This window comes from Lynx canadensis, chromosome B2 (assembly GCF_007474595.2).
Source record: "Lynx canadensis isolate LIC74 chromosome B2, mLynCan4.pri.v2, whole genome shotgun sequence".
In the NCBI taxonomy this organism is placed as follows: domain Eukaryota; kingdom Metazoa; phylum Chordata; class Mammalia; order Carnivora; family Felidae; genus Lynx; species Lynx canadensis.
In genome coordinates, this window is record NC_044307.1 from 9,089,157 (window position 1) to 9,233,335 (window position 144,179).

The 144,179-nt window shown below is 43.5% G+C and overlaps 1 protein-coding gene across 4 annotated transcripts; it reads left to right on the top strand.

Moving 5' to 3' along the window:
- The first annotated feature begins 8,978 nt into the window (after positions 1 to 8,978).
- Positions 8,979 to 113,600, top strand: MBOAT1 (membrane bound O-acyltransferase domain containing 1). 4 transcript variants are annotated; one of them, XM_030314756.1, is made up of 13 exons: positions 9,585 to 9,730; positions 67,534 to 67,679; positions 68,882 to 68,959; positions 74,568 to 74,663; positions 87,834 to 87,889; positions 90,592 to 90,646; positions 92,123 to 92,306; positions 94,460 to 94,652; positions 100,035 to 100,138; positions 102,534 to 102,598; positions 105,063 to 105,195; positions 107,336 to 107,487; positions 112,420 to 113,600. In XM_030314756.1, the coding sequence occupies exons 1-13, from the start codon at positions 9,635 to 9,637 to the stop codon at positions 112,541 to 112,543; spliced, it is 1,482 nt and encodes a 493-aa protein (XP_030170616.1). In that variant the 5' UTR covers positions 9,585 to 9,634; the 3' UTR covers positions 112,544 to 113,600. The 4 variants fall into 4 exon arrangements, with proteins under 4 accessions (XP_030170615.1, XP_030170617.1, XP_030170616.1 ...); XM_030314758.1 differs by lacking the exon at positions 9,585 to 9,730 and adding an exon at positions 66,362 to 66,530; XM_030314755.1 differs by lacking the exons at positions 67,534 to 67,679; positions 68,882 to 68,959 and having other exon boundaries at positions 8,979 to 9,730.
- Positions 113,601 to 144,179: the final 30,579 nt, after the last annotated feature.

A 144,179-nucleotide genomic window follows, 5' to 3' on the forward strand; every position in this document is an offset into this window, starting at 1 on the left:
GGTATCGAGAAATAGACTTCCTGAAACTGGTAGGTGCTTAAGTACCCCCAGAAACTCCTTATGTACCTGAGTGGGGGTGGAGGGGTAAGGCGAAGGGTGGGGGGGTTGCATCTCCATTTGAAGAGCGGTGTTGATGGTATTCCTGATGTTCTGTTTCTTAAAATGGGTTGAGGGAACGTGCATACCTGCTTTACTTGACTATTTTTATTTAAATTATATATATATATATATATACACAATTACATTTATACATTTGATATATCTTTCTATAAATGTAGTTTTGGAAATCTACCATGTTTGCAGGCAGTTTTATTTCCCTCCTCCCCCCCTCCACCCGCCCCCCCCCCCCCCCCCCCCCCCCGCTCCAAACACAGGGAAACTGCAGCCCAGGAAGATTGGGTTCACAGTGATACAAGGAAGCTGAAGGACTCCATAAAAATCTGCTTTTGGCTCCTTTTTCTGCTTCCATTTTTGCTAGGACCTGCACCCCTACCCCACTTTAAATATGCCTCATAATGCAAATAGTGTATGTCCTCCTTATAAGGGGCAAGGAGTTAATGATTTCTTTAAAACAGATAACATCTAAAGAAGGATCAGGTGAGAATGACTGGATGAAGTCATCATATGCATATTCTAGACCACTGACACTGGACATCTTCACTCCGAGGTACCCTGGCTCCAAGGACAAAGGCCCCCTGGGCCTCTGGTTCCTGGATGCCTGAGGTGATACAGACACCAGATCACTGTCCTTAGGAAAAACACCCAGACCCCAAACAAAGATGAGACTCCCTTCTTTCCTTTATGAGTCTCCCACTCTGTTTGTACCTGTATTCTCTCTATTCCTTCAACAGACTCTTTTGCCTCCTTCTGGCTCGTGCTTGATTTCCATCCTGTGCGAAGCCAAGGACCCTCTTGGTTGGTCCTATGGGACCCTCCCCCCGCCCCCCGGGTCCTCAGACCTGGCCTGCCTGCCATCAATAGGCGTGTGTTCCCTGAAAGGGAGATATGTGCAAAATGACCTCCAAAGGAGCTGGAAGACTGAAGGACAAAGTCAATAAGTCCAGCTTTGTGAGAAATGGCTTTTTAAGGGGACTTATGGACAGAAGTATGTCTTGGGCTGTGCAACAGGAGTAGATCTTCGCAAGACCACCCCCTGCTCGACCTACTTTTGTAGCCCTAGAGGCTGGAAATACATGCGGGGAGCATCCAGGAGGAGAATGTTTGAGAACAGGTGCATGTCATAGTGTATCTCCGAGGTGGATGGAGGACATTTTGCCCCTAGGGAGCGCTTAAGGATGTGGTTAAACAAAAGGAAAGAATGTGGGGTGAGGGGGGCTGCGCTCAAGAAGTTTTCAGGTCACAGAAAGGCCATCATGGTAGATTTGTCCAAGATGATGGTAGTCTGGTTCACACAGTGTGACAGTGGGAAAGAACATAACATTTTCATAGCTGGCAGGAGAATTCATCTCAGAGAGAGAACTATCTTTATGTAGGAAAATAATTAAGCCCCTTTATGGTCTAGATTTTAAAGAACTTGGTAAGCAAAGAGAAAATTCAGTATTTTACATTCAAAATAAAGGGATTTGGATGAACCCTTGTATATATGATCAAATGATCTTCCACATGGGTGTCAAGACCACTCAGTGGGGAAATGGCAGTCTCTTCAACAAATGGTGTTGGGAAAACTAGATAGTCACACGCAAAAGTATGAAACTGGACCCTTATCTGACACCATAACCAAAAATTAATTCAAAATGAATTACAGACCGAAACATAAAACTGAAAAACTCCTAGAAGGAGACATAAGGTAAAAACTTATGACATTGAACTTGGCAATGATTTCTTGGATATAACATCCAAAGCACATGCAACAAAGTAAAAAGAGATGAGTGGAACCACATCAAACTTAAACACTTATGTGCATCAAAGGACACGATCGACAGAGTGAAAAAGCAACCTATGGAATGGGAGAAAATAACTGCAAATCATAGATCTGAAAAGGAAGGGGTTAATATCCAGAGTTGATAAAGAACACCTATAATTCAACAATGAGAAAAGCAAATAACCTGACTTAAAAATGGGCAAAGGACTTGAACAGCCATTTCTGTAAAGATGATACACAGATGGCCAACAACCACATGAAAAGATGCTCAACATCACTCATCATCAGAGAAATGCAAATCAAGGCCACAACGAGCTATCATCTTATACCCATTAGGATGACTAATATTAAAAAAAAAACAACTACAGGGGCGCCTGGGTGGCTCAGTCGGTTGGGCGGCCAACCTCGGCTCAGGTCATGATCTCGAAGTCCGTGGGTTCGGGCCCCGTATCGGGCTCTGTGCTGACAGCTCAGAGCCTGGAGCCTGTTTCGGATTCTGTGTCTCCCTCTCTCTGGCCCTCCCCCATTCATGCTCTGTCTCTCTCTGTCCCAAAAATAAATAAACGTTAAAAAAAAAAAAAACAACTACTGGGGCACCTGGGTGGCTCAGTCGGTTAAGCATCTGACTTCGGCCTTAGGTTATGATCTCGTGGTTCATGAATTCAAGCCCCACATCAGGCTCACCGTTGTTGGCACAGAGCCTGGTTCAGATCCTCTGTCCGCCCCCCACCCCGTGCCCCTCCCGAACTTGCATTCTCTCAAAACTAAATAAAAACATTAAAAAAAAACCCTACAGAAAGTCACAAGTGTTGGCGAGGACGTGTAGAAAGTGGAAGCCTTGTGCATTGTTGGTGGGAAGGTAAGGTGGCCCAACTACTATGGAATACTGTATGATGGTTCCTCAAAAAATTAAGCATAGAATTATTACATGATCCAGCAACTCTACTTCTGGGTATATACACTAAAGAATTGAAAGTAGGATCTGCAAGAGTATTTGCATGCCCGCTTCCACAGCAGTGCTATTCACGATAGCAAAGGAAACAGGTGTCCACTTATGGATGAAAAGAAAAATGTGGTCTTTACATACAATAGAATATTGTTCAGCCTTAAGAAGGAAGGAAATCTTGTCACATGCTATTACATGCATGAATATTGAGGACATTATGCCACGTGAAATAAGCCAGTAACCAAAAGACAAACATGGTGTGATTGCACTCGTATGAGATACCTAAAGCAGTCAAATTCACAGAAATAGAAAGTAGAATGGTGATTACCAAGGGCTAGAGGGAGGGGGAAAAGGGAATGGTTATTAAAATTTTTTTTTTTTAAATGAGTAGGGTTCACTCATTTTTTTGAGAGACAGAGAGCGAACCGGGGAGCAACAGAGAGAGAGAGAGAGGGAGGGAGACACAGAATCCAAAACAGGCTCCAGGCTCTGAGCTGTCAGCACAGGGCCCGACGCGGGGCTCCAACTCACGAATCGTGAGATCATGACCTGAGACAAAGTTGGATGCTCAATTGACTGAGCCACCCAGGCACCCCAGGAATGGTTATTTAAAGAGTATAGACACTCCTCTGCTCAAATCCCTGCAATGGCTCCCCATTGCAACAAAGAAACAGCAGAAGTTGTGATAATGGCCTCCAAGGTCCCCATAGCCTGTTCCCCACACTGTGCTGGCCCATCTCCTTTCTCTCTCTCCTTTCACTCACTCTGCTCCAGAGTTCCTGGCCAGCCTGATGTTTCTCCACCCTGCAAGGCCTATTCGTATCTTAGTGTCTTTGCTCTAGACAGTTCCTCTTTCTGGAATGTTCTGTGCCCAGAAATCCTTAGATTCCTTCAAATCTTTGTTCAAATGTGACTTTCTCAACGTGGCCTACCTTGACCACCCCATTAAATACGTCAATGTGTAGACTCTGTTTACCCTGCTGTACTCTTATTCTATGTACTCATCATCTTCTGGCATATTCATATTATTTTTTAAATATTTCTTATGTCTTCCCCTGCTAGAATGTGAGCTCTATCGGGGGGAGTGATTTTTGTCTGTGTGTAGTTGATGTGTATTCCAGGCACCTACAATAGTGCTTTATAAATAATGGCTCCTTAATAAATAGTTGCTGAATGTTGAATCAGTCTTCACAAGAGACAGCACTGTTTCCCACGTGAATCTGGGGAGTGCTAATATGGAAGGTTGCATCTTGTACACAAAAGATATCCTGTGGTCAACTAAGCTTGGTGTCCCTTTCTTGGAGACTGACAATTGACTTGATGGCCTACTAGTATATTTTTGAGAAAATCTAAGCTTGTTTTACAGGCTATTCTGTGAGAAGTGACCAATAATGATGGGAAAATGTTTAGAAATAAATTCAAGTTGCAGAAATGGCACATTAGGAGTACAGGAATAGAACTAGGGGGACAGGGGCAAATACCTACTTCGGTTCTATAAATAACAGACTTCACTGTACTGTCAGCATTTAGGGCTGGCCAGCCTAATGTGCTGACCGAAGGCTTCAGAGGCTCCAAACAACAAGCTGGGTCATGAGGACTTCAACTGGAAGAAAAGAGATAGTCATGAGTCCCGCTGGCTGCATTGACTGCCAGGGAACCATCCATCTGCTCATTCCAAAATATGGTTACGCTTGGCACTATCATTGGGTTAGGCACAGAACAGAAAGGGGAAGAGGAAGGTGAAAAATTCAAGAGTTGAGGGAGATTCCAAATGGTCTCCAAGATGAACACAAGGGCTCATGGTTAACACATGGGTTAATGCTGTGGAGTTTGCTGAGGCCTGAGATGGCAGTAGCCTTAGCAGCGACACCCACAGTGAGGCTGAGGTGGGGGATGGAGAGAGTGGGAGCCAAGCATCTCAGCACACCCAAGGGCTCCAGCCACTGGGCTAGGTCCTACCTGGCATTTAGTTATTTATTCATTCATTCATTCATTCATTCATTTATGTATTTATGTATGTATGTATTTATTTATTTATTACTGCAGCCAACCAGAGAATCCTGACAGCATTACCATAACCAGATAGCCTCAAGTATTGTCTTCAATCACACTTTATTATTCTTAGAACACTTCTTTGGCAGGAGTATTTGGAACATAGCCAAAGAAGCAGGAAATAAGGGGGGGGAGGAAGACTTTGAATATCCAAGATAGACAGTATGGGTTTACTTAAAATTGAAATACTTCACTTCTTCAAGAACTCCTTTGGCACTCAGCCAAAGCCTCGTGAAGGCGATCTATGGAGTTCACAAGATCACAGGAGAATCAAAATGGCAGGTTGAGGCAGCGACAACCAGAATATGAGAGCAGAAGAGAAGACTGAAAAACTAGAAAGTAGACACAATAATTGAGAAAGTTTACTTCTTTGGGTATAATGTAGGACAAGGACAAACCCTTGATGGCGTCAGGGGACTCAGAGACATTGCTGCATTTTGGAATGGGTTCTTATTCACCGTAATGCCCGACTCACCAATAAAAATTCAGTTGTGATCACTAAGTCCACTTAAGTATGCAGGGATGCATTTGGGGAAGCTCTCATTCCCAAAAGACTAAAGTTAAAAATAAAATGTCAGCTCGTAAAAGGGAAGCTTCAGCTGAGAAGAGTTAATCAGTTTGTTAATTAATCTGTGCCTCCTCTAGGTTTTAGGCTCCAGTCCTGACATTTAGAAGTTGTACAAAATCATGTTTATAAATATCGTTCTGAGTATTTTTAGCTGATGGAGTTTTGTCAGCAGGCTTTATTTCTGCATTCAGTTATCAGTGACTAATTTCTTTTTTTTTAAGTTTTATTTATTTATTTTGAGGGAGAGAGAGAGAGAGAGCAGGGGGAGGGGCAGAGAGAGGGAGAGAGAGAATCCCAAGCAGGCTCTGTGCTGTCAGTGCAGAGCCTGATGCGGGGCTTGAACTCATGAACCATGAGATCGTGACCCTCGCTGAAATCAAGAGTGGATGCTTAACCGACTGAGCCACCCAGGTGCCTCATGAGGACTGTTTGAATTCAGTTTTGTTGTTTGAGAAGCATTGGTTGGTTCTGGCCACTCATGTGACTGGTCTTGAGTTTCTATCAGTCCATAGTATCACGCTGCCTTCCTGAAACATGCCAGAAAGATTTCCAGGTCTTTTTGTCTGGCCTTCACAATTTGAGCATGGCTCTGTATGGGAGATTAAACAAGTGATCTCGACATCGAGACTCATTCTTCTGCAGACAGAAAACAGGCAAGGCTGACTGCCTGTAGCACCACCCCTGCCATCTCATTTTTGAACAGTAAACGTAATTTCTGTCCACAGGAATGACAGGCCCGTGTCACATGTGTGGGCGGGCCTCTTGATAGAGAAATGCTTTGTTTTAGAGAAGGCAATGTGGATAATGACTGAAAGCCCAGGTTCTGGATCAGATAGATTTTTTTTTTTTTTTTTTTTTTGGCTTAACCTCCCTTAACACAAATATGATGCTTAACTTTCTAAACTCCAGTTTTCTCGGGGCACCTGGGTGGCTCTGTCAGTTAAGCGTCTGACGCTGACTCAGGTCATGATCTCGCAGCCCATGAATTCAAGCCCCACATTGGGCTCTGTGCTGACAGCTCGGAGGCTGGAGCCTGCTTTGGATTCTGGGTCTCCCTCTCTCTCTGCCCCTCCCCTGCTCACACCCTCTCTCTCTCTCTCTCTCTCCCAAAAAATAAATATTAAAGAAAAATAAACTCCAGTTTTCTCCTCTGTAAAATATTGATTATAGTAACTGCCACTTGGGCTATTGTCACTGATAAATGAAACAACTTTTGTAAAGTTGTAGCTAATATATCAAATAATAATTATTACAAATCTACAGTTGACAGAGGATGTGAACAGAGACAAATGGGAAGGAAAGGGGAGTGACGTGTCTATGGTGAATCTCTCATACGTCTTAGAATTATAGTCCATTCTTTAGTAGCCTGTTTGATTAATCAATCATGGAGCTATTCCATTCTCTTGATATTGCACCTGATCGTTCTTTTAGCATTAATTGTACTACAATATCACTAGAATAGAACTGTTAAGATTTAAGTCCTGTAACATTTTGTTTTCAAGATCTGAGCATAGTTACTGCATTTTTAAGGGAAAATTTTAGACTAGATTATAACCTGTGTTTTGCTGAGCACGAGAAAATCTGTAGATGGCTACTCTTGTCATTTTATTTTAATTTTTTTTTTTAATTTTTTTTTTTCAACGTTTATTTATTTTTGGGACAGAGAGAGACAGAGCATGAACGGGCGAGGGGCAGAGAGAGAGGGAGACACAGAATCAGGAACAGGCTCCAGGCTCTGAGCCATCAGCCCAGAGCCTGACGTGGGGCTCGAACTCACGGACCGCGAGATCGTGACCTGGCTGAAGTCGGACGCTTAACCGACTGCGCCACCCAGGCGCCCCTATTTTAATTTTTTATTAAAATTTTTAAATTTTATTTATTTTTGAGAGAGACAGAGTGTGAGCGGGGGAGGGGCAGAGAGAGGGAGACACAGAATCCGAAGCAGGCTCCAGGCTCTGAGCTGTCAGCACAGAGCCCAACGTGGGGCTCGAACTCACAGACTGTGAGATCATGACCTGAGCCGAAGTCGGCTGCTTAACCGACTGAGCCACCCCAGCGCCCCTACTCTTCTTTTTAAATCTATGCCAGTGCAAAGACCCATTTTCTGAACTTGAGGAGCATGGATTTGTTTGTAGAAGATTATGAGTGGTCTGAGTACTCGCTTCATAAATACCACCCAAACTGGCCTCGTCTTCCTTCCTGGGAGTTCACATCTAAGTATTGATTTTATTGATTTTACTTTATTTTTATTTTTTAAACAGGCTTCCACGGCCCTTCTGCCCTCAACCACCTCCCTTAGGCTGTCATCCTGCTCAGGGTAAGAGGAACACAGCTTCAGTTCTGGTCAGTTTCCAGAACCGTGTGATATCCGTTGAACCTGTCTAGCCTGGTGCCTCTGTGAGTGTGAATGTGGGTGTGGTGTGAATAAAGCAGAGATTGTCATCTGCTGTTAGTGACCTCCTATAACATCTCCGTGGGGCAGGGGAGTGGAGGTAGAGACTTTTTTTTTTTTTTTTTTTTTTCCCACCCCTGGATGGGGGATCATAGGTTGAGAAACTCTGGCCTGGCATTACAAAGTTTGGGGCGGCTCTTTGGTGATTAAACCCCTGGAGAACGCAAGCGTGAGGGCTGAGCTGGGGAGAAGTTGTTACCAGTGTCTGTCAGGCAGGCCTGCGGGTGAGTTTGAAGATGGAGGCCACATTGACAACAATATTACGTCTGCCTGAACGTCCCTGCCCGCCCGTTTGGATTCTCCTTGGCTCAGTAACAACTCCCAGGTAAACTGCTGATGCAAAAGTTTGGGCTTGGTTTCCCCGTGTATCCTGGGGGTCCGCATCAGCTCCCTTTTCCCTGGCTTTATTAATGCCCATCAGCTCAGAGCACCGCTTTCCTGTAAAGCTTGCTTCATCAGCTGGCTTTTCGGACTCTCCAAACCGATTAATCAACTGAAACCATTCTCTGAGTGCCCGTGATACGTTTGGCCTCCCTCTGGGGACGGAGACGAAGTGTCTCCCTTTTGACAACACGTGCGTGAGGGGCGCCTGGGTGGCGCAGTCGGTTAAGCGTCCGACTTCAGCCAGGTCACGATCTCACGGTCCGCGAGTTCGAGCCCCGCGTCGGGCTCTGGGCTGATGGCTCAGAGCCTGGAGCCTGTTTCCGATTCTGTGTCTCCCTCTCTCTCTGCCCCTCCCCCGTTCATGCTCTGTCTCTCTCTGTCCCAAAAATAAATAAACCTGGAGAACACGTGCGTGAAAACGTGTATCAGAATGCACTAACGTAGCAGAAGCACCGCTTCTTACAGAGGTAAAAGAACTCCCAAGCCAAAGGGATGGGGGGAAAGGATCCCTCCATTTGCTGATGTGACACGGCTCGGGGTCTCGCGCAGAGGAACGCGAAGAGAGGGAGCCTGGGTTCCGGGGCGCTGGTTTGCAGCCCGGTGGGGGGGGGGGCGGGGGGTGGTGTCTCCTTGGGCCTCCAGCCCCTAGCAGATTAACCCTTTGCAGCAAGGACTGCGAGCGAGAAGGCTCCAAAGGAAAGCGCAGGAAATGTTAGCCAGCGCGCGGACGGGGAGGGGGGCGGGGAGGAAGCCGAGACGGCAGCGAGACCAAAACAGGGTGGGGCGCGCGGGGCGCTCCCCGGGGAGAGGCGCCCGCCCGGGTGGCCGGGATGGAGATCTCTGCGGGGCGCGGGGAGGCAGGCCGGCGAGCTCGGGAGAAGGAAGCGGACGGGCGCCTCCCGCCCCCGGGGCTGCCCGCCAGCGGCCGCAGGGCAGGGCGGCGGCGCCCGCCGGCGTCGCTCTCCCTCGCCCGGGCCGGCCCGGGCTCTGGCCCGGTGGGCGGGCCGGGCGGCGCTCGGGGCCGCGCTCCGCTTCCCCACTTTCCCTCCGTCCCTCCCTCCTCCCGGGGCCGTCCCGGGCGGCCGGGCCAATGAGCGCCGAGAGGAGGGCAGCGGGAAGCGGAGCGCGCCCGGCGCGGCCCTCCCACCGCGCCCCGGGGCCGCCGCGCCAACGCCGAGGTTGCGCCCCGGGAGTTCGCGCGGCCCCCGGCCTGGTGGCTCGGTCCCCGCGGGCGAGGCGGCCGTGCGCGCGCGCGCGCCTGGGGCAGCGGCCCGCGAGCGCTCGGGCTGCGGGACGGGGAGCGGGGTGGCGCGGGCCGGGGCCGGGGCAGCCGCCTCCCGAAGATGCAGGATGGCAGCGGAGCCGCCGTCCAGCCTCTCGTACCGCACCACGGGCTCCACCTGCCTGCACCCGCTCAGCGAGCTCCTGGGCATCCCGCTGGACCAGGTAACGGGCGGCCGGGGCGTGGGCGCAGCGAGGGACCCTCCTCCCGGGCCACCGCGGGGGGTGCGGGCTGCGGGCACGCGTTAGCCACCGACGGTCCTCCCCCCCACCCCCCAGCCCCTATAGCAGATTTCACAGCCACAGACTCGGCAGGTGGGCTTTTTTACTGACAACGTTTTTGTCCTCGAAGTGTGAAAAAAATCGGTATACCCTGAAAGACGGGTTCAAATGCTACATATATTTTTTCTTCTTGAGGTTTTGGGTTGCCTCGTTTCCTGTCACGAAGTTCTAAGGTATTCTGATAAATGAATCAGGTGTTTGTTTTGTTGTTGTTTTTTTTTTTTCCATCCGTGTAGTCGAGGCTTGATTATTTTTAATTTAGATTTCTGTCCTTAAAAGATAAGCCGATCGATTGGTCTGTTTCTGCAGCCTGTTGCTTGAACAGACACCTGGGTTTTAGACTTGGGTGGTGAGACTTGCCTGATCAGAGGGACAGTTATTTTGTGCCAGGTGTGATGTCCATCGGAAAGGGAGGAGTTACACAAGGTTGCCATGGTTTCCCAAGGGGCTCCAGTTTATCCAGTGGGTTCATTCTTGAGGTTCTAGGCTCCCGAGTGAGTTAGGATAGTGGGAGAAGGGAGGCTCAGAGAAGTTACTTGGACTGTCCAGGAACTGTCTGCTACCGTTAAAACTGAAAATGGCAATAAAGAACAATATAATTCCTGGTAGGAAATCTGCCTGAGGGTTGAGGCTGCCTTACTCATTTTCTTGTGTCTGCAGGTGCTGCAGGCTAGATCTGCCGTGTCTTTCGTGGAGAGTCAGTAAATATATGTTGATTTAAGTGGAATGAAGTGTGTTGGGGGACCGCCCATTCACCTCTGTTTAGTTTCATACCGAGGTTTGCCCCAGGTTTCTTCCTCTGCTTTTCACTACTGATCTTTTTTTTTTTTCCTTTCTTCTTTTTTTTTTTTTCTTCTTCAAACGGGAGTATACCTGCTGCCCTCTCCACTCACATTCCTTCTGCAATGAGGAAGTGAGACCTGGACATTTGCCTTATTCACATACTGTTTACTGAGCCACCCTTCTACCTGGCTGCCTCCAAAGATCTGATTCAGAGCTCCACCTCCTGTGGCCATTTGCCTTCTCATCAGTTGCAAAATCCAGAAAGTTAACAAATCGGGGGCGGTATTAGATGCTAACTTGTGCTTTTGTAAATCAGTCTTGGATTTGTAATGAAGATGGGAGAGTCCCAGGGACTTAGGCAAAGGCAGAGATACTAACAGATTCTTTTGCCCTGAAACTGCTATATAACTCATAGCTGACTTTCCTTAAGCGGAATGTGTTTTGTACTTACCCTTCAGCCCCAGCCCCAACCCCCATCAGAATTTATTTTAGTTGCATTTTCTGTTTTAAGTTATTTGGCATTGCTAGAGAGAGGAATCTGGGGAGCATTTTCGTATGGAAAGGGATAGTTAAGGAACCCTGACAAGTTACGACTGAGAGGTGCCGGTACAATATTAGGTGCTTTTTAACTCATCTGCCTCCATCCCCAGCCTCCTGGGTTTGTCAGAGGAACCCTGTTTTTAATTTATAAACAAGAATAAAAGAGGCTTAAGGATGTTTAAGGCTGGGAGAAGGGGATTTCTGGGATAAATTGAAAAAGAAAAGTGGGCCATGGGCAAGGAAGGACCCCCCCCCCCCCCCCCCCCCGCCCCATGATGTCTTTGATCTTCGGATGGCCCCGCCACCTTCCAGCAGGGTCACATCTGAGTGATTCTTGCTGGAAGAAGTACATATAGGGCAATGCCCCAGCTCACTTATTTAAGGCCTGATGAAAATCGCAAACCATAAATAATGTGGTTTGAGGCTAAGTTGTGGCTTGAGAATTTGGAAGCTTGATGTGTTTTTCTCCCTCACACTTTCTAATGTTTATTTTTTATTTATTTTTAAGAGAGAGCACGAGAGAGAGAGAGAGAGAGAGAGAGAGAGAGAGGGAGTGGGGGAGGGGCAGAGAGCGAGGGAGACCCAGAATCCGAAGCAGGCTCCAGGCCCTGAGCTGTCAGCACTGAGCCCGACGCGGGGCTCGAACTCACGGACTGTGAGATCATGACCTGAGCTGAAGTCCGGGCCTTAACCGACTGAGCCACCCGAGCACCCCTCTCCCTCACCCTTTCAAGGCCTTTTTAAGGTCTTAGATGTCAGACTTGACCTACTCTGCCAGCAGACTTCTTTTGTGAGTGCTTCTGTGACCACTGGCTGGCATTCAGCCTCCTAGAGCTCCAAATGCCCCCATGGGTAAACGGGGAAATGGCAATATGTTCTGCATTCTGGGGGCACCCGGGGGGCTCAGTCAGTTGACTCTGTGACTCTTGAGATCAGCTCAGGTCATGATGTCAGGCCCGTGGGATTGAGCCCCACGTGTTGGGCTCTCTGCTGAGAATGGAGCCTGTTTAGGATTCTCTCTCTCTTTCTCTCTCTCTCTCTCTCTGCCCTTCTCTCCTGCTTGTGCTCTCTCTCTCTCTTTAAAAAAAAAAAAATCTGCATTTTAGAGTGGAGAAAGTTTACACAGATATAAAATGCTCTACATCAGGAAGGTCCTTCATTCACACAGGGTCCTGGCAGGAAACTCAACTCAGTGGGTTGCAGTGGAGACACTTTAATGACCTACATGGAGGGATGTGGGCAGCATTAAGGGACCCACCGGCGGAGGTTCAGGTACTAAGACCTGGATGCAGAAGGGGAAGGGGAAGGGGGAGGATGTGTTGTTACTGTTGCCCAGTGAGAGCTGTATCCACCCCCGCAGGCGGAAGCAGAGAGAGAGAGAGCCTCAGCCTTCCTTCCCTCCACCCACAGTCCTTCCGTCTCTTGCCCATCTCCACAGTGGTCAGATCACATCTAAGGGTGACGGCCTGGGGTGCCTGGGTGAGGCGGTCTGCAGGGGCTCCACTCTGGGCACAGAACTTGGAAGAGAAAGGTAGAGCCAGAGGGGGAGGACAATCCAGGAATAAGAGAATAGTCCTCAGTAAATGTTTGCTTCTGTCCCACCGGAGAGTGACTTCTTATTGGCCTGCAATATGCTAGAGGTGACAAAACATGTCCCTTGTGTTACTTAAATAGCTCCTTATAGGCCACCTGAAGACGTCGACTCTTCCCCCCTCCCCATGTTAGCATTTCATAGCATTTCATGCTTGTATTCGTAATTTCTGCATTGAACGTACATCTGAGAATGTCTTTGGCTTCTGGGTGTCCCTGTGTCAAGTGTTTTATTACTTGCAAAAAACCTAAAATATCTGTTGAGCATTCTACTGTGCGAGTGAAGAACTCATTTTTCATTTGGTTCTTTCATTTATCTGTTCTGTTAACTCCCCAGGGGAGCTTGCGGGCGATCGATCGTGAGGAAACGTCTGTTATTTTAATTTCCAGGGACTTTACTAGTCTGACATCTTCCTAGAGATGTTAAATGTAAAATCATCTTACTTAATTAGAAACAAGTAGAGTACAGAAGAATTCAGATGCAGAGGGTAGGAAATGGATGATGATGTAGGACCCTCCACAGGTGTGTCACAGGTGAGTGTGGGAAAATTGGATTTCTAAAACAGTGGGTCGCTGTGTATAGCAAGTGTGGAGCGCCGACAACTAGTAGGATTATTTAGATATAAAGCTTCACTTGCCTGGGATAAATTAGGTAAGAACTTTTCTTTCTCATTTAGAGTGAATCAGGGAACAAAGGATGAGTATTTGTCTTATTTTTTAAGTCATCTGCTCGTTTCCTTTTCACTTGGTTTTGGTTGTGGAATGTGACCTGATCTGCCTTTAAACTAAGGGTGGCTTTCCTTCCTTCCTTCCTTCCTTCCTTCCTTCCTTCCTTCCTTCCTTCCTTCCTTCCTTTCTTTTCTTTTCTGTTTAAATTTTTAATGTTTATTTATTTTTGAGAGACAGAGAGAGAGACAGAATGTAAGCAGGGGAGCGGCAGAGAGAAAGGGAGACAAAGAATCCGAAGCAGGTTCCAGGCTGTGAGCTGTCAGCACAGAGCCCGATGCGGGGCTTGAACTCACGAATGGTGAGATCATGACCTGAGCCAAAGTCGGACACTTAACCAACTGAACCATTCAGACACCCCTCCTTCTTTCTTCCTTCCTTCCTTCCTTCCTTCCTTCCTTCCTTCCTTCCTTCCTTCCTTCCTTCCTTCCTTTCTTTCTTTTTAAATGGTTATTTATTTATTTTTGAGAGAGAGAAAGAGAGAGAGAGAGAGAAAATTCCAAGCAGACTCAATGCTGTCACCTCCCCCCTCCCCCTGATGTGGGGCTTGAACTCAAGAACCAGAGATCATGACCTGAGCCAAAGTCAGAGTCGGATGCTTAACCAGCTGAGACACCCAGGTGCCCCTAAACTAAACATAACTGTCACAGTTTGTAAGACTGATTTAACCACCATGATGGATGGATATCAATGTTGTTAATTGCGTGATGCATTGGATATCAATGTTGTTAATTGTTAAAACGCCTGTTTTGAAAGGAGTTTTGAAAGCTGAGCAAGAAATGGTTTCCTGACTATAAGGAATTTCCATTCTGGTGGTGGGGAGCTCTGGGGGCCAAGGCTGTTTTTATCGATTGTCCTACCAGACTTTGTATACTTTTGCATAAAGTAGCAATTCTTTGTTGAATTAGAAGTCCTTGCCTGGGTTTCATTCCCCTCCCAAACCCCAACCTAATCAGAAAAAGGGTCAAGGGAAAAATAGACCAGGACATAAGAATCCAGGAAATGATTTTGAGATTAAAGCAGCAAAGGTTTAGGACAATTAACATAAGCTTGTGTTATAGTTTAAAAGGCTGGGTGAATGAAGACCAGCTCTAAAGACCTGGCATTCTTGATGAATGGTGATTCCAGTAGTGAGTTTCGATTATTCCACCGGGGCCTCTGACCGCGAGGTTTCTTTACTTGCCTGGAGCTTTTAGTCACCGGTTGTTTCCCTTGTCCAATCTTGGAAAGCCCAGCCTGCAAGTCTCTTCTTATCTAGATCTTGCCCTTGGTTAAAAGCTCAGCTCACATTCCATAGTCAGTATTAAACCAATTAAATATTTATTTAATGCCGTTAGTGCCTGGTACCTGGCCAGGTGGTACAAATACAAGGCTAAAAAGCATCAAGGCCCCTGTCCTGGAAGGGCTTGCACACCAGTAGAGGAGACAAAGGACCCATGTAAGTATACAAGTACTGTGTACTCACTGACTTGTGCAGGTGCTGACAGAAGTTTGTAGATGGTGCCCTGGTGGAACAGAGAAGGCAAAGCCATAGGAGATGTTGGATTCCTGTAGAAGTTACTATTTACCTTTAACATGGTTTACAACCAAGTGGACAGCAGATCAGCCTTTGTTGGGAGAAGGGTCCTTTGCTTGGCCCACCCCCTCCACACCCCCCACTGATGCCGCCTCCAGGCTGTACCCTTGGGTTTCTGACTTGAACAATCTGCTCTTCACCTTGGGACTTTCCAGTTCATCCCAGCTCAGGATGGGTGTGGGCATATGGCAGGCCAGAGAACGTCAGCCCTGCAGAGTGCTACTTTAGTTTTCTTTTTTGGCCTCAGTAGTTCCTGCAAAGTCAGGTCTGCACTCCCCTTGATACCCCCTTCTTCTGATGTCAAAAATGATTGGCAAACAGGAGGAAAATAATTTGGTTAGACTGCAGACAACAAGTATTGAGTTTCTCCCGTGTTCGCCAAGAATTCCTTGGGGTTTGTTGGGCTGTGATGATTCAAACAGCAATAAAATAGGGCCCATCCTCAAAAATCTTGTTGGGTGAGGCAGGGACACATACGTCAACCGGTGTTGCTCATGTGCAGTGACCTGGACCAACGGTATCAGCCTGGAAACTGGTGAGAAATGTACATTCTCAGGAGCGCCTGGGTGGCTCAGTCCATTGAGCGTCCGACTTTGGCTCGGGATCTCACGGTTCGTGAGTTCGAGCCCCAGGCTTGCTGCTGTCAGTGCAGAGCCTGTTTCGGACCCTCTGTCCGCCTCTCTCTCTCTCTCTGCCCTTCCCCCACTCATGCTGTCTCTGTCTCAAAAATAAACGAGAAAATAAAAAGTAATGTCCATTCTCTGCCTAGTGTCCCCATCTGCTGCTCGGGGGACAGGCACAGCCCTGGGTGGTTTAATGAACCCCCTGGGGCGCTGAGGCACCCCGAAGTCTGAGAACCACTGCTCCGCACGGCACACTGGGATCCCAATTAATCAAGCAGAGTGGAGGGAAAGATCTATTTGCGAGGGGACAAGGCGTGGTTGTCAGAGAGCCTGTGGCAGGTGAGGAGTAGCACGTGTTGGGTCTTGCAGGATGAGGAGGAGTTTAGCAGGCAAAGTGGGAAGAAAGAACACACGCGTAGGTGTGGACGAGTGAAACCGCTCAGTTCTGGGAGCTGAGAACCCGCTGAAGTGGGTTGTGGGCTGCAGTGAGTGGACCGCGGGGTCCAGGCTGGGGAAGAGAGCAGGGGTCACGTCACGAGGCAGCCGATGGGCTCTGGCATGTCTGTACCTCATCCTACAGACTGGAGCTCTGCGGACGTTTTCTATAAAGGGCCACGCGGTCAGTATCTTCGGCCTCAGGCCCTGCAGCCCATCACATCTACTCAGCTCTGCCATTGCATGAAAGTAGAATAAATAACATAATACATAGTGAATCCATAATTGGGTGTGGCTGCATTCTCAGGAAACTTCACTTACGGATACTTGTAAACTGGAGTTTCGAGGGCACCTGGGTGGCTCAGTCGGTTAAGTGTCCAACTTCGGCTCAGGTCACGATGTCCTAGCTCATGAGCCTGAGCCCCATGTCGGGCTCCGTGCTGACAAGTCAGAGCCTGGAGCCTGCTTCGGATTCATTCTCTCTCTCGCTGTCTCTCTCTCTCCCCCCTGTTCTGTCCCCATCTCTCAAAAATTAATAAACGTTTAAAAAAAGTTTTAAATTGGAGTTTTGTATAATTTTTCATGTGTCAGGAAATTTTCTTCTTTTGATTATTTTCAATCCTTAAAAAAGAGAAAAAACGTTTTTTTAGCCGGCAGGCCACACAGAAAACGGGCAGTGGGCTGGGATTGGCCTTGGATTGGATTTTGTAGACCCTTGCTAGAGACGAGTTTTCCATAAAATTTGATGCATGGACATTCTTCAGAATGTACTGACATGTGTGTTTCAGGAATCTGGCCCCAACTGGTGAATCAAATGTTGGGGTGGAGGGGCTCCCCAGGTGATTCTCCGGCCAGCTGAAGCTGGGCACCATCAAAGGGAAGACAGTGACGGACATAAGGTGTGGGAAGATTTTAATTTTGTGGAGCAGGGCAGGAGTCATACGGCCGCAGGTTGCAGGGACGGAGGAGGGCGGGCGTTTGAGGATGGGAGAAGGCGTAGGGTTGTCCTTCTGGGATGTGGAGAAGGGGGTGTGCACGGTCCATTTAACGGGCTGCTGAGTGTAATCGACGGGCTGAAAACCACAAATTTTGAGAGGCATGAGTTTGTGCCAATATGCGATTTTTGTCTTCGAGCAGCTCCTTCTAGGAGCAGAAGTAAAACCGTTGGGCGTTTGCAGAGAGGGTTGCTAGGCAGTTAAGAAGAAGGGGTGTTGAAAGATGCCGACAAGTACTTGGAAGTGATGGGAGAGGGAAGGGACACATCCAGAGTTTTGGAGGGACTGAGGAGTAGGTGCAGAGGAAAGGAGGCGGGTGGGGGCTGGCCTACTGAGTGGAAGATTCCTAGAGAAGCTGTTCGGGGCGGTGATGACAGTCCGGGTGTGGTTGTATGGTAGGGGTGACAGTTGGGTTTAGCCAGCCACCCCCGTGGACTGGGGAGGGGGGGATCTGGCAGACTTCCTCCCAAAGTTTGAAGCAGGTGGACTTGGGACGTGAGCCGGAGGCGGAGGAAAAGGCTGGGCGGTAACTGAGCTCTCTAGGCTGGTAGATTCCGAGAGCATATGGCTAGACCGGAGAGGGTAGACCCACCCTCCTGTCAGGCACTCAGTCAGCTGCTCTGCGTGCATGATCTCACTTCATTTTTTTGTTTGTTTATTTTGAGAGAGAGAGAGACAGCATGCACGCATGTGCGAGCAGGGGAGGGGCAGACAGGGGAGAGAGAATCCCAAGCAGGCTCTGTGCTGCCAGTGCAGGGCCTGACAGGGGGCTCAATCCCACCAACGTGAGATCATGACCAGAGTCGAAATCAGGAGTCAGACGCTTAACCGACTGAGCCTCCCTCCCTCCCGCCCCCCGCCCCCCGCCCGTCCCCGTACCATCTCACTTCATAAAAGGAGGAGTTTGGGCTGAGTCTGGAGGGAGCACAGCTTTTCTAGAAGGATGGTGGAAGAGAAGTGGGCTGAGGCAGCAAAGGGGAGGGGAATTTGGAAAAACAGTGACGCTCCTGTCTCTGCTCACCCGTTGGCACAGTTCTCCACCAAGGCTGGGAGGGAAGGGAGAGAGCTGGGAAGGCAGTGCGGGGTTTGGGGTAGAGCAGAGGGAGGGCTTTGAGGAGGTCGGCAGAGGGAAGGAGGTCTGCATGGGACGATGAGTCACGGAGGAGGAGGAAGTCCGAGCGGCACGTGGCTGCAAGTTGACAAAGGGGAGCTTGGTGGCTGGGCATGGGAATCAGAATGAATGGCAGGGTTCTGGGCAGGGGGCGTGGGCCCCTGGGGTCCCGGAGTCCTGATAAGCCTGTGGCCAGTGACCGACCTTGAACATGGAGTGCAGTGTTTCCTGGGGCTGCACAGCAACGTGGTGGAAAGTTCCTTTGTGGTTCCGAAGAGATTGCTCAACTTGCAGAAACAGTGTGCGAATACCAAGCGATAAGATGTGTTGAGGGCAAGGCTGTGAATTCCATAGAGTCGAGAGGGCAGGGCTGGTGGAGTTGGGGACTGCCCCATGGCGTGGCCCTGCGGGAGCCTGTGCACACAGAGCAGGAGAATGAGCCGTCTCCATCTGGGGGGACTCTGGGTGAGTCCAGGAGGTAGGCTGGCCCGTCTGGAAAATGCTGACTGGTGTCGCAATCTGGTGGCTTAACTTGACAATAATTGAAGAGAGGACAGAGAATGTGCAGGCGTGACCACATACTTCCTGCCATTTTAAGCAGAGGCCCAGTGGGTTCTGGAGCTTTAACCTTTCTGTCATGGAACAAGAGTGGATTCTTCCCAGCTTGGCCTCGGTTTACCTTTCTGGCTTAATGACACCGGCGGCTCTCTATATTGAATGCACGTGCTCTCAGGCCTTCAGTCAGCTGCTCTGCGTACATTATCTCATTTAACGGGTGTGACAGCATTGAAATTTATGCCGCAAGTTTCAATGTAAGCAGTGGGCCTACGGGGCTTGAGTGCCTTGCCGGCAGCCCAGAGGCTGGAAAGGGGCAGAGGCAGGACTTGAGCCCAGGACTGTCTGATTGTTGTGCTTCCAGGAAGTATGGCAGCCACCACTTGCTTCCCTGTGCACCGTGCTGTCATCCCAGGGGACTGTTTATTTCCTATGCCTCAAATGCCGTGTGCCTTTCGCACCTGCCAGCTTCCGCCCACACTCTTCCTTCTCTCTCTGAGCCTCGTCCTGTTCCCGGTTCTCATTTCCTGTTTCATCTCCGCCTGCTCTCCGTAACCTTGGCCTTGCTGTCTCCCTCCGCTCCAGGGGCAAACGGGTCCCTTCGTTTTTTCTGTTTCTCCCCGGGACTTTGCATACCGTATTGCGGGGCTTACCTTACGTCTTAGATATTAATTGGTTTTTCTGCCCTGCCTGACTCTGGGAGGCCGAATAACTGGGTTGGAATGGGGCTGCGGAGATTGGTTAGGGTGTACCTTAATCAAGCGACAAACCCATACGCGCTTGTTCACCCACTGTATTGCATGTGAACCCTTGTAATACAACGTGCTGCGTGCTTCAGGGAGTCCCTGCACGTGCCACTGCCCGGGGGCCACCAGGCCTCTGCAGCAGCCCTGCGAGCTGCCGCCTTAGGACGAGAAGGGGAATGTGCTGGGCTGGGGCCAGATGGGCCCTGCAGAATCTTCCAGGAAGAGGAAGCTGTTTGAGCAAAGTTACTGAGACTCGATTGGAGAAAAGACCAGCATTCTTCGTGGGCAGTGACTGAGGGTGAACCTTCGTCATCTCGGTGTGCTGAGTACAATGCAGGAACTTCATAAATGTTTGTTGAACATGAATTTTATTTACGTTCTTGCATCGGAACGAATGAGTAAATTCAGTGGGACTTGGGAGCCAGCTCTTTTTACCAACTGGTTAGGTCTGTTTGTTATTTGGAACCTGCATTTCAGATTCGTAGGCCTGATATCTGATTGGAAAGTTAATGAAGGGCCCGGTTGCTGATAGTTTGAAATTAGCCTTGGCTTGTTTAAATTCTCCATTCCCAGGTGTATTATGTGGGGTTGAGGTATGCATTCCTTGGGATTATTAATATCAGTTTTGGGCCCGTTTTCTCAGATTTGTGTGGGCAAAATGTGGAAGTTTCCCGCAGCAGCCTACAATCAGGTGTCGTGTGTAAAAGATGCCCTATACCCAAGTGTTTTGCAGCATGGCCTCCGAATTACATTTATAAAGAATGGTTTCTGAAAAAGATTCTAAGGAGAGACAATCTGGAATTATGTTTTGTAGTAGCAACTTGTAAAAGGAATTCAGTATGTGTAATTTAATAACAGAACTTGGTTGTGTGCCTTCCAGAAGCTTTCTATTTTAAGTAAGTCAACCCTTTCAGTAAACAAGATAAAGGAGAAACTTGCTGTGGTCGTATTAATGGCTATTTCTAGCAATTTCGCCAAGGATCAGTGTAATACTCGGTGGGAAAAGTTAACTTCAGGTAGTTTGTACAGCTGAAAAATGTGCTTTATGAAAAGACCTCTGTCCCTTTGGGCTTAAGAAATGTGACCATCTCCCCCACGATGAACTCTTTGACCTCTTTGTAATGTGCTTTCTGGTTCTCCCGAAGACGTGCCCTTGGTGAATCAGATATCCAGTTCCTTGTAACAGTGGGGCTGTGGTTACAACTTCAAGTTGTCAGCGGTTCATCTTGTTCATCTTTTATGCGTTAGTAATCAATCGGACTCCAAATTGGTTTTCAAAGCCCATAACAGCATGAAAGCGGTTTTAAGTGCTGAATTCAGATTTCTGGGCTGATAGTGCTGGGGGTTTCCCAACCATCTTATTCTTACAAAGAGTCCATTCGCAGGCTTGTTTACCAAACACCAGCACAGAACTCAGGTCTAACGTGAGAAAGATCGAGGGAGGGGTAACCTTTGAACAGTTTTTGTCCCCGTGGTTCTAAATTCTGAGGTCAGACAAGTAATTAAAATCACAAAGACTGTAGTTCATCTCCTCCCAGCCCCTGATTTGTCGCATTCATCATTCTGTAGCTCTAATTTGTCAGCAAAGGTTGACAACAGGAGGTTGCTAAGGCCTAGAGGAACTAGATCTAGAGGAACTTTGGCTAAATTCAAAAGTCCTTCTGTGAAATTTCATGAAGTGGTTTCATTATGAATGTCATAGAGTTAAAACTTCTTTTTTTTTTCTTCTGGCATTATGTTTTACCCTGTCTTTGTTTTTATTTAATTTTATTTATTTGTTTAAATTTTAAAAGTTATTTGAAATTAATTTTGTGGCTTTTATGTTACTTCATTTTTAAATTTTTTTAAATGTTGATTTTTAGAGACAGAGAGAGACAGAGCATGAGCGGGGGAGGGGCAGAGGGAGACCCAGAATCCGAAGCACGGTCCAGGCTCTGAGCTGTCAGCACAGAACGCGACGCGGGGCTCGAACCCACGGACTGTGAGATCATGACCTGAGCCGAAGTCGGACGCTTAACCAGTTGAGCCACCTAGGCGCCCCTGTGGTTTTTATATTGTAAAAGTGCAGTAAAAGAAATTAGTTTTCTGCCTAGGTAGCTTATATGCTTAGTATCAAAAGCACAAGGCAGAAAAGAGGATATAGTGAAGGGTCCCTTCCCACACTCCCCCTGCCCCTCACTTTGCAGCTGCCCAGATCGCCTCCCCACTGGAAGCCAGTGACGTCCTTTCAGAGATGGGCTGTGCATACGTGTGTGCAGAATCTCTGTCTGTTTTTCTGAGAGTAGACAGTTCTTCCACTCCTTGCCTTTTTTTTTTTTAACTCAGTGTCTCCTAGGAGTGATTCGTATCTGTATATTCAGAGCTCCTGTGACATTCGACTTGCTTTCGGCCTTTTCTGAGAGTTCTGTTTCTGTTTCCAGGAACTGCCTTGCCCCTTAGCAAGAGCATGGGGTGCCAGTCATGGTGGGAGAGGAGGTCGGGGACGGGGCTTCCCACGCTGGCGCCCCCTCCTATGTTCTCATTCCCGAGGACTGCGGTATTAAACAGCACACATTCAACTGGGTAAACTTAAAGATCAAATTGGCTTTATGCAGCCTTTCATGAGTTGGGCAGCACCCCATTTAGCAATTGGAAGGAGCTCCGACAAGCCGTAGAAAAGGAAAAAATTTTTAAGTGTTTACGTATTTATTTTGAGAGAGAGAGAGGAGAGAGAGAGGGAGGGAGAGAAAGAATCCCAAGCAGGCTGTGCACCTGCTTGGGATTGACAGGGGGCTTGACACCGTGAACTGTGAGATTATGACCTGAGCTGATATCAAGAGTCACGCAACTGGCTACCCAGGGGAAGACTTTTAAATGCAAAAAGGGTGCGGAAAAAGGAAATTATTAGCAAAGAATGCATTGTTCCAGGCAAGGTCCCCTTCCTAAGGGGACTTGAACAGTCTCTCTGGTGGGATTATTGCATTGGTGCTGACCAGGTAATTCTGAGCTGATTAGTTAAAGCTTATATTCCTGGGGGCGGGGGGCGCTTGGGTGGCTCAGTCGGCTAAGTACCTGACTTAATTTCAGCTCAGGTCATGATCTCATGGTTCATGAGTTCAAGCCCCATGAGTTCGAGCCTCGAGTTGGGGTCTGTGCTGATAGTGCGGAACCTGCTTGGGATTCTCACTCTCCCTCTCTCTCTGCTCCTCCCCTGCTTGCTCTCTTTCTCTCTTTCTTGAAATAAATAAATAAACTTAAAAAATTTTTTTGCATTCCTGGGTAATCAAAACTACAGCTAGGCTAGGTATTAAGTCTTTGCCGATTGGGGCTTAGCATAAATGACTCCCAATTTGGGTCTGCTCTCTTCTGCTTAACAATGGGGAGCACCGAGGTCCCCTTCCAGTAGCACACATGGTGGGGAGAGAAATTGGGGTTTGTTTCCAGTTTCCCCTCACATGGAGAGAAATCCACTCTGGACTGAGGTATAAGAATATTAAAGACCCCTGCAATCCTCAAGTCCCAGGGATGAAAATGGCTCTGTCTCTAACTGGTGTCAGCTGTACCTCATCAGAACTCTTGGTATGCCCATCTGCTGAAAACCTGTTCAGCCCTAAAATTCTGTTTTTCCAGAATCTTCAATAATAGCAAGGAAGGCTTGTTTTTTGTTTTTTAAAATTTTTTATTAAAAAAAATTTTTTTAAATGTTTATTTATTTTTGAAAGAGAGACAGACAGAGTGCAAGTGGGGGAGGGGTAGGGAGAGAGAGCGACGCAGGATCTGAAGCCGGCCCCAGGCTCTGAGCTGTCGGTACAGGGCCCGACACGGGGCTCGAACTCATGAACGGTGAGATCGTGACCTGAGCTGAAGTCAGACACTCAGCTGAGTGAGCCACCCAGGTGCCCTGTAAAGAAACACTTTTTGAAGATAAAGCCCGCAAACCAAGACTCTTTATTTTCCACTTTTTGGTGGCTGTAGGTAATAGGATTCTACATGTATATTTTACTTTTTTATTTCTGCAAATGTAATGTGTGCCTTTTGGTGAATGTTGGCTGAATTGAGTTAGCCTTTGGGGTTCTGGAATCATCTCTCTTCTTTCATCTGTTGAGGTGGAGGAAATTTTCTATGACTTTCAGAGTCCTTCTAGCTGGACTAAGAATGAAATTGACATGAGACAGATTAACGGGAGAAAATCAAATCTAATAGCATATGTGTGAGGAATCCGCACAGACATGAAAATTCCGAAGACACTCAGGCCACATAAAGCTTATTTTGTGACCTCCTGAGCTAAGGAGAGGGGTAAGGTCTGGAGATACAAAGGGGAGGATGACCGTTAGCAGGAAGGTGAGGAGATGTTTAGAAAACAAAGGTTGTCCTGCTATGCAAATAAATTTCTTCAGTAAAGAGGAATCTCTGTTCATAGCTCTCTTTCTGGTACTAGCTGTCTTTTCCGATGTAAATTTACACAGTGGAGGGGGAGGGAAGGAGATTTTTCTGCATCTGCAGTTTGGATTGCTTTTAAGTCAAAACAGTCTTTATGCCAAAGTGGCCCCATCTTGGGGTGGCCTGACCCTGACCACTGCACCCCTTTTTTTAGTGTAAAATCAGAATTTAGGAATTGGGGTGCTTTACTCTAGAAAAAAGATCATGTAAAGTAGCGTGGCTATTTCTTGTCTACTAGGGCTTGTTGAGCTGTTTTTCTTCCCTTCTCCATTCTTCTCCAAACAATGCGTGTTCATTTGCCTGCAGATTATTTAACGGAAGGGGAGAAAACCAACATTTCTATGAAACTATATTCTGAGAGTCCGTTTATGTGGAGGAAAGGACAAAATGATTTTTAATTTTTTGTTTTTAATGTAATGGTGGAGTTTACAAAAGAGTATAGTGGTAGACTATTTCACATTTATTTTTGTAATCTCAGCCTCATTGAGCTAACATTTACCTCAGTTTTATAGTTCGCTTTACTAAGCTGCAAAACTGAAGTTGACTTACGTGGTGTTTATCTTTCTACTGAAGCATTTAGAGCATCTTTAGACATATCTTTATCTGATTGCCAGTTCTGCTATCTTAGGTTAAAGGAAGGGCAGAATGTGGCCGTAAACTAAAAATCATCTCCTCAGGATTTAGGTTGGGGCTCAGTTTCTTCATACCAACGAATGAGGAATTATGAGTGTGCCCCTTTGAGAGCTGAAACCGCGGAGAGAATTTTAAGGCAGGTAGTAGGCTATGAAACTATTTCGAAACTGACCCCTTATAAGTTTGCATGAGAGCTGGAAAGCCAGATCTTGTGTACTTGGCAGCCTTGAAACTTTTATTAGACTAATGCGTGTCTAGCTTTGGTCCTCTGTTGCAGTTTCCAGAAGAATTGGAGAAGGTAGAAAAGAGCAACGAAAATGGTTCTAAGAACAATTGAACTTGACAATTACGTGAAGTTGGCTACACAGAAGGAAATAACCTCAGGTGAAAAAGTGACTAAGGATAGCCAAAGCCACAGATCATGGAGAGCCATCAGTGAAGACCTTAAAATGCAGGGTAGGTGACCATAAGTGGGGTGTACCACTAACGCACCTCGTTTCCCCACAAAGGCCTTGAATGTGGTGGCCTTTGTTGGATTATTTTGTAATCGGCCCTCATAAACTCAAGTGAAAGGTACCAAGGTCTTAGCAGTATTTTAAGAAAAGACTTGCACATCTTTTAAAGATGGCCCTTTGCGTCGTAATAGATGGGTCACATTCTTTGGTAATTAAAAAAAAAAAAAAAACTTACCGTTTTGGAATAATTTTAGATTTATAGAAAAGTTGTAACGATAGCACAGGGCGTTTTTATGTATGCCTCACCCAGTTTTCCCCAGCGTCAACATTGTACGTGGTACATCTGTCAAAATGACAAAAAGCCAACACGAATATATAACTATTAAATAAATTCCAGAGTTTTTGAATTTCACCAAATTTTCCATTCACGCGCTCTTTTTATTCCAGGGTCCTGTACCTTACAGTTCACTCATTTAAAGTATACGGTTCAAAATGTTTTTTGGTATAGTCACAGAGTTGTGTAACCATTGTCACAAGCTAATTTTGGAACATTTCTGTCCCCCACCCCAGAGAAAGGCCCATGTCATTATTAGTTCCTGTTTCTTCCTAAATCCTGCCTCTCCGTGTCTGCCCCTCCCAGTCCCTGGCAACCCCTAACCTACATTCTCTCTCTACAGACTGACCTATCCTGGCTGTTTCCTGTAAATGCAGTCATATAATATGTGTCTTTGTGATTGGCTTCTTCACTTTTCAAGGGTCTTTGGTGATTTTTGATTGGGTGCTCATGCGTCGTTGCCCTGTTGTACTTTAACTGTGGGAATGTTTTGAGACCCGGATTTAAAGCGCAGCCCTTTTAAAAAACATTTGGGTTCCCCTTCTGCCGGGACACCTGGGAGTATTCCCAATCCAGGCTCACTTAAATTGTACTTTCTGCTTTGGACTTTTTTTTTTTTTTGGGCCATACAGGGCATGTAAATTTAGGCCTCCAAACTCTCATTGTCAGGGGAGTCTTTGCACGTTTCGGCTCTCCACCGAGAGTCGCGCCCCTATGAACACACACCCCACTGTCTCGGCTGTGGGGAGGGCGGTTTTCCCTCGTTAGCCGTTGCCTTTCAGGACTTGCGGAGCAGTCCTGACTTCAAGACGCGTCTTCACCTTTTGCCGAGTCTCCAGTTCTTCCTCCCGTCTCTCCGTTCTCAGCCTGCCTGCCTGGTCTGTGGTGCCCAAGCTCTGGACTGTCTGGAGCACATGCCGGATATCCTACACGTCTGATTTCTGCTTTCTTGCATTTCTGGCTTCTGAGGAATTTTCCCACCAGTTCAGCTGTGCATGAAAATGATCAAGCGTGGCAATATGAGCTCATGTTTAGCTTAACAAATATAGATGGCTGCACGTAGGAGTATTTATAGATGTGTGTATATTCCAGAGTTAGCGTATACACATAGTTCCTTGCGCTTTCAGCTGAAAGGGTCTGCAGGCAGTGACACTCCATTAGCGGTGAGGACACCTGTACCCACATGTTGGTTTCTGGTACTTTTCTCCAAAACCAGAATAAAAGCTCGTGGTGAGAATGTGTCAAATTGACATAGGAGCCCACTGAAAGAGGTCCGAATGACTAGAGGTGGAAAGATTTGAGCAACAAAGTAAAGAAGACTTAAATTGTAGGAGTATCAAGAAGTAGAAATTATAGGTCTATCATCTATCGATGATAAGCCAAAGTATAGAATGAGCATCAGTGAGTTCCTACTGATATAAAATAATTGAATAAGTGAATACATGGGGGAAAATAGACAAATCTCCTTGCAGAAGAATTCTTCCTTGCGGAAGAATTCCAGATGATACTGGTGGTGTAACTTTCCACTCTGCAAGTGTGGGCTGTGCGTTGTGACTTCCTTCCAAAAGGATGGTGTAGAAAGGGAAGGTGGGGCAGAGTAAATGTACAGTGCAGGAACCTAACAAACATGACCTCAGCCATGTGACAAAGGTCAGGATCCACAGTGATAATTATAGTGGTAGTATGTTCCCCTTAATACGGTGTGGGGAAAGTGACACTTTATTTCTGCGATCTTCCTTTCCAAAACCCATAACCCTCTTCTAATTATGAGAAAAACCTCAGACAAACATGAGTTGGGGGAGTTCACAAAATACCAGACTAGTACTCCTCAAAGTGTCAAGGTCATCAAAAACAAGGAAAGTTTGAGAAACTGTCATAACCAAGAGGAGCCTAAGGAGACGTGACAATGAAATGTCATGTGGTTTCCTGGATGGGATCCTGGGACAGAAAACGAGCATTACGTAAAAACTAAAGGAATCTGAATGAAGTATGTATTTTAGTTAATACTGGTGTATCAGCATTGGTTCGTTAACTGTGGCAAATTGCCATACGATGTAAGATGTAAGGGGAAACGGCGGGGTGTGTGGGATCTCTCTGTACTGTCTTTGTAATTTTGTGTAAATCTAAAACTGTTCTAAAAAAATAAGGTCTATTTAAAAACTGATGCTTTTTTTTCGGGGTGCCTGGGTAGCTCAGTCAGTCGGGCATCCAGCTTCAGCTCAGGTCACGATTTCGTGATTTGTGGGTTCAAGCCCCACGTTGGGCTCACTACTATCAGCCTTGAAGCTGTCAGCGTAGAGCCCGCTTCAGATCCTCTGTCCCCCGCTCTCTGTGCCCCTCCCCTGCTTGCTCACGCTCTCTATCAAAAATAAATAAATAAACATAAAAAAAATCAGGTTTTTTTAAAGTTTTTATTTATTTTGAGAGTTAGGAAGAAACAGAGAGGGAGGGAGGGAGAGAGGGAGAAGGAGGGGGAGAGAGAGAGAGAGAGAGAGAGAGAGAGAGAGAGAGAGAGAGAAAGAAAGTGTGGGGGAGGGGCAGAGAGAGAAGGAGAGAGAGAATCTGCTGTCAGCACAGAGCCCTATTCGGGACTCCATCCCATGAACTGTGAGATCGTGACCTGAGCTGAAGCCAAGAGTTGGGGGCTTAACCAACTGAGCCACGCGGGTACCCCAGCTTTTCATTTTTTTTTTACTTACTAATATACAGTGTTGTATTTGTTTCAGATGTGCAGTATAGTGATTCACCAGTTCTGTACATTTCTCAGTGCTCATCATAAGTGTACCCTTAGTCCCCTTCACCTTTTTTACCCATCCCCCCACCCGGATGCTTTTTGTATTTAAAGTAGGATTGTTAGTTGTGCTGTCACTGTGAACGTTGAACTCCTCATATTGTCAGAAATGGAAGTTGGGACCAGTACGTTTTTAGAAAATTTCCTAGTCAGAAACATGGAAAGAAAACGTGCAGTTGTGCTGGTCCATGTTCGTGCTTTAGAATTACTTTTTACTGTAAGGTTCGATTGGTGACCATCTTTGCATGTGTCTAAGTCACTTTCAGTAAAGGTGGGGCGGATTTTTGGTTCATCCTGACTCCTCAGGCTCCAAATCAGGTGACTTTAGCGAATGAATAGTTGTTTCATAAGATAAATATTTCTCTTGTAACATCACGCAATAGAACCACCCCAAACCAAGCTCTCCATGCACTCACCATTGCTCACTGAGATAGTTCCTCCTTGGAGATGCTATTCTGCTACTCACTTCTCCATGCAAACAGCACATATTGATGAAGCCACAAGAATCCATGCAAAAATCTTATAAGGAACGATGGAATGCTAGCTGTATAAGAGGAGACTAGAGTTTAGACACACGCTGTGCAATTGATGTTTGGGGTTCCCCCTGAGATCTGTCCTGTGAACTCACCTGGCTCTAGGGGAGTAGGAAGAAAGGTGGAATAGCAGGTGGGGGAGCTGGGTTCTAAGCTGAGAGCCAGTATTTATTAGACACGTATTGGACAAGCTATTTAGACGTTCTGAGCCTGATTCCTGGTTTGTAAAACAAGCCAATAATACCTACAGTGAGGGGTTGTTGTGAATATCAGGTGAGGTAGGTGATCCCCTGGGAACGGGTTTGCAGACCGGTCAGTAAACAGGGAGGTGTCATTTGCTGTCATTTCCCCATCGCCAGCTCCATCACACTTCTGAATCTAATAGGGATGCCGGTGTCACAGCACAGAACTTCAGCGAGATGGGTGTGGGTGGTGTTCGGCTAATATCCGGTGAATGGAAGAAAAGACCTGCCCTTGCAGGTGCTGGGGAGGAAGGAATTTAGGGTACTTCAAGGCAGAAAAGATGGGGCAGAGGGAGGAGTGAGTAAAGATACGGTGACGGGTGGAAGGAAAGTTTTTTTTTTTTTTTTTTTTTTTTTTTTTTTGACCGTGAGATCTAAGCTGATATGTGAGTAGGTTTCGTGTACCTAGGAAGTGTGAAAGAACTTCTTATCAGGTAAACATTACTTATCATCTGAAAATGCTGGGGTTGTTAGTTGGGGTGTGTTCACAGCTACCAGCATGGCTTTGCATGTGGGAATATTAAGAAAATCAGCTGTCTTCTAAAGCAGACAGTGAGACACAGTTTTTTTGCTTATTTATCAGACAGCTGGGTATATAAAAGATACAAGGTCTTTCTCTTCTGATAGAAAGGAAAATGCAGCTTGATTCCCGAGGAGGTATGGGCCATAGGTATACTTACTCCACCTTATGGCATTATTTCTCCTTTCAGCTTCTGGTCGTCATGCTTATCTAGCGTTAAATAAAACTTTTTACAGTGAGTGCTTCCTATATGCTGTGCTAAACACTCGGCACGAATGATCTCGTGTAAGCCACACCACAACCCTATGTGGTAAATAATATTTTCCCGGAAAAAAACGGAAGGGTATGTGACTTGTGTAAGATCCCATGGATTTTGACCCAGGAATTTAGGGTTCCAACCCTGGACTCTTATCCACTCTTGTATTTTATGTCTAAGGGTATGGAGCACAGCCTCAAAGCAGGAATCATTAGGGGAATATTTGGTAAATCTGGGAATGAACTAGATAGAATACAAAGCAATTTTGCAGCTGCCCCATTTGGCTTGTGCAGTGGGGTACAGTGACCCAGGAGACATGTCTTGCTCTCCTGTGCAAGAGCAGGTGGTCACAGCAGATCACGCTGTGTGGTGTAGTCACAGCTCCCCAAAGCTGTTAGCTTTTAAGAAGGACACTGGAAAACTGAGGCATAGCTGACGGAAGGTGAGCAGGAAGCTAATTCATATGAGGATTGTTGAGGAAGAAGGGGTGTTTAAGTTAAAAGCCTTAGGAATGATAGGATAACAGTTTTCAGATATTTGAAGAATATAGTTGTTCTGTGTCCTTGGCAGAGTTAAACTCATGGGACAGAAGCTTTAGGGAGGTAGGTTTTAATTCGTCATAAAATTCCTTATTGCTGTGAGTTGCGTAGATAAAAGAATTGATGACCAGTGGAGTTCACGAGTCCCCATCCCTGGCAGGATTCAAGCAGAGGCTGTATGATGATGGTGCCTGTCTTCAGGAACTACACCCTTCCTTTCCTGACGTCCCTACACTCATGTCCTGAGTTCTGTTTCGTGTCCAGCTGCCACTCCACGGGATTCTTGTTTTAGTATTAATTGCCAAATAAGTCAGTGGTTTGAGGAGCAAAGTTTCTCAGTAGGCATTTAAAGATCATGAGAGCCCAGGATGTCTGGGGCTCAGTTGGTTGAGCATCTGAACCTTGATTTTGGCTCAAGGTCATGATCACAGGGTCGTGGGTTAGAGCTCCGTGTCAGGCTCTGTGCCGAGTGTGGAGCCTGCCCGAGACTCTCTTTCTCTCTCTCTCTTCCTTTCTCCAGCTCTTACCCTCTCTCCCACTTGTGTTCTCTCTCTTTTTAAAATAAAATTTAAAAAAAAAGATCGTAAGATCTCTAAATGTTAAGCAGTAGAGGAACAGATTAAATTATGCTATTTAATGGAACCATATACAAATATTAGAAGGAAGGCAGATTGAAAGATATCTATCACACCGAGTAAAAGCAAGTTGCTGAACAGCATGCATATTATGATCCCATCTTCCATTTAAATTAAAAAAAAAATCAATATGCTCTTTCTTTCTCTCTCTGTCTTTAGTTCTGGAATGATAGTTACCAAAATGTAGCTAGTGGTCTCATCCCAGTGGCCTTGACCCTCACAATAATCATCCAGATTATTGGGAAGGGTGAAGGAAACTTTAAAATTTTACATCTATGTGTGTGTGTGTGTGTGTGTGTGTGTGTGTGTTTAACAGCCCTAGTATTTTGGCATTTAAAATCTATAAAGGAAAGAGCTTCAAGACCCAAAGGGATGACGTAGTTGTGCAAGATGACGGGTGATGTGGCGGTTACTTTGTGGCTCACCCAGTTGTGAACCCAATAGGGTTGCAGAGGAAGATGTCAGAAGAGGAAGAAGACGGGGCTGTTATGCACTTGGAGTTTTGAGTATTTTGGCAAATGGGACTACTTTTGACAGGAATGAGGAAACTGGAAATAGAGGTTGACTTACAATGTGACTTCTGCTTGGGCCACGTTGAGATGAGAGCAGGATTTCAAAATGGACATGTCCTGAAGGGAAAGCGAGCTGTGAGCCATCAGAGCTGAGAAGTTGGAGGTTTGGAGATCACTGGCATCTGGGGGCAGATGAAGCCAGAAAAGGTGTGAACTTGGGAGAGGGCAGAGGGGGTGACCTGAGACCACAGAGACCCAGTTTGCCCTGGCGAGTGATCCTGCTGAGCACCGTGCACATTGGGGAGCCAGGAAAAGGTAATTGAGCCGAGTAGCTTGGAGATGGGGGAGGGGCGGGGGAGGGTGTTACAGGGGCCCGAGGTGGGAGGAAATGGATGTCTGTGTAGACCACTCAAGAGAGAAATCTGGGGACTTTGAAGAAGAGAGACAAGAAACAATGGCGGGAAGGATCAAGGGGAGTTTGTTTTTTTTTTTTTTAAGACAGAGGGGAGTTGTCCTTGTTTGAAGACAGCAGTGAAGTCGAAACCTGGGCAGAAGAAGCTGACAGACGTGGTGGTGCAGAGTGGACTGAATGTCGGGAGGGATGAGGTCAAACCCCTGGTCAGCTGAGGACCCCGAGAGAAGGTCCGCTCTCCACCCAGGAGGTAGGGATGGACTTGACTCGCTTCAGCGTGGAGATGGGAAGAAGGTGGGGTGCTCCTGCTGAATAGCCTTGGCTTTGGATTTTGGGTGAAAATGTGGGAACTAATTTATCGGTGTTTATTGTTCAGAAAGAGTGAAGTGGATGGGAGCTTCAAAAGGTTGGGATTGGGCTCAGTGTGTCCGAAAGGCACATCCAACGGGCCTAAGGCATCCGCGGTGGTTCAGAGTGTCCGTGGTCTGCGGCACTCATTCCTAACCAGCAGTCACCATCAGAACCATCTGGGTGGCTTTTGAAACCCAGGGATGCCTGGGTCCCACCCTTGATCTTTCGGAGTCAGAATTTCCTAAGAAGTCCTCGTCTGGGACTCTTAGGAATTTAAAGATTCCATGTACCCTTCAGGAGCTGCTGGGGATATGCTGGCTGCCTTGAGGAGGAAGCGTGACTTTCCAGAGCATAAATAGCCTTGAGTACCGTGTGAAGGCTCGTCTGAGCATTGGCTCCTTGAGGGACTTGTGAAGTTTTGCGCACTTGGGAATTTCAGTCTCCCCTGGTGATCGGGCAACTTACTATTTCTCAGGCAGAGCCAGCCTTCGTATGTGCGGGTATGCGTGTGTTTACTGTTCTTAGCCTGCCGTGTCTCCTTCCAACTCAACTCCAAGGCGTGTCTGAATACCCCCCCGAGTCCTTTTTCTCTGGGTGTTCTTCAGGTTCTCAGGGTGGCCTCTTATGCTCCATATGGTGTTCCCATTTCACTTTTAAATGTAGGAAGAAAACCAGTGTTCTGTTAAGTTTCTTCCTTTCTTGCCCTGACCAATGGAAATGATTCTGTTTCTGCTTATTGCTTCGTATGAATTAATCCAGGAGTCTCCCTCTTAGTGATGTGACTCTCTTTTCTTTCTTCTCGTCTGCGTTGGAGATGGAGGTTGCTGAATCTCTTCTGGTTTTGTACGTTATTTTAAATTTGTAAAAATAGGAATTTGGAACTGTTTTCACAGGAGAAGTGAGAAGGAGAGGGGTGCTCTGCAGGACCCCTGGAGCAGAGACTCAACCTGGAGAACACTCCCCATTAAGTGTGCATGGAGGAGCCATTTGGCCGTGTGCAAAAAATATGTTACATATAATTTTGTCATGGGATTTTCAGAATTATCCTAATGATAATCTTATTCCCGTTCTCATTTGGTAGACAAGAGCTAGGCTCATTGAGATTAGATCACTTGCCCAAGGACACCCAGCTAGCTAGTGGCAGAACTGGTTGTCTCACACCAATGTCTGTGCGCTTTCCCCTGTGACATGCTTACTACCTTGTTCGCGTCTTCAGAATTAATAAGATGTGCCCACGATAAGAAGGCTAGGCCTTTGAATTAAATGGTTATTGCAAATGGAGTTGCTGGTGTTGAAACATTCCAGACGCCCTAGGAATCCTGTCTTATGTCCTTGGGAGGACTTTATGGTTGATATCTGAAATGAGCAAATTGTGATGGCCAGAGATGTTTCAGAGGAATAAACATAGGTTATTTTTATCCGGAAGATGTTTAAGTTTGAAGTCAGTGTTTCCAAACAACTTGGTAAATAGTTTTATAACCATGTTTACACGTCGCAAGGTTTTGCTTAAAGCTGAATGGCTTCTCCTTTTCTTTCCACATTTCCAAATGTGGAACTCGTTCGTTAACTAGAAATCGATCATTGGGAATAACTCTAGTCTCTGTGGTTTTCTTCTCAATTTCTGGTTAGTTTATTTACTTTCAGAAGTCCGTGACTTTTTTCTCATGTGGTTTTCTTAAGTCCCAGACCCAGTTAGAGTTTAAACCCCTTTACGATGTGCCTTTGATAGAATATTCTTGTTTGTGCTCCTTCTTCAAGGGCTGTCCCAGGGCCCTGCCTCAAAGCCATGGGAGTTTAGGCTGGTGTCTGTGAGTCCTGATTCAGGCCAGTGGCCAGCCGGGGAAGAGCTTGTGCAGTAAACTTATTCCAAACATCAAGCTCTTATCTTTCCACATAGTCCCACTACAGCCTGCCTCCCTCTCTGTCTTCCCTCCTCCTTTACTTCCCCCTCCCCTCCCCTCCCCTCCCCTCCCCTCCCCTCCCCTCCTTAGCCTCTCTTTCTGTTTCTCATTCCCTCACCCTGGGTTTTAGGAATGGTGACGAAAATCGGGGCACGTGGGTTTTTAAGTGCTTAGGACTGGAGAGTGAGGACAATAGGAATGGGACCAGAAGCACCACTGAAAATGGACTACCTGCTTGTGCAGCCACTATGGAGAGCAGTATGGAGATTTCTCAGAATCCTAAAAACAGGACTACTCTGTGATCCAGCAATCCCTTTTCCAAGTATATACACAGAGGAAATCAAATCACTATCTGGAAGAGATAGCTGTACCCCCATGTTCATTGTGGCGTTATTCATAATAGCCAAGACATGGAAACAACCAAGGTGTCCATTGATGGCTGAATGGATAATGATTATATATATACACACACACATACATACATATATATATATATATATATTCCACTGTAAAGATACATACAGTGGAATATTATCCCCCAAAAAGAGAAGGAAATCCTGCCATTTGTGACAACATGGATGAATGTTGAGGACACTCTGCTAGGGGAGATGAGTCGGACAAAGACGAATACTGTATGGTCTCACTTATATGCAAATCAAGAAAAGCTGATTTTGTCTTCAATCACATGGAAAAGCTTTTGACTCTTGTTCTGGGGGCAGGGAGGAGTGTGGTGAAGATAGAGTACCTGCGGGTGCTGAAGCTTCCAGCAAATTCCAGCCCTCTCACCCCCATTTCCTTTCTCCCAATCACTTATTGATGTGAAGCAGCAGGCGAAGACAGGGAGCCAGGACTGAGCTGGGATTAACTGCCTGGGACGCCTTGGGCAGGTTACCGCTCTTTCTCTGTTGGGCACTGTCCTAGGTGCTAGGTTTACAAAGATGAGTAAAACTTCCTCTTTGCCTGTAGAGAACTCAAACTTAGCCAGAATATGGGCCCACAAACAAATAATTACAGACACGTGGGGGCTGCTTACCATCTAGCGATTGAGGCCCGGCCATCAGCCTTGGCTAAGTGACGAGGGTCCTGCTTTCCAGGGGGGAGTTGCCTTGTCTGCCTTTCTGCCAGCATGGGCTTCTAACCCTGGGTTGCTGCTAGCTAGTCTCTGCCCACTTCTTGTGGATGGCTTCACTGCAGACAGTGTCCCATCCTCCTCCTGTCCCTGTAAGATGACCTGCAAGACGCAGGATGACCGGGGATGCTGTGATCATCAGGCCCGGCTTTTGCCGGCCAGGCTGGACTTCCTGTCAGTGCCAGCACCTGAACAGCCCCCTAGCATGCCCTCACCGGTGGCCCTCTTCCTGCACATCTTGCTGTGAGTTATTGGCTGGAGACCCCCGGCGTTCCTAAAGTACCTTTCAATTTTAGGGCAAGTAATGGCAAAGGTTTTAGAGCCGGGTGGCAAGCCTTTTGGGGAACAGCAATAACTTGGTGGAGTCACAGCTCTTCAGGGTCCTGTTCTTAACTTTGCTAGTTAGTCTAGAGTCTTGATTTTTGTTGGGGTACTTAGACTTACGGGACTCGGATGGACGCCAACCAAACAGAATACCTTTTTATCCGTTCACTGTGGCTAATACAATTGACACGCAGGGCAGAAATCCTGATGTTGGGTAGTCATTCCATTCACATCCCATGTAGGAAACTTTTCCTACAAATTGCAAGTATAATCAGAAGTAAAGGGAGTCAGTTGGGTGGGCATCATGGTCATGGTGATCGAGCCATGTTAGTCAGATGGACCCAGTTGCATCATACTTGGTACCTGGGCCACCTAGTTGTGGTACCTGTTCACCCATAGCGTATTCACGTACTCAAAAATTTTTTTCTTTTGTTGTTTAATAGAATCCTTGCAGACCTCCCCTTTCTGTAAACACATTATCTTTTCCGGGTAGGTCATAGTACCGTGGATTAAATTATCGTTTATTTTAGTTACATTCCAGCCTCAAGGACAGGGCTGCCTGCCAGATACCTTGAGTGAGAGAGTAACGAAGGGGAGCAGAGGACAGGGAATTCTCTTTGGCTGTAGTCATAGCCTCACCTCTCTGGAGAGGAGCGAATGATAAGGCCAGGGGACTTTCAACGACTGAAGAGTGCTGTATGTCAACTTGTTTTGGTAAATGTCGCACCAGTCCTTTCCATTGTGTTTTCTGAGTTTTTCCTCCATCAATGATAACTTCTCCATTATGTTCCAGAGTTACAATAACTCTGTGAGAGTTCGTTCCATTTTCACCCCTTCCTATGGGCTGTGAATCAATTGACAAATACTCATAGGTCTCAGGCTGCTGGATATCAGCTTTGATACTGGGAAAGCTAAACTGGAGATGTCAGTATGGCTCTGGGGCTAACGAGAAGCTCCCACAAAACTGGATTGAGCTGATCTATCCCAGTGGCAGGTTGAGCAGCTGCCTGGGGGGCTTGCCCCATGGTGGGAAGAGGAGTGGAAGACTGAGCAGCCTTCGGGAAGGCATCTCAGGAGAGAGTCCAGACTCTGAAGGCACTGCTCCCTCCCTTCTAGGAAGCAAGGGTCCCCCTAGTGTCAATCATACCCTCCCTTGGGCAGACTGAGTGAGGGGAGGAGAAAATGGAGAGGGTTTCTGCCCAGTGTTCTAGCAAGGGAAAGTCTTTGATTATGTGTGGGCCCAGGGGGAAAGGTTATTGGCCTGGAAAGGCCAAAATGCATGGTGGGCATTTGACATGGGCCAGGATATTATGCCTCCTCTAGCTGAGACGGTCCTCTCCCTTTTTGGAGGCTCTGACAACACTTGTCTTTGGCGGAACTTGAGGAAGGCGTCACCACAGTAGTGGCTAGGGAGGCCTCTTTTGTCGCCAGAGTGTCACTCATAATTCATCTGCAGCAGCCACCCAGATGGGAAATGCCCTCAACAGGCAAGTACTTTGGCGGCTGACAAGTAGGCAAGAGGGAAGGTTAATAAATCCACCTGGTTTCTATTTTTAGCATGCTGTTAGCACTGCCTAAAGCTGATTGGCCCAAGGTAATCATTTGCTACTTTATTCTCTTTTAATTATAGGTCTCATTAAACTCAGTTTTGGCTACATTAAACTTTAATTCTTAAATTTTAAGTTCCAGATATCTTATCGTTTTTGGTGTACCTGTAAGCGGGATTGTTTTTGTAATTTCTCTTTCTGCTGTTTCGTTATTAGCGTGTAGGAGTGTGACAGATTTCTGTACATTGATTTCATATCTTGTGATCTTACTGAGTTCATTTATCAATTCTAATAGTTTTTTGGTGGAGTCTTTAGGGTTTTCTATATATAATAGTATGTCATTTGCAAATAGTGACCGTTTTACGTCTTCCTTACCAGTCTGGATGCCTTTTATTTCTTTCTGTTGTCTGATTGCTATGGTTAGGACTTCCAACACCATGTTGAGTAAAAGTGGTGAGAGTAGACATCCTTGTCTTGTTCCTGATGTCAGAGGAAAGGCTCAGTTTTTCACCATTGAGTATGATGTTTGCTGTGGGTTTTTCATGTTGGCTTTTATTATGTTGAGATAAGTTCTCTCTAAACCTGCTTTGCTCAGGAGCTTTGTCAAATGCTGTTTCTGAATCTATTGGAGTGATTGATAAATGGCTTTTATCCCTTCTCTTATTGATGTGATGTATCACGTTGATTGTTTTGCAAATATTAAACCATCCTTGTATCCCAGGAACAAATTCCACTTGATTGTGGTGTATGGTTTTTTAAAATGCATTGTTGGATTTGGTTTCCTGATATCTTATTGAGGATTTTTGTATCTATATTTATGAGAGATACTGTCTTGTAGTTCTCTTTTTTTGTGTGGCGTCTTTGTCTAGTTTTGGTATTAGGGTAATGTTGGCCTCATAAAATCAATCTGGGAGTTTTCTTTCCTCTTTTATTTTTTGGAACAGTTTGAGAAGAATAAGTATTTACTCTTTAAATGTTTAGTAAAATTTACTTGTGAAGCCATTTGGTCCTGGACTTTTGTATTTTGGGAGTTTTTTTGATAACTGACTCAATTTCATTGCTGGTAATGGGTATGTTAGAATTTTCTATTCTTCCTCCTTTAGTTTTGGTAGGTTATATGTTCCTAGGAATTTATCCATTTCTTCTAAGTTGTCCAATTTGTTGGTATATAGGTTTTCATAATATTCTGTTACATTTGTTTGTATTTCTGTGGTGTTGGTTGTTATTTCTTCTCTTTCATTAGCAGTTTTGTTTATTTGGGTCCTCTGTTGTGCGCAGTCTCTCTCTCTCTCTTTTGATGAGTCTGGATAGAGATTTATCAATTTTGTTGTCTTTTCCAAGAACCATCTCCTGGTTTCATCGATCTACTCTGTTATTTTTTTAGTTTCTGTGTCATTTCTTTCTGCTCTGATCCTTACTTTTTCCTTCCTTTTGCTGGGCTTGGTTTTGTTTATTCTTTTTGTAGCTCCTTTAGATGTAAGGTTGTTTGAGATTTTTCTTGCTTCTTGAGGTAGGCCTGTATTGCTATAAACTTCCCTCTTAGAACCACGTTTGCTGCATCCCAAAGATTTTGGACTGGTGTGTTTTGATTTTCATTTGTTTCCATGTAATTTTTTAATTTCTTCTGTGATTTCTTGGTTGACCCATCCATTGTTTAGTAGCATATTATTTAACCTCCATGTATTTGTGCTCTTTCCAGAATTTTTCTTGGGGTTGATTTCTAGTTTCATAGCATTATGGTCAGAAAAGATACATAGGAATAAGCCAAAGAGGTGAAAGATGTCTACTCTGAAAACTATAAAACACTGATGTAAAAAATTCAAGATGATGCAAAGAAATGGAAAGACATTCCATGCTCATGGGTTGGAAGAACAAATATTGTTAAAATGTCTATACTACTCAAAGCAGCCTACACATTTAATGGAATCCCTATCAAAATACCAATAGCATTCTTCACAGAACTAGAACAAGCAATCGGAAACTTTGTGTGGAATGAAAAAAGACCTTGAAAGACCTTCAAGCAATCTTGAAAAAGAAAAACACAACTGGAGGTATCACAATTCCAGATTTCAAGTTGTATTACAAAATGGTAGTAATTAAAACAGTGTGGTACTGTCATAAAAATGGACACATAAATTAATGGAATAATTAATTTATGTGCCTGGGTGTCTCAGTCAGTTGAGCATCTGACTCTTGATTTCAGCTCAGGTCATGATCCCAGGGTCGTGGGATTGTGTGTTGGGCTCCGCACTAAGTGTGTATGTAGCCTGCTTCAGATTCTCTCTCTCCCTCTGCCCTTCTCCTCTGCTTGCTCTCTCTAAAAAAAACAAAAAAAACAAAAAACAAGTGACATATATATAATGGAATGTTACGTAGCCATAAAAAAGAATGAAATCTTGCCATTTGCAACAACATGTATGGAGCTAGAGAGTATTCTGCTCAGTGAAATAAGTCAGTCAGAGAAAGACAAATACCCTATGATTTCACTCTTAGGTAGAATTTAAGAAACAAAACAAATGAGCAAAGGAAAAAAAAAAAGAGACAAACCAAGAAACAGACTCTTAACTCTAGAGAACAAACTGATGGTTACCAGAGGGGAGGTGGGTAGGGGGATGGATGAAATAGGGGATGGGGAGTAAAGAGTACACTTATCATGATGAGAGACAACAACCACCACAACCGCAAAAAAACAAAACCAACAAAACAAAACAAAACAAAACAAACCCTCACTTGCAAGCCACCAGGGGTTCTGGGACTTTTGAGCATTAGCTCCCCATTCTCCTGGGTGGTGCCATACCAATAAATTACCTTTCTTCACTGCAAAAAAAAAAAAAAAAAAAAAAAAAAAAAGAAGTTCTAATGAAGCCTTTCTATACCTCTAATTTGAAAATCTTTTATGAGTTTACATAAGAGATGCCATTTATTAAGTGAAGTTTTCATTAAATTCACTTGTCCATGGATATACTCTATGTTTTGAAATGGAAAAAAAAACAACCCAAATAACTGGTATTTGTTAAATGGTAGGAGGGAGAGTGGGTGCCATATTTAAAGGCCAGAAATTCACACCATGTTTAAGACAATTCAGGGTGGAATTTTGTTGGCAGATACACCAAGTACAGACAACTCTGGAGTTTCGTTAGCAAAAAAACTAGAGGCGCCGATTCTGTGACGGTGGGAGAGTGGGGTGTACACAATCCACAGCCAGTGGTGTTCATTGGAGCAGGAAGAGGTTAGGGAGCTGCCCCTGGGGGTGTGTCTGAGAGTGTGTGCTGGGGTGTCTCAGAGAGATGATGGGAGTGAACAAAGGTGGAATATTGCAGGGCCGTGTGGGGAATGATGGACAGGTCATCTGGGGAGACCAAGGGTAGTGGTATGTGGTTGGGAGAGGACTAGGGGAAAACTGAAGTGAGTTGGAGGACATCAGTTTACCTCGGAGGTTTGTTGAAACAGCCCAAGGAGTGTGTTTTCTGGGCAATGCAGAGGTCAACTGGGTAGGGCTCCTTTGTTCAAGGAGGACACAGTCTACTAGCAGAGATGACCCATCCACAGGTACTTTGGCCACAACACACGCCGTGGTGGGTGCAGTTGGCCAGCATGAGCCGATTGCCGTGGCTGCCAGAGGGAGGGTGAGGTCCTATATCTATCTATGTCTATATCTGTATCTCTGTCTGTATCTCTATCTGTATCTGTATCTGTATCTATATATCTATAATAATTTTTTTTTAATCCAACTCTTGGCAGGTGCCTTTTACCAACTGGACACCCAGTGTATGTTGGTGAGCTGAACTTGGAGGAAGAGTGGCTGGTGGGATAACCTTGCACCACCAAGGTTGCCACCTTGGTTGCCACCAAGAGTGGCTGGTGGGATAACCTTGCACCACAACCTTGTGTGGTTACCAGTGAGTTCACATGAAGTAAATCCGTTAATCATTAGCTGGCAGGTGCCGATCTGCCTGCTCTCTTTGGCTAAGTCATTTGGTCACAGCCAAGGCATTATTAATGTTTATAAGAATTTCTGAGTTAGATCCTAAAAAAAAAAAAAAAAAAAGAATTTCTGAGTTAGAAGGGAACTCATGGATCATCGATATGACCTCCCGATGGCACCAGCTAGAAACCTTATTAGGTCCTCAGTGATGACAGGAGTGGCCTGATGTTCCACAGGTAACGGATGTTGCTGTATCCCACGTTGAACCTGTCACAGAGCTAGGCAGCGTTCAGCCCAGGGTTGGGGAATGGACAGCCTGACTCTGATGCCGGGTGCACTTGGAAGGGCCATCACATCTAAAATGACTATTAAGTTTTAAATACTTACTTCCCAGAATTCTGTGATGCTTTTCTAACCCTGGCGTGTTTTTGTGGCATTAGCTACTTGCTAAAGATTGCAGCGATGGACTCTTCATAGTAGTAGGTAGTCAGAGCAAGACCAGCTTTTTCTCTAGAGGCAGATGGTGTCATTTGCGGTGGCCCAGAAGTCGGTTCATCGAATAAGCAAGTCATGACTGTGTGCGCGTTATGTGCGGATTTTAGGAACTTCCGTGTTTCATTATGCGTGGGTACCCTTCAGCCTCCTCTTCCCCATAGAATTTATACCCTCGAGAACTGGTGGCAACAGGCAGTAACTTCTGCCTTGTAGTGTGGAATGGTGCAATTCACATGGGAAACAGAACAGAAAACCCACAACAGGTGAAAGGAAGTGGCATCTTGGCTTAATGGGGTTGCAAAGTGAGTAGATTTCCTTTTTAAAGTTTACACCGTTGCAAAAACTAAAGTATATACTCTGTAGGACTGGGAGGTTATACATAAAACCCAAAGGACATTTCCCTCCATATTGAGATAGAATCCCTTTAATGCTTAACTGTGCGCTCGCAGGACATGAGTCTCCTGAGTGGCACTCCATGCCAGCTAATCTGCCCAGCTGTCATTCCTGCCATCAGGGACTTAGAGAATCTGGTATCAGAGGGAAGGGAAGGAGGGAAGTGAGGTGGCATGGTAGAGGTGGGGGCAGGTCAGTTGCACTTGGAGGGAACAAAACAAAAATGAGAAAATAAACGTGAAGTTTTAGCGATAGCAGGCATTTTAGGGTAATGAGAAACATTTGCCAAGTTTTGTGAAAAACCATTGTGGTTCCTTTATTGTCCATATCTACATAGCGTGGTGGATTTTTTTAAATAGATGTATTTGAGAGCTTCTGGGTGGCTCAGTCTCTTAAGCATCCGACTTCAGCTCAGGTCATGGTTGGTGAGTTCAAGCCCTGTGTCTGGCTCTGTGCTGACAGCTCGGAGCCTGGAGCCTGCTTGGGATTCTGTGTCTCCCTCTCTCTCTTCCCCTCCCCCACTCATGCTCTGTCTCTTTCTCCTCAAAATAAACAAACATTAACAAAGAAATTTAAGTAGATGTATTGGTAATTAGAGTATCCCAAGGCAGGGATACTGTTTGCCACTTAAAATAATGAAGCAGGAGAAAATATTTAAGTTCCTGAAGTTCAGAGGTCAGCCGCCCTGGAGAAAGGTGACTTTTTAATTGTTGAAACACCAGCTGTTAGGGTCTTTATTAGTGTTTTCATCTGGATGGTGACTGTGGGCAGGTAATCCTTGATGGCAGGTTAGACGGTTAAAAACCGTCTTTTTTAGTGTTTCTAATATGTATGAAATAACTTGGTTAAACTGTCCAGTTCAGCCTGTCTTTAAAATTAGTAATTATGAGGCCAGGCCTCCTTATCATCTTTGAAATGGAGTAAAAGCTGATAGTAAAAGCTCTCATGTCCTTCAGGTTGTATTTTCTGTTTAAATCCTCACCTTTGAAAGAATTACCTATTTCTAAAAAAATAAATGAATAAAGCTATTTCTGAAGTAAAAATAATTAATAATAAGCCCTTAGTCCTTAGATAGCTTTTGTCAGAGCTATTCTAAATATTGATTTTTACATATATTAATTCATTAAAACCTCACAATTACCCTAAGTGGTAGGGTTGTGTCTATTACGTAGATGAAGACGGTACTAAGTGGTGTGTGAGTCCACAATTTGGATCTTGGCTGTGTTTTCTACCACAGTACTGCAGCATAGTTTTGAAAAAATTTTTTACTTAACAGCAATTTTTTTAATGTTTATTTATACTTGAGAGAGAGAGAGAGAGAGAGAGTGAGCGAGTGTGATTGGGGGAGGGTCAGAGAGAGGGAGACACAGAATCTAAAGCGGGCTCCAGGCTCCGAGCCGTCAGCACAGAGCCCGAGGCGGGGCTCGAGCCCATGAACCGTGAGATGACGACCTAAGCCAAAGGCGGACGTTGAACCATCTGAGTCACCCAGGTGCCCCAACACTGCAGCGTATTAATCCTAAAACAAAACCAAAAACTCACATGCCCTCACAACCCAGCTCCAAAGAACTCTTTGCAGACAACCCTTTACAGTGCTGTAGGGCTGCTTAAAATGTGTTGCAAGTGAATATGTATTTTCCAGCAGGTAGTATTTTTTTCTAGACTTTTTTTGTAAAGGAAAATAAAAATTTCATGGAAGAGCCTGAACTTAAAATTCTCCACTTAAGAGGAACCAAACAGTGTCTTGTGCTAAAGATAGTTTCTCGCCTTGGGCCTTTCTCACTATATTACCTTCATTAATTAAGGAAAAGTGTTTTGGGGCCTCTTAAAGGGGACCGGCTGTTAGGGGAGGGGACGGTGTTTTGATACTCTGTTTCCCCTGCTTGCCTATGGAAGTCTTCATTCTGTGTTTCAGAACTTAAGGACAGTGGTTTTGCTATAACTCTCTCGACTGTCTTAGTAAATAATCTATCCAGGGTGAATTAATTTGCCTCTCTTGGATATTACCACCTCTTTCCTGCCATGCACCCATCATGTCAGACAGGAAAATGGAAATTCGAGGACTTTTATTTTATTTTAATTTTTTAAAGTTCATTTGTTTGGAGAGAGAGAGTGCGTGCAAGCAGGGGGAGGGACAGAGAGACAGAGGGAGAGAGAGGATCCCAAGCAGGCTCTACACTGTCAGCAAGGAGCCTGACGCGGGGCTTGATCCCACCAACTGTGAGATCGTGACCTGAGCCGAGATCAAGAGTCAGATGTTTAACTGACTGAGCCACCCCGGTGCCTTTGATATTATTTTTCTTCTGTGTGGGTCCTGTGAGTGGAACTGTTTGCAGGTACCCGTGATTTCTTGAAGCTACTCGTGAGAAGGAGCTCTTCCTTCCTGAGCCCGATTCACCAGGCTGCCCACAGCAGTGTAGTTGTGCTGTGCGTGGGTTCAGCCACAGTAGTGGCTGTCTGGAGTGTCTGTAGATTGGTGGCCTGGGCACCGGGCGCCTGATGCTTTATTTTCCCCACTTCCCCCTCTGGTGTCTTCGTTTGTCTCCACACATACCCACCAGCTTTGCACTGTATCCTGAAGGTCACCTTTTATCTGCGACAAGAGCAAGTGTAACCCCACCACCTGGAGGACGTGGTCCCCTGACATCCAGGTGTGCTGCACATACATATACGTATTCCTTGGACCGCGATGGATCTGGAATGTACCGTAAGAGTTGCAGTTAGTGCCATCACAGATTTGTTCAGTTAGTGTGCTAGCATTTTTTAAAATGTATTTTTTTAATATTTATTGTTGAGAGAGAGAGAGAGAGACAGAGCTCAAGTGGGAGAGGGGCAGAGAGAGAGGAAGACACAGAATCCGAAGCAGGCTCCAGGCTCTGAGCTGTCAGCACAGAGCCCGACGCGGGGCTCGAACCCATGAACCACGAGATCATGACCTGAGCCGAAGTCGGAAGCTTAACTGACTGAGCCACCCACACGCCCCAGTGTGTTATCATTTTTAAAGGTTCCTTCAAACCCTGTATTTTATGTAAAACATATAAACCTTTACAGAAAACCCAACAGTTACTATTAGTTGTGCTTTTCATCAGAGTTCATAGAGGCCCCAGTAATGCCTGGCTCAAGGTCATTGGGGTCAGCCAGGCAGCCTCTGGAGCTTGGCCCACGGGATGAGGAAGGCAGCGGCTTCACCTCTGTCTGGTCCACGCTGTGTTTGCGGAGGGCTGTCCCTTGGGCATTGAGAAGAGGTGGGTGGGATGGTAAGAGCACCAGGGTAGAATTGTCTTGGCTTTTCAACTCTAGAGAAAAAAAAAAAAAAAAGAAATCAAACAGTCTTCCAGTCAGTAAAGCCTGAATATAATTTTGCCGTTACCCAAATAGCATGTGACCTACCGTAAAGCAACAGGAACTAGCTGGGATCGTTCTTTGGAGCCCCCAGTTGTGGGTGCCACCGAGCGATGCCTGTTGCAGCTGAGCAGTCCCCCTTTCTCCCTTAGATTTATTTCAGTTTTCTTCTTTATGTATTTTTCCATTCACGTATTCTACAGAGATTAAATACTTACGTGCCAGGCACTGTACTGGGTGCCAGGATCCAAGGGGTAACAAGGCAGTAGGTTTCTGTCCACGAGACCCTCACATTCTACTGGAAGAACAATTAGAGATTTTGGTCAAGAGTCTCAATTGTGCCGTCGATTCTGATATCTCATCTGAGTTCTGTAGTGGCATCGTAAGAAGCGACTGTTACGGTATCTTTTGTGTCTTTTCCCTTCTTATTTATTTCCTTTCCCCAACATTTTTGTCTTTATCATTCCTCTGTATTTTAAACCCAGGATTTCCAAAATATTTACTGGCACTGCCTAGCTCTGTGCAGAGTACTCAGACTTCAACAGTTGTCTGATCTCTGGTCTGTCTCTTTCTAAGTCAAGCAGAGTTTTAAATCTCCCTCGTGTCCTCCTGTTTGTGAACAGCCAAATGTATTTTGACTCTATTTCAGATATTTTCCAAAATCAGTCATTAATCATTTCGGGTGACGTGTTTCCATTAAGTCGTAGTATGTTGTAAAAACCTGTTTCAGTCTCTGTGATTATTTTATGGAATTTTAAGATTTAAATTTTAGATTAACTTTCAGAAGTACTTTGCTTCTGTGGGAGCCGAGGTCTAGAAAATACTAGTTTTCTATACTCAGAGACTCTAAAGTTCCAATTTTGTGTGACATGGGGAGGAACGTGCCTTTTCTTCAGAGTCCCTCTGAGGAAGCTAAACCGTGTTCATATATTTCTGCCCTTTTTGCCTGCCCCCTCCTATGTTTTTATGTATCTTTTTATGGTGAAATGTTTGTTTAATACACTACTGATGATCTATATGCATATATCAAGGTCATATATGCATATGTGTATTTTACACTTAGGTGTTTACAGGACTTTTTATTGTCATTTGCCTTTGACTTTTTTTGGAACTGAAACTTAGGCGCAGAGGGCACTTGCTAACTAAGATTTAGAAAGGTGAATAAGGCTGACTTCACGTTCTGTTTGGTAGTAAGAGCAAAAGTGGAGAAGGCAAGGCCATAAACATTTCTTTGATTTTCGTAGGTAGAACAGCCATCTTTAGGAATCAGTTTTTCGTAGTAGTTGAGACCACAGCATATTTATTATCTTCTGTTTTGTTTTTCTTGTGTTAAAGAATGTAAAAGAGTTTCCTGCTGTCGGTGATGCTGCTGGGTTTGGATTAAGAGGTTTAACTGCATTGTTTCCCATTGCAGTTGGGGGTGGAGGTTAGATTTGGGAGAGACCATCGGGTGTGGATTGTATCAATCACATCTAAATCGTTGTACATGAAATAACTTCGATTATTTAAAGAAGTAACACTTGGAACTCTTGAAGGCTCCAAAACAGTCTGTTCTTGCATCTGAAAATGTCTTTCAGTAAACATTTTCTGAATGCCTAGCAGAGGTCTGAAACTATGTTCCTTATAGAATAAAGAGTAAACATAGTCTCCAGAGCCTTCTCTTACCTCTTCTCTGCCCTGCCTTTCTTTATCCACCTTTTCTTATTCTCCTGACATGCTGACCACTTAACCCCTTGCCCTTAGCATGGCATTCACTCATTCATTCATTGCACTATAGAGAACCTAATATATAGCAGGCGCTATGTGTACATTGATCAAAAGGATAGATGTGGCCTTCTTGAAGCTATTGGTCCAGTAATAACAGAGCACGAGGAGTGATGTGATTGCAGAAGCTGAAGGTGCCGTGGCAGTAGCAGAAGGGAAGGCTTTCTGGAGGAGGTGACCTCTAAGCTGAGATCCGAAGGACTGAGGAGGAGGGGAGGGAGAGTTGGGCAAGGTCAGAGGCAGGGAGATTAGTAAATGGCTGTTGAAGTTGTCCAGGTGAAATGAATGGTAGTCTGAATTAAGGTGGATGTGGAGAGGGGAACGAATGGATTAAAGATAGATTTATGAGGTAGAATTAATAGAGCGAGGAGATTGATTCTATTTGGAGGGTATGTAAGAGAGAGGTGGAGTTCTCTGGTTTCTGGCCTGAACAGTTGGGTGGTCGAAGGGTCCCACCCTTAGATCGGAGACCTAGCAAGAGGAATTGATGGAGGGGGCAGGTGATGAGCTCTGTTAGGAGCTTACGGAAATTTAGGTGTTTGTGGCTTATCTAAGCGTTGATTCCAGTAGGCGTGGGGTGTCTGTCTGTGATTTCAGGGGGACACATCTGGGCTGGAGAAAAAGATTTGGAAGTCATCAGCTGGTGTTGGAGGCACAGGAATGAGAGAGGCCCCTTAGCATATAATGTGGCATGAGAAGAAAAGCTGGCCTGGGATGGCCCCCCGAAGGGCACCATTTTAGCAGGAATGGGCAACAGGGGAGCAGCTCTCAGGAAGGATGTAAGGAGTGATCAGAAAGGTACAGACAACCAAGAGAATGTGGTGGTAGGGAGTCAAGAAGAAAGAGCATAGAGGGGCGTGTGGGTGGCTCAGTCAGTTGAGCCTCCGACCTCAGCTCAGGTCATGATCTTGTGGTTTGTGGGTTCGAGCCCCACGTCATGCTCTGTGCTGACAGCTCAGAGCCTGGAGCCTGCTTCAGATTCTGTGTCTCCCTCTCTCTCTGCCCCTCCCCAGCTTGCACTCTGTCTTTCCGTCTCTCAAAAATAAATAAACATTGAAAAAAATAAAAAATAAATAAAAAAAGAAGAAAGGCCATAAAGTACAAGTGCCAAATGTACTCCAGGTAGACAAAAACTGGATGTGGTTCCTTGGCTTTGACAAACAAGGACATGGTGGTGACTTGGGCAAGCAGTTGTGGAGTGTTAGGGATATGGCATGGTTTATGGCATGATGGGGAGGTTACAATTGGAGGGTGATTTTAGGGATTCTTTGGAGTTTAATTTTTAAAATAAATTCCCTTTCCCCTCCTTTACTTCTATGAACGTATAGGTGGAAGAATTAATAGGCACCAAAAAAAAGCTTGCTGACTACTTGAAAAATATTTTTTAACCTACAGCTGGCGATTTGTTTCCTACCTTTGAAAACTGTGTATAGTTTGCTGTTGAGTAGGCTAAGGTATTGCTGTTGTTTTTTAAGTAGGATGCATGGTTTCTTTGACTCTCAGTCCACATTGGAGTTTCCCTTTTGTTACAAACACATATTCTAGAGAACATGATTACATAATAGGAGCTGAAAATAGCTTCATTCCTGGGGACCAGGCAAAATCACAGATTTTCCTCTTATCATGGTCCCCCGTTATACAAGGGCCAGCAGCCCTTGCGGCTCTCCACTCTTGGAATTGTGATATCTGTGTTGTATCCCCTGTGGCCCCACAAGGTCTCTGTTTTGTAAAAGGTAGATGGTGATGTCTTCTATTTTCGGTGTAAACTAAATGAAAAAAATTAATTCTGTCGTGTGACTTTGGAGAATTGCATAACACGCTCAGATAATTGGTCACACCCTAGGGTATTGCATAAGAAAATACATACAGTCCTGGTTCTGCATTTTCCATTGTCCCCATAGATCTCGCTCAGAGTAGCATCTAAATAGCAAGTAGTATTATGGGTGACAGCAAAGTGTCCATGTCTATGGAGGGTATCGTCTTTAGAGTGGTAAAGTTGTTACTTAAGTCCACCAGGAAAGAAGTTGTTCAAGTCAGATTTTTGTGTGTGTGTGTGTGTAGGAGGCAACATAGGTTGTTGGGGAGAGAGGCAAGTTGGGAATCTTTTTCCTTCTCTCGCGTTAAATAACCTTATTTAACCTCCCCACTTTGCCCACTGGGAGAACACTGATGCTATTTGTACTTACTGCCTCCTTAGTGAGGTGAAACAACCAAATGCAACGTGTGCGTGTACGCGTGCATGCGTGTGGGTACAGTTCTGTTTTCTAAGAAAGGTGACATGATGGTATCCTATGATTGACTCATGCTCCATGCTGATTGGGCTTATGTCTCTTAATTCTATTTTGAACGTATGCCTAAGAATTTTAAAATAAATAATGAGATTTGAAAAAAAATGTAAATTTGATTCTTTTTTTTTTGAGAGAGAGAGAGATAGAGAGAGAGAGAGAGACAGAGCATGAGCAGGGGTGGGGCAGAGAGAGAGGGAGACACAGAATCCGAAGCAGGCTCCAGGCTCCAAGCTGTCAGCACAGGGCCCGATGCGGGGCTGGAACCCACGAACTGTGAGATCGTGACCTGAGCCGAAGTTGGATGTTTGACTGAGCCACCCAGGCGCCCCAAAAGAATGGGCTAATTGTGTTTTTCATCTGGGAAAGGTCTTTGACTATATAGGAGCATATTATGCATTTCATAGGCCATCAGTGATTTTTTGGGTGGGGGTGTTTCATCATTTATATGCTTTCTACTAAAGGATGTGTAGAGAAATTGGTCAGCTATAGTTAGTACGTTTGAGCTTTTCTCCTTGCTACTGTGTTTGGAAACAGCTTGGTGGGAAAAAAAGAGATGATTAGTACGCACTGAGCATTTCATGCTGGACAGGCATTGTGCTAAATCACTTTACATGTATTAACTCACTTAATTGTATGAGGGTATCTGTGTTATCATCCTCAGTTTTTGGAAGAATTTAAGACACAGGTTAAGTAACTTGGCTAAGGTGGTCCAGGTAGAGGTTAGAGTTAGGGTGGGATCTGTCTCCAGCAGTCTGACTTCACAGCTTGTGCTCTTTATAACTCTGTTCTGGCTCTCGTCACTATTGATAAAATCTGTGTGCTTAATTCATCTGTATGAATTCATCTGTACTCTCCCTTTTTATAGCAAATAACTTAAAAATGTTAATCTGTTGGCCAATAAAGTCATTGGCCAAAGATCAATAATAGTTGAAATTATCAATAATAGTTGAAAAGGTGCTCAACTAGTAGTCGGGAAAGTGTAAATTGAATTACTACGATACCAGTGTTTTACCATCTGATTGAAAAAATTAAACAGATTGACAGCATTCAGTGCTGGCTGGCAAGGGTGAGGGGTGAAGGACACATACACATATATGATGGTAGGAGTAAAACATGGCTTCAACTTTTAGAGAAAATCTCTGGTCATATTTATTAACATTTTAAGTAAATATGCCACTTGACTGAACTCCTGGGAATTTATCTTACAAACATAAAATACCCAGTACATAAAGTATATGTACAAGGACTTTTTTTTTTTATGGTGCTATTTGCAGTGCCCCCCTCCCCCCGCCCCCCAAAAAACCCCAAAAAAACCCTGGAAACCACTTGGAAGTGGGAAAGTGCTTGAGGAAATTATGTCACGTACATAATATTGAAGTTTTGGAAAGCTTAAGAAGACCCTTTGCTTCCCTCCTGGATGTGGACCAACTTGGAAAGAAAACCCAAGAGACAGCCAGAGGGAGATCAAAATATTATCTTTATTAATGATAAAGCTGATTAACCACAACAGATTCCCTATCTCTTTACCCTTGACTGACTTACCCCCCCCAATCACTGGGAGCGGGGCAACCATACAAGACCCCCAGGGAAGGACAAGGCAGAGAGCATAGAGCAGGAAAGGCTCTTTCTAAATGCAGACCTGCCCCCAGAGAGAGATCCCAGAAGGCCTCACTAGCCATGCTCAGTGTCTCTTCTCAAATTCAGCAGGTGGCTAAGTCATTCCTTCTTCCCAGGGGAGGAGGGACTGAGCCGGTCAGGGTGGAGACCTTTCATATTTTCCCTCTGAGGGAATGGAGTGGAAATTATCTTACTTCTGTGGAAATCATTCTGTGGAAATCATCGTATTTCTATGGAAGTCATTCTGTGGAAAATAGAAAACATTCTCACCCCAACTCATGTTATAGAATATCATGCAGCTTTGAAAAGTACATACTAGCTCAACGTGAATGGACTTGGAAAGATGTCGATGGTATTTTGTGAAATGAAACATTGAGTTACAGGGTAATTTTTATGCCACGATTGTATTAAACAAAAGGAGAAACCAATGTGTATGTTTGATAAATATAGAAAAAAGTGTTAAAAAATGGAGAATGGTGGGTGTTGTGTGTAGAAGCTTGGGGATGGGGGGACCATGAACTTTTCTCACTGTATATTTCTGTATCTTTCAGTTGTTAAAATGAGCATTTGTTAATTTTTATAGGAATATAAAATTGGATGAAAAAGAGCCACCATGACTTCTTTCAGTTGGCTTCATTCAGGTGTAGTTTTGCTGGATGCCTGGAAGAAGGATCTGAAGCTCTTTTGATGTGTTTCATTGAGTCCTCACAATGGAGGATAGTAGTTTGATTCGTTTGGATGCCTTTTATTCCTTTTGTGTGAACCAGTTGGTTTTCCTGTTCATTTTTAAACCTTCCAAGAAGAGTGAGGTATACAGTGTGCTGGACCTCTTGAGTAGTTCTTTTGCCAGTTGAGAAAGCTCTTCTGTGATGGGGTGGTGAGTGCCAGGAGCCAAAACATAGCCAGAGTTAGTCAGCCAGCGCATAGGTCAATGACGTATCAATAAGGATGTCATAAGTCGCACAGGGCATGGGGTTCTGAATCCATTTATAAGGTGGAAGGAGATCTGCCTAGAGAGTTAGGAACCTCCAGCCATAGCCCCCCCCATTTCTTCCCCCCATGAGCCAGTTTCCTTATCCACAAAATGAGAGGCTTGCACCAGATAATTGTTAATAGCCTAAAATTTTCTTGTCTATTTTATGCCTGATTTAAAATCTTTGGTTACTCTAAAATACACTTATTTTTATTTAAAAAAACTTTTAAAAATGTTTATTTATTTTTGAGAGAGAGACAGAGTGCGAGCTGGGGAGGGGTAGAGAGAGAGAGGGAGACACAGAATCTGAAGCGGGCTTCAGGCTGCACCGAGCTGTCAGCACAGAGCCAGACGCGAGGCTCCAGCTCACGAGCCGTGAGATCATGACCTAAGCTGAAGTCAGATGCTTAACGGACAGTCAGCCAGGTGCCCCTAAAGTACGCTTATTAAACTGCTTGTTCCCTCCCTGTGAGCAATATGATAAGTTGAAGCTGTGATTCATTCTCAGACCTGGGTGACACATTAGAATCAGCCAGGAACCTTAAAAAAACTAAAATGACTGGCCTTCCCCCACACCTGTCGCCCCAGAGTCAGAGTGGGGCCTTAGAATCAGTCCTTTTTATTTTTTGTGTTTTAAAAAATCGCTCCCTGGTTGAATCCAGTGTTTAGTGTTGAGAGTCACTGACTGAAGAGGGGTCTTGTGCGGTAGTTGAGTCGTGGGCAGCACAGCAGCAAGTGGTCTGTGTGGCAGTTCGTTAGCTGGCTGGACAGTTTGTAGCTCACCTAATACACAAGGTTCTTTCACCTCTTATTTAGTGCCTGTTACAATCTTGTGAAGCCGGTGTTGTTATTGTGTCATATAACCTTGTAGGTGGTGGGAGACTCTTAGTGGAGGTTACTTTTCACTCTGGAACCCAGTTGAGAGAAGGCAGCTGCAGACCCAGCTGGGTGATTTGGGTCACGTGAAAAATTACACACACACACACACACACACACACACACGCACACACACACGTGTACATATAAACACATTTACGTAGATTATATATTGAATGTATGTTATACATGTACATCCCCCCACCCCAATACCTGCTTCTGGTGGTGGTCTCTGTCTATACCCAGGCCCTGGTCGAGATTATAAAGCCATAACCAAAATCAGTAACCAAAAACCGTCCCACAAATAAAAGTCCCGGACCAGATGGTTTCACTGGTGAATTCTACTGAACATTGAAAAGGAGAATTAATAACAGTTCTTCTTAAGTTCTTCCAAAAAAAAAGAAAGGAGAGAACACTTCCGAACTCATGTCATGAGGCTGGCATTACCCTGAGACCAAAACCAGACAAGGACACCACAAGAAAAGAAAATTATAGGCCAGTATTCTTGGTGAACAGAGATGCAAACATCTTCAACAAATATTAGCAAACCCAATTCAACAATATGACAAAAATCAGACACCGTGATCATGTAAGATTCATCCCAGGGATGCAGGGACGGTTCACCATCTGCAAACCAATCAACATGTTAACGAAATGAAGGATAAAAATCATATGGTCATCTTGATAGATGCAGAAGAAGCATTTGACAAAATTCAATATCCATTTATGATAAAATTGACAAAGTAGGTATAGAGAGAACATTCCTCAGAATAATAAAGGCTATATATAATAACACCACAGTTAATATCATATTCAATGACAAAGAGGTAACAAAGCAAGGGGTACCCACTCTCACTACTTTTATTCAACATAGTACTGGAAGTCCTAGCTAAAGCAATTAGGCAAGAAAAAGATACAAAGGCATTAGAATTGGAAAGAACAAAGTAAAACTGTCTCTATTTGCAGATGACATGATATATATAGGAAACCCTAAAGACTGAACCAAAAAACTTAGAACTAGTACACAAATTCAGTAAGTTGCAAGATATGAGATCAATGTACAAAAATCTGTTATATTACTGTACACTAAAAATGAGCTAGCAGAAAGATATATTAAAATAATTCATTTATAATTCCATAATTATATAATTTACAATACTTAGGAATAAATTTAACCAAAGAAGTTAAAGACCTGTACATTGAAAACTGTAAGACACTGATGAGAAAGACTGAAGAGGACATAAGTAAATGGAAAGATAGTCTATGTTCATGGATTAGAAAAATGAATATTGTTAAAATGCTCATACTACCCAAAGCAACCTGCAAATTTAGTACAATCCCTATCAAAATGTCAATGGCATTTTCCACAGAAATCGAACAGTCTTAAAATTTGTATGGAGCGGCAAAAGACCCTGAATAGTGAAAGCAATCTTGAGTAAAAAGAACAAAGCTTGAGGCATCATGCTTCCTGATTTCAAAGCATATTACAAAGCTGTAGTAATCAGAAATACTGTTGTATTGGCATAAAACAGAATAATGGGACAGACTACAGAGCCCAGAAATAAACACTTGCGTATATGGTCAATTAACGTATAACAAAGGAGTCAGAAGTATGTAATGGGTAAGGACAGTTCTTTCAATAGATGGTGGGGGAAAACTGGACAGCCACATGCAAAAGAATGAAACTTGACCACTGTCTTTCACCATACACAAAAATTAACTCAAAATGGATTAAAGACTTGACTATAAGACCTGAAACCATAGAACTCCTGGAAGAAAACATAGGCAGTTAGCTCCTTGACATAGGTCTGGCAATGATCTTTTGGATTTGAGACCCAAAGCAAAGGCAACAAAAGCAAAAATAAGTAGGACTATAACAAACTAAAAAGCTGCACAACAAAATGAAAGGCAGCCTGTGGAATAGAAGATATTTACAAATCGCAAAGCTCATGAGGGGTTAGTATCCCAAATATATAAAGAACACATACAACCCAATAGCAAAAAACAGTCTGATTAAAAATTGGGCAGAGGAGCTGAAATAAACATTTTTCCAAAGAAGACCTACAGGTGGCCAACAGACACATGAAAAGGTGTTTGACATCATTGATTATCAGGGAAATGCAAATCAGAAGCACAATGAGATACTACCTCACACCTGTCATAATGGCTAGAATCAAAAGGACAAGAGATAATAAGTGTTGGCAAGGCTGTGGAGACAAGGGAACCCTTGTGCCTTACTGGTGGGAATGTAAATTGGTGCAGACACTGGGGAAAACAGTATGCACCTTCCTCAAAAAATTAGCAATAGAGCTAGCAATTCCAGTTCTGGGTATTTATCCAAAAGAAATGAAAACTCTTAACTTGAAAAGATACGTGCCCCCCTATATTCGTTGTAGCAGCATTTTCTGTAGCCAGTACGTAGAAGGAACCTCAATGTCCACTGGTGGTTGAATAGATAAAGTGTGTGTGGGGGTGTCTGGGTGGCTCAGTTGGTTAAGCATTTGACTCTTGGTTTTGGCTCAGGTCATGATTTCATGGTTTGTGATTTCAAGCCCTGCACTGGGCTCTTTGGTGACAGTATGGAGTCTGCTTGGGATTCTCTCTCTTCTTCTCTCTCTGCTCTCTGCTCTCTGTGTGGAGTCTGCTTGTGCTCTCTCTTAAAAATAAATAAATAAACTAAAAAAAAATTTGTGTGTGTGTGTGCAATGGAATATTATTCAGCCATAAAAAAGGAAAATAGGGGCACCTGGGTGGCTTATTCAGTTGGGCATCTGACTTTGGTTCAGGTCACGATCTCACATTTCATGGGGTTGAGCCCCATGTTGGGCTCTGTGCTGACATCGTGGAGCCTGCTTGGGATTCTTTCTCTCACCCTCTCTCTCTGCCCCTCTCTCCCTCACGCTTTCTCTCTCTCTCTCTCAAAATAAATCAGTAAACTTCAGGAAAAAAAGGAAACTTGCCATTTGTGACAATATGAATGGACTTTGAGGGTTTTATGCTAAATGAAATAAGAGGAAGGACAAGTACCATGTGATGTCACTTATACGCGGAGTCTAAAAAAACCCCAGAACTCATAGAAACAGAGAACAGATTGGTGGTGGCCAGAAGTGGGGGCTGGGGCTTGGGCATAATGGGTGTAGGTGTTAAAAGGTACATTCTTCCACTTATAAAATAAGTAAGTCATGGGAATGTAATACCCAGCGTGGTGACTGTAGTTAACAGTACTGTATTGTGTATTTGAAAGTTGCTAAGAGATAGATCTTCAAAGCTCTTATCGCCAAAAGTGGTGCCTGGGTGGCTCGGTCGGTTCAGTGCTCACTCTTGATTTCGGTTTGGGTCATGATCTCACAGTTCGTGAGTTCAAGCTCCACGTTAGGCTCTATGTTGCGATGCAGCGCCTGCTTGAGATTCTCTCTCCCTCTCTCTCTGCCCCTCCCCTGCTCTCTCTCTCTCTGTCTCTCACAACAAACTTATAAAAAAGTTATCACCAAAAAAAAGTGTGTAATTATGTGTGGTGACGGGTATTAACTGGACTGATTGTAATCATTTCATAACACATACAGATGTCATTCTTTTGTACACCGGAAACTAATATGTTACATGTCAATTATATCTTAATAAGAAGAAAACCAAAGGTGATAAAGTCGCCCCAAACCTTGCACTTCCTTGTGTGGTGGTGCTTTCTCCTGCCGTGTGTGTCCCTTCCTCCCGCTGGCCGTCTGGGACTCCTCCCTCAGACCTCACCCTGGCATGGTCCTCTCTGACCTGCATCCTGTCTTACTTCCATCCCGCATCCACGGCTGGTAAAGGATTGCAGGCAGGTGCACTGGACCAGGGTCAGGACACCTTAGTTCTCGTCCCAGCTCTGACATTCCGTGGCTGTGTGACCCAGGCCAAGTCACTGACAGTCTCTGGTCTCCACCTTTCCTTGCCTGGAGAATGAGATGTTGGAATTACAGGTGAAGATTTAGATGAATCATGCATGGTTGGCTAAGCAGATGGGCTCTGGAAGCAGGATCCGGGAGGTATGTGACGTTTGGGAAAATTTCTTAACCTCTCTGTGACTTAATTTCCTCTTTTCTAAAATGAATGCCTCGAAGAGCCTCAGAGAGTTGTGAATGTTGAAGAAGTTACTCAGAAGGACCTAGAGCAGTGCCTGTGATGTGGTACGCGTCCTGCTGTTAGTTATTATTATCGTGTTATTATTGTCACTGCCTTTTATTTTAAGAAATATTTATGTTTGAGAGAGAGAGAACAAGCAAGCAGGGGAAGGGCAGAGAGAGAGGGGACGCAGAGGATTTGAAGTGGGCCCTGTGCTGACAGCAGAGAGCCCAATGTGGGGCTTGAACCCATAAACCGCAAGACCCTGACCTGAGCCAAAGTTGGACGCTTTGTGGCGAGGCACCCAGGAACCCCTTTGTTGTCGCTTTCAGGTGGCTAACGACGGAGGTGGTTTTCGTGGGGAGATCACATCTCCAGAGGACACGGGTGGGTGTTTGTGGACAGTGTTTTCAGCACTCCTCAAATGGTCCCAGATTCTATTCAGTCTTCCCTGCCTCCTTGGCCGAGGATTAGAAGGAAATGATTTGTGGGCTGGGAGGCAAGCTGGAGGCAGATCCTTATAAAACATGTCACCCACATATTTTAAGGTTTCGGTCTGCCATGGCTAAACAGCATAAACATTTTTTTGCCCTCGTATCTTCTGGAATTCATTTCTAAAGGGTTTTCATTCTAAATCATAACTAATACATGACATGATATTTACAGCATAGGGTAGCCACAAGTCTAAACTAACCAAAATACAGGATTTTTTCCCCTGAGAATTAATAGAGGGATTATCTCACTCCAGAGGAACTGGATGACATACTCTGAACTGAGGGAAGGAAGCTTCTGATGTGAGTATACAAACTCCAGAGAAAAGGTCTGGGTGAGCCTCAGAGAACAGTTGTTGGACAGGATGTTGAGCCTGGCAGCCTGATTCAGGTCCGCCCCTACCCCCAGCCCCGCCACCCTACAAGATCGAGATCTTGAGAGACAATCGTAGGCAATGGCTGAGCATCTCTAAATATTTTTTTTAATGTTTTATTCATTTTTGAGAGAGAGAGAGAGTGAGTGAGAGAGAGAGAGAGAGACAGACCGTGAGCAGGGGAGGGGCAGAGAGAGAGGGAGACCCAGAATCCGAAGCAGGTTCCAGGCTCTGAGCTGTCAGCACAGAGCCTGACGCAGGGCTCGAACTCACAAACGCGAGATCGTGACCTGAGCCGAAGTCGGATGCTTAATGGACTGAGCCATGTAGGCGCCCCCGGCTGAGTGTCTCTAAACCAGTCGTGGTGCTGCCCAGCCGTTGACAGCTCTGGGGCCCTTCGCCTTGTGTCTGAGGTTCCTCAGTGGGACAGTGAGGCTCTTTGAGAAGACTAAATGAGGTAATGGATGTGAAGCATGTAGAGTAACAGCCAAGGTTTTGTTGAGCTCAGTAAATACACATGCACAATACATCCCTATTATTATTACTTAAAACTTGTATGTTATGGGGCGCCTGGGTGGCTCAGTCAGTTAAGTGTCCCACTTGGACTCAGGTCATGGTCTCTTGGTCTGTGGGTTCGAGCCCCGTGTCGGACTCTATGCTGACAGCTCGGAGCCTGGAGCCTGCTTCCGATTCTGTGTCTCCCTCTCTCTCTGCCCCTCTCCTGCTCACACCCTGTCTCTCTCTCTCAAAAATAAATAAACATTAAAAAACAAGTAAGAAAAAAAAAGCATTTCTTGTTGACATTCCAAGGAGGTTGGAACAGAAGTGTAACAAGGCTCTCTTTGAAAGTGCAAAGTAGCTGAAGAGTGTGGCACAAACACTTTTTGTTCTGTGGTGCAGAAGGGAATAGCATTTCTTGTAGTCTCCCCCAGCCACATTTATTCGTAGGAGGCAATGCAAAAGAGCACTGTTTGTGGAGGAGGGAATGGCTTGCCTTTAAATAAGGAATTGTTTAATTAGATCGGTTTTGTCTGGGAACATATAAGGCACTGTTGCTGAGAGAAACATTCCAGGCCTGGACAGTCGCCTGCACCTCATTGCTGAGCCACTGTCATGGAGGAAATCATTTTGGACCGTTAATATTTGCTGTTTGTTAAAAATAGACTGCTTACATCTCTTCATTAGGAGGAAGGCAGTGCTTTCTCGCCCCTGGCAGAGTTCGTTTCTCGTTGCAAGAATATGAAGACCGAGGTACAGAAATCCCCAAATAAACCCCCTCTCCAGCAGCACGTTACAGCAGACAGATTGAAGACGTGCGCTTGAACATTGCAGTACGGTTTAACTGTGCTTTGGTGAAATAGGGAATCACAGCCTTGGGCATGTGTTTTATTTGCTTGTCGTGACTTTGAAATCTTGCAAGAGCCGTGGAAACTGAGCTCTTGTGAACGTGAGGTACGCCAGGCTTGCGTTTTGAGAGTCTGATCAAAACCGCTGTGCTCTGCTGTTTCCTTAGGCATAGGACCCACACAATACTCTAATTGTGCACAGCATATTGTTGTGTATCACAGATGAAAGCACAGCTTTCTTTTCTGCTCGGGAGGGGGTACGCCAGCCCCAAAGTCAAGACATCCGCACATGTTCCTTCTAAATGTGAAGGGTTTATTCAAGAGCATCATGGGACATATTTCTATTCTCTTTGGCTGTGCACACCGTTACCCTTGACATTTTACTGCCTGTAAAACATGTTTTTCTTTAAGAGGAAACTTTTTACAGGTTAATTTTTTTTTTATTTATGCCTAACTCCTTCCTAAAAGTTAGCTGTGGTAGGTGCTAATAAATGCAGCCTTGAGGCTAGCGTAAGTAGAATTAAATACAGATTGTTTTAGAGTTTCTTAGATTGCCATGATTGTGCTCGCGTGCGCGCGCGCGTGCGTGTGTGTGGTGTGTGTGAGAAATTCCATGTGGAATTTACAACTATAAATTGTAAAAGAATTTTTGCAAAAAATTTGCTCAGATTCCCATCACCCTGACAAAACCGCCGAATTCCATCTCACATGTTATGTTTGCCTTTTTCCTAATGCCACTGTTGTTTTTTTTTTTAACACAGGTGTAGGCTTACATACACTTTTATTTATTTTTTATTTTATTGTTATTTTTTAAATGTTTATTTCTTTTTGAGAGAGAGAGAGAGAGAATGAGTGAGTGTGCACATGAACTGGGGAGGGGCAGAGAGAGAGGGAGACACAGAATCTGAAGCAGGCTCCAGGCTCTGAGCCATCAGTACAGGCCCTGATGTAAGTCTCAACCTCATGATCTGCGAGATCATGACTTGAGCCTAAGTCATGATGTGGCTTAACCGACCGAGGCACCCCTGGAATACTGTTCTGTTGCATAGGTTTACCATTAGTTACTATCCTCTTGTCCTAGGATTAGGTAAATCTTATGTCATTCTGTCTTGTAAATAATGCCTTAACATTTTTTTTTTTTTTTAGCATTCTGCTTTTTTGTCATCCAACGAATAGATTTCCATTCGGTTGGAAGTGTGGCTTACGGCAAATAGTACCATAGTCGTTTCAAAAAGGATTATAATTCAGGGTGCGTCCTTGAGTTGTTCATGTGTTAACCAATGTCTTTACTAATTTTGTTGAACTTTTAGGTCCCTTCTTCTTGCTTCGAGAAGTTAACACGGAGTTAAAATATTTTTTTGTGGAGATTTTTTGTGCACATCTCTAATCGTGGTGATAATGACGGGCTGAAAATTTTCAGCCAGAGATAGATGTGCAAAAACTGTAACTTTTAAGTTTGTCCCTACTAAACTTAATTTAGCTTTCGCGCTACATTGCCAGTTATAAGCGGCTTCCTTCTGTTTGGGGCCGGTTATGGTAGAGGTTTGTCTCCCTCTATGGCTGGGAATCAGGTAAGCCCTGAGGGGTCTACAGACCTCTGTGGCCTGGGTGAGGGCCTCGGGTCCCTGTGCCGTTGGGGTCTTGCTGGCTTCTGCTTGAGTGGAGCCCCTCCCTGTGGTCTTGGGCATTAGGCTCTTGCTGCTGGTTTATCTGCTGTTCGCTGCAGCATCTTCTGTGGCTCCTGGTGGCAGGTTCACACTCCACATTCTCCTGAATGCAACCGCAAGACCTTCTCGGGCCTACCAGCTCTCAGCTGGCCTCTCTGCTGTTCTGGAGCCTGGGAGAGGGGCCTGAGAGATGCCCTGGGCCCATGTATTTCATCACCCTCTGGGCCTTCTGGAAGCAATGCTGGCCCATCTCCCAGGGCTGCATCCTGGGAAGCCAGACAGCCAATCTCCAACAGTGATAACCTGTGTCATTCCTCCGGACTTCTCCAGGATCCCATCAAGTTTTGAGGTCCCACCGCCTCTGCTGTCCCCCCCCCCCCCCCACTCCCACCCCATGTCAAGTTGCAAGTCCTGCTCCGCTGAATCCCTCCTTCAACCCACTGGCCAAACTCTATCTCCTTTTTTTGGGCAGAAAAATAACCCTTTCATCATTAAGAACTTTTCTTCCCTCCACGATTGTAGTAGAAACTTCGTGCTTTAAATTCTTCCATTTTGCTCTTGATCTATATAAAGACAAGTTTTTAGAATTTTAAAAAGGAAAAAAAACCTATGTTTTCAACATTGGTAGACTGCTTTGATTTATTCAGATTGATCTCTGCTTTTAGTTTATAAAACCCCACTTGGGAGCTGGAAAACCCAGAGATTGGCTCTTTGTCAGAAGCTGCATTGCCTCTCCCTGTGGAAGAAAGGACACATGGAAAATTCTGGCGGCTGCCTGAACGTTGGGTGGGAAAGGGAATCGGTACAAAGGCAGCAGGGAGGAGACTGGGGACGCCGGCTCTTAATAGCTCAACAGTAGTTACGGTGTATGGAGTTATTCTACCCACAATCTGCATGTTAACTTAGTAGATGTAGAATGATATTAATAGTAAGTGCTTATCAGTGCCAGGCACTGTTTCAAATAGTCTTATATATTCTTTTGTCCCAACAATCCTGTCAAATGGTACCACTGTTCCTACCCCCGTCACGTGAGCTAAGAGCCAAAATGCAGCAAGCTGGTGTAACTCTTCAACCAGTAAGTGGTGGATCCTGGTCGTGCAGCAGGGTATTCTGGCTCTGTGTTGACTCTTGGAACCACAAAGTCCATTCTTGGTTGTGGGATGGGATAAAGTACTTCATTTGATTATTATTATTGAAGGTAGGTCTTTTGTTCTCTTGTAATTGTAATTTGATTCTCTTCTTAACGGGGGTTCGATCATTTCCTAAAAGGCTTTATTCCCCCCCCCCCCCCCCCCCCATTTAGGAAGATGCGATCCCTTTATTGTTTTAGTTTGTTTCTGTACTTATATGTGTTACTTTATTAACTTAGTGTTTCTCCAGTTTGGATAAAGAGGCCTTCTCAGTTTCAGCTGCTTGTAGTCACCAAAGTTTAATATCCGTATGATCCCAGGCCAGTGATTTGCTTTCCAGAGTTGTATAATTTTTAAAACCGGTTTATGATGGAAAAGTTCAAACATACACACAAGTGGAGAGATTAGTAGAATGACCTCTTTCATGTGCCCAGCACTCAGTTTTCAACTCATGGCCAATCTTGTTTCGTCTATACCATGATTTGTTCATAGCGGCTCCACCGACATTTTGGGCCGGGAAATTCTTTGTTGTGGGAGGCTGTCCTCTGCCTTTTAGGATGTTTTGCGGTATTCCTGGCCTCTACCCACTAGATAGCAGGAGCATTCCCCCACCACCATTTCTGGTTATAACAACCAAAAATGTCTCCCGGGAGGGGGGCGAGTCGTCCCCAGTTGAGAAGCACTGATTTATACTCAGTCCACTCTACCCATCCCTTCAAGGTTATTTGGAAGCAGATCCTATACATCAAATACAATCCACTTTGGGATGCATTTCTGAAAAACAATGCCTCCAATTTTGTTGGCCCTATAGAGAGGAAAGGAGCCAGGATCTCATTCTGTTCCTGTAAGAACTGTTGTCATGGCAGCCTGTCACCGTTGGCCGCAGAAGTAGCAAATGCAAAGAAATTGGTGTCATGCTTCAGCCTATACTTAAAAAACAAATTGTGATAAAATACACAAAATATGAAATTTTCCATTTTAACCGTTAAAAACATTTCCTTTTACGTGTATTTATTTTTGAGAGACAGAGTGAGACAAAGTGAGAGTTGGGGAGGGGCAGAGAGAGAGGGAGACACAACCATTTTAACCATTTTTAAGCATATAGGATAGTTCAGTGGCATTAAGAACATTCACGTTGTTGTGCAACCACGCCACCACCCGTCTCCAGAACTCTTTTCATCTTGCAAAACCGAAACTCTGTATCCACTAAATAATAAGCCGGTTCCCTCTACCCCTCAGTCTCTGGAAATCACTCTCCTACTTTCAGTCTCTATGAATTTAACTACTGTATTCTAGGTACCTCATTTAAGTGGAATCATAGAATAGTTGTCCTTTTGTGACTGACTTATTCACTTAGCATAATGCCCTTGGAGTTCATCCATGTTGTAGCATATGTCAGAATTTCCCCCATTTTAAGGCTGAATAATATTCCACTGTATTTATTTGCCACATTTTTTTTTTAATCCATTCATCTATTGGTAGACACTTGGGTTGCTTCTACCTTTTGGCTATTGTGAATAATGCTGCTACAAACGTGGGTGGAGAGATATTTCTTCAAGACCCTTTTTTCAGTTCTTTTGGGTAAATACCCAGAAGTGGGATGGCTGGATCATATGTACTTATATTTTTAATTTTTTGAACCGCCATATTGTTTTCCACAGTGGCTGTATCATCTTACATCCTTACCAGCAGCATACAAGGGTTCTGATTTCTCCTGGTTCTTGCCAACACTTATTATTTTGTTTTTAAAATAGCCATCCTAATGGATGTGAAGAGGTGGCTAACTGTGGTTCAGCTTGTGCCTTTTAAGATGTACATCTGGTGGTTGAAAAGCAATCCTGCTAGGAGCCTCCTGCGAGAACTGAGCGGTGTTGCTGTGTGTGTGTGTGTGTGTGTGTGTGTGTGTGTGTGTGTGTGTTTCCACTTTTGCCTTGGAACAGTTTGCCAGGGAACATTCATCCAGCCATCCATGACTCACTCCCGGGAAGAGGATGGGGGTGTGGGTTGTGTCTGTGTGTAGGAGGAAGCTTTTAGTCCCAAGGGTCTTGCGTTTAGGCATTAACCACTACCAGTTAAGGGAAAGGATTTGAGTTAGATTAGAATCAGAGACCGTTACAGACTAGGTCTCCCAAAGCACATGTTTTGGAACCCCCCCTCCGCCCCCCGAAAAAAGCAATTGAAACCCAGAGCACGGTAAGTCTTCTTTTCTTAACTTGCTGGTAGTGACAATATCTTGCCCGCTGTACCCAGTATCTGGCATGTAGCATCAGCCAGTCAATGTTTGTAGAATTAATCAATGAATTACCAAAGCTCACCCAGCTGACACCCGAGAGTCAGAACTAGGATATTCAGTTGGTTACCCATGAGATCATGGTGGCTGAAAAAGGGCAGATTGCTTCAGTGGCCCAGTGGGTCTTTGTTTCCTCCTTATCGATCACGAGGGTGACGAGATCAGAGGTAGTTTCCCCACAGCGAGCCTTATTCTTCCTTGGAGGTGGGTTAGAAGGACCCACCTTCCTTAAGACAAGCCAAGCTGATGAGACTCTCAAGAGGCTGAGGATGCCTGGGCCGGCTGAGTGACGACCATTGAGCTTAAATCTGTTCTGTCTCATCCCTGCCGCACGACCTTCACCAATCTCCTCCTTTATTTGTGCTTTTCTTCTTTTTTTTTAAATTTTTTTTTTTCAACGTTTATTTATTTTTGGGACAGAGAGAGACAGAGCATGAACGGGGGAGGGGCAGAGAGAGGGAGACACAGAATCGGAAACAGGCTCCAGGCTCTGAGCCATCAGCCCAGAGCCTGACGCGGGGCTCGAACTCACAGACCGTGAGATCGTGACCTGGCTGAAGTCGGACGCTTAACCGACTGCGCCACCCAGGCGCCCCTGTGCTTTTCTTCTTTATGAGAAAGTCTAGTTCCTCCTGGGTGCCTCTGAGGGTCCCTCTTATTATACTTCTAAACCAGGTGCCTTCCGTCTTGCCTGAATATCAGAACCACCTGAACGCCTTGGAAAGTCCTGATGTCAGGCCAGTTATGTGAGAATGGTTGGGGATAGGATCCAGGCAGCAGTATTTTTTTTAACGTTTTTTAATTTATTTTGAGAGAAAGAGAGAGAGGGAGAAGGAGAGAGAGAATCTTAAGCAGGCTCCACACTGTCAGTACAGAGCCCGATGCGGGGCTCAATCAGACTCACGAACCGCGAGATCATGACCTGAGCCGAAGCCTGACACTTAACTGAGCCACCCAGGTGCCCCAGGCAGCAGTATTTTTCATGTCTTTCACTGCTCCCGCGCCTCAGTTTTTACCTGTTTCAACAGTTTTTTTCCTAGTTGTCAGCCTGAGTCTCATCCCTCCTTAACCGTGAAACTTCTCATTATTTACTTCGGATCTAAAGGGGGTGTAATGTAAGAGAATAATAATCATGTACTAGCTTCGAGCCATGTTAATGTTACTTTACAATTACTTGTGGGTTCTTGTGTTCCTTTCTCAGAGTATAAGGTCTGCTAGGCAGGCAGCGTGCCTCCTTTCTCCTGTATCCCAGGGCTTCTCAAAGTGACTGTGCACCCCCATTTCTTGGGGGGCTGTTAAAGCACAGATTGCTGGACCCACCTTGGGAAGGTCTAATTTAGCTAAGTCTCAGGTGGGGCACGAGAGTTTGCATTTCTTTTTTAAAAAATTTTTCCATTGGGGCGCCTGGGTGGCTCAGTAGGTTAAGCGGCCAACTTCGGCTCAGGTCATGATCTCACGGTCGGTGAGTTCAAGCCCCACGTCGGGCTCTGTGCTGACAGCTCAGAGCCTGGAGCCTGTTTCAGATTCTGTGTCTCCCTCTCTCTGACCCTCCCCTGTTCGTGCTTTGTCTCTCTCTGTCTCAAAAATAAAAAAAATAAAAATAAAAAAAATTTTCCGAGATCATGACCTGAGCCTAAGTTGGACGCTTAACCGGCTGAGCCACCCAGGTGTCCCGAGAATTTGCATTTCTGATGGTTTTCCAGCTGCGGCTGCTGGTCCCAGGACTGCACGTGAGAACACGATCTACCCTTTGGATCATTCCTCACGTGCAGGGGTGCTCGGTAATTACCGGCAAACCTCAAGGTATGGAACCAATTTCCCCTGAGCTGCTCTGCTGCCTGGGGGACCGTATTCTGCCGTGGCCGAGAGTATGAAAGAATGTGTGATTGATCACCTACAGATGATCAGAACTTTGACTTTCCAGTTGCCAATTCTTTTACATTTGGACCCTCACTAAGGTGATTATTTTTCTCTCCATTGTGTGTGTGTGTGAGAGAGAGAGAGTTGGTGGCGTGTTTAGGCTACACGAAATGATAGGACCGCATCATGCAGACCAGAATCACGGTTCACCTCCTCTCTGTCTTCCAGGGTAGAAAGCCAGGGCAGGCAGTAGCGGGGATCAGTGTTTGGAAAGGTCCGCGAAGAGTGGTCTCCAAACAGAGGGGAAACTCAGCACGGTTTTCAAAAACGAAACAGAAGATTCTCTGAAAAGTCTTCCTGTGAATTACCAGGGGCTCCAAGTCGTCTTGGTTTTTATCGGGAAAACAAAGTGAGCTCAGGAGGAGCTAATGTTGCTGCCTCCGCCCCCGCCGGGAGACAGCCCTAATGAATTTCACCAGCAGCTACAGTTTTTTGTCGTGTGAGAAACTGTGGAGGCTGAATTTGAGGCTCTATTCAGGTATTTATATCCTCGATCCCTTTTCCGTTAAGTGTCTTCTAGAAGCTAAGTTTTCCCTGCGAACACTCTGAAAAGTTTGAACCGCTCTTCCTGTTGTCATTAATGGTTACATCACTTGATGCATTTGGGTTTTGTGTTACATCAGCCGGTCTTTCCCCGGGGTATCAGGGAGTTATTTTATATTTTCTTGTACGTGCAATATTTTTGAGAGATAGATGAGTGAGACTTTTCTAAGGAAATTTGTTGCCTATTTTAAATAATTGGATAGGGTGGCGTTGGAAGTGTAAGGTGGGGGTGTTTCTTTTTTGTGTGTGGCTTTTTAGTGCCACTCCTTGAACTTGAGCTGTCCTCTTGTTCATTTGGTGTTCATGTGTTTTTATTTTATTTTTTTCATTTGGTGTTAAGTTAAAATGAGAAAAGTTAGAGTCAAACAGTTGATGATGACTTTGGAGAGAAGCCTTTAGTTTCTCAGGTATTTCATGAGGGACGCGTCACGGATTTGGTTCATTTGTGCCTCTTACAGAACACGTGCTTTATCTTAGGATAGCGCTGGGGATGCGGTGGAAAGAGACCCAGCAAACTGACCTCACAGTCACTGAGGCCCTCTACACTGAAAAGCCCTCTGTGTTGTGGGTGAGAAAGCAAGCTTGGCTAGTCTTGAAAAATTAGACGTGAAATCTACCCCCAGAATCAAGAGCCTACTGTATACCCTATATGGTAGCTAACTTGACAAATTATATGTATATAAAAAATGAAAAAAAAATTTGAGAACGAAACTCAGGTTTCTCACTTCTCACATCAGATGAGGGCCTGGTTACCCGGTCAGTCTCCTGAACCTTTTCCAAACAAACACTCTGCTGAGGAAAAAGTCCAAGTTGCAGATGCACCCAGATGCGGAGATCCGAAAAGACCGGAGAGAATTCGCACACAGGCAGAAGGATAAATAAAGGTTTTGAGTCTCTCTCTCTCTCTCTCTCTCTCTCTCTCTCTTCCCCCCAAACAGGTGAATTTTGTAGCATGTCAGCTGTTTGCCTTGTTCGCCGCTTTCTGGTTCCGCATCTACTTAAGTCCTGGTAAAACCAGTCCTGATGTCCGGCACGCATTTGCCACCATTTTTGGCATCTATTTTGTCATCTTTTGTTTTGGCTGGTAAGTATGAGCCTCAGAAATTCTAGTATTTATCATTTGGGTGTGTTGGGGCAACATTCTTGGCACTTCCCAGGCAGGAAATGAAATATATACTCCTACTGTAAAAAATATATATATATACTCCTATTGTTTTATATATATATATATATATATATATATATATATATATATATATAAACACACGCATATATATACACACACATATATATACACACGCATATATATATACACACATATATATACACATACATATATATACACACACATACACATATACATGTGTATACACACACACACACTACTATTGTATATTCTAGGAATCTCATTTATTGTAAAGAACCTAGAACCAATAAACTGACTATCCATTAGAAGTCAGTTCGGTGAATTTTTTCTAGAAATTGTGCTTCCATTGATGTTACCCTGGGTCAAGTAAGTGGAATGCTATAAGGTTTCATTTTCCAGATGAGGAACCTTTCTTACCTGTTGTAGATATTGGTGTTTTTTCTTGCATGACAATAATAATTGATGTTAGTCCTGTGCGTAAAGTAGAAGAAGAGTTTTAGTGCTGGTCTTAGGAAGTGTGAGTCATTGGTCAACAGCGAGAGCCTGCGGATGACTCTTTTCTCTACCAGATAAACTGGCCAAATACCCTGGGAGTGGCACTTCTCGGGGAAAGAGTTTTAGGAACCAACATTTCTAGAAATACAACTTAAGGATTTTTGTGAATTCATTCAGGATACTATAATACTGCTGTTCTTCCTTGAGTAAAAATTTGAGAAAAGATGATGAGTATGTTGAATCAACTACCAGGTAAAAGTCTTGATATCTGGTGAGGATCAGTTTTGGTCCTGGTGCTTTAAAATTAAAAAAAAAAAAAAAGTTCTAAAGAGAGAAAGAACTCTTCTGGACTCTCAGTTGTATGTGTGCCAAAGTGCAAGCCTTCCATTTATGGATCCTGACATTACTGGCACCACAGGTGACAGACTGTGTCATGACTTCCTCCTGCTGCTTCAAGATCTAGTCTAGTACCTTAATCACACAGAGCAGAACTCTTTGATGTATTTTCTGTTGCATAAACATGACTTAGCAGATCATGTGCTTTCTGGTGGGGGCATAGGCGGAGCACAGTGTGCGTGTCCAGTAGGCATGTTCATTTGGAATATACTCAACGCTCCTCCTTCTCTCTCCCTGGTGTCTTAAAGGTACTCTGTGCATCTTTTTGTGCTGGTGTTAATGTGCTACGCGATCATGGTCACGGCAAGCGTATCCAGTATTCACAGGTAAGATTCTGGGAGTGAGCCGTGCAAGGTGAGGTTTTTTTTCCATGACCTGTGAAATGTGTTTCTAGGGTCAAGGGGCACTTTCCCCACGTGCCCGTCACAAGTGGCGTATCCTAAGTTCTCTGGGATATCAGAAGGAGACATGGGGGCCCTAAGTGCTGGGAGCAGTCAGAGGAAGCTTTGTGAAAAGGGTGGCAAGCCCCTCGTGTCAGAAGAGAAGCAGCTGTATGGTAGCCACAAATTGGAAACCGCCCAGATGGTCACCGCAGTGGAATACTACTCAGCAGGAAAAGGGAACGAAGGATTAATAGCACACGATGATATGGATGAATCTTCAAAGTAAATGTGCTGAAGGAAGGAAGCCACACACATTTCTATTCTTGAAAATGCAGACTAATCTGAAGTGACAGAGAACAGATCAGAGGCTCCCCGGGGTGGGGCGGCACAGGGAGATGTGACAGGGATCGGAGAGGCAGGAAGACACTTGGGGGGTGACGGATATGTCTGTCATCTTGAATTTGGCTGTGGCTTTCCAGGCGTGGACCCGTGTCAAAACTTTGTGTACTTCAAATATGTATACTAAAACGGTCAAAAGAGGAAGAAATATCCTTACTGTGATATTTTGATTTGAAAGTAGAGAAGTAACTTAATTCTGCCTTGAAGGTAACGTGCTTGGATAATCGATTCAGACACCTGGGTATCTGTTCAGCATTGTCTGTGTTTCCTGTGGTCTTTGTGAAACCCCAGCATTCGTTCTGTCTTTCTGTAACACTGAAACGTGAAAACACAGTTCACTGTTGTATCCACAGAGCCTAGAACAGTATCTGTCACAAGTAAAGTCTCAATAAATATTTACGGAATGAATGAATACCTTTGAAAAGACATTTGTCCTGTTGTAAGTTCTTTTCTGATGGCTTCCCTCAAAAAGCAGATGCCTTATTTTAGTTTCAGAAAGGTCTTTGATTTTTTTTTTTTTAGAGAGAGAATAGAGAGAGAGACAAAGAGAGAGAGTTCATGTGCAAGTGGGGGTGGGGCAGAGGGAGAGGGAGAGAGAATCTTAAGCAAGTTCCATGCCCAGCATAGAGCCCAGTGTAGAGCCCAACACAGGGCTCGATCTCATGAGCCTGAGATCGTGATCTGAGCTGAAATCAAGAGTCTCTGAGCCCTAGAGGCTCAACCAAGTGAGCCACCCAGGCTCCCTGAAAACTCTGATTAATAAGACTATTAGCACAATAGTTTTCCTTCTGCAAATCATTGAAATTTAACTTTTTAATGTATAATCTTGTAAATTACTTACGATAAATTTCCTCTTTCCGAGGGAAAAAAATTTTAAGGGAAAATATTTTTGTATGCTTTAAAATTTTATTTTCACCCAACTTAGTGTCTGGATGAGTTCTGAAAAATTGAGTTGCCATCCTCTTCCTTCTGAATGCCCTCCTTGAAAGGGATAGTGTCACTCCTTCAGAAGGGAAATAGGAAATCTATATTTCTGATTTGGTAAGAATGGGCTTCGGGAATGCTCCATATTATGACAAAATGCCGTTGTTAGTGGGAGGTGAAAATGTCTGGCTTTCCCCAAACTTGAGTTTGGAAGCCATTCAACAGTTAGTAAAAATTGGGTATATCTCTGTAGCATATTTTTAACTACCTTACAAATTGTGATTTGTCAGCTCTCTCCACACTTGTGTGATCCCAATCGGTGTGGACCATTTTTCAGAGAGTCAAGAACCTGCATGCACATGCTTGTTCCGTGCGGGGCCCAGTGTCAGCCTCTGGCCAGGAATGGAACACTCCAGCCTTGGCTGAGCCGAGCAGTTTACGGACAGGCTGTGTCTGTCCCACCACAGTAATATTGTGGTAGCAGAGGCCCGGGTCATAAGACCAAAAAGGACTCCAGCACAAGCTCTTTCTTTGCCAGGACTGCGGAAGTAGGGAGTGGTTCATGGTTCCTGACGGAGGGAAATCGCTTCCTATTGATGCAGGGAGAGAACATGAGACTGGAAATCTGGCTCTCTCTGGCAGTGTGAGTTCAGAAGGGTCATGCAGCTTCTCTGTACATCAGATTTCCCACCTATAAAATGTGGCGTGTGTGATAGTTTGAACTTAAGGTTTCTTCAGGATCAGGATTTCATGATTCTTTGGGAATCGTTTTCTTCCCCTTGCCAAGCCAGTTCCAAGAGTTCCGTCACATGGCTGGGGAGAGTTGGGGAAGGTCAGGCTTTGCCGCTATGGGGAGTTAACCGATTTCTAGACGTACTGTTTTCTCTTTGTCTGTAGATTTCTCGGGGTGCCAACTCTGTTTCCTTCCCAAGCCACTATGTTGGGCAGAAATCACAGGTGTTAATTGATCATATCCAGACCGACTGGGATAGACCGCCTCTGTGAGAACATGGTGATAAGTTGCCAATTTGGGGGTACCTGCTTTGTGCCAAGTGCTAAGCCAGGCTCTTTTAAATAGATATGTTTCAGGGTGTCTGGGTGGCTCAGTCAGTTGAGCGTCCGACTTCGGCTCAGGCCACGATCTCACAGTTTGTGAGTTTGAGCCCCGCGTCGGGCTCCCTGCTGTCAGTGCACAGCCTGCTTCTGATTCTCTGTCCGTGCCCCCCCACCTTTGCCCCTCCCCTGCTCATGCTCTCACTCTCTCTCATAAATAAGAACAAAAACATTACAAAAAATAGTTCTGTTTCATTATTTTGAATCTATAAACTCTTACTTAGTATATCATGTAATATATTTAATACTTCACGTCATTATTACAAATATATTCTCTCTAGGACAATTAATTGCGATACAGATTCCCCCCCCCTCCCCACAGGTTGAAGAAATGAATGCTCAGAGAGGTAAATAGGTATACAGATAGGGAATTTTCATAAATGAATACATCCATGTTACCACCACCCAGGTCAGCAGGGGAATGTTACCATCACTCATGCCCCAGTCTCTGCCACATCCTTCCTTCATAAAATAGCTAGTATTTAAACTTCCCACATTAGCTTTGCCATTGCTGGGCTTTGAAGTCCTGTTGGTCTGTCTCCAGAACATAATGCGTAGTCTCTCTACCACTCCTGGATTCCTTAGATTTTTCAGGTGCGTCCAGAGCATGAATGCATTGTGCTGTTGTCTCGGGACACAGTACTTGTTATAACTACTGAGCTGAAGTCCCTTTCTTCGCTGGGCTGGGGGGCAGGGGAAGGTATGGGTCTAGCTCTTGCGAAGGAGAAAGAGGAAACAGGTACGGTTGCATTCAAGAGGGCCGTGGGAGAATTTGTCTTTTGTATCTGCCTCGTGCTTTTGCCTTGACCTTCACGAACTGGCTGGAGAGAGAACACAGAGGCTGGAGGCAGAAGGGCCTAACTAGCACCATTCTGCTTCTGCTCAGCCCGTCAGGGAGTTGTTTTCTCTCAGCCCTGCTTTGTTCACCGTCTTTCTGTTTGGGAAAGGGTTAAGGATGAACCCGAGGCAGGGAAAGTCTTACTTTGTGTCAGGACGTCTTTGTTTGCAAAGAGAACGTAAAGTTATGTAGTGCTTTAGAGTTTACAGAACTGCTTCACGCCCACTAGCTGGTTCTCCCTTGCTACCAAGTGCATTTTTATGATTCTTACCTCACCATTCGGTCTCCATGAGTTATTTTAACATGAACTCGTGAATTTCAATATAATTTGAGAATATGCTTCATCTCTGTTTTATGACCCATGTTTCAGTGTTATACCTTCTAAATTTATGTCTGTTTCTGATGGGCTTCTGCACCATTTAAAATGTTGAATGTGCTCCTTTCAGTGCCTTTCAGCTAACCATACACGAACCCCCTCTATGGCCAAGGGTTGGGGTGCTCCAGGTCATGGTGAGTTGGCGTAACAGACACATGCATATAATTTCAGCGTCATAATGATGAGGTTGGCATGGAGCACTGGAGATATACCAGGAGCGGAACAGTGAATTGTGCTGGGGATAGGAGGGGAGGGGTGGAGCAAGCCGGTGCGGGGGGGACTGACCCGGAGCTTGGCCTTACCTGGTAATTAGACAGTTCCTAGGTAGGCTGGAGGACGGAGGAGGGAGTTGCAGGCAGAGGAGGGGGTGTGCGGAAGACATCTGGCCTGGAGATGCAAGCTGTAATTGTGGAGAGAGAGCGGCCGGTGTCGTCTGAGCATAAGTGGACGTGGGGTGTGCTCAGAGAGGAGTCCACGAGGGAAAGGTAGAGCTCTGTGCAGGAGCACATCGCCTGCTGCGTTTAGGAGTTTTGATGTGACTGGACAGTGGGAGCCATTGGAGACTTTTAAGACAAGTAACATTTATTTGGTTTTTGTTCACTTAGCACCCAGGAGGCCACTCTTGTGAGTGAAACACACAAGACGTTCTTGCCTTCATGGTCTAGTAAGGGAGACAACAGTTAATTTGATGATCATTATGAAAAAGAAGACCACACACCCAAAATGGAGTCACGTAGGCCAGCTCACCAAACTAGGGCTTAGGGCTGTTTCAAACTCCCCCAGAAATGCAAGTCTTAACCGGTCAGCCAGGAATTTTCTGGTCAGCACTAATGGCCTCTGGAGTCTATCCCATGGGCCCTCTCCATCCCCCAAAGGGAACATGAGGTCATCTGCGTGAGGAGACCCTTCCTCCTAAGGGAAGGTGGCCTTGCCTGAAACAATCCCTTCTTTTCCTAGTCACTTCCCTGTGCCACCCTCCTTCCTGTAAAAACCTTCCATTTTGTGCAACTCCTCGGAGCACCCCTCTATTTGCTAAGTGGGGTGCAGCCAGGTCAACAAATCGCTTAATAAAGATAATTCGATCTTCAAAGTTTACTCAGTTGAATTTTTGTTCTTTAATGTCACGTATGTGTGATTACAAATTGATGAATGTTCTGAATGATGTACATGCGTGTGTGTGTGTGTGTGTGTGTGTGTGTGTGTGTCTGTCTGTCTTTGTGTTGCTGGTTCGTACCCCGGTGGTCATGGCAGGTGTCCGAAGGAAGCCAGGCCGTGATCTTGGCGTGTGGTAACGGAAGCCTCAGGCTTGGGCAGGGGTGTGCCCAGCAGGGCACTGGGAATGCTCACACCTAAGGAGTAAGTGGAGGAAGACAAGCTGAGCAAGCAAGAACCTTGGCAGCATTAACCAGAGAGGCGGGAAGCAATCACGGAGAAGAGAAGCCAAGAGAACAAAGTATTTCAGGAAGGGAGAGGTCGGCGGCGTAATGCTGGTTCGGTTTGTATTTTACAAAGATCGTAGTGTAGACACGATGGTTTCTGAGGAGGAGAATCTGAGCGCAAGATCTTGCAGGTTCTTGCTTCGCAGCTCTGGCTGCACGATGAAATTGCACCTGCTGGGTGTATCCTGTACCAGTTAAGCCAGAATAGCAGGGGTGAGGCCCAGGCATCGGCAATTTGTAAAGCCCTCCGGGGTGACTCCATTGTGCTGCGTGCAGGTGAGAAAAGATGAAGGGTCCCAGGCAGTGAATGCAAAAGTGAGCGGAGGGGATCAGCTGGGTTACAGACCAAGCAGAGAGGACTTTGTGACTGACGATATGTGGGGAGGGAGGGAGAGGAAGAGGAGAAAGCCGATCGTGTTACTGCCACGCGTAATCATCCGATCTTCTCTCTTCTGCTTTCAGATACTCCTTCTTTGTAGCAATGGGATACCTTACAATATGCCACATCAGCCGGATATACATCTTCCACTATGGAATTCTCACTACAGATTTTTCTGGGTGAGTGTATTAATTTGGTGGGGGAGGGCCCGACTGCAGACTCGCACTCCGTCTCTCGGGGTCTGTAAAGATCAAGGCTGCACAGGAGACTCCTTGGTGGCTGGTTCAATCGGTTGGTAAGACTGTGCTAATGAGGTTGGGGCTGAAGGTTTGATTGCTCTGCGGGACTGTTGGCCCTCTGTGTTGTAAGGTTGGGGTGGCAGCCGATGGCCCGTAGGCCATGTCTGTCCTGCCGCTTGTTTCTGTAGAGTCCCAAAGGAACACAACTGGGCACCGGGTCATTACGTGTTGTCTCTGGCCTCTCTTGCACTACAGTGGTGGAGTTGCATAGTCATGACAAAACCATGTCGCCTGCAAAGCCTACAGTATTTACTGTCTTCCTCTTTATTTTATTTTATTTATTTATTTTTTCAACGTTTATTTATTTTTGGGACAGAGAGAGACAGAGCATGAACGGGGAAGGGGCAGAGAGAGAGGGAGACACAGAATCGGAAACAGGCTCCAGACTCCGAGCCATCAGCCCAGAGCCTGACCCGGGGCTCGAACTCACGGACCGCGAGATCGTGACCTGGCTGAAGTCGGACGCTTAACCGACTGCGCCACCCAGGCGCCCCTCTGTCTTCCTCTTTAAAGGAAACGTTTCCAGTCCTCTGGTACAATGCTCTTAACATGGACTTGGTGTTTATCTCCTACTAATTAATAATACAGAAATTTTTCGCTCCCAGCTGATAAATGGTTCCCGTCCTGACCCTTCCCCCAGATTCCCTAGGCTTCTAGTGACTTGAAGGTAATACCCAGCACAGCAAGGGTCTCCATGCTGGGCTGCAAAAGTTTTTTCTTGGCCTTAACCTGCTGGGCCACCCCTCTCCTGATGGTCACCTGGTGATGACCGTGGGCAGATAAGTGAAAATTCTATACTCTGTCGCTGTTTGTTTAGGAACAGCTGTTTATGAATCTTGAGGAACGGACACTGAAGCAGGGTGATTCCTCCTAACACATTGTATATTCACCATGTTTCTTCCTGGGGAATTTGGGTCTGTTCTCTGCAGCAGCGTGAGGTCAGGCAGAGCCTGGGGTCTCCCCTCCGGTCGAATTGCACTTCCTTTCATGAGTTATTGGAGGGGAGGTAGTGAAATAAAGGTGTTGCAACTCACAGCTCAGTTCTGCGAACTTTGCAAATTTTGCGACTTAACTGTCCCACCTTGAAGAGGCTCGGGAAGCCAGAAGTGTTGGTTTTGGCCACAAAGACTGGTGTCCTGAAGTTTCTGTGACTGTGGTTTGGTCTTTCATGCATTGGTTCTTCTTATCCTTGGGTTCCTGGGATTTTACGTTTCTCTCTGACTCGTCTCCTTACTGCATTTCCCTCCCTGTATGTTGTGGAGCACGGTTGTTGTTGAGTTTTTCTGAAACAAGTTCACAACTTTTTACTTTTTAATGACATGTTAGCAACATGTGGAAAATATGGGAGCAACAAAGATAACGATACAGCCAGGAAGTTACAGCATTAAATGTAATTTTTAATTTATTTTAATGTTTATTTATTTTTGAGAGAGAGGGAGAGAGTGAGAGAGCACATGAGCGGGGAAGGGGCAGAGAGAGGGAGACACAGAAGCCGAAGCAGGCTCCAGGCTCCGAGCTGTCAGCACAGAGCCCGATGCAGGGCTCGAACCCGTGAACCGTGAGATCATGACCTGAGCCAAAGTCGGATGCTCAACTGACTGAGCCACCCAGGTGCTCCTAAAGTTCTGTCTTGAAGTTGAACCTGGTGTTTTAAAACAGCCTAACGAGATAGCTGTTACCTTTGTAGCATGCTTCCAAACTGAAGAGCTTAACATACTTTATTACGTCTTTGTTTATTTAATTTTTTTTTTTTTTTTTTATTTTGGGAGAGAGAGAGAGAGAGAGGGAGTGTAAGTGCATGGCCATGAGTAGAAGAGGGGCAGAGAGAGAGGGAGACAGAGAATCCCAAACAGGCTCCACACTGTCAGAGCCCGACCCGGGGCTTGAACCCAGGGACTGTGAGATCATGACCTGAGCTGACACCTTAACTGAGCCACTCAGGCACCCCTATAAACGTCTTTAGGATAAGAGCACAGACAGGAATTGAGTGGGATTAGAGGAGATCAGCATTTGTGCCAAACAACATATATATGTTTTTAATTTGGGAGTAACAGCTAAACTCATACTTTAAATTATTCTGGGGCGTGGCATTTTATTTGTCTTTCTGAAAGTAATCAGGTTTTTGTGGGCTGGACTGTTGTTAATGGCGAGGATACCACAGACGACACGCTTTTATTAGTGGCGAATATCCTTTGTGTTTTGTCTGTGAGTGTGGGCTGTTAAAAATACCAGAACATTTACTGTTCCCCTGCAGGACGCTCAACAGTTGCTGGTAATAAAGCGGGTACTTGATTCCTTTGAAGTGTGTGGAAGTGAGCTCATTCTTCTGTCTTGCTCCCAGAAGGGTACAAATTGATATTTCTGAGGGAAGCAGAAAGAAGAACCCTCATTTCCTCTTTGCAGGCTCGGCCGATTCAGGCAGCTAATTGCTCTCCCATCATGTTGGCAATTTGAGTTGCCCGTGTGTTTTTGAGAACAGTCTGAAACAAGAACGCTTATACACTGATAGTGGGAGTACAAATTGGTACCTTCCCCTTCTGGAAGGCAACTTAGCCATAAAATTTCAAGCAGGAATTTTTTTTTTTAAGCTCATATTCTATGATAGGAGAAATTCCTAGGAGTTGAATTACCTTAAGGAAATCAAATGTATTCCTAAGGGTGTTCAGTTGTTGTCAATAGTGAAAAGCTGTTAGCATCCTAAATGGTCCAAAAGAGGTGAATGATTAAATCATGGTACTAATACGTGTCCACTGAAAATGTTGTCTTCAGAGAATGTTTAAGGACACTGGAAAACGCTTACAATACAATGGAAAATCAAATCCACAAAACTAATACGTGACTTAAGACTTCCACTTTTAGGGGCGCTCAGTCCCTGACTGGGTGGCTCAGTCAGTTAAGCATCTGACTCTTGGTTTTGGCTCAGGTCATGGTCTCACAGTTCATGGGATCAAGCCCCACCTCGGGTTCTGTGCTAACAGCATGGAGCCTGCTTGGGATTCTGTCTCCCCCTCTCTGCCCCTCCCCTGCTGGTGCTCTTTCTCAAAATAAAAATAAACATTCAAAAATAAAAGAAAAAAAAAGATTCCCATTTTTATGAACGTGGACATGCGTAGTAAGGCCTGGGAGGAAATAATCAAAATGCTGAGACAGTAGTTCTGTTGGGAGGTCTTTATTGGTGATTTTAATAATTGTTTTATTCTTTTATATGATTATAATGAGAAATCATAAATAATACTTAAATATATTTGCAAGTATGCATATGCATGCATATTATGGTGAAATGGTCTAGAGGAGTAGAACAATAGCCTTTGTGTTCCCTTTTACCTTACTGGGGCATAATAGAAATATCACTTGTCTGCACCCCTTGCTGCTAGAGATGATCATTTGTCTGGGAAATGTTTTCTTCTCTTGGTTTATGACATCCTGGCCCCTCCACCTGACCAACTCAGTATGTGCAAATAATTGGGTTTTATAATACGGGCAAAGAAGTGATGTCTGCAGGGAGATTTGCTTATTTCGTGCTTCTTCAGGCTTCTGTCAGCTCTTTGATAACTAGTATAGTCACTTGGAATTTAATTCCCAGACATGAGTATAAGTTCTACCAAGTAAGTATATTTGGTGGGTGCCTATTAGAATGGAGAACTGATGATTCTGTTATAGTTGAGTGCAAGAGTGTGGAGATTACAACTTTGGAAAGATTAATGCGAAGGGTAAGCCTATTCTACTCTGACCACTGGATGGTTCCCAACAGATACTCGGTGAACTTTGAACTAAGTGGAGAAGAGTTCCCGCTACCCTTGGTTGTAGTCCTGGGGAGCTGATGGAACCATCTGTTTTGTTTGCTGTGACTTCTGGAGCCCTCCATATTCTTCCTGATGCTGGAAGAGTTGATAGGAGTTTGGTAACATTCTACTGAAGTTGTCATACCATCACCTCCTTCTTTGGTAATCCAGGGAGTGGGGGTTACCAGTGGGGCAGAAGCAACAGAGATGAGGGAGTACTGTCCGAGCCTCCTGTGCTCCTCAGCTGCTGAGCTAAGGCTACTAGTTGCATGGTTCACGTTGCATTTGGAGCCCCTGGTTGTGCAAGATGGCAGTCCCAGCCTAGGTTGCCGTTGATTGAAAGTTTGTCATATTCCTCTTCTCCCACCCTGTCTAACTTAGGCTTGCCTGACTCTTTGCTTTCCTAATATATTAGTATTACAATATTACAATAAAAGAGGACTTTTATTATAAAGAAAAGAGTAATGAAAATGCAAAATATACTCTTTTGGATCTAAAATTACCTGTTGGAGGAAATAAGATCCTTGAATGTCAGATCTGACGTGATGCTGGCCAGCCAACTTTATATCATTGCCCCATCTCAGTTTTACCAGGACAGAGAACTTAACCACCCTAGCTCCAAAGAGTAAGGTAAACTAGGTAGGTTTTATTGGAATGTTGTTCAAAATTGAGTTTCTGTTTAATGTTTTAGAAGACAGGTTATTTTCTGGTGGGAGTTGATATGGAAAATAGACATGGACGAATGGGTACCACTTCTGGTAAATTGCCCGGAGTTTGTAGGAAGGCACTGATTTTCTGTGTGTGTGTGTGTGTGTGTGTGTGTGTGTGTGTGTGTGTGTGTGTTGGAGGGAGTGGCATTGTTCTTTCTACCCTAATCACATCTCCATCTGCCTGTTTTCCCTTATTCATTTTTCCCTGTATGTCTTTCTCCAAATTGGAACCATAATCAGAAAAAAAAAGTGATTTTCTTTCCTTATATATGTATAAATTTTTCCTTCTGTTCACTTTTAAAATTTCAGTATAATTAACGTAGAGTGTCATATTAGTTTCAGGTGTACAGTATACTGAATCAATAATTTTATACATTACTCTGGGCTCATCATGATTAGTATAGTCTTAATTTCCTTCACCTATTTTACCCGTCCCCACACCCACCTCCCTCTGATAACCATCAGTTTGTTCTTTGTACTTAAGGGTCTGTTTTTTTGTTTGTCTCTTTTTAAGTTTTTGTTCGTTTGTTTTCTTTCTTTAAGTCCAAATAGGAGTGAGGTCATACGGTATTTGTCTTTTTCTGACTTATTTCACTTAGCATTATACTCCCTAGATCCATCCATGTTGTTGCAAATGGCAAGATTTCATTCGTTCTTCTAGCTGAGCAATATTCCATTGCATGTATATGTACATACCACATCTTCTTTATTCATTCATCTATTGATGGACGCTGGGCTGCTTTAATATTTTGGCCATGGTAAATAATTCTGCAGTAAACAGGGGTGCATATATTGTTTTGAATTAGTGTTTTTATATTCCTTGGTTAAATACCTAGTAGTTGAATTCCTGGATCATATGGTAATTTTACTTTTCACTTTTTGAGGAACCTCCATATGATTTTCCACAGTGGCTGCACCAGTTTGCATTCCCACCGATAGTGCACTAGGGTTCCTTTTTTTTTTTTTCACATCCTCGGCAACACTTGTTATTTCTTGTGTTTTGGATTTTAGCCATGTTCATAAGTGTGAAGTGATATTTCATTGTGGTTTTGATTTGCATTTCCCTGATGATGAGTGATTTTGAGCATCATTTTATGTGTCTGTTGGCCATCTGCACGTCTTCTGTGGAGAAATGTCTGTTCGTGTCTTTTGCCCATTTTTAATTGGGTTATTTGTTTTTTGGGTGTGGCGTTGTATCCGTTCTTTATACATTTTGGATATTAATCCTTTATTGGATATGTCATTTGAAAATATTCTCTGCCATTCTGTAGGTTGTCTTTTAGTTTTGGTGATTGTTTCCTTCGCTGTGAAGAAGCTTTTTATTTTGATATAGTCCCACTAGTTTATTTTTGCTTTTGTTTCCCTTGTCTCAGGAGATCTATCTAGAAAAATGTCACAGCCAATGTCAGAGAAATTACTGCCTGTACTCTCTTCTAGGATTTTGATGGTTTTGGGTCTCATATTTAGGTCTTTAATCCATTTTGAGTTTATTTGTGTGTATGATGTGAGAAAATGGTCCAGTGTCATTCTTTTGGATGTAGCTTTCCAGTTTTCCCAACACCACTTGCTGAAGAGACTTTTTCCCATTGCGTATTCTTTCTTCTTTTGTCAAAGATTAATTGAACATAAAGTTGCGGGTTTCTTCTGGGCTCCTTTGTGTTCTATTGAAATATGTGTCTGTTTTTGTGGCAGTACCATACTGTTTTGATTATTACAGCTTAGTAATATAACTTGAAGTCTAGAATAGTGATACCTCCAGCTTTTTCTTTTTTCAAGATTTCTTTTTGAAATTTAGGTCCTTTTGTGGTTCCATACAAATTTTAGGGTTCTTTATTCTATTTCTGTAAAAAATGTTGGTATTTTGATAGGGAGTACAGTAAATCTCTGGATTGCTTTGGATAGTATAGACATTTTACCAATATTTGTTCTTCCAGTCTGTGAGCATGGAATATTTTTCCATGTGTTTCTGTTGTCTTCAATTTCTTTCATTAATATTTTATAGTTTATAAAGCACAGGTCTTTCACCTCCTTGGTTAATTTCTTCCTAGGTATTCTGTTATTTTTGGTGCAGTTGTAAATGGGATTGTATTTTTAAATTTTCTTTCTGCTACTTCATTATTAGTGTATAGAAATGCAACAGATTTCTGTACATTGATTTTGGATCCTGCAATCTTCCTGAATTTCCTTATCAGTTCAAATAGTTTTTTGGTAGACTCTTTCAAGTTTTCTATATATGGTATCATGTCATATGCAAATAGTGGAAGTTTTACATCTTCATTACCAGTTTATATGCCTTTTATTCCTTTTTTTTTTTTTTTTTTTTTTTTTTTTTTTTTGTCTGATTGCTGTGGCTGGGACCTTCTGTATTATGTTGAATAAAAGTGGTAGGACACTTTTGTGGACATCCATGTCTTGTTCCTGATCTTAGGGGGAAAACTCGGTTTTTCACCATTGAATATGATGTTAGTTGTGGGTTTTTTATATATGGACTTTATTATGTTGAGGTATGTTCCCTCTTAGCCTACTTTGTTTAAGAGTAGGCTTTGTTTATCATGAATGGATATAGTACTCTGTGAAATGTTTTTTCTGCATCTTGAAACGATCACATGATTTTTATCCTCTTATTGATCTGATGGATTTGTGAGTATTGAACTACCCTTGCATTCTGGGAATAAATGCCACTTGATTGTGGTAAATGATTTTTTTTAACATGTTGTTGGATGTAGTTTGCTAATATTTTGTTGAGGCTTTTTGCATCTATGTTTATCAGAGATATTGGCCTGTAGTTCTCTTTTTTTTTTGTAGTGTCTTTTTTTTTTTTTTCTTTGTTTGTAGTGACTTTATCTGATTTTGGTATCAAGGTAGTGCAGGCCTCATAGAGGAAATTTGGAAGTTTTCTTTCCTCTTGTATTTTTTTGGATTATTTGAGAATAATAGGTATTAACTCTTCTTTAAATCTTTGGTGGAATTAACCTATGAAGCTGTCTGGTCCTGGACTTGAGATTCAATTTTATTGTTGGTAATTGGTCTGTTCAAAATTCCTATTTCTTCCTGATTCATTTTTGGGAGGTTGTATGTTTCTAGTAATTTATCCATTTCTTCTAAGTTGTCCATTTTGTTGACATATGATTTTTCATAATACTCTGTTATAGTCCTTGGTATTTCTGTGGTGTTGGTTGTTATTTCTTCTCATTCAATTCTGATTTTATTTGAATTCTCTTTCTTTTTTGATGAGTCTGGCTAATGGTTTATCAATTTTATTGATGTTATCTGTGGAATTATTTATCTCTCCTTCTATTATGAATGATAACCTTGCTGGATGGAGTATTTTTAACCGCAGATTTTTTCCTTGCAGCATTTGAATATATTGTACTACTCCCTTCTGGCCTGCAAAGTTTCTGCTGAAAAATCTGTTGATAGCCTTGTGGGGTTTCTGTGTATGTAATAATTTTCTTTTGCTGTTGTAAAATGTTTCTCTTTACCACTCTGTTTTGCCATTTTAATTTTTAATGTCTTGGTGTGGACCTCCTTGGGTTGATTTTTGGGTGGTGCTCTCTGGCCTCCTGGATTTGGAGTTCTGTTTCCTTTCCCAGATTAGGAAAGTTTTCACCTAGTATTTCTTGACATAAATTTTCTTCCCCCTCTTCTCTTTCTTCTCCTTCCAGGACCCCTATAATGTGAGTGTTTTTATGTTTTATGGTGTCACTGAGTTCCCTTAGTCTATTCTTATTTTTTATTATTCTTTTTTCTCTCTCCTGTTCAGCTTGATTGCTTCCATTACTCTGTCCTCCAGTTCACTGACCCATTCTTCTGCTTTCTCTAGTCTAGTCTACTATTTATTCCTTCCTGTATAAATTTTAGTTACTGAGTTCTTTATCTCTGATTGGCTCATTTTTATGTTTTCTCTTTGTTGAACATATCACTGAGATCCTCCACTCTTTTCTCCAGTCCCATGAGTAGCTTTATGAACATTACTTTAAGTTCTCTCTCAGGCATATTACTTACCTCTGTTTCATTTGGCTCTCTGGCTGTGATTTTTGTCCTGTTCTTTCATTTGGAACATAGTCCTCTGTCTCATTTTGTCTAACTCTCTGTGTCTGTTTCTCTGTGTTAGGAAAGTCAGCAGTGTCTCCTGCTGTTGAAAGCAGTGGCATTATGAAGGAAGGGGTCCCTTAGTGCCCTACAGTGCAGTGTCCCATGTTCACCAGAACCTGGTACTTTATGGTTTTGCTTCCTCTGTGTGTTGAGTGCACCCTATTGTTGTGACTGAGCTGCATTTGCCTTCAGACCAGTTGTCTGCAATGGCTCTCTTTGCCCGTTGTGGGCAGGATTTGGTCCCTGTGTGTCTAATGGGCCAGTTGGGCTACCTCGGGCTTGAGTCGGGTCAGACCAGGAATTTTTCAGAGCTGTGGTCACACTGAACTGCAGGGTGTTCTTCCTGTTTTGTCCCCTGACTGGCTCTAGTTGGTGTGTGGGGTCTGCAGTCAGACCCGATGTCTGCCCCAGCCCACTGCTGGGGCCAGAGTCTAACTGGTGTGTGTGGTTATCTTCTTCTACCTGCCTCCCCAAGGCAGGAGTCACTTAGAGTGGCGCTGGCCCGTGTGGCAGTTGCTTGCACAATGCCAGCTTGTGGTGCTGCTTTGGATGGACTCCTGCCAAGGGCAGATTAGATGGGGCAGGAGAGCGGGGGTTGTGCGGTATTATCAAGCTAATTGGAGAGTGTTTGAGCCGGTTCCCACAGGTGTCCTATTTAGGCAGGGATGTAGGGGAGAGAAATGGCGCCCACCAGCTGTTTTGTGTCTGGAGAAGACTCCTAAAGATCCCTGCCTCTCAAGCACACGCTCTGAGATTAGTAAATCTCCTTCCTGTATACCACAGTATACCCCAGGTATTTTTCAAATTGCTGCTTCTGTGCTGTATCTCAGCAGGCCTGTTTGTCATGCTGTCTCTTTAGGGTCCAGGACTCCGTTTCCTATCAAGCTCCATCTGTCCCAGAGCTGAGCCTGCCGGTTTTTAAGGTTCTAGGTGTTACGTGCCGCTGGTTTTAAGGACTGCTGGCGTTAAGCCACTGTGGTTTTCAAAGCAAAATGTGAGGGGGATTTATTTTCCTGGTGCCTGGTGTGGGGTCCGCTCCTCTCCATGCTTGCAGGGACCCTCCTTCCCACAGACAGTCTCATGGGTCAGTTTGGTTCCGAGCCGTGTTTGCACACTTCCTACTCTTTTCAGTGTGGCCTCTTCTCTCCGTTTAGCTGTGGTGACCCTGTTCTGTCAGTCTTCAGGTCCTTGTTTGGGTTCTCTACACCGATGTGGCTGTTGTCTGGCTGTATCCATGGGATGAGGTGAGCTTAGGATCCTCGTATTTTAGCATCTTCCCCAGAAGTTGGCCTGTTTATCTTTTTTATTTCTTAATCATGAAAAATGTTATCGGACAAAAGAGAAATGGCCCTGCCTCCACCACGCTGGACTCAAACCTTGATTTCAGATTGACCGGATGGTTCCCATGGATGCAAGTGCAGCGCCTGCTACTGGTGAGTGCGTGCAAACCCCAGCACAAGGCGCACTTCTCAGCGGTGGAAAATCTGAGTACAACTCAAGTTTTAAGGCCTCGTTGTTCTGCGGAAGTTCGTTGGCTGCATCAGGGAGCCTTTTTGCGTCCTTCCTGTACTTGTAGTTGCTCGTGTGTGCCGCGTTTTGCATTTTTGCAAAAAGTAAGCATGAGTTCCAATCATCATCGACATGTCTTGGACTATTTTAGGTTTTGACTGAAATACAACATGGATGGTATTTGAGTTTCATCTTTTAAGTCAGTAACTTTACGGATTTGACTCTCAAATCTCATAACTTGGGCATTCTGAATTTGGCATCTCATCTACTCATAAGTTTAAATAAATGGATCAATGAAAAATGTTGAGACAGGAAGGCTTCTGAGCAAGAGCATATGGCACTCCTCCTTACATGCATAGAAGAGTGAGTATGTGGGAGGATTCTAACTCCACTTCCTCTTGGTGAGATCTAATTCACATATCCTACAGTTCACTCATTTCAAGAGTACGATTCAGGGATGCCTGCCTGGCTCGGTCAGTTAAGCGTCCGACTCTTGATTTCAGCTCAGGTCATGATCTCACCATTTGGGTCTGAGCCCAGCGCTGACAGTGTGGAGCCTGCTTGGGATTCTCTCTTTCTGCCTCTCTCTCTCTGCCCCTCCCAAGCACACCTTCTCCAAAATAAATAAATAAACTTTAGAAAATTAAAGATTAAAAAAAAATTTGAAGAATACAATTGAGTGATTTTGAATGTATTCACAGAGTAGACTTACAGAGTGCAACCATTACCATAATTAATTATATGACATTTTCATCACCCTCCCAGAGAAACCGGTATGCATTTCCTCCCAACTGCCCCAGCCTTGGGCAACACTTCCTTTCTCTATGGATTTGCCTGTCCTAGGTATTTCATGTCAGTGGAACCGTGCAATATGTGACTTTTGTGTTTGGCTTCTTTCATTTAGCATAATGTTTTTAAGGACCATTTGTATTATAGCATGTGTCAGGACTTCACTGTTTTTATTGCTGAATAATACTCCATTGTGTAGACATACCACATTTCATTTACTCATTCATCAGTTGGTGGACATTTGGGTTATTTCCCTTTGGCCTATTACGAATAATGTTGCTCTGAACATGTGTGCACAAGTTTTTGTGTAAGTGTATTTTTATTTTTCATGGGTATGTTCCTAGGAGTGGGATTGCTTGGTTATATGGTGATTCTATGTTTAACCAACTGCCAGACTCTCTCAAGTAGCTTATACCAGGGCGCCTGGGTGGCTCAGTCAGTTAAGCGTCCGACCTTGGTTCAGGTCATGATCTCATGGTTTGTGAGTTCGAGCCCCGCATCAGGCTCTGTGCTGACAGCTCAGAGCCTGGAGCCTGCTTCAGAGTCTGTCTCCCTCTCAGTCGGCCCCTCCCCTGCTCACAGTCTGTCTCTGTCTCAAAAATAAATAAACATTAAAAATAAAAAATAAAGTAGCAGGTACCATTTAATATTCCCACTGGCAGTGTATGAGGGTTCTCCAACTCCTGGCCAATACTTGTTATCTGTCTTTTTGATTCTAGTCATCCTGGTGGTTGAGAAGGGGTACATGATTTGATTTGCATTTCTTTGATGGCTGATTATTGTTGAGCATCTTTTCATCTGCTTATACCTCGGCCAGAGCAACTTCTTACTATTTGTATATCCTTTCTAGAGAAATGTCCATGCAGATCCTTTGGCCATTTTTAAATTATATTACCGTCTTATTCTTATTGAGTTGTAAGAGTTCTTTATATATTCTAGTGCCAAGTCCCTTATCAGATGTGTGATTTACATATGTATTCAGCACATTCTGTGAACTATCTTCTCACTTTCTTGATGGTGTGTGTCATTTGAAGCACAGGATTTTAAGTTTTAATGATATCCATTTAATCTATAATTTTCTTTTGTTACCTGTGAAGTTACAGATTATTGGCGTTGCATTTAAGAAACCATCACCAAGGGGCACCTGGGTGGCCCAGTCGGTTAAGCATCTGACTTCGGCTCAGGTCATGATTTCCTGGTTCATGAGTTTGAGCCTCGTGCCAGGCTCTGTGCTGACAGCTGGAGCCTGGCAACCGTTTTGGATTCTGTCTCCCTCTCTGCCCGTCCCCTGCTCACGCTCTGTCTCTCTCTGTCTCAAAAAATTATTAAAAAAAAAGAAACCGTCACCCAATCTAAGGTCATAAAGATTTATGCCTGTGTTTCCTTCTAAGAGATTTATGGTTTTAGCCTGCATTTAGGTATTCGATGCAGTTTTAATTACTTTTGTATCTTTTTTTATGTGACTAGTTGTGTCATCACTATTTAAGAAGATTGTTCTTGCCTCTATTGAATTATCTTGGCATCCTTGTTGACATGATGCCACTTCTTAGGCAAGTTTTTATTTGAGGTCTTTTTTCAGATTAGGATTGGTGTTATTTTTGGTCACTAAACGGTTTATGGACAGGTGGCTGCGTTTTACAAATGAATCTTTTACTACGGAAAAAGTACGTGCAAGAATTGCCTTTACTAGAACAACACATGGCAGAAGATACTAGAATGAAGAAGCCAGAATATATACCTCATCCAGGCGGAAGCAGGGCGCTGGATTTAGGTATCCCCCAAACTGATGCTGCTCATATGTTACTGTGCATCTGAGTTCCCTGGAGATCTTGGTAAGATGCAGGTTTCCATTCTCTGGTTCCGGAACGAAGTGTACGAGTCTGCATTTTTAACGAGTTCCAGACAGCGTAGTCGGTGCCAGTACTGAAACTCAAGGCTTTGAGTAACAGTGCAAGAGAGGCTTTCTGGTGTGATCTCGTTCTGTGTTGTAGTATCTACTTACTTAAAGTGATTTGGAAAGGAAATAAAAATGTGTTTTTCAAATCCAGTGTGTTCGTATTTTATCGAATAACCTTCGGGATAAAACACCACCATTCAGGGAAATAGAATGAAAGTTTCTTCTAGTGGCCCTTCTGCCAATGGATTATCTTCTGTCTTCCTTTTAGGCCTCTGATGATTGTCACACAGAAGATCACGACCTTGGCATTCCAAGTTCATGATGGTGAGAAGAACTCTCCTTTTGGTTCTGAGAGTGAGCCTGACAGAGACCTTCGTTTAGACTATATCCACAGTCCAGACCTTATTGTAACTTGTCAGAAATTTGCAAGCTTCTTTAATCAAAGCTTTTTACTTTCTCAGCTATTATTTACCACTTTTCCTGCTGAATCTGCCGTCTATATTTGCTGAAGTCTTTATACCGAGAAGGGTTTTTTTTTTGTTTATACCACATTTTAAATGTATGGTGTGCTCTGCCCTTCATTTCTAAATCTGTTGATTTTTTCTTTGGTTTAATCTGAGGTGCTCATAAGGTAATAAAAAATAGTATTGGCTGATTAATCTTTTTTAAAAAATGTTTATTTACTTTTTTTTTTTTTTAATTTTTTTTTTAACGTTTATTTATTTTTGAGACAGAGAGAGACAGAGCATGAACGGGGGAGGGGCAGAGAGAGAGGGAGACACAGAATCGGAAGCAGGCTCCAGGCTCTGAGCCATCAGCCCAGAGCCCGACGCGGGGCTCGAACTCACGGACCGCGAGATCGTGACCTGAGCCGAAGTCGGACGTTTAACCGACTGAGCCACCCAGGCGCCCCAAAAAATGTTTATTTACTTTTTGAGAGAGAGAGAGAGCGAGAGCGAGTGGTGGGGGGGGGGGTGGGCAGAGAGAGGGGGAGACACAGAACCCGAAACAGGCTCCAGGTTCTGAGCTGTCAGCACAGAGCCCGACGCAGAGCTCGAACTCACAAACCTGTTAAGATCATGAGCTGAACCAAAGTCGGGCGCTCAACCAACTGAGCCACCCAGGTGCCCTTGGCTAATCGTTTTTCATGCTGGATTTGTTTTGTTAGCTTAGTGTTTTTGTTTTTGCTTGGCTTGGAAAATTATCTAATGAGATTAGCGTGACCCTTGTCCTAGAAGAAGGAAGAACCTTCTGTTTGTATAAAACTGAACATTTTCTTTGCTCATGCCCTTCCTGCAAATGGCCAAGAAAGTGTGATTTACATGATTAAAACCTGGTTCCAGGGGATGAGTACAGCACTTTCAGCCGGGTGGAAGATTTTAATATGGGCTTAAGAGGTGTCAGGTGCAATTAGTAAAAGTATATTCTACGGATTTGTACTGCTCTGGCAAACGCTTTCGGACGGTTGAAGCTTCTTTATGTGCCAACAGGTTGAGTAGATTTACAATCTCTGTCAGCTAGTCTTATTTTTCTTTAAAGCTTGGGAACCGATTTAATTTCATTTTGACCCTGGGTATTCCGAGCTCATACTTGGCAATTTAATCACTGTGTAGAGAACTGGGTAATTTCATACCAAGGATGGGGTCTTTCTAGGGAGACCATCTGTCCTGGTTTGCCCAGGACTGAGTGCTTTCCCAGGACATGAGACTTTTAGGACCCAAACTGGGTAAGTCCTGGGCAAACGGGGGTGAGTTGCTGAATGTTTTTGTACCTAAAAGTCTACTTGGTAGTGGTTATAGACTAATATTAGCACCATAAACCAGTAACTAAAATCAATTTAATTTCTAGGATTGCCAGAGATGTATTGTTGAGATCTTAGAAGAAAGTGTGATTTTTTTTTTTTAAATACTGCCTTTTTTTTTTTTTTTTTAATAGGCTTTTTGCCTACATTTACTACTTAAAGCATTCTCAGTATACCCGATTTTCTGGAACAACCCTTATATGCAGCAAGATGTTTGTTTGCCGTTTCTTTTTTTCTTGTGCATGGGAGGAACAAGTAAAATTCAGAAACACTCTGCCTGCCTTTAGACATGTTTCTGAATTGCCTCTGTGATCGGTGATCATAATCAGTCTTAGTTGAATATACAGTTTTAAAGTCAACTTATGACACTTCAGTTTGAGTATAAGTTAACATCTAAATTTTATGAGAAGCACTAAGGTGATTTTCCGGCATGGATGAATTTTATTTTATTAAAAATTCTTCGTAATGTTTATTTATTTTTGAGAGAGACAGAGACAGGACACGAGCAGGGGAAGGGCAAAGAGAGAGGGAGGCACAGAATCTAAAGCAGGCTTCAGGCCCTGAGCTGTCAGCGCAGAGCCCGACGCGGGGCTCGAACCCATGAACCGTGAGACCGTGACCTGAGCCGAAGTTGGATGCTTAACCGACTGACTCACCCAGGCGCCCCTGGATGAGTTTTAAAAGAATAATCACCTGATAATTCTTCTGTGTTTTCCCCGCATTCAGGCTTCCATTTCCTGTTTTTTGGAAGAGGAAAGTCCCCTGTTCCTTTCCCCATTCCACACCTGTGTTCTCAGCCAATACTGGGTGTCTGCACCCAGTGCACTCAGGGAGGTACTTAAGCTGGTGTGGGCAGCAAAGGCCGGCTTCTCTCTCTCGTGTAGCAGTGAAACCAGAGGCACTTTGGCAAGGAGTGGAGGAGATGTGGGGGCTTCTCTGGGATCCATGACAGACTGCAGATTCAATAGTAGTCCCTGAATCCTCCCCTCTTCACAAGAACATATAGAGACTTTCCTCCTCACACACGTATTTGTGGGTAGCTCTTGAATCCGGGACATTAAAAAAAAAAAAAAAAAAAAGGAAAAGGAGGACCCTTTTATGATTTCTGAAGCAAAATTAGTGAAATATGAGATAAATCACTTTCTTCAAATGAATTTTGTAAGCCTCTTTTAGAATGAGTTATCTGCTTCACACATCTTCTTTCTAACTTTTTTCTTTTTTATAGGATTAGGTCGAAGAGCTGAAGACCTCTCTGCTGAGCAACATCGACTTGCTGTGAAGTAAGTTTTCACAGTATGTTCTCTAGGCCTTGGTGTATCAGTGTCCAGAAACCCCCCTCTTTTCAGTATCTGCATATTCACTGCATTATATGGAGGTAATATTGTCTGTTGAATGAATCTGCTGTTGATGGATACTTGGGGTTGTCTGTCAGTCTGTGGCTTTTACAAGTCAGTGATGCATGACCCTGTTCCTTGGTCATTTTAAACAAGTTTGGGTATAATGGTGGGACAGATTCCCGGAAGCGGGGTTGCTGGGCCGGAGAGTAAATGGATCTGTAGTTTGTTTTGCAAGATTCTCCTTCACGGAGGTTGTTATGTCCGTTATTACCGAGTTATTTTTACGGGGCGTGTGTCAGAGGGTCCTCAAGAAAGAGTTGTCGGTGCCCGTCAGTAGGATTAAATGCTGGTACGAAACGGACTCAAAGGGCTGGACAGAGGACTGGGGGCCGGGGGATGGGAGGCAGGTGGCAGGAAAGCAGGCTGAAGACAGATTGTGGCTGGTGTGGGTGTTGGAGAGGAAGGGAGACTAACGGAGGAGCGTAGCATTGATGGGGAGTGGAAAGAGCCCGTGGCGTAGCACATTGGGGAAGGTGGTGCAGCCATGGTGGTGGAGGGTTCCTGCCAGAGACTTGTAGGAGGCAGGGTAAGGAAGAGAGGGTCCTGGGTGGTCAGGAGACGGAGGGCCCCATTTTCACACGAAGGGATCGGGACTTGGAAGAAATGGAGACCCATCGCAAGAGACTCATGAATCCAACTCTTCGGTCAGTGTTACGAGGGCGTAAGTGCTGTAGGGTATATTCCAGTGACGGGTTACCAGGGGCATTTTAGGGAGCCTTGTCCCCACGATACCATCGTGCCCTTTTAAATGCCATTAAAACACTACCCAGAACTGGTCTCTACAGAATTGTTTCCTGCCGCTACTTCTGTCTGTTGTTCAGGACCTCGTGCCTGGATGCCAGAGAAGACAAGAGGCTGCGCAGGGGTGGTTTTGTGTGTCGTCTTCTAGTGGAAACTGGTTCCACCCATCATTTGTTTTGTATTTATTTTGGCAGTCGGGAGGGAGTTTTCCCATTTCAGTGCATCTCGAGCAGCTAACGTTAGGTCAGGTTCCCACCCTGCCTTATGTTTATTACCTTCCTTTTTCTCTTGTTAGGCGACCAAGGGTGATGAGAAAGCGCATTTCCCAGCCTCAGAGCCTCCTTTACCCTGGACCTCACCCTCCATGTCCATAGCCGCAGCCGGCCAGCAGAGGGCGCCACGGAGCGCTGCGCCTTCCCCGAGCCACTCCCCGATTTAACCTGCCCTTTCAAACCAGGTTTCTAGCTTGGGTGGATTTTTAGAGAAACGGAACCCAGAAAGACCACCTCACGTCTGGTAATCTACAAAGACAACCCCTGTGTTTAGGATTGGCCTACTTGCGGATCTAAAAGAAAAATCCAAAGACCGGAGACTTCAACTTGTTGTTTATTTTCACAGGGTAAAGCCCTCCTTTTTGCAATACTTAAGCTATCTTCTCAACTTCATGAGTGTCATAGCTGGCCCTTGCAACAATTTCAAGGATTACATAGCCTTTATTGAGGGGAGACATACGCACATGAAGTTGCTGGAAGTGAACTGGAAGCAGAGAGGTTTCCAGAGCCTGCCAGAGCCTTCTCCCACTGTAAGTTTTTAGTGCCGAGAGTGTTTACGCAGAGCTCCAGAAAGATAGAGCTCTGCTTCCAGGGCTAATTCTCACTGGTAATAGTTCTAAGTAAAAAGCCAAACAGTTCACCAAAAAGCGTGGCCAATAACCCCCACCCCCACCACCACCCCTATGCACTGAAAATACCGGTATTGGTATTTATTTACAGCAGTTTTCCATGTTGGAACACCACATGTTTATTGCACAGAGGAGCTCATTGGCTGGAAATATTAAGGCAATTCGTCCATTAGTCAGTCAGCCAATATTTAATGCTTACAGTGTGCTCAGCCCTGTGCTAGTTAACACGTTCGGATTTATGAGTGTTTTGTCTTTAGGGATAGAAATTCATATCCAGCCCAAAGATAATATCGGGAAAGGGGGGATGGGAAGGGGTGGGAACCAGAATAAATGCGATTTTTATTTCAGAGCCCACTTCTTATGTGGGAAACCAGTTTTACGTGGGCACGCTTAAAGCTTGGTTTTATTGACTTCGAGAGAGTTTAAGATGGCTTTTTAAAAAATACTTTCATTTTAATTTGCATTTTGCTCATTTCAAAGTGGTCAACAATAGGATTGCTTCTTGAACTTTACAAAAACGCTGCATTTATTCAGATCACATGGCCTGTATTTAAGGAACGTTTGTAATTAGCTGAAGGAATAGGGAACGTTGGAAAGAGGAGAAAACCGGGAGATTGGAGTTAAATATTTTGTAAATGCTACAACCTAGGCAGAGTTAATTATTTGAAAATTTAAGTGACTTCTGGAGCATGCGTTTTCAGAGAGTTTCGGTGCTGTCGGGTCTTTGACAGTTTATGGTCCGTCCACTGTCTCTGCTCTCGCTGCGGCATCGAAACAACATAGCAGTGAGGTCACCGTGGCCACGAGACATCAGGGTGCCCGCGGGTGTTTCTTGGCAGGGTCTGGCACAGTAGTGCTTTTATGTTGCACGTGCTCGTAGAGGATATTCTCAGAGAGTCTTAACATCACTCTCCAGGGAGCCTCTTGCATGTTTGTGCACGGAGAGCATGAAGCAGGGAGGTGGTATTTTGGCTGAAGACACATCGGTGGGAGAGGGTGGCCCTCACGAGCTGGTGCTTCCCCAGTGTGTTGGCATCATCGTGGCTAAGCGTGGCGTGCACTCGACTGGGAGCCAGGCGCCGTTGGATGCCTTGCAGACACTCACTCACCTAACCCTCAAGCTGAGGGAGGTGCTGTTGCCGTCCTGCTGTCCCCATATTACAAAGAGAAAGTGGCCCCCTTTTGTTTTTTTTTTTTTTAAGTTGGGAACCAGAATCCTATTGATGTTCATTGACATTGCCTGGAATGTCAGGGAAACTGAGCAGAAATCACTTGGTCCAGAGGCATTTAAAACACTAGCACATCATGGGGCGCCTGGATGGCTCAGTCGGTTAAGCGACCGACTTCGGCTCAGGTCATGATCTCACGGTTTTTGAGTTTGAGCCCCGCATCGGGCTGTGTGCTGACAGTCCAGAGCCTGGAGCCCGCTTCGGATTCTGGGTCTCCCTCTCTCTCTGCCCCTCCCCCGCTCATGCTCTCCGTCTCTCAAAAATAAATAAACGTCAAAAAAGCCAAAAAACCACTAGCACATCTCAAGGCCAGAGCAGACCACATGTAAACCATCCTGGAAGGCTTCCTAAAGCTTTCCATTACCTGCTCATGTCCTGGCTCAGGCCCTTGAAAACTGGCACAGAATCCTTCCTACCTAAGCCTCTGTCCTTGTGGCGACTGAAACCCATTTCCTCGGCTCTGCTGGTGACAGAAGTGGAAGACAAGCGAAATGGTTCTTTCTGATGGAAGACTGCCACCCTATAATGTTATTTCCCTTATGTTTTGGGTAATAAGACGCCTACCTTTTATTGGTAGAATGTGCTGGTAATCATTGTCTTCCATTTTAGATACATTCAATCCTCAAGGGTCAGAGGTATGTTCTTTCTTCACTTGTAGCCCATATGCCCAGCATCCAATTTGTGTCCTAGGCGTGCCTCTCCTTCTAGGACATATTGCCAAAGCGGCTGTTGGAACAGCTTTGTTCTTAATGTGCCCTTGCTCAAATTGTTTTTCTTCATACTGGAATCTTGAATGGTTACACCGATTCTTTTCCACATTTTCAGGGAGCTGTGATCCGCAAGTTGTACATGACCTTGGTGTCTCTCCTTCTGTTTTTGACACTCACGAAGACCTTCCCTGTCACCTGCCTGGTTGATGACTGGTTTGTTCATAAAGCGAACTTTCTGACTCGACTGTGCTACTTGTATATCGTCATGCAAGCCTCGAAGCCCAAGTATTACTTTGCCTGGACGTTAGGTACGTTCGATGGAATGGCCCTGCATGACAGAACAGCATTTGGGATCACCTAATCAAAACAGAGTTCAATACGTAATGGGGGTGGCTGAGCCAGTATCGTTTTGTATTTTATCGCGCAGCACTTCTGTCTCCTGCCATCCATAAACTCAATCACCCATGATAAGAGAAAAGCAATCCTGCCTCTCGTTTAAACTCAATGCTATTAACAGATGTCCAAATCTGGAAGCTTCCTCCACCAGTCAGAACTGGCCTTCAGTACGGCGGAAAGTTAGGGAAAAATTCCAGAATGAGCTGGTCATCGGGCCATTTTTCTGGGTTGTACATAATACGGGATACATGCTTGAATAATTTACCAATGCACGTGCTGATTGAGGTTATGCTGCTTTAACTGTTGGTTAAGATTTTTGTCAAGTGATTTTTTTTTTTTAAGGTAGAAAATTCAACTTACTTTGATTTTTCTCTCTTTCCTTTCAAACACTTTTAGACTGGAAAAGTTTAAAGCTTTGCTGGAGTGAGCCGTGAGTCCTTCTATTTACTTACCAGGCGTGGTAAGGGATTTTGATAAGGCACGGCAGCTGTGTCTAGTTCACATTTGGAACCCTTTCAGGAATGGAAATTTGACTTCTTAGCTGAGGGTGACCTGGGGCTTGATGTCAGGGAGCGGTGATTTGGTTTATTAAGCGAAACAGATGATTAAACTCAGTGCCTGGTGCTTCGCCCATATTCCGTGAGTGAAGGCATAGCACTTAATTGAGTTCCTTTTTTCTCATTTCATGCTCCCAAGTTTTTATCTCCAAATTAAAGCTGGTAGCTACTGAATTTTTATTTTTTGTGGTAAAATAGACATAACGTAGAATTTATCATTTTAACCATCTCTATGCGTCCAATAGACTGGAATTAAGTAAATACACGGTGTTGGGCGACCATCACCACCATCTGTCTCCAGGACGTTTTCCGTCACCCCAAACAGGAATGCTGTACCCGTTAGAAAAAGTAATATTCTCCTTATTCCTCCCTCTCCCTGGCGCCTGGTCTACATGATTTTCATAGGTCGAGATGTTCAGGGATAAGTTCAGTCCGGTGCAGTATTGATGTAATACTTGGCCAGAAAGATCTGACTCAAGGCTCTTAAACAAGTTTGCAGCATGGGAAATTGTGTCTGTCCTATTTGGTTACTTCAGGGAGTTTTTCTCGAGGACCGGGTGCTGTGCTCGGGGGAACGCAAAGGGGGAACAAGAGCTCTGGTCTGTGGTCAAGATGGTTCGTCGTGTGGGCACAGAATTGCACACCCCATCCAGGCAGGACACAGAGAGAGCTGTCCCCAGGCGAGGAGTACAGAGGGGACGAGGAATATGGGCTGGGGCTTCAAAAGTCCTATTCCTCTTTCTGTAGTCGTTTGGTTACTTGAGAAGGAGAATTTCTTGTAGGTAGGCGTGACGCATACTATGGTGAACCCTGCTCGGAGTACCAGGCTTAGTTTTCTACGTGAATTACTTAATGTCTTCACTCTGCTCTAACCTGCGGGTGTGTCTGTGTGTGTGTGTGTGCACGTGGGCGTGTAAGAGAATGAGTGAGAGAGGAAGAGCTAATACTCTTTCACGCCCTCTTCTGCCTTCTGCTTGTTCACTTACTTTCCTTTTCTCTCTCCTCTCCCTACTTTTCCCTCTCCCGTATTCTGTATCCTAGGGCTTACGGGCTGGCTTCTGGACTAAATGAGCTCCTGCTTTAGGAGGAAAGAAAGGCCAGTCCGTGGCCTCATAGGGAAAGTCTAACACGAGGTGGGTTGTGCTGGTGGGGCTGTGGGTGGGGAGGGGGTTCTAGGGAACGGGGTGTCTGGTGTCATTCTGCCCTTTCGGGAGTGCCCCAGATACTGGGAGTATAGAAGTAGTCTTTCCCGTGGGTAGCTTTTTCTTTGGACTTGGCTCTTTTCTATACCCTCTTCCCTTTATCTGGTTTTGATAGCTTCAGTAGAAACACTTCATTAATTTGTATGGCCTCAATTTGAACCTTGTTAGTTTAGATTGCTTGGGCTGGTCTGAAATTAACCTTTGTGTTACGAATAAAGAAGCAATGAAGAGTGTAACAGGGAATGCTTAAACTGCTTTACCAAGTAATTGTTTTATCCAGCTCCTTAAAACATCATTTACATATAATTGATGCACTAATTATACGTGATTATAAATTTAATCCTTAAAGCTGGCCTCTTGATGGATCTCAGCTGAGCTGCACCGTGTTAGCCTCGTTTTCTCGTTACTGTTTACAGTGAAATAATTAAAGCTGTTTTCTTTGGGCTTCATGTACGATCCTGGTTGTTTTTCCCTTGCTAATTAGTACTAATTAGCGAGACTCAACTTCAGCCCAGGCTGTGTTCCAAGGATCACGACCTCCAAAATATGGGTATCCAACTTACCTATGATCATACAGTAGGCAATACAAGTAAAGCCAGTTTGGGGCTGGTGAATTTAGCACCCCCCTCCGCTTGGAGACAAAAACAAGTCTTCGGTTAAGAGGAGGCGGAATGCACTAGGGGGACCCGGTAGGTCCCCCCATCCTCTGTAGAGACGTAGCATCCGAGAGTCGCTATTTCTGGTCCTTCATTTATCTTGGCGGGGTGGCTCGTAGCCGCTCAGGCTGTGGGATCAGAATTCCTTCTAGCATTTGGAGTCTGGCATTGTTGACCACCTGCGTGATGAGAACGTTAGCATCACTAAGCCTGGGCAAGACGGACACGGTGGTAACAGCTAACATTTCTTGAGCGCCCACAGGCAAGGCACCGTGCTGTGCGCTCACTCATATCTCATTTAAGTCTTTCCACATGGCTTTAAATTCGATACCATTCTTCTATCCAATTTCCTCTCAAGGGAATGGGTGTCTAGATGTCAGACAACTCTCCCGAGGCCATACGCTCAGGGTGTTGCTCGATGGGGGGCAGGAAGCCAGGGGCTCTGCCTCCAGAGCTCACCCTTGCCACTGTCTTCGCACCGCCGGGAACACTGACTGAGAACACCTGTAGAGAGAGAGCTTTCTACAATCCTGGAAAGGTAGCGAGAACCAGAAAGAGAAGAAGTTGTTAATCTGCGTTTTAGATGAGGCCGGAGGGGGGGGAAGGAGCTGAGTGAGGGGCTGCCTTGCGGGTCCCAGCCCTTGTTTTAGTCTCCAACACCGACCCCAACTGCCCCTCTTCTCTTTGTCTTGTCGTTCAGTGTCTTCCCGCACGTTTAAACTGGCACACCCAGTCGTTTCTTAACTGGCACACCCTTGCTTTGTTGTTGTTCTCCTTGTCCGCTGAGTATCCATCTAGTCAGCTTGGGAGAATGACCTATCAGCGCTCAGTCCTTCTCTTCCCTCCTTCTAAAAGAAGCCAGATCATTTCCCAGTGAAGCCAAACATAGTCACCCGGCTAGAGGACCAACCTGGAGGTGGTAAAGCAGTCATCAGCCCTGCCAAAAGGAAAGGAGACGAACATAGAACGGGCTATTTTTCTTTAGAGTAACCCTTCAGAGGTCACTCCGGAGCTGGCCCTGAACTCCTATAGAAAAGAATGAGTAGAGCTACAAGAAAGATTTTTCTAAGATCTCCCCAGATCTTAAGACGGCGCTGTGATTTATTTTTTATTTTAACTTCAGTAGAGTTAACATACAGCGTTGTATTTGGTTTCAGGTGTGTGATATAGTGATTCCACACTTCCGTACATCAGCAAGTGCCCTCCTTAATCTCCAGACCCTTTTTCACCCATCCCCCTATGCACCTCCCTTCTGGTAACCATCAGTTTGTTCTCCAGAGTTAAGTAAGAGTACGTTTCTTGGTTTGTGTTGTTCCCCCCTTTGCTCATTTGTTTTGTTTTTTAAACACATATGAGCGAAGTCATATGGTATTTGTCTTTCTCTGACTTATTTCACTTAGCATGATACTCTCTAGTTCTATCCATATTGTTACAAATGGCAAGGTTTCATTTTTATGGATAAATCATATTCCATTGTGTGTATGTGTGTATACATATACACACACATATCGCATCTTTATCCATTCATCAATGATGAATACTGGGACTGTGTCCATAGTTTGGCTATGGTAAATAATGCTGTATCTCTTTGAAGCAGTATTCTTGTATTTTTTGGGTAAATACTCAGTAGTGAAATTACTGGATCATAGGGTAGGCCTTTTTTTAAACTTTTTAAGGAAGCTCCATACTGTTTTCCACAGTGGCTGCACCAGTTTGCATTCCCACCAGGAGTCTACGAGGATTCCTTTTTCTCCACATCCTTGCCAACTCTTGGTGTTTGTTGTGTTTTTTAACCGCTCTGACAAGTAATAAGGTGATAGATATCTCATTATAGTGTTGATTTGCATTTCCCTGATGAGTGATGTTGAGCATCTTTCCATGTGTCTGTTGGCCATCTAGATGTTGTCTTTGGAGAAATGTCTGTGTCTTCTGCCCATTTTTTATCTGGACTATTATTTTGGGGGGGGCGGGGTGTTGAAGTTTCTTTTTTTAAAGAAAATAGTCTGACAGAATTGAACTAAGTGAAAAGAGAAAACCAGCCTCTTGATCGGCATCTACGTTGATTTCATCAGGTCTCTATCTGATTACAAAATCGCATAATTAAGGAATCAGAAATGTTGCACTCACCACAGGGGGACATCTTCTTACAGTTCAGTGAAGTGAAATAAAGATGGAAACGGGCGTTTTCTCAGACTGACTTTGTGGGTAGGACGCTTTGGTAATGGGGTCCACGTGTGGTCTCCGTGGCTGCTGGCCCCAGGTTCATGTCTCTCTGTCTCAGCGCTTTGTTTTGTGTTCTGAGCTTTTCTAACTGTATCTCAGCAGCTCTGGCTGAAACCTACTGGCATGTCACCCTGAATGTGTCCAGAATGAGCTCCGGTTTCTCTTTCAGAACTAACGCTGTCAGTTCACGTTGTGCCATCTTGAATGACAACTGTCGGGCCTGAGTCCCCTGGGTCCTCGGTTTCTTCTGGCCTCTGCTTCTGAGCTTAGATGTGTGTGTGTGTGTTTACCTTCTTCCCTGTCTCCCCTTCTATCAAGTTGGTCACTAAATCCTTGCTGCTTTGTTCTGATTCATTTCTCTTTTACTTCCGTTTTGTGTCCTGTGAGCATCTAGTGCCTTCTTATTATTCGCAGGTGCTCACTAAATGCTAGCGAATGAATAAAAATGAGTCCGTGAACGTTAAGGCCACCAAAGAACCACTGATGTTTCTGTGATTTATGATGGTACCAGGTCCTTTAAATTGCGTTGGTTTCTTTCCCAAAGGAGAGACCACTGCCTCTCTCTCAAACTTAAAGCTAGACAGACATTTAATATCTTATAAAGCAGCAACGTGACTTTTGTTCCATATCCTAATGTGTTGTTTTAAAAACCATAGCTGATGCAGTGAATAATGCAGCGGGCTTTGGGTTCAGCGGAGTGGATAAGAATGGAAATTTCTGTTGGGATCTGCTTTCTAACCTAAACATCTGGAAAATTGAGGTGAGTCTATTATGCTTTTGCATCAAGCTTCCGTCGCAAATAGAGCAAATGATTTGCTTTGAGTGTGGTGTCCCTGGAAGTTCTTCCTCAGAGTGTCCGAGGGATCAGGGAATTCTAAGTCGAGCAGCCCCTTGGACTTTTTTTTTTTTTTTTTTTTTAAGATAACCTACTTTCTTGACAGTTTGCATGGCTCAAGGAATGACGTGTAGAAATCTGAAAAGGAACCAGGAAAATCGTTTTGTTGTTTACAGTCCTGTTCTTTCTACTAGAAAGTACAGATGTCGTCTTCTCTCATTTCACATTCTGCTTTCTTCAGTCAAGAATACAGACTGGAAGTTCCTGCGTTTAGGTTGTTGTGTGGCAGGCATTCTCTGTGGTTCCTTTTGAAACATTTCTAATCCATTTGCTTTTAAGAAGCGTTGTCACGGCACACGGCTTTTAGGCCACTCGAATCAGCGTGGGTTTTTTGTTGTTGTTTGTTTGTTTGTTTTTGGTCTTTCACTGGCTCTGTTCTTGGATCACGGTTCGGTTCTCGACATGTCCTTATCTTCAGAGGTGGTCTTGTCGGGGCCATGAGACTCCTGGTTTTCCTGGCATTGTGTGAGCGGTCAGAGCAGCCTTTCCTCCTGGCTGCTGAGTGGGAGTAAGGACTCGGTTCTCGACCTACAGAAGGCTTGGTCCTCTAGCCGGGTGACTCATATTTGCTGTCGGTTCTGGTTTCCCACCCACCACAGGGCAGGCAGGGTGCCACGGGAGAGTCTGAGCAGAAGAGGATGTGCGTGTAGAGCAAGAAACCAGGGATGTGGAGACTGACCGCCTGCTCCCTGTTAGGCGGACACCAGGCCAAAAGGGGACATGGCCGATGTTCTCCACCTTCTTAATGCCCGAGGCTTCTCTTCTTCTTAACGGACAAGCAGCAGCCTCCAGTACGACCTTTGTCATGCGTGGAAAAGCAGTGTAGATCATCTACAAGCTTCCCATTTCTATACAGATGACGTCCGAGAGAGTCGCATCGGGACTTCATTCCCTTTTCCCACTCAAGTTCTTGGCTTCCTCAAAAATCTCGGATCACTGCTGGTTGCCTTGGGGTGCTACGGGTGCACATCCTTTACAGCAGCTCCCTTTGGCCTGCTCACCAGTCCCCTCAGCCGTATGCCCAAAACACAGCCCTCCTGTTGTGGGTGTGTGGTCAGGGTGAAGCGCTCAGTTGTTAAGTCACATCTTTATTAGAAAAGAAAACCAGAAAGCAGAAGTTTGCATTCTCAGTAGAGTTGATCTAGAGCAAAGAGCTGAAGAAACCCAAGGAAGTATGATTTAGTTAAGGTACTTCGAAGCTGTACATATAGCATTATATTAGCCAAAGACCACATAAATAAAACCCCTAAGGGCTTTGAATTAAAAAGTTATAATATCTACTTATGTATTTAATTATCTTTCTGTCTAATCTATCTACCTACCATCTCTCACCTTCCCTCCAAACATACTACATTAGGCCAATGTATGGCCCAAGATGTCCTTAGGGCTGGCATAGAAAAAAGTGCCACTTATACTCTGCCTTTATTAGGAATTCTGGTTTTTTGTTTTGTTTTAAAGTAGGCATCATGACATGGGGCTTGAACTCACAACTCTGAGATCAAGACCTAAACTGAGATCAAGAGACACTTACCCAACTGAGCTACCCAGGTACCCCAAGAATTCTGGTTCTTGAAAGTTTGCTTCATGCTTTCTACTACCAGCCTTTGATATGACTTTTTTCTTTCTTTTTTTTAATGAGAAAACCCAATTGATGGATTATTTTGGAATCTCTCTCCTTGGCACCTGTGTCATTGCCAGTTGGGTGATGTTTGTTTTCTTTTTTTGTATGGAGACTCCTTCATGCGTGAAATCTCTCCCTATTCTAAATCCAACTGGAAGCCCTTGAACCTGTGCAGCTCTTGGCAGAATCACTTCACAAGACTGACCTAGTGTATAGATGGCCACATAGGGAAAGATGACAGTTAAATTTAGGTTGTCTCCAGAAAAGCCTAAATCAACATGATGAAACTTTTCCTATGGCAAAATCCCCCTTTAGAGTGTTTAGTTTTTAAACTCAGATGACTTAAAAAAAATTTTTTTAACCAGAGTGGGAGAAAAACCTGTAAGACATTCCTTCAATTTTCCTATAATTTGAAAATAAGTTTTGAGGGAAATGAAGACTTTGCAAGCCAAGTTTTAGTGCAAAGCGAACTGTCTAAACACCAGGAAATTGTACTGTGTAGGATGGAACCACTGATCTTCTCTGGATGGAGTCGTCTCTGTGCACATCTAATCTGCCGCCAGGGAAATTCTGGGGAGGACTTTCCATTACTTGGGGAATTTTTGAAGCTAATGATAGGTGTTATTTTCTTCTTTCTAGACTGCCACAAGTTTCAAAATGTACTTAGAAAACTGGAATATTCAGACAGCTACTTGGCTAAAGCGGTAAGAAAAATAAAAAAAATGACCTCATTGCTCATGGCACTGGGATATGTTTAGGTGGGCGTCGCTACATGAGCAGTAGTCTGCCAGGAGTAACGTGTCATCTGACACTTTTGTTTTGTATTAACATCTCTGCCCTGTAAATGGAAAAGTAGAAATAATGTGAGAGGGTCACAGCGTAGCATAGTTATTTTAGTGTATCAAACACCTAATAGTGCCCTTCTTGTCTAGCAGCCACTCGTGCAGTTCTCAGGGCAGTTCCATAGGAGATGGTGGTTATCCCCATTTTACAGATGTGGAAAGTGAGACAGAGAGGTTATGACACTTGCTTAAAGTCACACAGCTAATGAGTACTTGATAAGAGCCCAAAGAGACTCTCCAGAGCCAGGCTCTTAAACCTCTGTGTTTTGCTGCCTCTTACCTATAGGAGATTAGGTCAAGGAAGGTCAATGTCAGCATCAAATCACTGAAGATCTCCATTTATCCCTAGCATTAACAGCTTGATGGCACCTTGAAGATTTATGTTTTTTTTTTTTTTTTTAATTTTTTTTTTCAATGTTTATTTATTTTTGGGACAGAGAGAGACAGAGCATGAACGGGGGAGGGGCAGAGAGAGAGGGAGACACAGAATCAGAAACAGGCTCCAGGCTCTGAGCCATCAGCCCAGAGCCTGACGCGGGGCTCGAACTCACAGACCGCGAGATCGTGACCTGGCTGAAGTCGGACGCTTAACCGACTGCGCCACCCAGGCGCCCCGATTTATGTTTTTTTAACCTCACATTTTTGTTCATATTTCTCTGTCGTTTATTTCCCTACACATTCCAAAACTGGAAACGTTACTTAATATGGAATTAATAATGTGCTATGCTTGAAGCAAAAAACTCTAGCTAGCGAATACTCCGATCATATGAGTGCAAGAAGAGTGTGAAACTATCAAGCTGTAGATTCTGTTTCCGATACGTAGCATTTTTCATAGGTCCCAACATCGGGGTAAGAGACAATATACGGTAACACTCCAAAGTAAACTCAAGCAGCGCCATCTGAGAGTTGACCTGAACATGCAAATTTTGGGAATTTGTACTTACTGCTGCTATTAATTTTACCAGTAAATTTAGCATAAACCTCTATTTCTTTTTTTGTTTTAATGTTTATTTATTTTGAGAGAGAGACAGAGTACGAGTTGGGGAGGGACAGAGAGAGAGGGAAAGAGAGTCCCAAGCAGGCTCCGCACTGTCAGCACAGAACGTGACACAGGGCTTGATCCCATGAACCGCGAGATCATGACCTGAGCTGAAATCAAGAGTTGGATGCTCAACCACCTGAGCCACCCAGGTGCCCCTAAACCTCTATTTCTGTATGTCAGGTAATCCCAATATCTCCATTGGGAATTTATGTTCTAAGATGACTGAACATACGTAATGAGCACATAAAAAATGTAACAAATATTAAAAAATCATTTTAGAAAACAAAGTATCTTATTCATACAAAAAGATACAGAGGGTAAGAAACAAATACCTGTGAAGACTAGCCCATTTCAAAGAAACATAGGTTCTGTGTCTCTTTCCCCAAATGCATTCTCTTTCTTTGTGTGACAAGGAAGCCATAGTCCTTAGTTTGGGTTCACTTCTGTTGCGTTTGACAATCCATACAGAGCTGGATTGGTGTTAACTGTTTGAATTTCTATTTTATTTTTTTGGGGGGGTTCTATTGTTTAGTAAAGCACATAGTGGTTTCCTTATACTGCCACTGGCGATTTATAGATCGGATTTGGGAGAAAGTCCCCATCACTTTGTTTTAATCAACCAAGAAGTCAGAGATCTCCAGGGTATTTGCTGACCGTTTCTAGGTCCTCTCAGTGTCACTCTTTAAAGCGAATTTGTGGATTGAAATCCAAAGGGACACTGGAAGCCCTGAAAAGTCGTGTAACCGACACCTTGATTTTGTGCTGGAGTCCTTGCCAAGAGAGATGAAAAGGTCTGCAGCGTTGGCTGGGTAGATGGCATGGAGGCCAGGTTGGGATTCATTTTGACCGAAGGAAGATACCCACTTCGAAAGACGCTATCCTGATCTGAAAAGTTCTAGTGCCAGTGGCACTGATCCATAGTGTTCCCGGTAGATCAGGGCACTGGTGGAGTGTGCTTCTATGAGGCAGGAGCTCTTGCTGGGTGGAGTGACCGCTTGGACTTTTATTAGATCTCGTATGACGGGGCCCAGATCATTTAGTTCCATGCAGTTTAAAACTTCCTATTCTACTCCCCAGACGATTGGACTACGAATTCCCTGTCTGGTAGCATTCAGGAAACGGAGCTCAGGCAGCTGGCATTGCATTGAAAAGCCCTGATAGGGGTAGGCATGTTCGCCATCCGTAATGGGTCAGATGATTTCTGTGTGGTCTGAAGGCACAAGTGTAGTTAGACGTTTCTGCTCCTCTGACTGATGGCTTTGTTGTACCTTCCTCTCTTCATAGAGTGTGCTATGAGCGGGTTCCCTGGTACCCCACGGTGCTAACCTTTGTCCTGTCTGCCTTGTGGCATGGTGTCTACCCTGGATACTATTTTACCTTCTTAACTGGAACCCTTGTCACAGTAGCAGCCAGAACGGTAAGCTTCCTTTGGTTGTAGGATCTTTTCCCCAATAATCTGATGCCTGTATGTGTGTTACCTTCCGGTCTCAGAAGTAGGTGGGGGAGACGGGAGCGATACTTTGAAAACTCACCACACAACAGAAGTCTTCCTCTTAGAGAAATACTTCAATATGTAGGAATTTTTGGCCACCAAGTGATTAACTGCTTTTCTGTTATTTACAGATGGTATTTGCAAAACAAGGAATTTTAGGAGTAACGAATGTTTCGTACCTTAAGAGATGAAAACATTTTTAATCATTAAGCGGTCTCCCAATTACGATGCCTTCGTAATTGAGGCTCCACAGGCTTCATTCTGCTTGTACCCAACTCATTTTCTCATTTCATTACCGTAAGCTGAGAAACAATCCACCAAGTCTGTGCAGCCAGTAAAATTGTGTTGTTAGAGATCACTCTAACTTTTCACATGCTCATGCCTGATCCGATTGTTAGTTTGTGTGAAATTCTTTGTGAATTTGTTTGGGTACCTCCAGTTCGTCCTGGACTGTTCCTACTCTGTGCTGGTTGTAGAGTAGGATGCTAAAGAAACACAAACCCTGTCTGCCCTTAAAGAACGAAACGAACACATATGTGAGTAATTGTAAATCAGGGTGTGCTGATTGTGCAGTAGAGTTTTGTATTTGATTTAATCGCAACCTTTGATAATAATTGTGGCCTTCCATATTTAGGTGCCAGGGATTAAGAAGAAAATTTTTTTAATGTTTATTTATTCTTGAGACGGAGACAGAACATGAACAGGGGAGGGGCAGAGAGAGAGGGAGACACAGAATCCGAAGCAGGCTCCAGGTACCGAGCTGTCGGCACAGAGCCCGATGCGGGGCTTGAACCCATGAACCGTGAGATCGTGACCTGAGCTGAAGTCGGATGCTCAACTGAGCCACCCAGGTGCCCCTGGTGCCACGGATTTTTAATGACATTTGTTAAACTGTATTTTGGATGTGAATTCAGGAGCCCCAGCATAGCTATTCACGCTTTCTTTAATTCATGTATCCTGTGAGTGTTTCAGGCACTGGAATCCCGCAGTGAGCAAGAGTCCCTTCCCTGCAGAATACCTGTTTTAGTTCGATGAATGTGGGTTGGAATATACGTGTGAACAAGAATAATTGATTATTTTAAAAGTGCACTAATCAGCATGAGTAGTAACGTCTATATGCCACATATCTGTAAGTGGAAAACAAGGAACGCCGTGTCTTTTCTCCCATTCACATACCCCTTACATTATAAAAGCACAGAACAGATGGCCAGGACAAGCTAAAACAAAGACCGGAATTGTGCTCGTTTATATATCCAAAGTATTATTCCTGAAAATGCCTTTAGCTCTGTGATTTCAACTGGTATCAAAGCATTGATTTATGGAAAGCCTTTTTTTTTGGGTGGCGTGGACATATTTTTCACAAATGAGTTAGGTAGGGGGTAGAGAGGGTTGATAGAACAGTATTCCCAGGAGAATGAACTCAGGAGTTTGCTTTCTGATACTGCTTACGCTCCCCAGGGGGTGGAGCTCTGACCGTCTTGAACTCGCCAAGAAGGAGTCTTTAGCTTACCCAGAGGCCCCCAGGAAGCCTCTCCTGCTTTGGGGCTAAGCTACCTGTAAGCCAGTCACTGTCCCAGCTGTGCCTTTGGTTCTTGGACCTGGGAATTACATGTCCTTCTGGAGGCAAATCTAGTCCCATTTATTAAAAGACCTACAAATTAATTATGGAAAAGTTAGCTTTTCCATATTATATCACAGATTAATATTTTCGGCATGGAAGATGGTTTTCGATAGAATCCTAAAAAAAAAAAAAAAAGCCTAGAAAATAAATCCGTGCCATCAGTGAAAATATAAATGTGGATGTGTATGCATAGCGAGAGGCTTGGGAGGATATGTGCCAAGGTTATAAACAGTGCTTTTCGCTGGGAGATATCAAAAGATAAAATTTTTTTGCTTAGTTCTTTGAACACTTGTCAACAGTGGACATAAATATATGTTTTTACAATAATAAAAATCATAATGGCGTTTTTGATCACCTGTGTTCCCAAGGTATACTGCCCCCCATGCATGGAATAAAAACTGTTTTTATTTTTTTATCCCTGGCTCTGCCTTCCTTGGCTTGCAGATGAGGAACAACTACAGACATTACTTCCTTTCCTCGAAAGCCCTCAAGGTTGCATATGATGTGGTCACCTGGGCGGTCACTCAGCTGGCCGTGTCCTACACCGTTGCTCCCTTCGTTATGTTAGCAGTTGAACCAACCATCAGCTTATACAAGTAAGTTTCCGTCATTCTCCATTGCCGTTTCATAAACTTGTCTTCTCTGCGTTTGGCTTGGGAGTTGGCAAATTGAATCCATCAGTATTAAGAATTTCTAAATATGGCTTCCACGTATCTTAAGTGGAGGAAACTGCCAAAATGCGAAATATGTGTCAACTTACAGCAGGAATGTCTGCGTTCAGCTCAAAACCATTTAATACCTTCTGGTTGCTGGGCACTGTCCTAGAAGTTAGGGATAAAATGGTGAGAAAAATAAAAGAAATCCTTCCTGGTGCCATGGAGGGGATAGCTTCATAGAGGCAGCAGGCATTAAGATTGTACGCAGAGTGAATGATACTGATGAGGTTTTGGACTGGTGGGGGTTGGTAGCTGATGGCCAAGAAAGAATTGTTGATGTCTTTGCTGCAAGATGTGATTTTATCAAAGCACATGGACAGGACCGGTGGGCAGGAACAGCTCTACTGGGGTTGTGAAGAGTGACTAGTTATATACCCTGGAGTTGGGGGAGGCAGAGTCAAAAGGAGGCCTCCAGAAGGCCTTTGGTCTGCTAAAGAGGACTCCTAGGATACCTGAGGCCTTGCTATTGTGAAGCTAAGGTTGTTTTTCCTCTAGTAAGGCATTTACGTTAGGATGGGAGGGGGTTCCTGGAGGAAATGTTCTACTCCGTATTTGCCTCAAGTATTTATCAATGGGCTGCAGGTTGTAAAGAAATTTAATTTTACCTGCTATTTCTTTCTTGCCTTTGTTCCCCATATCCCTATGGAGAGGAAGGTGATACCAGGGGCTCCAGGAAACGGAGTCTAGACATAACTGGAGAGGAGTCTGTTGATAATAAATTACCAAAAAAAGGCCACCTTAAGATATTTGTGAACTGAGGGGGACTCCCGTCCCGCATGACTGTGATCTCTATTAACTGCTTGTTTCCTTTCCTTGGTCCTTGGGCGGCCAGGAGTGTCTGAGGAATATGGCACATATCCCACCTGGGGGCGGGGCGGGGGTGGGGGTGCTGGCTTGCACTTTGCCCTCAGCTTGCCTTAATGCTCCCTCATCAGTACCGAGACTTAGGAGGGCACGTAACAGGAACCGGACTCAGACCGGACATCAAGCGTAGCTTTTGGGTGACAACGGCGTTCGAGCTAAGACCTGGAGGCTGCATGGGGGGGCAGCGAAACATAGTGTGTGTGGGGATGTGAGGGTGATGGTCCAGGTGGAGCACCTTAGGGACTGTGCTCCAGACACAGGGAACAGCACTGAAAAGGCCCCCTGTGCTAGGAGGAGGTTCTGGGCACTGAAGCCCCAAGTGACCGGAGTGTTGGCAGAACTGAGAATCCATGGTAAATAGCGGTGAGCTGAGGGGAGGGAGTAGCTATCAGTATCCCTGTTTGTCGTAAGAGGAAGTGGAAGCTCAGGGAGGGTGATTGAACAAAACTCACACACCTCGACCTGAGTTTCAGACCTGGAGTTCCTTTATAGCAAGAACAGTAATGCAGTCATGAAAAATGTCTTTACAAGCTATTCGGGCAGAATGTTACTGGTTGGAGATCATGCTAAATAGCGATTTGTTGGAGATAACGTGCGTTTTACCGACTAAAGTGTGCTGATTCCTACACTCAGGGGCTCTAGAGGAAGAGAAGCAAATAGCTACCAAGCCAGATCACCCAAGTAGATTTCCATGTATTTACAAAAACAATAATTCCCTGCCCAGATCAGCTCTGTCCAGAAGTTTCTACAGGATAGAAATGCTATCCGGTGTGTTAGTCATCGGCACGTGTGGCCGTTGAGCATTTGCAATGTGGCTGCGGTGACTGAGGAACTGAATTTTCAATTTTATCTTTTAATTAATTTGAATTGTAACAGCCACGTGTTGCCAACGGCTATCATAGATTGCATCTCACAAAGTGTTTTCAGCATCTCTTAAGAGAATCACTGAATCCGATGAAAGAAATGAAAATTGAATGTGAGTTTTTTGTTTTGTTTTTTGTTTTTTGTTTTTTTTTTAGCGGAGGTGGGTCTGGTTGCATTCCAGATCTGTTCCTCACTTGGGGCTAATTTCGGTGACTGGCAATGAATGGCAGTTGTATGCAAATCACTTCCCCGCACATCCATCACTGCTTAACATTTAAATTTCAGATGTGCTTTATTTTTAGGTCTAGTCGGTTTTCAATCTATGGTGACTTCCCATCTCAGCTTTAAATTCCCGTCTAATCTTTAAGTTGTGAATCCCAAGTAAACACTTAAATGTATTATGAAAGAACCTGTCTGAGCTCAGGATACTATGACTAAATATAGCCCGAGTGAGTTCTGCCACAAACATTTCCCTCGTTGCGGAGGCCGGGAAGTCCCAAGATCAAGGTGCTGGCAGATTTGGTTTCTGGTGAGTGCTATCTTCCTAGTTTACAGAAGCTGCCTTCTGTGTCCTCACAGGGTGGCAGAGCCACACAGGGAGAGGCAGCTCACACTCTCGTTTCACTTTATCTTCCTATAAAGGTACTAATCCCATCACGGGGCCCACCCCCAACCAGATTACCTCCCAAAGCTCCACTTCTCCAAATACCATCCCTTGGGAAGTTAGGGCTTCAATACATGAATTGGAAGGTTGGGGCACCTTTGGTCCATGGCTGGACCTTTTTGGGAACTCATTTTGAAAGGCAAATCCTTATCCACGAACTTGTCTTTAAGTAGAAGACACTTAAAAAATATTTTTTAACATTTACTTATTGAGAGAGAGAGACAGAGCAAGCAGTGGAGGGACAGACAGAGGAGGAGACACAGAATCTGAAGCAGGCTCCAAGCTGACAGGACAGGGGCTCGAACCCATGAACTGCAAGATCATGACCTGAGCCGAAGTCCGACGCTTGACTGACTGAACCACCCAGGTGCCCCAGTAGTGACACTTTTTTTTTTTTAATTTTTTTTTAAGTTTATTTTTGAGACAGAGAGAGACAGAGCATGAACGGGGGAGGGTCAGAGAGAGGGAGACACAGAATCCGAAACAGGTTCCGGGCTCTGAGCCATCAGCCCAGAGCCCGACGTGGGGCTCGAACTCACGGACCGCGAGATCGTGACCTGAGCTGAAGTCGGACGCTTAACCGACTGTGCCACCCAGGTGCCCCAGTGACACTGTCTTAAATTCAGTGTGTAAGGATGCCAGGTAGAGACATCTTTTGCAGATAGCATCTCCTTGAGAGCGAGGACTATGCCTCATTCATCGGTGTATCTGGGGTACCTGGTTCGGAACTAGGGTGCTCCACAAATGTTGAGTTTTTCCATAATAAAGAGATGAAGTGTTTCTTAAAATTTTAGAAAAATACGGAATGGCAGAATAGGTTACTAAACTTTCGGAGGGGATTGAAATAGTTTCCTTTTGACTTCCAAAATAATTGGCTTTAATCTAACTGTTCCAGTGTAGATACGGCCACATGTGAAAGATTAAAGAAATTGCAAGAACAAAGCGTGGCTGGAGTGCCTGTTCAGCCAGTGTGTCTATCTATAGAACTCTTTTTCACTCTCAGTGTCCTGGTTTAGACAATAAATTGTTTACTTGCCTGGGGCTGGTTAAATTATAGGAGCCTCCTTATCCCCGGTTTTGCTTTACATGGTTTCAGTTACCCGCAATTACTCTCTGGGAGCAAATGATCCCCCTCCTGATGTGTGATCAAAAGGTCAGTAGTAGCCTAATGTTACTAATTTTATCATCTCCCATCATCACAAGGGTGAGTACAGTACTATTGTACCGTATTTTGAGAGAGGAGAGACCATATTCTTATAACCTTTATTAGAGTACATGGTTGTAGTTGTTCTATTAATTTCTTTGCCTAATTTATGAATTAAACTGTATCATAGGTCTGTATAGGGAGAAACAGTATATATAGGTTTCAGTACTGTCCACAGTTTCAGACCTCTACTTGGGGCTCTTGGACTGTGTCCTCCAGCTAAGGTGGGAGGGCGGTATCTGTGGTACCCTCACTCCTATATTCCTGTTGTTCCCCATTCCCCTGAAGGAAGGAAGGGCTTTGCCTTTTTTTAGGTCCTGGTTTAATGCTCTGTACATCCTAAGCGGTAAATGCTTACTGAAAGAATAAGTGAAGAATGTATTTGCTTCTGTTAGAACTCTTGACTATTCTGTAGATGCTTTCAGGGAAATTTATTTAGGGGATGTGTGAATTAACCTGATTCCAATGGGTCCGAGAAGGATACATGAATCCGTTCTGGGTTTCTTGACATTATTTTCCTTTGATCTTCCAGAAGCATTGGAGAACGTTTAAGTTCAGCCTTTCCAAAAGGCTATAGAACAGTTGTACAAATGTGAGCTGTTTCTAATTACTTGCATTTACAGATATTTATTGTCTACATTGTGCTCAGTGTGCTGAATGCCACGTTTACACAATAGAAATGCACAGACTGAAAAAGCAGCACTTGTTTCTTATTAGTTTGGGTGAAAGCGATTTTCAGAGTCATAGAGCAGGTTTTGAAAATCTGGATTCTTCTGGCTCCTAACACACAAGAACAACTCTTTACACTTGAGCATATCAGTTAAAGTGTAAGGTGCATTTGTGTCTAGGGAACAGAGTATAGGGTTTGAATTGGGTCCTGTGTGTTCTTAGATTTCAAATCATTAGGGGTTTCTGGCTGTTATGGGATTAATGCTCTTAGTCTGATCAGGGCAGGGGGACAGTACTGTGTATCTATCTGTAGATGGGCTGATGGGTTTGCTGTGTTCAGTTCTATGCTTTTGGTCCATCCCTGGCCTGCTCACCTACCGAAGGAGCCCCCCCTTGGGGTGGATCAAGGCAAACTGGAATACAGACGGGTTGGCTACTGTCCAAAACTGTGCCTTCACTTGCTGGCCTGCAGATGACGTAATCACACCCATGTGACTTTTCCCATTTGCATCCTTGTGCGAAATATAATTTTTGTGTTTTATTTTAGGTCCATGTACTTTTATTTACACATCATAAGTCTTCTGATAATACTATTTCTGCCAGTCAAACCCCATGCTCATATTCAGAGGCAGCCTCAGACTCTGAACTCCGTTAATAAGAAAAAAGATTGATACCTCCAAGAAAAAGCTGAGCGTGTAAAACTGCAAAACATCGGAAAGTTGAGACCAAAAGGCTCAAGGGTTCTCCAGTGACTTAGAAGCAATGTTTACATGCATTTTTTTTTTAAGTGCAGGGAGAATTTTTATCAAGCCTTTTTAAGTCGGCCATGTCCAGTTGATTTAATACTTCCTAGGACATTTGAGTGGTGTGGAGGTATGTGCAGAATGTGCCAGAGACCGTGCAGTCTGGGCTGCTGGGTCTTTGCTTCTCTGGCACCATTTCCAGCCACGGGAGCCCATACATCTGGAAGGCAGAAGGTGGTTGCTGACAGAGCTGATCTTCCAGAATATACCCAGATATGGTTGTTCCTTGGGAAGCCCCAGACCCTTTGACCACAGTGACGACACTCAGAAGACCACGGAGGAGAAGGAGCCGGCACGAAAGAACCAGGAGGACTTGCCGTGAACACTTGAGTGGATGGAAAGTCAGGCATGCCCTAAAGTAGGCTGCATTTTTTTCCCCAAGAGATAGAACTCTTCCCTTTTTTCCTTCTGAACTGAGCCAAGATTGGAAATCAGTCTCCTGTACTCCAGGAGTCTAGGAAGGGCTACTGTTTTCCTTTTCACACACGCCATCTCTTTGCCCAGGGATGGCCCTGAGAAAACACCCAAATGTTTGCACCATCAAAGGCAGAATAAATAAACCTTCTAAATAAGTAATTTGTTTTAAAAAAGTAAAGTTCCATAGAAGCTTGTTAAGAAGCAGCATTTTTCTCTTTGCTCACCTCATTTCGTGGAGGTGTTCGTGATCTTGGTTATGATACACACACCAGCTGATTTTCACTTTTCTGGTTTTGTGGTTGATTAAATTTGACGATTTTAGTTGAATCATTGTATCGGAGAGCAGAAATGGAGGACCGTTTTCTATCCTTGTTATGAATGTGCTGTGGTTCCTTTCGGGGACTTCTATTGGATAATATTCTATGTGGGAGAAAGAAACATGGTATTAAATGTGCAAAATGATGAAACTGATAATAATAAATTATATGTTACAAGAGTGTACCCTAAAGTAATGGTGAGAGAATTTGTTCCAATCACATGGCCCCCAATTGGTTTTTTACCAAATGAATGCTGTGTTTCTATATAAGAGAAGCATTCCTGAATGGAATGATTGCTTTTTGTTTCTGTGAGGGGTGACTCAGCATTCTGAAGCATGTGCCTTATATTTGTGTGTTTCTCTAAGTTTTAACAAATGCACACAATTCAGGTTTTTCTCTTAAGTTTTAACAAATGCACAAAGTTCCAGTTTTTACTTGTTTAAAATTTGACCTTTTATGACCTGTTCAATTTGTCCTCTATGTCAGGTACTTGGAATCCGTTTTGGTTTTTGGTTTTGATTTCCTATCTTCATTCCCAACTTTGCAGGTAGGATTAACCCCCTTTCCCAGACGAGGAAACAGAGAATCAGGGGGAGGTTTGCTAAGTGCCCCCACAGTCACAGAGTTAGTGAAGGAGCAGAGATTAAAATCCAAATTCCAAAGCTTTGGACAGTTTGTAATTTCCAGGAGGTACCCTGCTGCTGCTTAGGGCAATGAAATGTGAAATGATGTGCTTGTCCCTTGAAGAGTTTGTATGGTGTTCATGGAGAATACTAGAACCTAAACTCTAGGCCTTATATGTAAGATAATGGAAGTTAAGAAATAGCACATTTTGGCCGGTGTCTGAGGCTCACCCCAATTTAACCAGGTAACCTTGGGGCAATACCACTTTGCTGGTCCATGAGGAATGTTAGGGGAGAGGGGATATTGGGTACTTACAATCTATCAGGGTGTTTTTCCAACAGGAACATGTAGAGGTGCAAGACCAAGAAAAATGCACACCAGTAAAAATGATATAGATCACCGTGGGCCCAAAGTCTTTGGAGTAATCCATATTACAGTGAAGTCTTTGAACTTCTCAATATGATTTATATTCAGGTTTCACTGTACTAAATATCTTCATTTCTGAGAGAAGAATTTTGGTAACAAGAGGAGGGTGATCACCAGGGTGACCATCCTGTTGTACCAGTGACTTTACTGACCCCTCAGTCGTGGGGAAACTTGGACCATCTTGTCCCTCCAGTGTTTGCCGAGAATCAAGTATTCATTACAGAATGGAGTCAAAGTCAGGCCTTTGGAATCTGGGCTCATAGAGGCCTTATGTCAGACAGCGCTGGGCTCTTAGGCACATTTTTCTTATTGTGGGACTTTATTCAGTGCAGGCACTTTATTGTGCTTTGCAGATACTGCGTTTTTTGTTGTTGTTTTTACGATTTGAAGATTAATGGCAACTCTGTGTTGAGCAAGTCTGTTGGCAACATTTCTCCAACACCATTTGCTTACTTCGTGTCTGTCTCAGCTTGGTGATTCTCACGATATTCCAAACATCTTTGTTATTTTATATTTCTTATGGTGATCTTTGATGTTACTATTGTGACTGTTTTAGGGTGCCATGAAGCACACCCATATAAGACAACAAACTTAATTGAGAACTGTGTGTGTTCGGACCTCTCCACCAACCGGTTGTTCCCCCAACTCCCCCTCTCCTCAGGCCTCCCTATTCCTGAGACACAATATTGAAACTAGGCCCATTAATCACCCCACAATGGCCTCTGAGTGTTCAAGTGAGAGCAATAATCACACATCTATCACTTTAAATCAAAAACTAGAAACGATTAGACATGGTGAGAAAGGCATGTTGAAAACAGGCTAAAAGCTAGGCCCCTTGCGTCAAACAGCCGAGCTGTGTTTCAAAGAAAAAAGTTCTTGCAGGAAATTCAAAGTGTCACTCCGGTGAAACAGGAATGATAACAAAGCAAAAGAGCCCGGTTGCCAGTATGGAGACAGTTTTAGTGGTCTGGATAAACCAAACCAGCCACAGCATCCCTTACGTCAAAGCTTCATCCAGAGCAAGGCCCTAACTCTCTTCAGTTCTATGAAGGCTAAAAGAGGTGAGGAGCTACAGAAGCAAAGTTTGAAGCTAGGAGAGGTTGGTTCGTGAGGTTTAAGGGAAGAAGCCGTCTCCATGACATCAAAGTTCACCGTGAAGCAGCAGGTGCTGATGCAAAAGCTTCGGCAAGTTCTCCAGAAGTTCTAGCTGAGGTAGTTAATGAAGGTGGCTATGCTGAACAGTCTTTTACTGGAAGAAGATGCCATGTAAGGCTTTCAGAGCTGGAGAGAAGTCAATGCTCTTGTTAGGGGCTAATGCAGTGGGTGACTTCAAGCTGAAGCCAATGCTAGGTCCCTTAAGAATGACGCTAGATCTACTCTGCCTGCCCTCTATAAATGGAAGAACAGAGTCTGAATGACAGCACATCTGTTTACAACATCGTTTCCTGAATCTTTTAGGCCCACAGTTGAGACCTAGTGCTTGGGGAAAAAACGATCCCTTTCAAAATATTACTGCTCATTGACAGTGTCCCTGGTCACCCAAGAGTTCTGATAGAGATGGACAGAGATGAATGGTGTTTTCATGCCTGCTGACGCAACATCCATTCTGTAGCCCATGGATTAAAGGGTAATTTTGATTTTTACGTCTTATTAATACATCTCCTAAGGTATAGCTGCTATAGATAATGATTCTTCTGAAGAATCCAGGCAAAGTAAGCTGAAAACTTTCTGGGGTTCTCGTCCAAGATGGTGACCTAGGAAGACCCCCCTTCCTCCCCTCCTCCATGGATACAGCAAATCTACACCTATTTACAGAGTAGTTCCTCCTGAAGAAGAACTGGGGGCTAAGCAGGTGATGCACAGGTAAAGATAAGCCATGTAGAGAACAGCAAGAGAGATGGGAGACATGGCAGTGAAGGGAACCCCCCATCCCCAATGCTGCAGACGGCAGTGGGGAGGGATAGTATTGAGGGATCGTGAGCAGATTCATCGGACGTGATGTGGGGCACAGAAAAAAAAGCCATGGTTTAAAAGGGCAACTAGAATAAGAATATAAAGGAACTGCTCTAGAACCCTGCAAATGGCTGGCGAGTTTCTGGAACTTTCTCCGGGTTGCAGGGGCTGACGAGTACCATGGTTTATGTTCACCTTCCTTTTTTTTTTTAAGTTTTTAAAATAAGTTTATTTATTTTTGAGAGCGAGTGAGCAAACAAGCATGAGCAAGAGAGAGGCAGAGAGAGAGAATCCCAAACAAGCTCTGCACTGCCAGTGAGGGGCCCGACGTGGGGCTCAAACTCATGAACCGTGAGATCACGACCTGAGCCAAAATCGCAAAGTCAGATGCTTAACTGAGAGAGCCACCCGGCACCACTATTTTCCTTCCTTCTTGACAGTGCAGATGACAACAGGGTTCTGGTACCATAGCTGGCCCGCCGACTCAAAGCCCTGGGACCCTAGCCCACACCAGCCCCAGATGCTCTGGGGCACAGAAAAAAAGTGGTTTCAAAGAGCAACTAGAATGGAAGAGATCCAGCCCTAGACCTCTTCCAAACAGCAGATCTTCTGGAACTCTATCCAGGTTAGAGGGGCTGGGGAGCACCATGGTTTATGTTTACCATGTACCGTGATAGTGTAGATGGAGGGAAGGTTCTGGGCACCACAACTGGCCAGCCACCTCAGTGAGCCCTGGGTGCCTAGTTCATATCAGCCGCAGATACCCTTGGGCACAGAAAAAAAAGCCATGGCTTGAAGGATCAACTAGAATATAAAGGAGCTAGCCCTAGAACACTGCCAAATGGAAGGGGAGCTGATGGAACTTTCTTGAGGTCACAGAGGCTGATGAGCACCTTGGTTAACTTTCCTTCTCCACCCTGATAGCATGGGTAGGAGCAGCGTTCAGGTCCACCCTAGCCAGCCTACTGCCTCAGTGAGCCCCAGGCACCTAGCCCACACCAGCCCCAGCCATCCCACCAAGGTGGCCCCAGCATGGTACATACCAGGACACCCCTAGTCAACGCAAACTACAGCTTTAGCCATCTCACCAAGGTAATACAGTCACAAAGCATCCCAGAACAATCCAAGCCTATCTGAAAGGGAAAAAAACAACCCTACCTACAACCAAGAATACTCTACCTAGCAAAGTTATTCAGAATTGAAGGAGAGGTAGAGTTTCTGAGACAGACAGCAATTTTAAATGTTCATCACGACTCAGTTGGCCTTAGGAGAAATGTTAAAGCTACGTCTTTAAATGGAAAATAAAAGGACATAATTAGGAGAAAATTATAAATAAAAAGATGTCAAATGGAACAACATATACATAAAATGTAGAGTGGGGAGTGAAAAAGGGACTATCAACTTAATATAGATTGCTATGTACTTAGGATGTTACATGTGAACCACATGGTACCCTAGAATATATATACAAAAAATACAGAGAAAGTAGTAAAAACATAACACCTACAGAAAGTCAGCAGTCATAAGGAGAGAGCACGAAACTTAGAAAAACTACAAAAAAATGAAAGAGTGAACAAAATGTAGCAAGTACATATCTATCAATAATTACTTTAAATGTAAATGGTCTAAATGGTCCACTTAAAAGACATAGGGTGACTAAATGGATAGAAAAACAAGACCTTCTATATGTTGCCTAGAAGAGACTCACTTCAGATTTAAAGACACAAAGTAAAAAACCAATGTAGCAATATTTATATCAGAAAAAATGGACTTTATTTTTTTTTAATTTTTTTTTTCAACGTTTATTTATTTTTGGGACAGAGAGAGACAGAGCATGAACGGGGGAGGGGCAGAGAGAGAGGGAGACACAGAATCGGAAACAGGCTCCAGGCTCCGAGCCGTCAGCCCAGAGCCCGACGCGGGGCTCGAACCCACGGACCGCGAGATCGTGACCTGAGCTGAAGTCGGACGCTTAACCAACTGCGCCGGCGCCCCAGAAAAAATGGACTTTAAAACAAAGTCTGGGGGCGCCTGGGTGGCGCAGTCAGTTAAGCGTCCGACTTCAGCCAGGTCACGATCTCGCGGTCCGTGAGTTCGAGCCCCGCGTCGGGCTCTGGGCTGACCGCTCGGAGCCTGGAGCCTGTTTCCGATTCTGTGTCTCCCTCTCTCTCTGCCCCTCCCCCGTTCATGCTCTGTCTCTCTCTGTCCCAAAAATAAATAAACGTTGAAAAAAAAAATTAAAAAAAAAACAACAAAAAAAAAGTCTGTAATGAGGGACCATGAAGGACATTATGTAATGATAAAGGGATCAGTCCAACAAGAGGATATAACAATTGTGAATATCTGTGTACAAAACATTGGAACACCTAAATACATAAAGCAAATATTAATAGACAAAAAGGGAGAAACTGACAGGGACTTTAACACCTCACTTAAATCAGTGGATAGATCATCCAGGCAGAAAATAAAAAAGCAATAGTATCTTTGAATGAAACAGACCACATGGACTTAACAGATACGTATGAATGTTCCATCCCCAAAATACCAACAGAATACACGTTCTTTTCAAGTGCACATGCAACATTCTCCAGGACAGATCACATGTTACGCCACAAAACAAGCCTTAATAAATTTTGAAAGATTGACATCGTAGTCCTCTTTTCTGACCACAATGGGATTGGACTAGAAATCAATCATGGGAAAAAAACTGGAAAAAATACAAACATGTAGAGTCTAAACAACATGCTACTGAACAACCAATGGGTCAATGAAGACACAATGGCCAAAATCTGAGACACAGCAAATGCCATTTTAAAAAGGAAATTTATAGTGATACAGGCCTACCTCAAGGAACAAGAAAAGGGGTGCCTGGGCTTCTCAGTCGGTTAAGTGTCTTGATTTGAGCTCAGGTCATGCTTTTACGGGTTCATGAGTTTGAGCCCCATGTTGGGCTCTGTGCTGACAGCGCACAGCCTGCTTGTGATTCTCTGTCTCCTCTCTGTGCCCCTCTCCTGCTTGTGCTCTCTCTCTCTCAAAAATAAATAAGCTTAACATAGATAAACCTTTAGCCAGACTCATCAAGAAAAAAAAAAAAGAGAGAGGACCCAAATAAATTCAGATACAAAAGAAATGACAGCTGACACTACAGAAATACAATGGATTTTAAGAAACTGGTAAGGAAAATGATATGCCAACAAATTGAACAATGTAGAAGAAACAGATAAATTTCTAGAAATATACAATCTTCCAAAACTGAATCAGGAAGAAATGGAAAATTGGAACAGACCAGTTAGTCACAACCATATTAAATCAGTAACCTAAAAACTCCCAAAAAACAAAAGTCCAGGACCAGATGGCATCACAGGTGAGTTCTACCAAGTATTTAAAGTAGATTTAGGGGCCCCTGGATGGCTCAGTCGGTTGAGCGTCCGACTTCAGCTCAGGTCATGATCTCATGGTCTGTGAGTTCGAGCCCTGCATTGGGCTCTGTGCTGACAGCTCAGAGCCTGGAGCCTGCTTTGGATTCTGTGTCTCCCTCACTCTCTTCCCCTCCCCCGCTCATGCTCTGTCTGTCTCTCTCTCTCTCTCTCTCTCTCTCTCTCTCTCTTTCAAACATAAATAAAACATTAAAAAATTTTTTTTTAATAAAGAAAATGTAATACTTATTCTCCTCAAACTATTCCAAAAAAATAGAAGATGGAAGAAAATTTCCAAATACATTCTGTGAGGCCAGCATTACCCCAATATCAAAACTAGACAAAGACACAACCACAAAAAAGAACTATAGACCAATATCCCTTATGAACATAGATGCAAAAATTCCCAACAGAATATTAGCAAGCCACATTCAATGGATTATTCACCTCTTATCAAGTGGGATTTATTCTTGTGATACAAGCATGATTAAATATTTGCAAAACAACGTGATACACAATATTAGCAAAATGAAGGATAAAAATATAATCTCAATGAAAAAACATTTAACTAAATACAACAACCATTCATGTTAGAAACTCTCACTAAAGTGGGTTTAGAGGGAACATACCCTCTAAAGGCCATATATAAAAACCCACAGCTAACATCGTAGTGGTGAAAAAGTCTTTCACCTAAGATCAGAAACAATGGAAAAAGGTCTACTACTTTCACTATTTTTATTCGACACAGTACTGGAAGTTACATTCACAGCAATCAGAGATGAAAAGGAAATGTAAGTCATACCAGTTAGTAAGAAAAATGTTACTAATGGCCACTATTTGCAGATGACATGATACTACACTTAGAAAACCCTAAGACTCCATCTGAAGACTATTGGAATAAATGAATTCAGTAAAGTTGCAGGATATAAAATTAACATAAAGAAATCTGTTGCATCTCATTACACTAATAATGAAGTAGGAGAAAGGGAAATTAAGAAAACAATTCCATTTGTAATTGCACCAAAAAGAATAAAATATCTAGGAAGAAACTTAATGAAGGTGGCGAAAGACCTATACTCTAAAAACTATAAGACACTGATTAAGTAAATGAAAGTTGATACAAGCAAATAAAAATATATACCATGTTCATGGATTAGAAGAACTAGTATTGTTAAAATGTCTATACTGCCCAAAGCAATCTATGGAGTCACTGTAATCCCTATCAAAATATCAACAGCATTTCTCATAGAACTAGGAAAAACAATACTAAAACTTGTATGGAACCACAAAAGATCCCAAATAGTCAAAGCAATCTTGAGAAAGAAGAAAAAATCTGGAAGCATCATAGTCCAGATTTTACTGGCAGAAAAACAAATACACAGATCTATGAAACAGAATAGACAGCCAGAAATAAATTCATGCTTATATTATCAATAACAAAGGAGGCAAAAATATACAATAGGGAAAGGACAGTCTCTTCAGTAAATTGTGGTGGGAAAAATGAACAGCTACCTGCAAAAGAATGAAAACTGGACCACTTTCTTACACACAAAAATGAACTCAAAATGATTAAAGACCTAGTGTGAAACCTGAAAACCTAAAACTCTTAGAAGAAAACATAGGCAGTAATTTCTTTGATTTCAGCCTTAGCACCATTTTTCTAGCTATGTCTTCTCAGGAAAGCAAAACAAAAGCAAAAATAAACTATTGGAACTACATGAAAATAAAAAGCTTTTGCACAGCAAAGGAACCATCAAAAACCCAAAAAGACAACCAACGGAATAGGAGAAGATATTTGCAAATGATATATTTGATGAGGTTAATATCCAAATTATATTAAAACATTATACAAATCAATACCCCAAACCCCAAATAATCTGATTTAAAAATGGGCAGAGGACCCAAGTAAACTTTTTTCCAAAGAATATTTATAGCTGGCCTGCAGACATATGAAAAGATGCTCAACATCACTAGTCACCAGGGAAATGCAAATCAAAACAACAATGAGATAGCATCTTACACAAGTTAGAATGACTAGAATAAAAAAAGCAAGAAATGACAAGTGTTGGCAAGAATGAGGAGAGAAAAGAACCCTTGTACACTGTTGGTAGGAATGTAAATTGCTGCAGCCATTGGGATTCCTCAAAAAATTAAAAATAAAAATACCATATGATCTAGTAATTCCACGTTTGGGTATTTACCCAAGGAAAATGAAAACACTAACGTAAAAAAAAGGATGTACACCCCTATTATTTACAAAAGCCAAGATATGGGAGCAACCCAAATGCCCATCAATAGATGAATGGATAAAATATGGCTATATACCCTGAATGGATGAATATACACAATGGAATCTGACTTGGTCATAAAAATGGGTGAACTCTTGCCATTTACAACAACATGGATGGCTATGTATACAGAGTATATGTTGCGTGAAATAAGTCAGAAAAAAACAAATGCTATATGATTTTACTTATGTGGGAATCTAAAAAGCAAAACAAAATCAGAAAAGAACCCATAAGTACAGAGAATAAACTTAAGGTTTTAGGAATGGAACACGTGGGAGGATAAGCAAAATGAGTGATGGTAAGTGGGAGACACAGGTTTCCAGTTATGGAATGAATAAATCATGGAGATAAGAAAGATACAGCACAGGGAATATAGTCAATGGTAATAACATTGTATGGTGACAGAGGGTAGCTACACTGGTGGTGAGCATTGTATACTGTATACACTTGTTGAATCACTATGTTACATTTGTGAAAACTAATGTAACATTTTATGCCACCTATACTTCAACAAAAAATTAATCCATTAAAAAAAAAAAACCCACCTGGAAAGGACTCACCATGAAGAACCCTTGTGATTCATGAGATGTGATCAAAACAATCAGTATGAACAGGAGTTCAGAAGCAGTTGATCCCAACCTTCATGGATGACCTTGAGGGGTTTGAGACTTCTGTAGAGAAGGTAACTGCAGATGTGGTGGAAACATGAAGAGAACTAGAGTTAGAAGCGGAGCCTGAAGATGTGATAAACTTGCTGCGATCTCATGATAAAACTTGAATGGACAGAGAGTTGGCTTCTTGGGATGGAGCGGCGAATTTGATTTCTTGAAATGAAATCTACGCCTGGTGAAGATGCTATGAAGATTGTTGAAATGACACCAAAGGCTTTTGAATATTATATAAACTTGGTTGATTAAGTAACAGCAGGTTCTGAGAGGATTGACCCTGATTTTGAAAGAAGTTCTACTGTGGGTGAGATGCCATGAGGCAGCATCTCAAGCTACAGAGAAAGTGTTCATGAAAAAGCAATCTATGCAGCAGTCTTAACTGATGACTAATTTTAAGAAATTGCCACAGCCACTCCTACCTCAGCAACCACCACCTTGATCGGTCCAGAGCCAAAGACAATGAGGCAAGACCCTCCACCAGCAAAAAGATTAAGACTTGCTGAAAGGTCAGATGATGGTTAGCATTTTTAAGCAATAAAACATTTTTAATTAAGGGGTATGCATTCCTTTTTTTGATATAATGATATTGCACACTTAATAGATGACAGCATAATGTAGATGTAACTTTCTTTTTTTTTTTTTTAATTTTTTTTCAACGTTTTATTTATTTTTGGGACAGAGAGAGACAGAGCATGAACGGGGGAGGGCAGAGAGAGAGGGAGACACAGAATCGGAAACAGGCTCCAGGCTCTGAGCCATCAGCCCAGGGCCCGACGCGGGGCTCGAACTCACGGACCGCGAGATCGTGACCTGGCTGAAGTCGGACGCTTAACCGACTGCGCCACCCAGGCGCCCCTAGATGTAACTTTTATATGCACTGGGAAACCAAAAAAATTCATTTGACTCACTTTATTGCAATATTTGCAATAGATACTAGAGTATTTATTGCAGTGGTCTAGAACTAAATCTGAAATATCTCCGAGGTGTTCTTGTACTAAAAAGACAACTCCTAGAAGGGTGAATAGCAGCATTTTCCCCATGAGAACGATTCGTACATAGAAAAAGTTTCAATTTAGGACCAAAGTTTAGATGGAAAGTTGGAACTATTTCTATTGCCTTATAGATCCAAGTTGTCCTAAAAATACATTAAACAGTTTTGGATCAATGAGCTTTCAGTTTAAAAGACATACATTTTAAGTATTTTTTTAATTTTATTTTTTAAAATTTATATCCAAATTAGTTAATATATAGTGCAACAATGATTTCAGGAGTAGATTCCTTAGTGCCCCTTACCCATTTAGCCCATCCCCCCTCCCACAACCCCTCCCATAACCCTCAGTTTGTTCTCTATATTTATGAGTCTCTTCTGTTTTGTCCCCCTTCCTGTTTTTATATTATTTTTGTTTCCCTTCCCTTATGTTCATCTGTTTTTTCTCTTAAAGTCCTTATATGAGTGAAGTCATATGATTTTTGTCTTTCTCTGGCTAATTTCACTTAGCATAATACCCTCCAGTTCCATCCATGTAGTTGCAAATGGCAAGATTTCATTCTTTTTGATTGCCGAGTAATTCAGGTTTATTTTTGTATATGGTGTAAGAAAGTAGTCAGGTTTGATTCTATTTTATGTTGCTATACAGTTTCCCAGCACCATTTCTTGAAGATACTGTCTTTCTTCCCATTGCGTATTCTTGCGTCCTTTGTCAAAGATTAATTGACCGTATATTTGTGGGGTTATTTCTGGACTTTTGATTCTGTTCCATTACACATTGTGTGTCTATTTCTGTGTCAGTACCATATTGCTTTGGTTACTACAGCTTTGTAATATAACTTGAAATTTGGGATTGTGATACTTCCAGTTTTTGTGTGTGTGAGACCTGAAACCATAAAAATCCTAGAAGAGAACACGGGCAATGATTTCTCTGATGCTGGCTGTATCAACATCTTTCTAGATGTGTCTCCTGAGGGAAGAGAAACAAAAGCAAAAACAATCTATTGGGACTACATCAAAATAAAAATCTTTTGCATAGCAAAGGGAACAATCAACAAAACTAAAAGGCAACCTACTGAATGGAAGATCTTTTCAAATGACATATCCAACAAAGGGTTAATATCCAACATATATAAAAAACTGATACAACTCAACACCCAAAAAGCAAATAATCCAACTTAAAATGGGAAGAACACATGAACGGACATTTCTCCAAAGACATCCAGATAGCTAACAGACATACAAAAATATGCTCAACATCGTTCATCATCAGGGAGAAGCAAATCAAAGCCACAATAAGATATCACTTCATGCCTATCAGAATGGCTAAAATCTGACAGATTTTATTCCTGATGAAACACAGGAAATAAGAGTTGATGAGGATATGGAGATAAAGGAACCCTCATGAACTGTTGGTGGGAATGCAAACTGGTACAGCTACTGTGGAAAACAGTATGGCGGTTCTTCAAAAAATTAAAAATAGAACTACCTTACAATCCAGCAATGGCATTACTGGGTATTTACTCAAAGAATACAGGGACACTAATTAATTCAAAGGGATACATGCTCCCCTATGTTTATAGCAGCATTATTTACAATAACCAAATTATGGAAGCAGCCCAAGTGTACATCAATTGATGAATGGATAAAGAAGATGTAGTATGTTTATACAATGGAATATTATCCAGCTATAAAAATAGTAAAATCTTGCCATTTGCAATACCATGGACAGATCTAGAGTGTATAATGCTAAGTGAAATAGGTCAGAGAAAGACAAATACCGTATGATTTCATTCGTATGTGGAATTTAAGAAACAAATGAACAAAGGAAAGAGATAACCCAGGGAACAGACTCTTAACTAGAGAGAATAAACTGATGGTTGCCAGACGGGAGGTGAGTGGAGAGATGGGTGAAATAGGTGAAGGGAATTAAAAAAGACACTGATCATGATGAGCACTAAGTAACGTATGGAATTGTTGAATCACTATACTATACACCTGAAACTGATATAACACTGTATGTTAACTACACTGGAATTAAAATTAAAAAAAATAAATCCTTTTCATAGTTTGTTTTTCAAAAAGCCAAGTCTAAAATGTTTTTTTTTTTTTGGGGGGGGGGGTCTTTTTCTCTTTAAGGTAACCATTATTCAATAGTTGCAAAAAGCAATAAATAATTCAGTGAGATTTTTACAGTTTAAGGGAGAAAAAGATGGAAATTGGGAAGACTGGGAAATGGGGAGGAGGAAAGAGGGGTTGGCAGGTGGTCTGAGAACTGGTGTGGGTGCACCCTCCATTATTGTGCAGGCTCTGGGAAGACAGCCAACCCAGGCAACATTTGTCCACCCTGGCTGCACAGAACCACATAGGAAGTAAAAAAAAAGAAAAAAAAATTGACCAGGTGCTCAGCCCCTTCAAGGTACCACATTTTATTTCTCTTTTTGCCTTCAGCACTTGGCATAATGCCTGCTATGTAATGATTTAGTAAGTTTGTTGAATGAATGAAGTATCGAATGAATTAGTTTAATGCATCATTGCACTTGACAGTTTTGATGGAGTCCCTTTTACACTGGGAAACATATTTTCTGGTTTTCAGAACGAGTTTTTGAAATAAAGGTTTGTGTTTTCAGGGGATTCAGAAAGTCTGTTATGTGAAATAACCACTCAGGCAGTTTACATAGCCTAAAACTCCCTCATCCATCCATCTATCTGATCCATTAATGAACACGTTCACTTCTTTCCTTTTTCTTTCTTTTTTTTTTTTTTTTTTTTTTTTTTACGAGGGAGTGAGAGAGAGTGTGAGCAGGGGAGAGGGGCTGAGGGAGAGGGAGAAAGAGAGAGAATCTTAAGTAGGCTCCATCCTGAGCATGGAACCCAACATGGGTTTCGATCCCATGATTCTGGGATCATGACCTGAGCCAAAATCAAGAGTCAGAAGTTCAATCAACTGAGCCACCCAGGTGTCCTAGCATTCACTTAATTTCTTTATTATTATGTCTGCTATGGGCTTGGTACTCTATTAGGTATGGCAGGTAAAAAAGACTGCAGGTAAGAGTGTCCAGGAAAACCCCAGCATCCACAATTATTCGGTGATTGGTTGCCTTCCACCCTTGTTTTCCTGTAAGTTTGGAGCACATCATTTCATGGTGCCTGATGGCCGCCCAGCACAGCAACATTGCTGTTTTCCAGCCTCATGTCCGGGAGTCCTGTCCTGTCAGAATCGAGCTTACCCTTGTCCTGAAATTAGATGTTGACCTTGCAGCATATCAGTACTTGTTAATGCAGTGACCACCCAGGGCAGCAGGCTGTACTTTCACAGTTGTCCAGAGCAGTAGTGGGGTATCTAGTCCCCGTCTGGAAGGATGTTTGGTAAAGGTCCCACACTCAGTAAATGACCTCATGAGGTCCGGGAGAAGATGTATTGACAAAGAGAAGGCTCATCCCACCTAAGCTTTTGTCTAATTCCTAAACTTCTGCAAGTTTGCCTACCAGATGCTAGGAGATGAAAGCTAGCAGTACTGTGGGTTCCCATCCCATCTAATGTCACCTCCTACAGTTCCATGAACTTGGTATTCTCATTCTCTTTTTTGCAAATGTGGAAGCCAAAGCTCAGAGACTTGAAGTAACTTGCCCAAGATCACCCAGCTAGTTAGTGGATCTTCCAAATCCATCTCACAAGTGCAGAAGCACCTCTGTTTTCAGAGAGACCAGGAATTTTAAAGTTGAAGGTAACTGTATCATTCACCTGGTCCAGCGGTTTCCAAATACAGAATGGCTGTATTGGACACTTAGGGAGTTAGTAAACATGCAAGGAGTGGGGAGATAGACTGATTTGCTCTTGAGGAGAAAGTGCCAACTGCCACTATTCCCATCTTCTAAGGGAAGCAGCAGAATTAATATCAATGGAAGGTAATGGTTACCTTGCCATTACTCCCTGCTGCTTAGGGGAAGGAACAAACCCATGAGGTGAGAGTCAAAGTAAATCATTTGATTCTGTTCAAGAGAAGGTGTTTTGAAACTTCTGTCAGTGCTTGTGCTCCTCAAAGACCTTTTGTTTAACGCAATCTTTAGTGCATTTTGAAATAAGCAAAGGTTGGCTGAGATTTTCAGCATTTGATGCAGGTTGTGTGGGGCAAACTGCCTCATGGGGGAAATGGACAGGACTTGGGGGGAATTAGGTACACACTGCTCAGGAGAAGAGTGACAAGAGACAACTTTGGGACCTGAGGGGAAGGGGAAATCCCCATGGGTGGACTGGTCAGCCGAATTGTTATGGACTATTTGTCTCTTACCACCATGGCTGGAGACACTCTTAATCTTAATGACGGTGGGCTCAGTTCAAGTTTGACTGGCATTGGAGAAGAGAAAGGAACAGACCCAGCGAGGTAGAGAATACAGTAAGTGCTAGAGATTGAAACAGGTATGCCCAGGAGTCACCTAAGCCTCCTGTGAGAACTGCCCTGAATTCTGGCCAAAATATTGGCCATAGGGTTAGGGGTGGTGCTATGCTTCCTATAATTTGAATTTGTGAGTACAAGAATATCTTATAAAGTGAGGGACCTTGGGGATAGGCAGGTTACAGACGCCTTAACAAATATTTGGTCATGAACAGTCTCCAGAGTTCCCCTCCCCACATACCTTGATTCCATTGGTCTAGAGTTATGCCTCGGGATCATTAGTCTTAACTGACTCCCCTTGTAATTCTGATGTGCGGCCATGTTTGGTAACAATTGGCTTCATCTCATATTTTCACATCTGAGGAAACTGAGGCCCCACGTATCACAGAGCTCTTCTGTAGGAGAGTTGAGGGTAGAAACAAATGCTTTGACCCGGCAGAGTGCACCTCATGGACACACGGGTCTATGATGTGCCTCCTAAATCTTAATGACACCTTCTCAGATGAGCATGCCCTTCTAAGGCCTGAGAATGGGAGCACAGGTGAGTGGTTGGGTGTTCCGGTGGCCTGCACACCTGCATTACCTGGGTACCAGCTGGTTTCTACATGCTGCAGCATCATGTCAACCTCTCGGTTTTTTCAGAACTGCTGACCCAACCAGTGGAGGCAGACGGGGAACACTTTTCTGGATAGCACAGCACTTTTCTCTATGCCTTTCTGGATCCACATAGCCCCGAGGATCAAAGGGCCCTTTTGTTCTCAAAGAAAATTCATACGGAATAAGCACTTTTGACATTAAAATATACACGGTCTAAGCAATTGCCAGCTACACACATCCATTCATTCTGGGCCCTCTGTCTATTGTCTTGTGTTTCACGGGCAAAATAACCTTTCAGCGATTGCAGCTGCAGTCCTGAGTCACAACTGTCTCTGTGTGCACCAGCCTGGAAAAGCCCCAGATGCCGGGACAGGTTTTCTGCCTGGCCACCAGTCCCTTCTCCCTCCAGTCCTTCGGCAAACTACTGCCAGAGAACCTTCCTGGACAGCCCATCAGGCCAGGCTTCTTCAGAAAAACATTGTCTAACTCCTACTATCTACAGCTTAAAACCCGCCTCCTTCCCCTCTTACCCTGACCAGCCTGGTTCCTATGCCGCATGCCAGGCAATGCAGCTGCCCCACTTAGAGCCCTGCCCCAGCCAGCCTGGGGCATTTGTGACTCTTTGCCCTTGTACTTTTTGCTGCTGCCTTCAAGGCCTGTCTTTTTTGAACAGACACTTCCCAAAGTGAAAAAGACAGGCCTTTCCGGCAGAGAAAATACAATGTGCAAGATGCTGTTTTCACTGTGACATCTTCACTCACCTCTGGGTTCTGCTCATAGGTCCCCAGTAATACCTTGTGTAGTGACTTGGCTTCATTTGTCTCTCCCCAGCCAGCTACCTGACAGCTATAAACTGTGTTTATCTTTATATTTTCATACCTAGCAAGGCACTGGGCTCAAAGGGGTACTTGAGTCAGTGCTGGTGGAACAAGTGACCGAAGGAATAAATTCCATTCACCCTGGCAGGATCATTCCTCTGGAATGAGCTAGAGGGGGCATACTGGAGACGCAGGCTGGCTTTGGGATTCCGTCCTCTGTCTTGAGAGATCAGCCCTATAAATCTCCTTTGTAATGACCAAAGGCACCATGTTTGTTGCCTTTTCCTCTACCATTTAGGCTTTCCTTTGGATATGATGCTAGATCAAACTCTCCTGGCCACTGGAGTTCAGGTAGGATAAGATCAACATGCTTCAACTAAATTCCTGGGGGTTGTCTACTCACAGGACTCCATATTGCTGGGACCCTCATCTTTTACCACTTTTGGTGGTTAGTGGGACTACTGTCTGCATAACCAAGGCTTTATTTATCCATTTTCTACTGATGGACTTTGCATTCATCTGCTCAGGCTGCCACAGAAAAGCACCGCAGACTGGGTGGCCTCAACAACAGAAAGTTATTGTCTCACAGTTCTGGAAGCTCGAAGTGTGAGATCAGGCGTTGGCAGGGTTGATTTCTTCTGACGCCCCTCTTACTGGCTTGTCAATGGCCATCTCTCTCCATCTTCACACGGTCTCCTTTCTGTACGTGCCTGTGTCCTAATCTCTTCTTGTAAGGATACCATATTGGATTAGAGCTCACCCCAATGACTTCATTTTAATTACCTCTTTAAAGACCCTATTTCCAAATATAGTCACATTCTGAGGTACTGGGATTCAGGACATCAACATAACAATTTGGGGGGCACATGATTTAGTCCACGACAGACCTTTAGGTTGTTGTCACTGTTTCCATGGTATTAAGCCAGGCAGTAAGAACACCCTTTGTATTTCTCTGCACACAGGGGGTGATAAGCTACATATGGGGAAGTGGAATTGCAGGATCTCAATAAAGGAATGGATTTTTCAGCTTGCCTGGCTGTGATTGCTCTCCAAATGAATATAGGAATTTCCCCTTTGCCCAGCAATGTGTAACAGTTCTTTCTCCACATTGTCATCAGTACCTGGTGTTACCAGACTTTTGTTTTTGCCAGTCTGATCAGTGTTAAAAGATATGCAGAGAAAAGTAATTCTGCCTCCTAGGTCTGTCTTCAGCAATCTTGTTTCATTCCCTGGAGGCAGTCACTTTTATCTTCTTTGTGTGCAGTCTTTCAGAGAAATTCTGTACCCTGCATCTGGACCTTCAGAAATGTTATAAGCATTTCCCATGTTATTAAATAACCTTTCTAAAAGTTTTTATTTATTTTTGAAATTTATTGTCAAATTGGTTTCCATACAACACCCAGTGCTGATCTCAAAAGGTGCCCTCCTCAATACCCCTCACCCACCCTCCCCTCCCTCCCACCCCCCATCAACCCTCAGTTTGTTCTCAGTTTTTTTTTCCAACTTTTTTTTATTTTTTTATTTTTTTATTTTTGGGACAGAGAGAGACAGAGCATGAACGGGGGAGGGGCAGAGAGAGAGGGAGACACAGAATCGGAAACAGGCTCCAGGCTCCGAGCCATCAGCCCAGAGCCTGACGCGGGGCTCGAACTCACAGACCGCGAGATCGTGACCTGGCTGAAGTCGGACGCTTAACCGACTGCGCCACCCAGGCGCCCCTGTTCTCAGTTTTTAAGAGTCTCTTATCCTTTGGCTCTCTCCCACTCTAACCTCTTTTTTTTTTTTTCCTTCCCCTCCCCCATGGGTTTCTGTTAAGTTTCTCAGGATCCACGTAAGAGTGAAAACATACGGTATGTCTTTCTCTGTATGGCTTATTTCACTTAGCATCACACTCTCCAGTTCCATCCACGTTGCTACAAAGGGCCATATTTCATTCTTTCTCATTGCCATGTAGTACTCTATTGTGTATATAAACCACAATTTCTTTATCCATTCATCAGTTGATGGACATTTAGGCTCTTTCCATCATTTGGCTATTGTTGAGAGTGCTGCCTAAACATTGGGGTACAAGTGCCCCTATGCATCAGTACTCCTGTATCCCTTGGGTAAATTCCTAGCAGTGCTATTGCTGGGTCATAGGGTAGGTCTATTTTTAATTTTCTGAGGAACCTCCACACTGTTTTCCAGAGTGGCTGCACCAATTTGCATTCCCACCAACAGTGCAAGAGGGTTCCCGTTTCTCCACATCCTCGCCAGCATCTATAGTCTCCTGATTTGTTCATTTTGGCCACTCTGACTGGCGTGAGGTGATATCTGAGCGTGGTTTTGATTTGTATTTCCCTGATGAGGAGCGACGTTGAGCATCTTTTCATGTGCCTGCTGGCCATCTGGATGGCTTCTTTAGAGAAGTGTCTATTCATGTTTTCTGCCCATTTCTTCACAGGATTATTTGTTTTTTTTGGGTGTGGAGTTTGGTGAGCTCTTTATAGATTTTGGATACTAGCCTTTTGTCCGATATGTCATTTGCAAATATCTTTTCCCATTCCGTTGGTTGCCTTTTAGTTTTGTTGGTTGTTTCCTTTGCTGTGCAGAAGCTTTTTATCTTCATGAGGTCTCAGTAGTTCATTTTTGCTTTTAATTCCCTTGCCTTTGGGGATGTGTCAAGTAAGAAATTGCTACGACTGATGTCACAGAGGTCTTTTCCTGCTTTCTCCTCTAGGGTTTTGATGGTTTCCTGTCTCACATTCAGGTCCTTTATCCATTTTGAGTTTATTTTGGTGAATGGTGTAAGAAAGTGGTCTAGTTTCAACCTTCTGCATGTTGCTGTCTAGTTCTCCCAGCACCATTTGTTAAAGAGACTGTCTTTTTTCCATTGGATGTTCTTTCCTGCTTTGTCAAAGATTAGTTGGCCATACGTTTGTGGGTCTAGTTCTGGGGTTTCTATTCTATTCCATTGGTCTATGTGTCTGTTTTTGTGCCAATACCATGCTGTCTTGATGGTCACAGCTTTGTAGTAGAGGCTAAAGTCTGGGATTGTGATGCCTCCTGCTTTGGTCTTCTTCTTCAAAATTACTTTGGCTATTCGGGGCCTTTTGTGGTTCCATATGAATTCTAGGATTGCTTGTTCTAGCTTCGAGAAGAATGCTGGGGCAATTTTGATTGGGATTGCATTGAATGTGTAGATAGCTTTCGGTAGTATTGACATTTTGACAATATTTATTCTTCCAATCTACGGGCACGGAATGTTTTTCCATTTCTTTATATCTTCTTCAATTTCCTTCATAAGCTTTCTATAGTTTTCAGCATACAGATTTTTTACATCTTTGGTTAGATTTATCCCTAGGTGTTTTATGCTTCTTGGTGCAATTGTGAATGGGATCAGCTTCTTTATTTGTTGCTTCATTATTAGTGTATAAGAATGCAACTGATTTCTATACATTGATTTTGTATCCTGCAACTTTGCTAAATTCACGTGTCAGTTCTAGCAGACTTTTGGTGGAGTCTATCGGGTTTCCATGTATAATATCATGTCATCTGCAAAAAGTGAAAGCTTAACTTCATCTTTGCCAATTTTGATGCCTTTGATTTCCTTTTGTTGTCTGATTGCTGATGCTAGAACTTCCAACACTATGTTAAACAACAGCGGTGAGAGTGGGCATCCCTGTCGTGTTCCTGATCTCAGGGAAAAAGCTCTCAGTTTTTCCCCATTGAGGATGATGTTAGCTGTGGGCTTTTCATAAATGGCTTTTAATGATGTTTAAGTATGTTCCTTCTATCCCGACTTTCTCGAGGGTTTTTATTAAGAAAGGTTGCTGAGGGGCTCCTGGGTGGCTCAGTCGGTTGAGTGTCTGACTTCAGCTTAGGTCATGATCTCAAAGTCTGTGAGTTCGAGCCCCATGTCGGGCTCTGTGCTGACAGCTCAGAGCCTGGAGCCTGCTTCCGATTCTGTGTCTCCCTCTCTCTCTGCCCCTCCCCCGCTCATGCTCTGTCTCCATCTCTGTCAAAAATAAAAATAAACATTAAAAAAAATAAAAAAAAAAAAAAGAAACGTTGCTGAATTTTGTCAAATGCCTTTTCTGCATCGATTGACAGGATCATATGGTTCTTATCTTTTATTAATGTGATGTATCACGTTGATTGATTTGTGAATGTTGAACAAGCTCTGCATCCCAGGAATGAATCCCACTTGATCATGGTGAATAATTCTTTTTATATGCTGTTGAATTCGATGTGCTAGTATCTTATTGAGAATTTTTGCATCCATATTCATCAGGGATATTAGCCTGTAGTTCTCTTTTTTTACTGGGTCTCTGTGTGGTTTGGGAATCAAAGTAATACTGGCTTAATAGAATGAGTCTGGAAGTTATCCTTCCCTTTCTATTTTTTGGAATAGCTTGAGAAAGATAGGTATTGTCTCTGCTTTAAACGTCTGGTAGAACTCCCCTGGGAAGCCATCTTGTCCTGGACTCTTATTTGTTGGGAGATTTTGGATAACTGATTCAATTTCTTTGCTGGTTATGGGCCTATTCAAGCTTTCTATTTCCTCTTGGTTGAGTTTTGGAAGCATGTGGGTTTAGGAATTTGTCCATTTCTTCCAGGTTGTCCAGTTTGTTGGCATATAATTTTTCATAGTATTCCCTGATAATTGCTTGTATCTCTGAGGGATTGGTTGTAATAATTCCATTTTCATTCATGATTTTATCTACTTGGGTCATCTCCCTTTTCTTTTTGAGAAGCCTGGCTAGAGGTTTATCAATATTGTTTATTTTTTCAAAAAACCAACTCTTGGTTTCATTGATCTGCCCTACAGTTTTTTTTAGATTCTGTATTTTTTATTTCTGCTCTGATCTTTATGATTTCTCTTCTTCTGCTGGGTTTAGGCTGCCTTTGCTGTTCTGCTTCTATTTCCTTTAGGTGTGTTGTTAGATTTTGTGTTTGGGATTTTTCTTGTTTCTTGAGATAGGCCTGGATTGCAATGTATTTTCCTCTCAGGACTGCCTTCGCTGCATCCCAAAGCATTTGGATTATTGTATTTTCATTTTCGTTTGTTTCCATATATTTTTTTAATTTCTTCTCTAATTGCCAGGTTGACCCATTCATTATTTAGTAGGGTGTTCTTTAACCCCCATGCTTTTGGAGGTTTTCCAGACTTTTTCCTGTGGTTGATTTCAATCTTCATAGCATTGTGGTCTGAAAGTATGCATGGTATAATTTCAATTCTTGTATACTTATGAAGGGCTGTTTTGTGACCCAGTATGTGATCTATCTTGGAGAATGTTCCATGTGAACTTGAGAAGAAAGTATATTCTGTTGCTCTGGGATGCAGAGTACTAAATATATCTGTCAAGTCCATCTGATCCAATGTCTCATTCAGGGCCCTTGTTTCTTTATTGACCGTGTGTCTAGATGATCTATCCATTTCTGTAAGTGGAGTATTAAAGCCCCCTGGAATTACCACATTCTTATCAATAAGGTTGCTTATGTTTGTGATTGTTTTATATATTTGGGGGCTCCTGTATTCGGCACATAGACATTTATAATTGTTAGTTCTTCTTGATGGATAGACCCTGTAATTATTATATAATGCCCTTGTTCATCTCTTGTTACAGCCTTTAATTTAAAGTCTAGTTTGTCTGATATAAGTATGGCTACTCCGGCTTTCTTTTGACTTCCAGTAGAATGATAAATAGTTTTCCATCCCCTCACTTTCAATCTGAAGGTGTCCTCAGGTCTAAAATGAGTCTCTTGCAGACAGCAAATAGATGGGTCTTGTTTTTTTTTATCCATTCTGATACCCTATGTCTTTTGGTTGGCACATTTAGTCCATTTACAATCAGTGTTATATAGAAAGATATGGGTTTAGAGTCATTGTGATGTCTGTATGTTTTATGCTTGTAGTGATGTCTCTGGTACTTTGTCTCACAGGGTCCCCCTTAGGATCTCTTGTAGGGCTGGTTTAGTGGTGACAAATTCCTTCAGTTTTTGTTTGTTTGGGAAGACCTTTATCTCTCCTTCTATTCTAAATGACAGACTTGCTGGATAAAGGATTCTCGGCTGCATATTTTTTCTGTTCATCACATGGAAGATCTCCTGCCATTCCTTTCTGGTCTGCCAAGTTTCAGTAGAGGGATCAGTCACGAGCCTTATAGGTCTCCCTTTATATGTTAGAGCACGTTTATCCCTAGCTGCTTTCAGAATTTTCTCTTTATCCTTGTATTTTGCCAGTTTCACTATGATATGTCGTGCAGAAGATCAATTCAAGTTACGTCTGAAGGGAGTTCTCTGTGCCTCTTGGGTTTCAGTGCCTTTTTCCTTCCCCAGATCAGGGAAGTTCTCAGCTATTATTTCTTCAAGGACACCTTCAGCACCTTTCTCTCTCTCTTCCTCCTCTGGGATTCCAATTATGCGTAGATTATTTGTCTTTAGTGCATCACTTAGTTCTCTAATTTTCCCCTCATACTCCTGGATTTTTTTTATCTCTCTTTTTCTCAGCTTCCTCTTTTTCCATAATTTTATCTTCTAGTTCACCTATTCTCTCCTCTGCCTCTTCAATCGGAGCCGTGGTCATCTCCATTTTATTTTGCAGTTCATTTATAGCATTTTTTAGCTCCTGACAGTTCCTTAGTCCCTTGATTGCTGTAGTAATAGATTCTCTGCTGTCCTGTATACCGTTTTCAAGCCCAGCGATTAATTTTATGACTATTATTCTAAATTCACTTTCTGTTATATTATTTAAATCCTTTTTGATCAGTTCGTTAGCTGTTGTTATTTCCTGGAGATTCTTTTGAGGGGAATTCTTCTGTTTTGTCATTTTGGATAGAACTGCAGGGCACATCCCCTGTGCTGTCTCGAATAGCTTGCATTGGTGGGCGGGGCCTCAGACCTGATGTCTGCCCCCAGCCCACCGTGGGGCCACAGTCAGACTGGTGTATACCTTCTCTTCCCCTCTCCTAGGGGCTTGATTCACTGTGGGGTGGCATGGCCCCTCTGGGCTACTTGCCCACTGCCAGGCTTGTGGTGCTGGGGATCTGGCATATTAGCTGGGGTGGATTGGCCAGGTGCACGGGGGCAGGAGGGGCAGGCTCAAGCTTGCTTATCCTTGGTGATCCGCTTCTGGAGGGGCCCTGTGGCACTGAGAGGGAGTCAGACCCGCCGCCAGGCGGAGGGATGGATCTGCAGAAGCACAGCGTTGGGTGTTTGTGCGGAGCGAGCAAGTTCCCTGGCAGGAACTGGTTCCCTTTGGGATTTTGGCTAGGGGATGGGCGAAGGAGATGGTGGTGGCGAGTGCCTTTGTTCCCCGCCAAGCTGAGCTCTGTCTTCTGGGACTCAAGGACTCTCCCTCCCGTTGTCCTCCAGCCCTCCTGTTCTCCGAGCAGAGCTGTTAGCTTATAACCTTCCAGATGTCAAGTCCCACTTGCTGTCTGAACACACTCCGTCCGGCCCCTCCGCTTTTGCCAGCCAGACTTGGAGGCTCTGCTTGGCCCGTGGGCCGCCCCTCCGCCCCGGCTCCCTCCCGCCAGTCCGTGGAGCGCGCACCGCCTCGCCGCCCTTCCTACCCTCTTCCGTGGGCCTCTCGTCTGCGCTTGGCTCCAGAGACTCCGTTCTGCTGGACTTCTGGCGGTTTTCTGGGTTATTTAGGCAGGTGTGGGTGGAATCTAAGTGACCAGCAGGATGCGGTGAGCCCAGCGTCCTCCTACGCCACCATCTTCCAAAAGTTTTTTTTTAATAGCTGCATTCTATTTTGTAAATAAATGTGCCATAGTTTTGAAAAACACCCCCTTCTAATTGTTGGACGTGGATTGTCGCTTCAGTTAAAAAAAATCCTTTTAGAAAGTTTTAAGTTCATGAGGAGGATAAGGCATCCTTAATCTCAGTAACTGTTAACACTTTATTGTATTTCTAGTTTTTCTTTTGCAGTTTAAGAGATTTTCTGGTTGTTCCTTTTATAGGCACTTATTTTTACAAAAGTCTAATACTTCCTACAGAGTTCGGATTTTTTTTTTTCTTATTTAACTTTACAGTGTGAGGATGCCCCAAGTGATCAAAATCTTCCATACCTTTCTCTTCTGCTCCCGTGAGTACATCGAGGAATGAAAACCAGTGAGGCCACGATGGGGGTTGGCTTGGACATGGTATATAATTTTTTAAAATGTTTAAAAGTATCGTCAACTTTATCTTTTAAAATTACTATCAGTAAGAAATTACGTTGACAGGAGAGGGAGAAGATGACAGAATAGGAGGATGCTGAGCTTACCTTGTCACCTGGACACCCTGAGGCAACAGTTACATTCTCTGCAACAACTCTGAAAACAACCTGAAGACTGGCACAACAGATCTTCCATAGAGAAAAGAGCACATTAAAAAGGGTAGGAGGAGTGGAGATGCCATTGGGATCCAAACCCTCGGCACAATGAACCATAAACAGGAGGGACACCACAAGCATGGAAGAGAATCCGCATGAAGTACCCCTGTCTGTGGGGATCCTCACTGGGAAAACACTGGCTTTGAAAATCAGTGGGCCTTAATTTTGGGAACTTTGGAAATCAGCAGGACTTAACTCCAGGAGAGCTGGAGGTGATAAGAAACTGAGTCTGCACCCTTCAAGAGGCAGCATCATAAATAACTTAGTGGGAGATACAACATAGAGCAGCAGTTTGAAAAATATGTGGCATATGTGTGAAGGAGATTTATTGACTAATCTTAAGGCGTGTGCTGGAAGGGTGGGGGGTCTGCATATGTCTCTGGGAACAAAAGTGCTAGTGGGTGTCATTTATCTTGCATCACCCCCAGCTTATTCAGTTGCTTGCAGGAGCCAATTCTAACACCCTCCATCTAAGTTTTTGGCACTGCGTGCTCCACTCTGGCATTCCCCTGCAGAACTGTCCCAACCCAAGCTAGCCACTGGGGCAGGCATCGCTCCAAAGCAATTCCTACCCCAGCTAGTCATCCTGCCAAAGAAGGTAGCCCCAACTAGAATCAGCATCACTCCAAAGCACGTCCTGTACTGAGGAGGTGATGGGATAACACCACACGGCATGACTTCAGTTCCTGCAGCAGAGCCTTAGCAGGCTGTGCAAGGAGAAAGTCCTACCCTGTGGGGTACATGCAGCTGTCACAGAGACTAAGTGCAAACAGCTAGGCTGAATGCCAGCCCACCCACCAGTGAGCTCATGGTGGCTGCATCCAGGCCTCACACTATAACAAGGAGCAAACCATGCCAATGTGCCCATAGAATATGAGGTGGGTTACAGCAGCCAGCTGGGCTGAAGGCCACACCCACCAACCACCATGCCCATGGCAACTGTGTCTAAGCCACAACAGTAGTGGGCACAGAGCCCACATAGAGAACACCTTTGGATTTCTGGTCCTAGTGACCCAGGGGGATTGCTCTACAAGACACCACAGGACCCCTTTTTCAACAGACCACTACTTTGAAGACCAGGAGACTTTGATAACCTACCTAATACAAAGAGAAAAACAAAGAGAAGTAGACAAAATGAGGAGACAGAAAATACGTCCCAAATGAAAGAACAAGGCAAAAATCAGAGAAAAAGAGCTAAGCATAACAGATATAAAAAAATATACCTGATAAACAGTTTGAAGTAACCATTGTAAAAATACTCACTGGACTAAAGAAAAGAGTAGATAAACTCAGAATTTCAAAAAAGAGATAGATAATATAAAAAGAAACGAGTCAGAGGTAAAGAATACAGTAAGTAGAATGTAAAATACATCAAGAGAATAAAAAAAATCAGATTAGAGGATGAAAAATAACAGATTAGTGGTCTGGAAGATAAGATAGTGGAAAGCAACCAAGCTGAACACCAAAAACAAAAAATAATAAAAAAAGTGAGAATGGGTTAAGGAACCACTGTGGCATCATCAAGTATAACATTCACATTATAGGGACACTTGAAGGAGAAAAGAGAAAGAAGGGAGCAGAAAATTATTTGAAGAAATAATAGCAGAAAACTTCCCTAATCTTTAGGAGAAATAAACATCCAGGTCTAGGAAGCAGAGGGCTCCCGACAATATAAATTCAATGAGGTCCACACACCAAATCATATAAGAATGAAAATCTTAAAAATTAAAGACAGAATATTAAAAGCTGTAAGAGAAAGGGAAACAGTTACATATAAGAGAAATTCCATAAGGCTACCAGGTAATGTTTCAGCAGAAACTTTGTGGACCAGAAGGAAGTGGTATGATATATTGAAACTGCTGAAAGGAAAAACAAAACACAACCACCCACAACCAAGAATACTCAACCTAGCAAGATTATCATTCAGAACTGAAGGAGAGATAAATAGTTTCCCAGACAAAAGTTAAAGGAGTTTATCAGTATTAAGCCAGTTTACAAGAAATGTTAAAGGGAATTAAGTGGAAAGTAAAAGCAATAACTAGAATAAAATTATGAAAGGAGAAATTTTCACTGGTAAAAGCAAACATAAAGTTAAAGTAGTAGATTAATCACTTATAGAGCCAGTATGAAGGTCAAGTCACAAAAGTAGCCAAAGCAATTATATCTACCAAAGTTAGTCAAGGGATACAAATAATAAAAAGATGCAAAATATGACATCATATACCCAAAACATGGAAAGGGGTAAAAATATAGACTCTTAGATTGTATGTGCACTTAAGAGATCATCAACTTAATATAGACCACTGTACACATAAGATGTTATATATGAACCCAGTGGTAATCACAAACAAAAACCTGCAATTGATATACAAAAAATAAAGAGAAAGTAATGCAAGCGTTTCACTATGTAAAGACATTCAACCACAAGGGAAGAGAGCAAGAGAAGAACAAAGAAACCAAGAAGAGCTACAAAAACAACCAGAAAACATGAAAGAAAAAAGAAAAAAGCAACAAATAAATATGGACCAGTGATTATATTAAATGTAAATGGACTAAATACTCTAATCAAACGATAAGGGTGACTGAATAGATGAAAAAACAAGACCCATCTATATGCTTCCTGTAAGAGATTCACTTTAACTTAAAGCACCTACAGACTGAAATTGAAGGGATGAAAAAAAAAATTACATATAAATAAATGTGGGGAAAAAAGCCAGAGTAGTTATCCTTATATCAGAAAAAAATACACTTTAAAACAAAAGCACCAAAAGACAAAGGCATTATGTGAGGATAAAGGGAGCAATAAACAATAGTGCAATAAAGGGAGCAATCCAACAAGAGAATATAATAATTATAAACTTCTGTGCACTCAACAGTGGAGCACCTAAATACATAAAGCAAATATTAATAGATGCAAAGGGAGATATTGACAGTGATACAATAATAGGAGACTTTAACATCCCATGTACATCAACAAATAGATCATTTTGACAGAAAATCAACAAAGAAACAGGCTTTGAGTGGCACATTAGACCTGATGGACCTAACCAATAAATACAGAATATTCCATCTCCCCCAAAATCAGAATATACATTCTTTTTCAGTGTACATGGACTATTTTCCAGGATAGATCATGGTAGGCCACAAGTCTCCATAACTTTAAGAAGACTGAAATCGTATCAAGTATGGTTTATGACCACAGTGATGTAAGACTAAAAATCAATTACAAGGAAAAAAAAACAAAATAGAAAACACAAACTACTAAACAACCAATGGTTTAATGAAAAAAATCAAAGAGGAATAAAAAAATACATGAAGACAAATGAAAATAGAAACACAAAGATACAAAATCTTTGGGATGCAGCAAAAGCAGTACTAAGAAGTAAGATTTAGTGCTACAGGCCCACCTCAAGAAACAAAAAAAAAATCTAATAAGTAATCTAACCTCATACCTAAAGGAACTAGAAAGAAGAGCAAACAGAAAAGCCCAAAGGTAGTAGAAGGAAGTTAATACTAAAGAAGAGAACAGAAATAAACACAGTCTAAAAGAAGATCAAATGAAACCCAGAGCTGGTTCTTTGAAAAGATAAAACTGATAAACTTTCAGCCAGACTTATCAAGTAGGAGAGAGGGGACTCAAAGTGAGAAGTCAAGGAGGAGAAATAACAACACACATAAGTAAAAACATTATAAAATAGTATGAAAAATTATATGCCAACAAATTGGGCAACCTGGAAGCAGTAGATAAATTCCTAGAAACATACACTCTTTCAAAACAGAATCAGGAAGAAATAGAAAATTTGATTTGACAGATTCCCAGTAATGAAATAGAATCAGTGATCAAGAAACTCCCAACAAACAAAAGTCCAGGACCAGATGACTTTACAGGTGAATTCAACTGAGCATTTAAAGAAGAATTATTACTTCTCAAACTATTCCAAAATATGTAACAGATAGAAAAACTTCCATATTTGTTCCACAAGGCTAGCATTACCCAAAATATCAAAACCAGACAAAAACACTACAAAAAAAAAAATAAAACTTCAAACCAATATCCCTGATGAACATAGATGTAAAAATCCTCAACAAAATATTAACAAAGGAAATTCAACAATACATTAAAAAAATAATTCACCAGGATCAAGTGGGCTTTATTCTAAGGTTGCAGGATGGCTCAACACTTGCAAATCAATTTAATAGACACTAATAAGAGAAAGGATAAACATTATAGAATTTCTACAGATGCAGAAAAAATATTTGAAAAAATAGGACATTCGTTCATGTTAAAAACATTCAATAAAGTGAATTTAGAGGAACATACCTCAACATAATCAGGGCCATATATGAAAACCCACAACAAACATCATACTCAATGATGAAAAACTGAAAACACTTCCTGTAAGATCAGGAACAAAATACAGATCCATTCTCCATTTTTATTCAAAATAGTACTGGAAGTCCTAGCCATAGCAATTGGAGAAGACAGACAAATACAAAGCATCCAAATTGGTAAGGAAGAAGTAAAACTGTTACTACTTGCAGATGACATAATACTATTATAGAAAATCCTAAAGATGCTACCAAAAAACTATTAGAATTGATAAATTAATTCAGTAAAGTGACAGGATACAAAATTAATACACAGAACTCCGCTGCATTTTTTTAAAATACCAACAAAGCAGAAAGAGAAGTTAACAATCCCATTAAAGTTGCACCAAAAAGTAAAATACATACCTAGGAATAAATTTAACCAAAGAGATAAAACCTGTACTCTGAAAATTATGACAGTGATGAAAGACACTGAAGATAACACAAATGAGAAACATACCATGCTCAGGGATTGGAAGAATTAGTATTGTCAGAATGTCTATACTACCCAAAGCAATCAGCAGTTTCAGCATAATCCCCATCAAAATACCAACAGCATTTCTCACAGAACTAGAACAAATAATACTCAAATTTGCATGGAATGACAAAAGAGTCCAAATAGCAAAAGCAATCTTGAGACAGAAGAATAAAGCTGGAGTTATACAATCCCAGATATCAAGATATACTACAAATCTGTAGTAACCAAAACAGGAATGTACTGGCACAAAAATAGACATATAAATCAATGGAAAAGGATAGAGGGCCCAGAAATGAACCCACACTTACATGATCAATTAACCTATGGCAAAGGAGGCACAAATACACAGTAAGGATAAGAACGTCTTTTCAAAGATAGCATTGGGAAAACTGAACAATTGCATGTAAAAGAATACAACCGGACCACTTTCTCACACTATACACATTTTAAAATAAACTCAAAATGGATGAAAGGCCTAAATGTGAGAATGGAACCCATAAAACTCTTAAAAGAAAACAGAGACAGTAATCTCTTGGACATCTGGCTTAGTAATATATTTATTTATTTATATATTATTTATTTAGTCCTCCTGAAGAAAGCAAAACGAAAGCAAAAATAAACCATTGGGACTACACCAAAATAAAAAGCTTTTGTGCAAAGGAAACCATTAACACAACAAAAAAGGCAAGCCACTAAATGGGAAAGTGTATTTGCAAATAATATATCTGTAAAGGATTAGTACCCAAAATATGTAAAGAAATTATACAAATCAATACCAAAAAGAGCCCCCTAAATAATTTGATTAAAAATGGGCATTAAAAATGTCTAAAGACCCTTTTCCAAAGAAGAAATACAGATGGCCAACAGACACATGAAAGATGCTCACCATCACTAATCATCATGGAATGCACATCAAAATCACCATGAGCTATCCCCTCACACCCGCCAGAATGGCTAGAATCAAAAGGACAAGAAACATCAAGAGTTGATGAGGATTTGGACAAAAAGGAACACTCATGTACTGTTGGCGGGAAAGTTAATTGGTATAAGCACTGTGGAAAATATGGAGGTTTCAAAAAAATGAAAAATAGAAATTATCAATTGCACTTCTAGCTATTTAGCCCAAGAAAATGAAAACACTAATTTGAAAAGATATATACAACCCTCTGTTTATTGTAGCATTATTTACAGTAATCAAGATATGGAAGCAACCTAAGTATCCAATGATAGATAAACAGATAAAGAAGATGTGATATATACACACACACACACATTTACATAATGGAACTTTATTCAGCCATATAAAATATGAAATTTTGTCATTTACAATAACATAGATGGACCTAGAGGGTATTGTGGTATCGTGCTAAGTTAAATAATTCAGAGA

Bases quoted from the DNA above. Each gene is read 5' to 3' on its own strand.
- MBOAT1 (XM_030314755.1), top strand. From the start codon at position 8,994: ATGTTAGCCAGCGCGCGGACGGGGAGGGGGGCGGGGAGGAAGCCGAGA. The intron at 74,664-87,833 runs GTGAGTGTATTA...TCTTCCTTTTAG, and splicing joins CTCACTACAGATTTTTCTGG to GCCTCTGATGATTGTCACAC. The intron at 94,653-100,034 runs GTACGTTCGATG...TAAAAACCATAG, and splicing joins TTACTTTGCCTGGACGTTAG to CTGATGCAGTGAATAATGCA.